The 110800-nt window shown below is 39.8% G+C and overlaps 4 protein-coding genes across 7 annotated transcripts in view; 3 read left to right on the top strand and 1 right to left on the bottom strand.

The window, feature by feature from the left end:
- Positions 1-25591: 25591 nt before the first annotated feature.
- On the bottom strand, positions 25592-32186 carry gck (glucokinase (hexokinase 4)). Its single transcript, XM_056246590.1, has 10 exons — positions 32035-32186; positions 31660-31822; positions 30900-31054; positions 30665-30784; positions 30248-30343; positions 29984-30083; positions 29619-29802; positions 27618-27773; positions 26069-26302; positions 25592-25923 (listed from the first exon to the last, which is right to left on the bottom strand). The coding sequence occupies exons 1-10, from the start codon at positions 32179-32181 to the stop codon at positions 25776-25778; spliced, it is 1503 nt and encodes a 500-aa protein (XP_056102565.1). The 5' UTR covers positions 32182-32186; the 3' UTR covers positions 25592-25775.
- Positions 32187-43475: 11289 nt separating this feature from the next.
- myl7 (myosin, light chain 7, regulatory) lies at positions 43476-45636 on the top strand. The gene is made up of 8 exons (XM_056246591.1): positions 43476-43626; positions 43955-44056; positions 44586-44661; positions 44772-44876; positions 44988-45066; positions 45160-45208; positions 45399-45510; positions 45558-45636. Exons 1-7 carry the CDS (start codon positions 43624-43626, stop codon positions 45501-45503), a joined length of 519 nt encoding a protein of 172 aa, XP_056102566.1. The 5' UTR covers positions 43476-43623; the 3' UTR covers positions 45504-45510; positions 45558-45636.
- A 1750-nt stretch (positions 45637-47386) lies between these two features.
- Positions 47387-66059, top strand: tbc1d10aa (TBC1 domain family, member 10Aa). Of its 4 annotated transcripts, none has more exons than XM_056246588.1 (10): positions 47387-47738; positions 54539-54638; positions 56643-56750; positions 57011-57117; positions 57728-57842; positions 57941-58006; positions 62063-62252; positions 62336-62490; positions 63905-64941; positions 64981-66057. In XM_056246588.1, exons 1-10 carry the CDS (start codon positions 47554-47556, stop codon positions 65294-65296), a joined length of 2379 nt encoding a protein of 792 aa, XP_056102563.1. In that variant the 5' UTR covers positions 47387-47553; the 3' UTR covers positions 65297-66057. The 4 variants fall into 4 exon arrangements, with proteins under 4 accessions (XP_056102563.1, XP_056102562.1, XP_056102561.1 ...); XM_056246587.1 differs by having other exon boundaries at positions 64972-66057; XM_056246586.1 differs by having other exon boundaries at positions 63905-66057.
- Positions 66060-110510: 44451 nt separating this feature from the next.
- Positions 110511-110800, top strand: part of aplnra (apelin receptor a) — a 1928-nt gene continuing 1638 nt past the window's right edge. The window contains exon 1 of the mRNA XM_056246585.1: positions 110511-110800. This exon is cut by the window's right edge and continues 1638 nt beyond it. Within this exon, the coding sequence (XP_056102560.1) occupies positions 110684-110800 (117 nt within the window). The 5' untranslated portion in view covers positions 110511-110683.

Here is a 110800-nt window from a genome sequence, read left to right as displayed (position 1 = left end):
AAGTTAGAGGAAGAGGACAAGGAGGAGCAAGAGGTGGGGGAAGAGGAAGGGTAAGAAGAGTAAGAAATAGAACTACTGATGACATCAGAGCTACAATAGTGGACCCCCTGATATGATTGTAAAGCGCTTTGGGTGTACAGTAGTACATATGAAAGCGCTATATAAATGCCTCATTCATTCATTCATACAATAGTGGACCATGTAATCAACCATGGAATGACCCTGAGGGAAGCTGGCCAACGGGTTCAGCCTAACTTGAGCCGCTACACTGTAGCAAGCATCATAAGGACATTTCGAAATGAGAATCGGTTAGTACAGTCACTTTTCACTAAGTTTTGTAGCACTGCCATTCTCTAATGAGAAACACAACAATACCATACATGTAAAGATACTGAAATTGCTACATTGCAAGATGTCCAGATGCTGGGGGCAGAGGAAGAATGTTCACTGCAGAACAAGAGACCCATATAGTCAATATGGTGATTGCAAATAATTCCATAAGGCTACGAGAAATACAGCAGCGCATAAATGAGGATGACACCACCTTCCAAAACATACACAATGTGAGTATTTCTGTATTATGTCGTGTACTTGCCCGCAACAGAATCCGAATGAAACAAGTCCCTTTTGAAAGAAACGATGAACGTGTAAAAAAAACTGCGATATGACTATGTGTGCAGGTAAGCTATAGTATCATTGGTATCTGAATCTGGAAGTGCATACTGTAGTGCTGTGCATGGGCCTGCTGTGCGGCATTTGTTTTGCTTTTTCCAGAGAGTGATGGAGATAGAGGCAGATGCCATGGGTCATGAGCGGATGAGGCAGGTTTTAACCTCACTAAAACAAGGAGACGTGGCAGAAACATTATTGGACACCGTGCCATAATCAATGTCCCAGGACAACGTGGTGGTAACATACTGTAACTATGTGTGGTGTTATTCACCATCATGCAACCCTAGGCCCATATAACACTGCACACATTATTACATTCATGGACACCTTACATGACATGCTCACTAATGTTTAGAGACCAGAGCAGACCAGATATGTCATCATATGGGACAATGTTAGTTTCCATAGGGTTGCTTTGGTCCGCAACTGCTTTACAGATCACCCACTCTACTCAATCGATTCACTGTACTCAACCTCCCCCCATACTCTCCATTCTTGAATGCAATTGAAGAGTTCTTCTCTGCCTGGTGCTGGAAGGTCTATGACCGTCATCCCCATCAACGCATAGCCCTTTTACAGGCAATGGAGGAGGCATGTGGGGATATTGACCATGCATCATGTCAGGCCTGGATACGGCATTCCAGAAGATATTTTCCCTGGTCCCTTGAACTAGAGGACATTGCATGTGATGTAGACGACATTTTGTGACCGGACCCAGAGAGACGACACGATGTAGACTGATTTTTATTTTTTCAGTGAAATTACTATTTTGTGTTTTGACTTGGAAAAAAACACTTGGGTTTGTTTTGATGTGCATGTGTAAATAAACAGTTTGGATCCCTGTATGTTTACAGAACTATGACAAAAGTATGACCTCAAACTGACATAGCCTAACTTTTGCACAGAGAAAGCAAAAGCCAGATGTGTTTTTTATTCATACCATCAGTGTGTAGTTGGCGCATTGTGTGCTTATTAATGTGATGGCTTGTGTTAACTGTTTGATACGAAAATACCATTTTTACGAAGGTTTGAAGAGTTTATTAGCTTTTGCAAGAGAACTACAATGTTTTGCTTATTTGGTGAAGTATTTTCTTATCTGTGTGTAGAGTTTCGCAAAAATAGCCAAGGGTTACAAAAAATGTGCTTAAGCCATCAGAAAAAAACTGTAAACACAGCATGTGAACTAGCACTGAATATTTTGAAAATAACACACACTGTAATGAGCAATGCAATAAGATTTGTATAAAAAAGGGAAGATGATAGGATGACGTCCAAAAAACTTGTTTGATTCTTTTTGTTGTTTGCAGTGGTTGAATTAGAGTATGTATATGTCTCTGTGTTTGTGGGTGTGTTTGTTGCTGGTTTTGATAAATATATGATTGTGTGCATATAGCATCAAGGCATCAGTATGTGTGTGTGTGTGTGTGTGTGCGTGTGTGTGTGTTTTTTTTTTGCTGTGTATTCACTCATTTCAAATTCGCTGTTTCTGTTTAACTAAAACTAATGAAATACCCAATGACAGTTTATGATCATTGAAGGCATACAATCAGAATAAAATATTAATTTAATTAAAACCTAATGTCTATTATTGCAATGGACATCACACTTTTAATAAATCCTGTGTTCTACAGCTCTAAAAGATCTTCAAATTAACTTTGAATATTATCACTTGATACAATTAAGACTATAATAGGTGTAATTTGATGATGCTACCATGAACATAAATCTGCAAAAGGTAAAAAAAAGAGCTCCTCCTCCTCCTGTCTAGTTGGTTAGCCACATGTCTTTTGTGATGCCTCAAAGCTCAATCAGATTAAGTTATGGGTCATACGTTCATTGTGATTGGTTGATCAGGGGCTAATCAGTGACCAGTGACTCATATTATAAAAATATAAAATCAAAATCCATGTGATGTCCATTCCAATGGTCGCAGAGTCTGAAGGGTTTAAATACTCTGTGATACAATTATGGTTTATATTGTGTTACACTGCCATCTAGTTCCAGGAACCCTCTGTTGCATATTGTATAATACTGTTGCACCTAAAGTTTGCTCTTTTAAAAAAAACGATATTACTAACAATAAATACTACAGTTATTTACAAAATATTGATATATTAAATTAATATTATGAACAGCACCATTTATGTACAGTCATTTTACATTTTATTTTTTTATATAATAATGTTGGAGGGACAATGAAACAATTACTTTAAATGTAACTTACATTTCTGTTTATTATTTTTTTCCCCCCACAATAATTAGTTTGAGATCAAACAATAATGAACCCCTGTAATATGTCAAACTACTGTTGAAGTTTTTCCTAGACAGTGACACTATAACATATTTTTGATTCTGCAATTTGATACAAAAATGATTCACAGAGACATCAAGCTATTGATTATGACACACTGTCTACACCATCATGCAGAGGGTGAATTATTTTTGCAAGTTGCCCATTACATCAATTTTCTTCATAATCACAGTTCTGCTTTTGATGGTCTGACATCAGAGAAAAGCAGAAATGGAAGAGTGAGAAACGGCCCATGGCCACAGGCTTTTACTTTCAGTGACGTAATCATAACAATATTATGTAAAGCCAAAATTACCGGTTCTCCCATGCTGAAGATTGCACTTTGCATTGCTAAATGTAGCAGCCTGCCTGCACTTGTATGTCTTGGGCAACAAGCTTCTTTTTCCATTTCTTAAAGGGGTCATATAAAAAAAGTTGATTGTAGTGAAATGTGTGTTGGCAGTGCCTGTACACAACCATCATGATAAAAATCCATCCAGTGTTGTTTTTTTAATCTCTTTATATATTTTCCCCTGTCTCAAATCGAGCTGTCTGACCGTGTGACGTCACACGGTCGGACGCCCCTCCCACGATTGTTGATTGACAACAGCGTTTCAACACATCCCCGCCATGAGTGAGCTGTCATCATAGTCCGCCATTGTTGATACGCTGGAGCAGAATGGCGTCTAAGCGATTGTGGTGTTCTGTTCTTGGGTGTAATAACGAACACAGTCATTTTGATGTTCCTAAATCGGAACCGCTGAAGACGCAGTGGCTGAATTTTGTTTTCGAAGGGAATATTCCCCACGAGCAACGTCAATGCGTTCATGTTTACGCGAATCATTTCTCGACAGACTGCTTTATAAACGAGGGTCAGTATAAAGCTGGTTTTGCTAAGAAGCTGCTCCTGAAAAAAGAATCGGTACCAACTATTCGTGTTCCTGCTGCTCCTCCAGAAGAAGTGAGTGTAAAGTTTTATTAACCTTTATATTAATCTTTGCAAATCACTTGCACGCTTCACGATGAATGCGGCTAAGGTTTACACTCAGGGTATATTACAGCATGTTTTCTATGTACAATGTTCTCAATATAATTCATAATCCCACGTTTATAAGGAACAACGCATTATGGTTATTGTGTTATTACATACTGTGTACGCAGGTGTTAAAGTTAACGCGGTAACACTACACTAAGCTTACTTTTGTAGATGGTTTATAACGGTGTCTGTTACTGATTAAGAAGTAATGTCAAAAAATCAAATTGATACGGTTGCACAGATGTGTCCTCAGAGACTCCCGCTGCCATTCTTTCTCCAAAATATACCCTCAACTGTTGTCAAGGCAACACTCCACGTGTGTTATGTCAAAACGCCCCACAGAACAGAGGGGCGGAGTGAGTGAAGCTCATTATCATTTAAAGACACATGCACTTCAACCAGAGCTGTTTTGACCAGGTAAAATGAGTGTTTGCTTACAATACTAATGCAAATTTTTAATTAAAGTATATTACAAACTTTTCATTTAGACCCTAAAGAATCATATTAACTTGTATAAAAGTGGCATTATATGACCCCTTTAAGATGTTAAACAATGAGATGTTAAGATGTTAAACAATGTCAATAAAAATGAAAGAAGTGGTTAAAGGCTAAAGCTCACAAAATGTAAAGAGTAATGTTAGCACAGTGTGTTGATAAGTGTATGGGCCAGAAAATGTTCCTGAATGGGTCGAGATTTTAAAATATGGAACAACTTGTTTGAAACTTGAACAGTGGTCTCATCAATCACATCTATTGATTGTCTCCCTTCTATTTTAAAAGAAGTGCATGAAATAGTGTTTATCATGGCTGATATGATTTTAATAATATAATTCTGCCTTTTCAGCAGTAAGACAACCTAAAATGAAATTAAATTATTTAGCTTCAGTTTGTCACGGTTGATGAATTCACTGACTGTTCCTTGCGCTGTGTTTATGTGTGTGTATGTGCACGTGTGTGGGCGTGGTCACTGATTATCCTCCTGGAGAATCAGCGACAGGTGATACTCGTTTCCAGTGCCTATTTATACTCACCTCATGCGTCTTGTGTTTGTCAGATCGTTGTTTGTGGATGTGTCTAGCCTGTTCCAGTTCCTTGGGTCCCAGTCTGTTTCTTCGTTGGATGTTCGCCTCGTTTCATCGTCATCGTGTCTCGTCTTCACGGAGGATTCGCTACACACTGACCGTGCACCTCTGAGTTGCTCATGCAAGCCTGCGTTGCCAACGCTTCTGTTCCTGCACTGTTTCCATTGTTTCTGTGAGTTCGTGAGATCGACTACATCAGACTGAGACTTTGGTCCTGTTATCTTCCTTCACGTTTCTGAGGCTGGCTTATCTTATTGTTCAATAAAGACCAGTTTTACTTGCACTTGTCTCCTCTGTTCACTATCCGTAACAGAACGATCTGACCGTCATGGAGGCAGCAAGTACATCCGAACTCGCGGATTATCTCTCTTACAATTCGGCGCGGATGGATCAGCAGGAGGAGAATCTCACCACCACAAGTCGCGCAGTTCAAGCGTTGGTAACGCAGGTGTCTGGGCTCACCCAGCAAATCCAACAACTAGCCATGCCCACTGCGCCAAACCCACCGCCGCCCCCACCCCCCGCTCCTCCCGCACCTAACTGTCCACACGAGCCCCGTTTACCGACGCCGGAGAACTATTCGGGTGAGCCTAACTACTGCAGAGCCTTTTTAATCAAATGCTCTATGTTTTTTGCCCTACAGCCCCAGACATTTTGTACGGAACAGTCGAAGGTGGCGTTCGTACTTACCCTGCTGTCCGGGCGTGCGGCTCTGTGGGGGACGGCGGTGTGTGAGAGTCAACGAACATGCTGTTCCTCGTTCGCGGCACTCTCGGAAGAGATGAGGAGGGTATTCGACCGAGCAGTCGCAGGGAGAGAAGCGTCTCGTCGGCTCGTGGACCTCACTCAGGGAGAAGGATCTGTCGCTGAGTATTCCATTGAGTTTCGTACCCTTGCCGCAGAGTGTCGCTGGAACGAAGAGGCGGAGTGGGATGTCTTCCTGCATGGGCTGGCTGACCGCATCCAACGCGAGATTTACTCCCTGGATCTACCCGCAAGTCTCAACGGATTGATTGACCTGGCTCTGCAAGTGGACGCTCGCCTGCATCGTCTGGAGCAGCGCAACCGTTCCATTCCGATTCCCAGAGATTATGGATTCCACCAAACAAGTGGTCGTGATGCGGTCAGCCCCGTCAACGATCCGGAGCCCATGCAGGTGGGTCGAGCCCGGCTCTCCCGGGAGGAGAGGGAGAGAAGGAGATCCCGGGGATTATGCCTCTATTGCGGAGGTTCGGGGCACTTCATCAATAACTGCCCCGTAAAAGAGCGAGCCCGGCAGTAGAGAAGAGGATTCTGTCGGGCGGGGTCTCCATCCAGAAACCCTCTTCCACCCTCCTTCCGGTGAGATTGCAGTGGGCAACTCAGACTCATCACTGCCAAGCCCTAATCGACTCCGGAGCGGAAGGTAACTTTATGGACTACACCCTAGCACACAAACTTCAGATACCCACCATACCCCTCACCAACAAGATCTCTGTCAACGCACTCAATGGACAAGAATTACCCACAATATCTTACTCCACCGTTCAGTTAACACTCATCACTTCCGGCAATCATTCCGAAGAATTGTCTTTTCTGCTCCTTGACTCCCCTACCATCCCCATTGTCCTCGGTCATCCCTGGCTCGTGCAGCATAACCCCAGGGTTAACTGGGGACATAACTCCATTTCTGCCTGGAGTACTGAGTGTTATGCGTCTTGTTTAATGTCTGCTGGTTCGTCTCTGTCCAGTTCTGTCTTGCAGGAGGAGCCGGTGAATTTGTCAAACGTGCCCGCTGAGTACCTCGACCTGAAGGAAGTGTTCAGTAAGTCCAGAGCTGCTTCTCTTCCTCCGCATCGTCCCTATGACTGTGCTATAGATCTTCTGCCAGGTACGTCTCCGCCTAAGGGCAAGTTATACTCTCTTTCCATTCCCGAGAGGGAGGCCATGGAGAAATACATTTCTGATTCTCTGACATCCAAGTTCATTCGACCTTCCTCTTCTCCAGCGGGGGCGGGGTTCTTTTTTGTGGGGAAGAAGGACGGTTCCCTGCGACCGTGTATTGATTACCGGGGGCTGAACAACATCACGATAAAGAATACCTATCCTTTGCCGTTGATGTCTTCAGCCTTCGAGCGGTTGCAGGGAGCCTCGGTCTTCACTAAATTGGATCTACGTAATGCTTATCATTTGGTCCGCATCAGGAAGGGAGATGAATGGAAAACCGCTCTTAACACCCCCAGGGGGCATTTTGAATATTTGGTCATGCCCTTCGGGCTGTCCAACTCCCCAGCGGTTTTTCAGGCACTCGTCAATGATGTGCTGAGAGACATGGTAGACCAGTTCATATATGTCTACCTGGATGACATATTGATTTTTTCTTCGTCTCTCCAGGAACACGTTCAGCACGTCAGACGAGTGCTTCAGAGGTTGTTAGAGAATGGGCTTTTTGTCAAGGCGGAGAAATGCGCTTTTCATGCACAGTCTGTTCCTTTCCTTGGTCACATCGTCTCGTCTGAGGGAATGCGTATGGACCCCGACAAGATTAAGGCCGTGGTGGATTGGCCAAGTCCAGATTCCCGTAAGGCCCTACTGAGGTTTCTGGGGTTTGCCAATTTTTACCGACGTTTCATTCGTAATTTCGGCCAACTAGCCGCGCCTCTGACAGCCTTGACCTCCCCCAGGACGACGTTCAGGTGGTCCGATGCAGCCGAGGCTGCATTCGCTAACCTAAAGAGCCGCTTTGTTTCCGCTCCCATTTTGATAGCCCCTGATCCATCACGTCAGTTCGTGGTGGAGGTCGATGCGTCAGAGGTGGGGGTAGGTGCGGTACTCTCCCAACGCTCTCCCTCAGACGACAAGGTGCACCCTTGCGTGTTTTTTTCTCATCGCTTGTCGCCTACCGAACGTAACTATGACATTGGTAACAGGGAGTTGTTGGCGGTCAAGCTTGCGTTGGAGGAATGGCGACATTGGTTAGAGGGGTCGGGGGTACCTTTCATAGTCTGGACTGACCACAAGAATCTGGAATACATTCAATCCGCTAAAAGACTCAACTCCAGGCAGGCTCGGTGGGCCCTTTTTTTCGGCCGTTTTGATTTTACTCTCTCGTACCGCCCGGGTTCCAAAAACATCAAACCCGATTCTTTATCTCGTATTTTTGATCCATCCGCACGCCCGTCTACTCCCGAGTGCATTTTACCCGAGACACTATTCATCTCCACACTCACATGGGAGGTCGAATCAAAGGTCAAGACGGCCTTAGAAGGGGTAACGCCTCCGCCCAGAGGCCCACCGAATCGATTATTTGTGCCGGAGGGGTTGCGGTCCGACGTTATCCGGTGGGGTCATTGTTCTAACGTAGCATGCCACCCAGGAGTAAACCGCACTAACTTTCTGGTCAAGCAACGATTCTGGTGGCCGTTGATGGCTCGCGACATTCGAGATTTTGTTTTGGCTTGTTCGGTCTGTGCCACTGGTAAGACTTCCAATCGACCCCCAGATGGGTTACTCCAACCGCTGTCTGTCCCTTCGAGACCCTGGTCCCATATTTCGCTAGATTTTATCACCGCCCTTCCGCCCTCTCAAGGTAAGACGGTTGTTTTGACCATAGTGGATCGGTTCTCGAAGGCGGCTCATTTCATTCCCTTGGCCAAATTACCATCTGCCAAGGAGACAGCGGTGACTGTCATTGATCACGTCTTTCGTCTACATGGCCTCCCGACGGACGTGGTCTCTGACAGGGGGCCCCAATTTGTGTCCAAATTCTGGCAGGAATTTTGTAAATTACTGGGGGCCACTGTCAGTCTGTCCTCGGGTTACCACCCCCAGAGCAATGGTCAGACCGAGAGAGCCAACCAAGATTTGGAGAGAATGTTGTGATGTGTGGTATCCAAGAATCCTTCCTCCTGGGGTCAACAGCTTTCTATGGTGGAGTACGCACACAACTCGTTGCCAGTGTCATCTACGGGCCTATCACTGTTTGAGTGTAGTTTAGGGTACCAGCCACCTATTTTTCCCAGCCTGGAATCCGAGGTCGCGGTTCCCTCCGCTCACGCCTTCGTCCAGAGGTGTCACCGTACATGGACCAGAGCCCGTGAGACTCTGCTCCAGGTAAGGGCACGCACCAAGGTTAAGGCTAATCGCCACCGGTCAAGACCTCCCGTCTACGTCGTCGGTTCCAAAGTGTGGCTTTCTACCAAGAATATTCCTCTCCATTCCGTGTCGAATAAATTAGCTCCTAAATTCATTGGCCCGTTTCCTGTCACCAAAGTCATTAGTCCGGTGACAGTCCGACTCAAACTGCATCCTGCGTACAGGAGAATTCATCCCGTGTTCCATGTATCCAAATTAAAGCCCGTATTTTATTCTCCCATTAATCCGCCGGTCCCGGTTCCTCCACCGCCGCGACTCGTAGATGGGGAACCAACTTATTCGGTAAATCGTGTTCTGGACTCAAGGCGGAGGGGACGCGGATTTCAGTATCTGGTGGACTGGGAAGGTTACGGTCCGGAGGAGAGAAGTTGGGTCCCTGCTAGGAACATCCTGGATCAGTCCCTTATTGATGATTACAATCAACAGGTATGTTCTCCTGGGAGCTCCAGGAGGCGCTCCTAGGGGGAGGGGTACTGTCACGGTTGATGAATTCACTGACTGTTCCTTGCGCTGTGTTTATGTGTGTGTATGTGCACGTGTGTGGGCGTGGTCGCTGATTTTCCTCCCGGAGAATCAGCGACAGGTGATACTCGTTTCCAGTGCCTATTTATACTCACCTCATGCGTCTTGTGTTTGTCAGATCGTTGTTTGTGGATGTGTCTAGCCTGTTCCAGTTCCTTGGGTCCCAGTCTGTTTATTCGTTGGATGTTCGCCTCGTTTCATTGTCATCGTGTCTCGTCTTCACGGAGGATTCGCTACACACTGACCGTGCACCTCTGAGTTGCTCACGCAAGCCTGCGTTGCCAACGCTTCTGTTCCTGCACTGTTTCCATTGTTTCTGTGAGTTCGTGAGATCGACTACATCAGACTGAGACTTTGGTCCGGTTATCTTCCTTCACGTTTCTGAGGCTGGCTTATCTTATTGTTCAATAAAGACCAGTTTTACTTGCACTTGTCTCCTCTGTTCACTATCCGTAACACAGTTGTTCCTTAAGCAACACATTACAGTTTTTTTCAATCGCTAACAAGCGCTTACCCATACCTCAGATACTTTTTCTAAACTCTTAACACAGACTCACACCTACAAAACACAATTGGCCAAATGGATAATTTTCTTCTCAAAAACACATTTGTTTAAATATATACTAACTCTTCATTTCAAAATAGAACACATCTTTCTCTGCACACACTAACTTTAACAAAACACTGGAAATCTGACTCAAAATGAAATTATTCTGTCAAAGAATAACGTCTCTGTTACGGATGTAACCCTCGTTCCCTGAGTAGGGAACGGAGACGTTCCGTCGGATGACGACGAATGGGGTTTCGCTTAGAAAGCCAATCGACTTCGAGTACTACAAAACGAGCCAATGGCAAAGAAATGCCATGGGTCTGCGGAATTTGCATAGCGTAACTCCGCCTCGTGGGTATTTAAGGAGAACGCTGGCAGCAAATAGGCATGTTTCTTCGCTGAGGAGCCAAGACTGAGCTCAGGCGATCCCCGCGGTACAGCGGAAAGTGGCAGGAAGACGGAACGTCTCCGTTCCCTACTCAGGGAACGAGGGTTACATCCGTAACCGAGACGTTCCCTTTCGTTGTCACTCCGAGTTCCGTCGGATGACGACGAATGGGGATACCAGTCTAATCACGCCACCTTCTCAGCTGTCTTTCAGTGCCCTGCGTAAATCTGAGATCCCTGTCGTGAGACTAGCACGGACGAAGGACTCCTATTTAGCACAGGAATACCAAGGTACACTGGGGAGCATATCCCAGATTTTTGGGGGAATATGCTATTACTGCCAACCCAGAGGGGGGGACTTAAGAATACACATATGACCCGAGGGATGCATATGGGGAATCACTGGGGTGTCCAGCCGCAGGTGGAAAATTTCAACCCCAGGGGTGGCAAGGTGGCTTGCCGAGGGAAAGACACATGCTCAGAGAGGCTTACAGTGGAAATACACATGTGGGGGTAGCTCAGAGGAGGTACCATGCACACGGAAGGCACCTAGCCGACGCGCGGCAATAGACACTGGCGCCAGCGTCAGCAGTGCTGGAGGAGCTCAGGGCTTTCGGGGAAGCTCACCTGAGGAGAATATCGCACGTATCCAGTCCGTGGAGTGGCATGGCGAGCAAGCGAAGACACCTAACGGATCCCATGTTAGCTTGAAAAAGACAGTACACGGGAGGAGACTGGCTCCACTCGGAGATTGTAAAATCTGGCGAATGTGTTAGGTGTCGCCCAGCCTGCAGCTCTGCAGATGTCTGTTAGCGAGGCGCCATGCGCTAAAGCCCAAGAGGACGCCACACTCCGGGTGGAGTGTGCGGTCACACCAAGGGGGCACGGTCGACCTTGCTGCTGGTATGCCAAAGCAATGGCGTCCACTATCCAGTGAGACAACCTTTGCTTGGAGAGAGCCTTTCCCTTCAGCTTCCCACCATAACAGACAAAGAGCTGGTCTGAGGTCCTGAAACACTGCGTTCTGTCTACATAGATGCGAAGAGCACGTACTGGACAGAGCAGTGCCAAGGCTGGGTCTGCCTCCTCCGGGGGCAGCGCTTGCAGGTTCACCACCTGGTCCCGGAAGGGAGTGGTAGGAACCTTGGGCACATATCCAGGCCGGGGTCTCAGGATCACGTGAGAGTCACCCGGCCCGAATTCCAAGCACGCTTCGTCAACGGAGAATGCGTGCAGGTCCCCTACCCTCTTGATGGAGGCCAATGCAGTCAGAAGCGCTGTCTTCATTGACAGGAAGTTGAGCTCGACTGACTGCAAAGGCTCAAAGGGAGCGCAGCGCAGGGCAGTTAAGACCACTGCGAGGTCCCAAGAGGGTACAAGAGGAGGGCGAGGAGGATTCAGTCTCCTCGCTCCTCTCAGGAACCTGATGATCAGGTCATGCTTCCCCACAGACTTACCTTCTATCGGGTCATGATGTGCGGCAATGGCGGCGACATAGACCTTGAGGGTGGAGGGAGACAGCCTTCGCTCCAACCCTTCTTGAAGAAAGAAAAGCAGGACACTGATCGAACATCTCCGGGGGTCTTCTCGGTGAGAAGAGCACCAGTTGACGAAGAGGTTCCACTTGAACGCATAGACGTGTCTCGTGGACGACGCTCTAGCGGAAGTGATGGTAGCCACCACCGCTGGTGGTAGGGTACTCAAACCTGCCTCGTCCCGTCCAGGAGCCACACGTGGAGGTTCCAAAGATCGTGACGAGTGTGCCACAGGGTGCCCCGTCCCTGAGAAAGGAGGTCCTTCCTCAGAGGAATCGGCCAAGGAGGTGCTGTCGCGAGGAGTATGAGTTCGGAGAACCAGGTCCGGGTGGGCCAGTACGGCGCGACCAGAGTGACCTGCTCCTCGTCCTCCCTGACCTTGCGCAGGAATTGCGCAAGAAGGCTCACTGGGGGAAACGCATATTTGCTGCCCCGCGGCCAGCTGTGCGCCAGTGCATCCGTGCCGAGCGTGCCCTCGGACAGGGAAAAATACAGGGCTCAATGGGTCGAGTCGTGAGAGGCAAACAGATCTATCTGTGCGTCCCTGTTACACCCCGTCTAGGGGAAAAGGGGCAACATGAAAGAGTCAACAAAAGGCGTGGAATTGGAACAAAAGTTATTTATTTTTAATTTGGGACTTACGATTCAGGAGCTGACAAAGCCAAAATAACAAACAAAACAACCTTAAATTTAAACCTCTTTCCTAAACCCTAACCCAAAAGAAAAGAAAATGAAGATACAATCAATAAACCTATCTCCCTAACCAAAAACAGCGATTAAACAGTTTACAATAAAGAAAATAATGGCGTCGAGCTCCCTACTTTCCCAAAAATCAATCAGTATCTACAATATATACAGCCAAGCAAACAAACTGAAAAGGGCAGTCCAAATCAGTGTCGGTAAACAGGCAAAGGGTCAAATATACCAATGAGGATATTCAGATACAAACAGCTTTCAAAACAAATAAACAAACAGTACTCACAGTCTCAATACTCTTAACAGTCTCAAATCACAAACTTTCTCTTTCAAATCAAACAAACAAACAAAAGGGTACTCAGTCTCAAAAACTCTTAACATTCAAATCACAAACTCTCTCTCTCTCTGCTCAAAACACAATATCTCCCGACTTCCTGTAAAGGAAGTGATGTCTCTTTTTAACACAAGCTGCACCAATCAGGATCGAGCAGCAATCATCGTGCAGGAACCAATCAGATGGGCGTTCCAATCATCCTGCAGGAACCAATCAGACGACGTTCCTAAACAGACATACTGAGAGACTGACAAAACAACAGAGATAGCAAAATACAAACCATAGGGTCGTAACAGTCCCCGAACTGGTCCCAAATCAGCTGAACCGACTGGGGATGGAGTCGCCAATCTCCCGGGAGGGGCTGAAGCTGTGAGAGCTCGTCGGCTGCACAGTTCAGGGCTCCGGGGATACAAATGGCACGAAGCGACCTCAGATGCTTCTGACTCCATAAGAGGAGGTGGCGGGCGAGTTGCGACATACGGCGGGAGCGCAGACCACCTTGACGGTTGATGTACGCTACGGTTCAGAACGCGCAGGTCCAGGATTGGCCGTAACCCACCGGTTTTCTTCGGGACAATGAAGTGCGGGCTGTAGAAGCCGGTCCTCATTTCGGCTGGAGGGACAGTCTCGATCGCACCCTTCGCCAGCAGGGTGGCAACCTCCGCTCTCATGATAGGGGCATTGCCACCGACCATAGTGGAGCGGACTCCCCTGAAGCGGGGAGGAGACCGCGCGAACTGAATCGCGTAGCCGAGCCTGATCGTTCGTGCGACCCAGCGGGACAGGTTGGGAAGCTCTAGCCAGGCTCCCAAGGACTGTACCAGCGGGGTCATGCGAACCACAGACTTCCCGTCGGTGGGGCAGCGAGGCGGTATGGCTGACCCAGACGTGGACGGCATAGCGGCCCGGTGTGGGGGTACAGCCATAGACCGCGTCCTGACAGAGGAGACCAGGGAAGGACGAACGTTCCACGGGGGTCTGCTCTGCCAGGGGTCTGGCGACAGAGGAGGATGAGAGCGGCACGGTCCGGGGACGGCGCGCACTGTCATCCGGCTCTGGGACAGAGGAGGACGAGGGGTGCACGGCCCGGGGGCGGCGCACCGTGTCGTCCGAGAACTCTGTGTGCTCAGGGATGAATGTGTCACTTCTTTCTTTAACCACATAAGGGTGCTGCCCACCCGAGGGTGAGCAGCGGGGAGTGGAGAACAAAAGATTCTCCCCCGGCCCTCCACCGGGGGAAGGAGTGGTCCTGCTACCATCTCCTGAGAAGTGCACATCATCCCTGAGCAGCCCGTCTCAGGAGCGCCGCTTGGCCCTGCGTTTAGCGGGGGGCGGGGCTGGAGAGGGCTGGGGCGCCTTCTTACGGCTTCCTCCGCGACCGGGCCCAGGTGAAGGCTGCTGCTTGGGCCGGGCGGGAGGGGCGGGAGCCGTAGGAGGGCGCCCTCGGCGGCGAACAGACTGAGTATTCTGCCCGGTCGGCTGGGTGGAGGCAGCAGCGGGCCGTCGGGGCAGAATATGCTTAATAGCCTCAGTCTGTTTCTGAGCAGTCGAGAACTGTTGGGCAAAATCCTCGACTGCACCGCCGAAAAGGCCGTCTTGTGATATGGGGGTGTCGAGCAGCCGGGACCGCTCGGCATCCTTCATATCAGCAAGGTTCAGCCAGAGGTGTCTCTCCTGGACCACGGCTGTGGACATCACCAAACCCAGGGAGCGTGCGGTCACCTTCGTCGCTCGGAGAGCAAGGTCGGTGGCGGCGCGCAGCTCATTGAAGAGCCCTGGGTCTGTCCTGCCCTCGTGCATGTCCCTGAGCATCTGGGCCTGGTAGACCTGCAGAATGGCTATGGCATGCAAAGAGGTAGCTGCCTGTCCCGCAGCTCTGTAAGACTTCGCCACTAACGTAGACGAGTACCTACAGGCTTTGGACGGGTGCTTAGGCTCACCACGAGAAGAAGCGCTCTGAGGACACAGTTGCATCGCAACAGAGCGTTCAACCGGGGGGAGCCCAGTGTACCCACGGGCAGCAGCCTCATCGAGGGGAGGAAAGGCGGATGAAATCATCGAGCGGTCACGGGAAGACATGGGGGTCTTCCAGGACTTCGAGATCTCATCATGCACGTCCGGGAAGAAAGGTATCGGGGCCTGACGCGGACGGGGGTCCGCAGCCTGACCCAAATACCAATCATCCAGCCGCGAGCGCTCGGGACAGGGCGGAGGGGTCCACTATAACCCGATGCTCGCGGCGGCTCGAGACAGCATGGCCGTCATCTCCGGATCAGACTCTGACACAACTGTGCTCACACCCGAAGGTGGCAGCTGTGATGAGTCTTCACTTCCAGAAGATTCAGACCCACCTTGTGATGCCGCGATAGACATCGCGTCCTCCTCTGGAGCGCCAAAGGAAACCCGCGGGACACCCGAAGATGATCCCGCAGGAATCCCCTGAGCACTCACGGGTTGCAACACTGGAGAGGGTGCGGCTGGGCACGGACTGATAGTCGGCGCTTTGTTCCAAACCGTCACCCTCAGATCACCCTGGCCACCAGCCGAAGTACTAGCTCTATTTCTAGAGTCAGTAGATCGGGGTGTGGATGAGGGGGCTCTCACTCTTGCGAGATCACTGAGTCTCGATCGTAGTGCTGCGATGGTCATGTTCCCGCAGAGAGAACATGAGTCATCCACGAGCGCTGCTCTAGCGTGATCAATGCCCAAACACACTATGCAACGCTCGTGCCCATCAGAGTCGGCAACGAGTCTACCGCAACCAGAAGTGCACGGGCGAGGCATCTTTAAAAAGACGTGCCGCGTGCAAGCTCTTTTGTGAGAGGAAAGAAACTCTGACTGTGTTGAAGCGCCCGGGGAGAAACACACTCGCTGTCAAACCACAGATAGATAGGCAGGAAGTGCGCGCTCGCCGGAGATCGCCGTCACACCAACACCAGAGAATCTCGCTCGTCTTGAAGAACTGACAGTACAGGAATGGCTTGTGGAACGAAGGATCACCTTGGCTCCGAAGCGAAAACATGCCTATTTGCTGCCAGCGTTCTCCTTAAATACCCACGAGGTGAGGCGGAGTTACGCTATGCCAATTCCGCAGACCCATGGCATTTCTTTGCCATTGGCTCGTTTTGTAGTACTCGAAGTCGATTGGCTTTCTAAGCGAAACCCCATTCGTCGTCATCCGACGGAACTCGGAGTGACAACGAAAGGGAACACTTGTTTTCACTTCACAAGGTACATGCAGTCAATCAAAGTACACCAGGTTTCAAAATACTGGCTATTGTTGACATTACAAAAACTGCATAGACTTTGATGTTTCAGTTATACAGGTATTTGCATGCAAAACATACAATCCACCGTTTTTACACTCTCACTGCTCCTGCATCTCTCAATGCACTTCTCACTACATCTCTCACTGCACCTGCACCTCTCACTGCATCTCTCACTGCATCTCTCACTCCTCCTGCACCTCTCACTGCATCTCTCACTGCATCTCTCACTGCACCTGCACCTCTCACTGCACCTCTCACTGCATCTCTCACTGCATCTCTCACTGCTCCTGCACCTCTCACTGCATCTCTCACTGCATCTCTCACTGCTCCTGCACCTCTCACTGCATCTCTCACTGCACCTGCACCTCTCACTGCATCTCTCACTGCATCTCTAACTGCATCTCTCGCCGGTTTCACACTGCACGCGTTAGCAGAGCGTAAGCAGCGCGTATTTTTTTCGGCGCCCATGTTAACAGATTAGAGCATTCACACCGCACGCAGAGGCGGCGCGGCAGCGCGTAGCAGGAGCAGAGCAGGAGCAGCAGTGCCGCGATCGTTTCGGCGTCCTGTCTATTTTTGCCGCGCGGCTTACGCTGAATTAAAGTGATAATGCATTGATCATGGCCAAAATACACAGCAGTTTTACCCAAAAGCGCATTGATGATATCTATTGTGTTTTAAACAGTCAATCAAATGACCTTCATCAATTTAAAAAGAAAACAAATGTCCAAAAACAAACTTGTTGCCCAAACTACAAAAACAAGTTTAAATAATTTATACTGCCAGTTTTGTTTAAGTTAGATTAATTTAATGTATTTATGTACACATAACTAATATATATATATATATATATATATATATATATTGTCTTGCTGACAATCATAAACAAAAGCACGTGGTGTCACAGGTGGCATGGTCGAGTGCATCTGAAAATATAATAATGGACGACACTCGTCTCATTGTGGAGGTTGAGAAACGTTTAGTTATTTATGATCCACGAAATATGCTTTATAAAGACTCACAGGCAAAGGAAAAGGCATGGGATGAAGTTGCAGTAGCTCTTGGTGCCGATGGTAAGTAATTTAAAAGTGTTTTTGACAACCTTTCCGTGGCCCAAACAATTTAACTCAATATAGAAAGGTAAATAGAATAGACATGTTATTATAGCACACATTCAGTAGACATCTATGGTGTGCATGATTTTGTTGCATTTTTGAGAAACTGTGCTGTTTGTTATTACACACATTTATGAATTATCTTTAAGATGTTCATGATGGGTAATGTTTGTAAATTAGATGTGTATCAGACATTTCAACAATCTAAATGAAAAATCTTTCTCCAAGAAACAACAAATGTAAGCATTTATTTACAATTTGCACACATAAATAAGAGAAGCAGATGTAAATGCAAGTAACTGCAGTTTTCAAGTTGAGCAGGAAGTTAGGTACTTTTTCAATATCTAGAATTTTTACAGTGTACTTTTTTGTCTTAAACCCTAAACCATGTTGTCTTGCCAGGACACTCTACCCTCAATTGAGCAGAAAAATGTGCAAAGCTTTTCACGCACATCATAAGCTTCTCTGCATCCCCTATTTCCACCCATGTTTCTAACAGGTGGTAGGACTTCCCCTCTTTCTTCTGCCTCTTCCACCCACCTCTGATTTTCTGATGGGTTTGTCAGGTAGTTGTGAAGGATGCAGGCTGCAGTGACTATAGAGTCTGTATTCTCTGGCTTCACATTAATCCTTGTATGGAGTACCCTCCACCTGGATGACAGAATGCCAAAAGCACATTCCACCACCATCCTTGCCCGTGACAGTCTGTAATTGAACATTTGTCTCCATCGTGGGATTCTGTTCCCTGGAAAAGGTCTCATCAAATATGTTTTTAGTGGGAATGCAGCATCACCCACCATGGTGTATGGCATTGGGCCCTGTACACCAGATCCTGGTAAAGGGAAGTCTGCAGGGACAGACAAACCTTTGGCCTCCATGGCTCTTCCAAGAGTAGAACTACTAAACACTCCACCATCGCTTGTTCTGCCGAAGTCTCCGACCTGGACAAACGTAAAGCTGTAGTCTGCAGCTGCTAGTGCTAGAAGAACTATAGAAAAAGTCCTCTTGTAATTAAAAAACAAGCTACCAGAATGTGCAGGTGACACAATGGTAACATGTTTCCCATCAATAGCACCCAGGCAGTTTGGGAAGTTCCATTTTTCCCAAAATGTGGACGCTATGGCTCTCCACATGTCCTCTGTTGGTCTAGGGAACTGTGATGCCATCATCTGCTGCTCAATTGCTCGACAGGTCATGTGGACAGACTCAGCAACGGTGCTTATGCCTAGACGGTACTGGAAGGCCAGGCTGGTGAAGCTCTCTCCAGTTCCCAGAAATCTGTGGAAAACAAACAAATATAACATTTTTGTTTCTATATATAATATATATATATATATATATATGGATAAATTTACATATGTAATACATATTTTTTATGTATTTTACAGTAAGTGAATGCAAGCGAAGATGGAAGTTGTTGAGAGATGCTTTTGTCAGAAACAAGAAACAAAAAAAAATTGTGCCCAGTGGTTCTGCAGGTGGCACAGTCAGGGAATGGAAGTACGACAGAGTAATGTCATTTCTGTTGCCGTACATACAGCCTAGAGGGTTAGTATGGCATTGTTGTTGACCTTATGTTTTACCTTGCTATTTAGTGTCTTATTTTCTTTTATAGACAATCCGTACTAATTAGTCTTTGACTGAGCATGAGTATATTATTAATTGTGTGTAATGTACAACAATACTTATGTGTTGGGGCCATATATTTATATCATATATTAATTAATTTAATTGCAGTTCCAGACACACTTTGCAGAGTGAGCTGGAACCTCTGGACATGACTGTCGCTGAGGAGGAAGTGGAGCCAGAGTTTTCTGAACTCACTACACCTTTCAGTCCCCTTCCTGCCATACATATGCCTGCAACACCCTTACTGGCAGACGAAAGATCGGCTACCCCCACACCACTGCCTAGCACCTCCACACCACAAATAACAACTCACAGAGCTGACACCCCTACCCCCACCCATAGGGTTCAAAGTCAAACACTGATGACTGACAGTCAACAATACAGACAGAAGCGGAGAAGAACAGTTTCCCCAAATACAGTGGAGCAACAGTTATTGGACTTAATAACACAACCCACCACTCCTGTACCACCAAATGTCCCCACACAGGAGGATGAAATGTATTATTTTGCCCTCAGTTTAGTTCCAAAACTGAATCGGTTGCTTCCCAGAAACCGTTCCAGGGCACAAATACAGATAATGACCTACCTGGCTGACCTGGAGTTAGAAGATGAGGTTCAGAGGCAACAAGGGAGCAGCACACACAGTGTTCCCTAGCAGAGGAAGCCAGCACCCACAATCATCAGGATTTCAGCCTATTCACCCCACACCCACCTATCATGAGGAACAAACCCATCACTCCCACCACGTCACACCTCCGCCAATGTCCACCATGCTTGAACAACATTCCACTATTTACCATCGACTGTAATACTACAGTTTAATATTCCACAAGTATTTTTTATTTACTTAATCCAACCATATGTTGTAAATAGTTTAGCAGTTTCAATGTAATAGTGTTTTGAAGGATTATTTTTTGTATTGTTTATGTAACCATATTGTTAAGCATGTAGCCTATGTTCATAATCATTTTATGCTTGACTTTGTTGAGATATTGGTTCAATATACTTAATAAACCTTTTTTAGTTGATGTACCCACGTCAAAGTTATTTATTTGAAGCATGGAACTAGTGCAATACATATTTTAACTTATTGAAGCAAAATACATTTATTCATTAATATTTAAAAATACATACAATGGGCTAATATTTACCTCAGTGTAACTGCAAGTCGCTGCTTGGGTTCAATGGACTGCCTGTAGTTTGTTGTTTGCCTTGTTAGTTGGCCTCCAATCAGGGAAAGAATGTGATCCATTTGCTCTGCATTCATCCTGAAGTAGTTTAGGTGTCGGTCACGGTCAAGACGGAGTTCGGCGACAAGATGGTAATATGCACCATATTCTCTCCTTCGTTGGTTCATGGAGTGAACCCAAAGTCTGCGTCTTTTCCGTAGTCTTCGTAATAGCAAATACAGCGCAATGGCCTTCCTTCTATCAACAATTCGCACTACACGGTCAACAAAAACAAATATGAACCAAAAGTTATATAATATTATATTAATATTATTATAATAATATAATATACATGTATTTGAAAACGAAATAAAGCAATGCCAACTTACCTATTATAGAGGACTCACACACGCCGCGGTTCAGCCGCGCGCGTCAAACGCTGCCAGTATGAAAGCAAAACGCGCGTGTCCTGCTTCCGCTCACCGTACGCACTGCTCCTGCGCTGCTTACGCTCTGCTAACGCGTGCAGTGTGAAACCGGCGTCTCACTGCATCTCTCACTGCTCCTGCACCTCTCACTGCATCTCTCACTGCTCCTGCACTTCTCACTGCATCTCTCACTGCACCTGCACCTCTCACTGCATCTCTCACTGCATCTCTCACTGCTCCTGCACCTTTCACTGCATCTCTCACTGCTCCTGCACCTCTCACTGCATCTCTCACTGCTCCTGCATCTCTCACTGCATCTCTCACTGCACCTGCACCTCTCACTGCATCTCTCACTGCATCTCTCACTGCATCTCTCACTGCTCCTGCACCTTTCACTGCATCTCTCACTGCTCCTGCACCTCTCACTGCATCTCTCACTGCTCCTGCATCTCTCACTGCATCTCTCACTGCTCCTGCATCTCTCACTGCATCTCTCATTGCATCTCTTACTGCACCTGCATCTCTCACTGCACCTGCATCTCTCACTACATCTCTCACTGCACCTGCATCTCTCACTGTACCTGCATCTCTCACTACATCTCTCACTGCACCTGCATCTCTCACTGCATCTCTCACTGCACCTGCATCTGTCACTGCATCTCTCACTGCTCCTGCATCTCTCACTGCATCTCTCACTGCATCTCTCACTGCATCTCTTACCGCATCTCTCACTGCTCCTGCACCTCTCACTGCATCTCTCACTGCATCTCTCACTGCACCTGCATCTCTCATTGCATCTCTCACTGCACCTGCATCTCTCACTGCATCTCTCACTGCTCCTGCACCTCTCACTGCATCTCTCATTGCATCTCTCACTGCACCTGCATCTCTTACCGCATCTCTCACTGCTCCTGCACCTCTCACTGCATCTCTCACTGCACCTGCACCTCTCACTGCATCTCTCACTGCATCTCTCACTGCTCCTGCACCTTTCACTGCATCTCTCACTGCTCCTGCACCTCTCACTGCATCTCTCACTGCTCCTGCATCTCTCACTGCATCTCTCATTGCATCTCTTACTGCACCTGCATCTCTCACTGCACCTGCATCTCTCACTACATCTCTCACTGCACCTGCATCTCTCACTGTACCTGCATCTCTCACTACATCTCTCACTGCGCCTGCATCTCTCACTGCATCTCTCACTGCACCTGCATCTGTCACTGCATCTCTCACTGCTCCTGCATCTCTCACTGCATCTCTCACTGCATCTCTTACCGCATCTCTCACTGCTCCTGCACCTCTCACTGCATCTCTCATTGCATCTCTCACTGCACCTGCATCTCTCATTGCATCTCTCACTGCACCTGCATCTCTCACTGCATCTCTCACTGCTCCTGCACCTCTCACTGCATCTCTCATTGCATCTCTCACTGCACCTGCATCTCTTACCGCATCTCTCACTGCTCCTGCACCTCTCACTGCATCTCTCATTGCATCTCTCACTGCACCTGCATCTCTCACTGCATCTCTCACTGCACCTGCACCTCTCACTGCATCTTTCACTGCTCCTGCACCTCTCACTGCATCTCTCACTGCATCTCTCACTGCATCTTTTACTGCATCTCTCACTGCTCCTGCACCTCTCACTGCATCTCTCATTGCATCTCTCACTGCTCCTACACCTCTCACTGCATCTCTCACTGCTCCTGCACCTCTCACAGCATCTCTCACTGCTCCTGCACCTCTCACCGCATCTCTCATTGCATCTCTCACTGCACCTGCATCTCTCACTGCATCTCTCACTGCTCCTGCACCTCTCATTGCATCTCTCATTGCATCTCTCACTGCACCTGCATCTCTCACTGCATCTCTCACTGCTCCTGCACCTCTCACTGCACCTGCTCCTCTCACTGCATCTCTCACTGCATCTCTCACTGCACCTGCATCTCTCACTGCATCTCTCACTGGTCCTATTCCTCTCACTGCATCTCTCACTGCTCCTGCACCTCTCACTGCATCTCTCACTGCATCTCTCACTGCTCCTGCTCCTCTCACTGCATCTCTCACTGCATCTCTTACTGCTCCTGCTCCTCTCATTGCATCTCTCACTGGGCCTGCTCTTCTCCCTGGGCCCCTTGCTCTTCCTCGTCCAGACATTACAGTGTTTGTCTTTTTCTGTTTCCAAAAACATCACTCCGTAAAGTCCTCCTTTTACTGTATAAGTGTCAATGTAATAGAAAAAAATAACCCCTGAGTCGAAGCCAGACTGGAAACAGCTGTGGTTGTGGGTCAATTATTCAATTGTTTGTTTATTATCAGCTGAGATATATTGTTTTTGAACTGATATCATTGCAGAAGCAGAGGTTTTTATACTGTATCTAAGGTTTGGAATATTGTTTTTGCCATTGTCGGATGGTGTGTGTTAACATTTGTAAATACTACAAAAACAATCCATAATTTTGTTGGGAGGTATAGCTTGTCTGTTAAGAAAATGTAAGCATTGTGGAAATGTGTTCACTGACTGCATATTGTGTGAAAACGACATGAAATGTGTGAATGGCATGGCCACAAAAGATCAATGCTGTGCTAATTGTGTTTAGAGTTTTGAAAATGTGACAACTGGTTGGACAAATGCTTGTAAGCGACTGAAAAAAACTGTAACTCAATATTGCAGGCTTTTAAAATATGGTAACTTTTTAATGTTGTGTTAGCCAACGTCGTCGTCTTGTTGTATTGTGTTAGTTTAGCAAAACTATCTGCTGAAGTCTATTGCAGCTATATATTCAAACATGCGTATACCTAGGTTGCAGATGCACAGTCAAGCTTGCTCTTGAGTGTTGACGGACTGGCTTTGACCGTTCCAATATGGCGGATGCTTGCACATGGCCCATAGAAACAGCCGCTAATGAGGCCTCTATCTATGTATGAATATAAATATTTATATGTAAGAAGCACCAGGTGGCAGTAACACATCACTTCACGTGTCATCCACCTGAATTCTTATTACCAAATATTGAGCTCAATCTTTTTGTCAACTTGTTTTCTTTCAATTAGGACAGGTTTTGTAGCCTATTTCTTTCTGGAACTGCCTCATTGATCTAAGCTTATGCACCTCCGTTTTTGAGTGAAAAAACATTATTTTATGGATAAATTTGTCAATATTCAACAAAATATGGAAAACTTTTGCACTGTTTACCACACTAGTGTGCTTTAATGTCTAACCAGGAAGTTTGTTTTGAAATTCTTTAATTTTGTACAAAATGGAACAAAGTCACACATGTGGTGTTAAAAATAACCAGCCAACAGCAACAACAATTAAAAGAACATATAAATCTCTTGTTATGCTGTATTATCACCAAATATTGGATTCAATATTTTTGTCAACTTGTTTTCTTTCAATTATAGGACAGGTTTTGTATTCGTAGGACAGGTCTATGATCAATCGAGGGAGGATCTGATTTGTCTGTTATAAAGGTCTGCTCCAAAACAGTATGCAAGGCTTTATTGCTTTAATCATATAAATTTAAATAAATGTAATAGTTAGTTATATTATATATTTGTATATAATAGAGTTTTTATTTTGCTTTTTCGACAGCAGTTTTATCAAGCACAACCAGCCAGCTGATGTTATGATTATTGTAATTTAATTAAATATTGTTAACTAGTTAACAAGTATAGCTTGCCTTATAAGTGGTTAACGTCTCCCAATGGTAGTTTTTACACCTCCACAGCACTTTCCTTAACATGTCACTGCAAAAGATTCCTGATCCATGATGTACAATGATAAAAACTTAATATAGCATTTAAAAATGATAAAATCTTAGAGTGAGAATCACTGAAATTATCTCGTGGAGAAGTGCATTTTATTTTATTGGTAACACTTTACAATAAGGTTCATTAGTTAACATTAGTTAACTACCTTAGTTAACATGCTAAGTTCACAATGCACTGTGAAATAACATGAACAAACAGCTGTATTACAAAGATTAATAAATACTGTAACAAATGTATTGCTCATTGTTAGTTCATGTTAGTTAATAGATTAACTAATGTTAACCAATGAACCTTATTGTAAAGTGTTTCTATTTTATTTTAAACCAAAGACCCTTTCATATTATAATTTATTTAAAAAAATAATTTAAAGAAAGTTGCTCCAACAATAACAAGATGCATTAAATTCTCACACACTCAAGAGGGAGCTTTAGCCTTCTTGTTCCCTATAAAAGGCTGCATCAGGATAGATAATTTAATTTATTGTGATACATATTTTTTTTTTTTACTTTTTGTCTTTGAGTGTAATGTTCATGTAAACTTCACTAGGATTACAGACTAAAAAACAGCATTTTGAGTGTATCAGTCAATGGTACAACAGCTTTATTTACAATAATTAATCATTTTCACATGTACAAAGTATATTAAAGTCCTGCATTAAATAATTTAACAGTTCTGATTACCACTGAATATAAACATAATTTAATAGTTCATAAATAAAACAAACAATAAACAGTGCACAATTACCTTGCTGGACCTGAACAGTTCATTTATATACAATCACATCTAGTTTCCTCCGCTTCTCTCCTAACCTCCAAAACAGCTGTGAAGGTCCAATGTATATGACATTACCTGAATGTGCTCAGGACAATAGCGATAATAAACGATGTAAGTTGTGTCTAAAAGCACATTTAACTGTAAATATCTGGCTTAATGGCTTGAAATGATACACATGTTAAATATTTCAATGGGCTGTATGTGGTTAATAGATGTTGCCAAACAACCCTGTAGCCGCCCACTTCACATACGCAATGCAATGTTTGAAAGGAGAAAAGCACTTTCACCCTAAGGAAGGCTTTCCGTGACCGCTCTAACATTGCGGGTCAGTGGTGATTCTACAGTTCCACCTCACAAAGACGAATCATGTGGTTTCTCATGGTGTCAGCATGCAGGCGGCCATCTTGCACGCCACAGCAGAAATGAGAGCCGCGCCACGACCGCTCCCTTCTTCTGATTGGATGAAGGTAATTTTGCAGTGAGGAGTCATTTCCCACACAATCTTATGGAACCTCTCCTTGAAACTGAATGGAAGAATTGGAAGGTCAAAGCAGGAAACACACATTTTAATTGTGTTTATATCCCTTACTCATCATGTCAAACTGCTTCCTCTTAATTTCCCCCTCATTTATCTTTGTTTGCCTTGCCTCTCTCTCCTCTTGTACTCACCAAGGATGTAGTTTGTAGACAGAGCCATCGACTCCCACAGTGATCTTCAGTTCCTCTTGACAACGCCGCTCCCTCATTTGGTTGATGACGCCAGCGAGTCCGGCTCCGCACATGTGTGCGGCTCGCGTAGACACACTCTCGCATGCCAGACGCACAATGTCACAGTCCAGCTCGGATGGCAAGATTCCCAGTGAACTTAGGATGTTATAAATCTGCTTTCTGTCCCCTGTGTCACTGAAATGAAAAATAAAATATTATAAAATGTTCATTCTCTTTGGCATTTCCCTTGTGAAAAGTACACTTTAGCATGATTTACTGATATCATATACTTTGAAAGAAGATACTTAAGTGCGAACTAAATGTAATGTTTTTGGACACTTAAAGTCAGGGAAGGTGATTTGTTCCAGAAACATTTTTTTTTGTTATCCTTGAAAGTCTCTTCACATTGTGATAGCAATCAAATTAGTTAAGTGGTCTATCTCATCTGTTGAAGGCATAGAACCATAAAATGTTCACCCAATCATTGCATTCGGACCGAATGCAATGATTGGACGAACATTTTATGGTCCTACAATGTCCTACCTGCCCGTCATGTATTTATATACCACCCTGCTCATGCAGACATGACACGTCATCAGCGCATTTAATGCTAAGAGTTATAGAGAGACGTCAGTAATCTGCAGCAGTCAGGTGGTTCAGGTCAGTGATCTTTAAGTTGTTTATGGTCATTATTATTGTAATGCTATGTGCTTTGAGACATGATCTAATGAGGTAAATTACATTAAACTGGCTTAAAATATTTGTTGAATCTTGTATAACTTATCAAAAAAGGTGAAAATTGCTTAACTTATTTTGATGAGTTAAAGCAATGTAAAACATATGTTGTCATAACTTATTGATGAGGAGCTCTTTTCTAAAACGCTATAAATCCATTTCAATAGTTTTCAGGAAAATAATTTTTTTTACCTAGACCCACACATTTTGTGAATATTCAATTTATCCTGTTAAAATGTTGTTGTTTTTTGCTCAGTCTGAATATGTTGAACAATGATTATTAAATCAAACAACATTTTTGTTCATGATAAATTCAAAGTTTATTTTATTTTATTTTCAAAACGCTATAAATCCATCATTTTTTTCCAAAAATAGATGGTTTGTCTTTTTAAAAAACAATTTGAAAAAACAACAACAACAAGAGAACATGCAATATAATCAGGGACTCATACTATAAATGAATATAAATTAAATAAGTGCAAATGCATGAATTAAATAAAAGCCAAACAAAATAAATAGTAAAATAAACTAAATAGTAAAAATACAATAAATATTTCCAATATATTACATTTATTTACAGTGCACTCTTTAATTTCAGTAAAATAATATTAACTGCAAGTATAGTTTTTCATTCCTTTTAATACTACAAGCGCACGTTCAATACAATTAAGTGTTCTTCTTCGTAAGTCATTTTGCTTTTCAAGTAAATGTATCTTGATTTAGGAATGTTTCAATTTAAAAAATTCTCTTTTTATGATCAGCAGTTCAATCTTACCTCTCAATCTGGGAGACAAAGCGAGTTTCAAAAGCTCCTCGTGTTTTCAGCTGGTCTGAGGCTTCGCCGTTAAACAGCAGATCCTCATTCACCAGTTTTAGCAGCACGAGACGCACAAGCTCCCCCATATACTTCCCACCAATCAGCTTCTCATACCTAGAGATATGAGAGAAGAATATGTGCATATTAGATCAACATTGACAACTGTCATCCATATCAAGTGGCTCAAGTTCAGCAGCAAAAAGAAAAAAGTGATTGATAGAAGCCTGAGGATAATCATGAAATACAAATGGCCTAAAGTGACATGGACAGAGTAGCAGCCCATTGACCTCACTGTATCTTCTAACATACACTGTAAATACCCATTAAGCGAGCAGCTTCACTAATGATCTCCTTGCCTGGCCATTAATCCAGCCGTGTGTATTCCAGCACTGACGTGGCTACCGTCAGTGTCTCCACATGTACAGAAAAACAACCCTTGTCACCTGGAGACCACATAAGAGCTCTAGGCTGCTGATCTGACTAAGCTCTTCATGAATTTGGAAGCATGCAAGGCCATCTGCGTTTCAGATTCGGCCACTGATCAAACTGATGCTCAAAAAGTGTAGTTACAATATGATCTCTGAGGAAATTGTGCATGTATCTTTGAATATAACAAAAAGTTGTTTGATATATATGTGAAATCATAGCATAGACTAATGTCTTGTCTACAAAATATCATGCATTAAATATATGAGCTGAAATAACATGTTCCTGCAATGCATAGCTCTATTTTTTTGTGAGATCTATATACGCGTGGAGCTGGGGAAGGTGGAGGGTTTCTGCCAGTATTTGAATGTTGAGCCGCAGCTCATTGGCCCCTGATGCAACAGTATGAGTACCAAATGAGTTAAGGACCTATCAGCCTGCGTCATATAGAGTTTCATGCCAGAACTTGGTATATATAGAGTTGGACCCAAAAGCCTGAGATCACTAAAAATGCTTCAATGGAAGCAATAAATAGTGAATAAATATGAAATATTTCTTATTAATTTTACTTCCTTTGTTTTTTATTTTTATTTTTAAATCGTAGAACTTTGTTTATTTCCTGATTTAAATATGAATTTAATTTCCAGATTATCAAAGTGGTCCCAGTGGCTTCTATTTTACATTTTTATACAATTTTGTGATGTTATAGCATTAGGTCATGTTCTAAATAGCATCTTGAGCTTCAGTGAAAGCAATAACTTGTGCAGAAATATGTTTTAAAAATTAAATGTCGTTTTATCTCATAATCTTCCTTTGTTTTAAATTTTTTAACCTTCCTTTGTAATTGTAAACAAATTTAACTTTGTTTATTTTCGGATTTAAATATGAATTTGAATGTCTGATTATCAACGTGGTCTCTTTTTACATTTGTATAATTTAGTAAAAAGTATGACATATTATATCATTCTATATTATATAATATTGAGAAATATTTAAGAAATTAGAATTCTGGTCTCAGAAAGAGGTATCAGTGACTTCTATATATAGATTTTTCATAATGTAGATACATTTTTTTTTTTTTTTATTAAATGACATTTTATGTCATTATGTCAGGTTCTAAATAGCATCTTGTGCTTCAATGGAAGCAATAAATAGTGGATAAATATTTAAGACATATTTCATATTCGTTTTATCTCCTAACCTTCCTTTGTTTTTAATTGTAAAATAAAATGTAACTTTGGTTATTTCCAGTTTTAAATATGAATTTGAATTTCAGATTACCAACATGGTCTCAGTGGCTTTTATTTTACACTTTTATAATATAGAAACATTATTACATATTATATCATTATACCATGCTCTAGAGCATAATGTGCTTAAGTGGAAGCAATAAATAGAACAGAAAGTTTTAAGAATTTCCTTTTTCTGTCTATTCACTTTACCTCATAACATTCCTTTGTTTTTATTTATTTAATTTTTTTTAATTCCCAGACTTAAATACCAATTTGCCCAGAATTGTTCAAGATCACTCACAGCTGATGTCCAGGGTTTAGTGACGTCTCATCAACAACCCGATCGTATTCCAGGCGGAAGTCCTCCAGTTCACCGTTGTCCCCGAACGCTCCCCACTCCGTGTTCACACACATCCTCCCCTCCTCTCCTTCCACCAGCTCCACCTTACGCATCTCCTCCATATAACATGCATTACAGCCAGTACCTGAGAAAAATGAAAACAACAAAAAAACATTAGACTAAAAGCTTCAGGCATATTGCTTTATAGCCATGTTGTTTTTTCCCCCGGAATGGCTGTAAAAATATCTCATCTTCCTGTTATAAAGTTTATGTCCGAGCTCTAATTATATTTACATGGGTCTAAGTGTGTGCGGTCACTCTCTTACCTACTATCATGCCAACTTCACAGCTGCGGTCTTCATAGTAGCAGGAGATCATGGTGGCTACTGTGTCATTCACCATGGCTACCACATCCATTTCAAAGTCCTACAAAATAATTCGATCACTTTTATAGGACAACCATTTATTATAAGCTTTTAAGATGTCTAATTTTAGTTTGAGAGCAGTTTTCCATTACCAGTTACACAAGATCCCCGAACAGAATTTGTGCTGGAAATTTTTAGTATGAAAGGTAACTCATGCATACTAACCCCTCTCCTTTTAATGGCATCTCTCAGTAGACCCACAATGTTATTGCCCTCAGCGCCAGAGGCCTTGAAGCCTTTAGTCCAGTTAAGCAGAATGCCCTATTACAATATAAACATAAAAATAATATGTTACACAACGCTGAAAAAGCACGTCCACATTAAAATGCAGCAATTTAAAAAAATTCCATCTCTTCTCTTCAATGATGACGTGTTTAGTGAGAGGGCGGGACAACCTGTCACTCACATGACATCACAGCAATAGCAAACCACAACCATCCAATCAATTCCCAATGGACAAAATCTAGTCCCGCCCTACATTTATTCTTGTTCGAGAAGCCGTTTCATACGTCACAATAGAGAAGGAAATATTATCGCAACTTCCATTTCATGCTGACTTTAAGAATGAATGCAGACACTGACCTTGTCCAAATCCTCATGACGGACTGGAAAAGAGAAGGTGAATCCCAGTGGAAGCTTCTTATGTTTCAGATTATGTTTGTCCAGGAAGTCAGATATGCACTCGGCAATGTAGTCAAACAACTTTATGGAGAGAATATGGGGTACAAACTGAGACGGAGGAGACTAAAATGTCAGAATATGTGTATGTTTATATTCCATGTAGGCTACAGAGTGTTTGACCTTTTTATTATCTCACCATTTCAGCTGTGCCGGTCATTGCGTCTTCAGGGATGGAGTACATGTGATTCTTGGTCTCCACCTTCCAGCCTCGCTCTTCATCCTCACCCACTTTCACCAGCATCACTCGAAAGTTTGTCCCTCCAAGATCCAGTGCCAGGAAATCACCCACTTCTGAGATGAGTCACATGAATCAACATCAGCAATGACATGAGTCATACAAATCAACATCGGGTTCCAGGAAAAGACTATTTATTTAGACTTTTTCGTCAATGTACCCTTTCTGTCATTACATAAACTAACCTAAAAGAAACTGATAATGATTAAACTCATAGCAAATAACAATATATTTACTTCATGCAGGGATTTAAATTCTTCATTTTTGCATACAAGTTGTTTCAAACCTGCATGAATTTCTTTCTTCTGCTGAACACAAAATAAGATATTTTGAAGAATATGGGTAAACCATATTCTTCAAAATATCTTCTTTTGTAGAGAAAGAAAGTCATAAAGATTTGGAATAAGGTCGAGAAAATTATGACAGAATCAACAGATGACAAACCGTCCCTTAAAGCTGAATATGTGCTTGATAACAGCATCAAATGTCTGATGCAACATAAAACTTTTTTATTTATAAAATACATTTGTTAAACATTAAATTATAAAATGCAGCATATACATTATGCTACTCAACCACCGAAAAAAAAAAAAATGAAACACTGCACTTTTTTGTTTCATTTGACTATTTTGTATTTAGAACTAGTATTTAGAGCTCTTACCAGAGCCTTCAGGTGTGGAGCGGACATAAGTGGGCAGCATTTTGACGCTGGCTTCATCATGTGTTTCCACACGCAGTCCCCTCTCCATCTCTCTTCGCATTCTCCTCATCACTTCCTCTAGGTCCTCTTTACTCAGATGGAATTCAGACAGAATTTGGTCCACCTGTAGAATATGTCAGAGAGAGAGAGAGATTCAAATAAGTGAATAGTTTTTGACTATAGTTTTTTCTGAGAATACATAATCTGATATTAACATATGTTTAAGAGGATCTCAAATGTGTTTGTAACAATCACAGTAGTGCCAATGAACCAAAATTAGCAGGTATAATGATTCATTCCCATTATTTGGACACCCTTAAAAGCCAAGTCTCTTACCATGAGAATTCTCTCCAGTACTGAGTCAAAGTCACTCGGTATCCTCTGCCTACGACCTAAAGTAAGACACGGCATCTTTGCAAGTCTTTCCAAACAAGTGTAGGATGAGCGTTGATTTGCTAAAGTTTGAATGTGTGTGAGGTGCATGGAGATGCTCAGCGGTTTTTATGCTCCGGTGGAGAGGTGTGGTCAAAGAGATCATTGCCCACACACACACACACACACACATACACACACACACTCCTGATCAAACACACACACACACACACATACACACACACACACACACACACACACACACATACACATTTAATCTCAACCATCACCTTGGCAACCTATAGGTGTCAAGGCCACACGTGTGATCATGCGCTTCACACGAAACATGACCTGAGAAGTTCAAATTGTGATTGATACAACTAATACGATGCCTACAATTTAAATAAATAAGTATGAAAAAAAAGCAAACATATTAATAATTTACTATTATATATAGGCATATATATATATATATATATAGGCCTATATATATAAAAAATCAAAGGAAATTACATTATACTGGGATGCACTAAAGCAGGCGTTTTCTTCTGTGTGCTATAACAGACATTTGTGCTTGCAGAAATGTTTGCCTATATTTTCTATATTATATTATAGTATATTGATTTATCGTAGTTAGTGTAATATCAGGATTTTCTCTTTTTTTTTTTTTTTTACTCCATTAAGGTTAAATTCAAAAATAGCTACTGAACTTAAACCCTTGATGAATATAGATGACTTAGTTTGCACAGGGCAAACATGTATCCTGAAATAGGTCTGCAGGAATGTGATCTGCGGGAAAGACCAAAAATCCGAAAGTTCATTGCACTCTAAATGTTGTCTAAAAGTGGTCAGACAAGGTAAAAAAAAAAACTTGATTATGTTCAAATCTGTTAAAATTCAGATAAATGTGATTACAGAAATATCCTAAATTACTCCAAAAACATAAAAAAAAAAACATTTTAAAAATAACATAAATAACATAACATAAAATTGACATTTTATCAATGCTAAGTTTATTTTAAACTTGATGGAAGTTCAAAAAAGCCAAGATAAAGATGTTGCAATTTTATTGCACAATTTTATTGCACAATTACATAAATCATTTAGTATAAGTATATGTTTTATAGAACTGCGGTTTAGAAAATGTGGCTCTGCAGCCCTGGTGAGTTTTGTGCTGACGGCTGATAACATGAGTATTTTGATAGTACACGTGGCCCACATTTCTTATTCCCAGGTTTGACTAGGCCCTAGAAAAATCCTAATCCCACATCATAAAATTACATTATAAACAACTTTGTGCTTCAGAGTTCGAACTTTATTGAGACGGTTTGTGGAAAGCCTTTTTCTGTTCCAGCACGACAAAGCAAGATCCATATTAAAAGCCACATGACTTTGGCTTTGTAGTGTATGTTAGATAAAGTCTTCATATTTGGGTTAGTTACATAAAGTAACACACACACAATTATGTGTGTCAAGACCTAAAATACATGTACTCTGAGGTCATAAAGGTGGTCAAACACCCCCTGAACTCCCACAACAAGTTACGGTCACAATATACTACTGACATTGCGAAAGGTGCTTATCAGTGCAAACAAACTTTATTTTTGGACATTTAGCATCTATTCTTGGATTCCAATGCTTTAAATAGTTTAGCCAAAGAACTGAGCATTAATCATAATTTAAAATACCGTAGAAATTCCCCCACAATAATCTTTGTCATAATAATCATTTGCATTTTGAATGACAACAAAATAACACTACAAGTTGTACAACTGATGCATTGAATCATCACGTAGGAGCAGATTTTGTGTTATTAAATGCACATTGCAAATTTAGACTGCATTTTCTAGCAAACCTGTCCTGAGTCTAAAGTAATAAAGACAGACAGCTATCAGCATAATAATATTTTTACAGCCATGGCTTCTGTATGTTGTCTAGGCTTATTCCAGAAAAATGTATGTTGAATTTTAATCATTTTATGAGAGAGTGTGATAACTGTAGAGTTAATCATTTATCAGTTTTTGTACTGAACTGTTTCATTGGCATTCCATTTTATGATATAATATTGCATTATAATGGTAACTCAAACCATTTGAGGAAACCGATTGCCTTAAACCAAAGTTTAAAAACTAATATTTATGACTACAGTTTGAGTCCACTTCAGTACAATCCATTTGAGTCCACATAATATAAAATTTTAAAATTAAACTATAATTCCACTTAAATACGTTGTGTAGCTGAAACTAAAGGGGCCGTTTACATGACACAGTTTTCAACTATAAATGGAAAACTTTGTATGTGCTTTTTGCCGTTCATTTACACGACAACAGTGTTTTGGGAGCCTGAAAATGCAAACTTTTGAAAACGTGTTTCAAAGTTCAAGTTTTTGAAAACAATACTGTTATCGTTAAACTGCTAAAACATGAATTTGTGAAAACGGTGACGGCATGCACATGCGTATTACGTGTTCAGTCTATAGGCGCATAGCGTGTCTTTACAAAGTGACATCGCCAACTACTGGCCTGGCAGCAGAATACAGCGTTTTTAATCGTTTTTCGAATCCTTGTGTAAGGGGATCGTTTTGACAATGTTGTTGTCAGAATGCGAAACACACTTTTTGGTTTTTTGTACATTTTTGTCATGTAAACATACCCTTAAATTTAGTTAAACCATTAAAATCAGATTTTTTTTAATTAAAGGCACAATATGTACGATTTTTGGATTAAAATATCCAAAACCATTAGAACAATTTTATATATTTTGTTGACTTGTGTACTTACCTTGTCCTAAATGTTTCCAACAATGATTAAATCCAGAGAAATCAGCTTTTTTAACCAGTGTAACGTGTCATTGCGTCACATGTCAGTGATGTCATATCCACATTACCCCTGACTTCCGTAGAAACCATGGTAACACCAAAGACACTTATCGATTATATCGATTTAGTTTATTGCAATGTGCAACAATTAGAGTCATGTTATACGTGGTCTCACGTCATTCATGGCGTCATCAAGCTACGCCTTTGTTATTGTTTTGAATAAGTGACCTCTAGCGGCTAAACTTACATACTGTGCCTTTAACTCCAATGTTTTACAATTAACTGCAAATTAACAATAGTACAAGCACACCTGCATATACTATAATAGCAAAGAGAGTATATCCATGTTGAAGTGCACACAGCCATTGATTTTAAAATAAAGCAACATGAAGTTCTTAACCTAACCACTAACTTATGGGATGATTTTAGTATCAAAATGATTAACACGTGCAAGCACACTTATCAATGAACTTGATACATGTTGCAGAAATGTTTTATCCATGCCTTTCAACTTGTGTGTGCAAAATTCAAAATTGAATGAATGTGAAGCAGTTTGTACAAATAGAGACATTTTTGTGAATACAAATGTTTTCCTTTGTATTAGTGTATCATAATTTGCACATGCAACACAGAAGACGTGCATGTGTGGATCAGGTGACGCGCGTGCATTCATTGACTCGATTCATTGAGTCGATCCTATTTGATTCATTTGGATTTTGAGACTTTCATTTCGCGGGTTTCGCCTTGCACGATCCACACACAGCTGTCTGAGAAAAGCTGCTACCACTAGATGGCAGTATTCTGCTAAAACAGACAACGGCAGCATAATCAAGCGTTCTTCCGCATTTAAGACGCTTAATAAGAGTGATTGAAGCACCAAATTTAGTACACAATAATATAGGCCTACCCTATTAATAAAGCATACTTTATAGAGGCAAACATTACGTCAGATTATGAACAACACCCAGAGAAAACCATTATAAAACGCTTACGTGCAATCGCGCGTTGCATGTTCAGTAAGGTGTATTGGCTACTGAGTTTAAATATCACCGTCTTACTGCATTGACGTTAAGCTTTTTCTTTATAATATGCTCTATGGGAGGAAAACTATATAGCCTACAGACAAGAGACTACATGAACGCAATGTACGGCGTTTCAAGTTAATAACATTTCCTTCCCGAGCCTGTTAAAAAGAAAAAGCTTAACATGAAATAAAAATTCTGCAGTTGCGTTTAACTTTGCATGTGAATGGGAGAGCAACCGGTCCGAGAGCGCAGTGAAGTATAAGTTTTAGGTTTGATATTCGCCTCATTTTATAAAGGGACCATCTGCAAACTCCACTCACAGTCAAAAAAATATAAACGTCCAGTCATTCATTCAAATGAACATATTTCCAAGGTTATATTATAACCTTGGAAGTCTAGTGGGCAGACTGACTTAGCCTACTGTTACTGTACTATGTCCAGCCAATATCTCGATTGAACAGATAGCCTACAATTTTTTAATTTACTGTAAATTGTTTTTCTATTCATGTTCCAAAGGTTGTAGTACGTTCCTAGTGACAAGTCAGGTGAAATTTTACATTATTCACTTGTAGTAAGTCACCAAAAACCCGTTTGGTTAATTACAGTAATTTTTTTATAAAATAATAATTGTTTACTAAATAGGCTACATGAAGGGAGTTATTGGGGCAATTTCACCTGTAGTAAGCCAGTCTAGTCACTGAACATACTACAACCATTTTGAACATGAAAAAACCCTTTTGGTGAATTACAGTATTTTTCTGCAGAATACAGGCTACATGAAGGGAAGTATTGTCCAAATTTTACTTGTAAGTCAGTCTTACAGAAACCTTCTACGAGCTTTGGAATTTGAAAATGTCTGTTATTAAATTTAAAAAGTAATTTTAATTAAAACAAATTATACGTTTTAACCACTGATCTAGAATGACATTATAGATCAGTGGTTTTAACGCAGTTAGTGGAATTGACAGACGTTCCCTTGTGCATCATGAGCTGTGGTTAGCGCGTCAAAGCATTCTCATGTAGAAATATGCAGCTACAGGCCCGCTACGTCAGTTGATTTTCAATTAATATTTCATGTCGATATACAATGGTTGCATATTGTTAAAACTCATCGTGCTATAGTAAGACTAGGCCTATAGCCTATGGCTTAAGGGTCAAGGGAAAACAAATGTAGGCTACTGCGAAAATCGTCTTTAATATTTAAAAACAGACATTTTCAAATTCCTGCTTGTATACTATGTACACAATGTGTAGTCAGATAAAAATAAGCATATAATATGAACGCAACTGCGAAATTTCACCTTTTTTTTTAACAGGAAGGAAAATTGTATTAACTTGAAACGCCGTGCGTTGCGTTCATGTAGTCTCTTGTCTGTAGGCTATATAGTTTTCCTCCCATAGAGCATATTATAAAGAAAAAGCTTAACGTCAATGCAGTAAGACGGTGATATTTAAACTCAGTTGCCAATATACCGTAGGCTATTGAACATGCAACTAATGGTTTTCTATGGGTGTTGTTCATAATCTGATGTTATCTGTTTACCTCTATAAAGTATGCTTTATTAATAGGGTAGGCCTATATTATTGTGTACTAAATTTGGTGCTTCAATCACTCTCATTAAGCGTCTTAAAGGGACACTCCACCCATTTGCATTAAGAGGTCCATTGTTAGACAACCAGTCATACTATTGAATGGTCGTGCAACATTCTTTCATTTTCCCCTGAGACGAGAGAAATCTACTATTTACCTTTTTCACTTCCTCCTACAATGACGCAAAAATCGTCATTTGACGTCATTGTAGGAGGAAGTGTAAAAAGGGGGGATTTCTGTATAGACTACAAGCACAAATTCCCACCCTTTCAAACCCGCCCATAGGGGGTTGGACCTAATGCGCTAACAGAGCTATCACAGATCAGTGGGTGGGACTTCACTTGCAGATACTGAAAGCAATATCAGCCATCTTGTTTATAAGCTAAGCTAACAAGCGCTGTGGATATAGGAAGTTACGACAATGACGGAAGAAACTAAACATGATATGGAAGAAGAGGATTTTGAAATTCTGCTGCTCGAATCCGCTGTTCGTGGCTATCTTTACGAGCCGCAATATAGTGAAGAGCAGCTGAGGCTGATGGTGGAACAGGAGGCGGCTGCCTGTCGCGGACGAGGAGCCCGGGCTGGCTTGAGCTGGGCGGACTGCTGGTGCGTGTGCTCTCGCTGTGCGACGGACACAGATAGAGTCCGTCTGCTGCAGAGAATTTCAACAAGGCAGTTTCTCCTGGACGAAATCTCTGAATCAGACGACCACACGGACGTTTGTGTTGTGATGTGAACCATCCTAGTTTCGCCTGACTGAACATGCAGGTATCATGCAATAATTCACCATATAGAAAGAAATACAAACGAGTAATTCACTAATGAGTTTGCCAATGTAACGGGGTTCGTTGTTGTGGGAAGAAGGAGGCTGGAACCGGCGAACATTTAAACGTTTTAATAGTAAAATAAACAAATACAAAACAAAAGTATAAGCCAGCTGGCCACACACAACAGAAACAAAACATAAAATCAGGCCTGTTCCTTTTGTGCTTCCGCTCCTCCGTGAGAGATATGAGACCGCTGCACAGGTGCCATTCATTATCACTCGCGTCGTCCTCTCACGTCCCTCGCCCTCGTCCTGCTCGCCACAACTAACTAGACATTTTTTGTGAAATGAATTTTAAACTCATTTGGCAGCTAGCCTTCTTGTAGACGGAAGAGCGATTTCTCTGATGTTTGCGCTGTTCTGGATTAGTGGGAGTGGCTTGCGGAGCTGTGCAACATGGTGCATTGTGGGAGTTGTTGTCTTACATACAAATGCGCCCCAAAGTTATTTTCTGTCTTTTCTCGGTCAAGAGGGCACCAAATTTAAAATTTCTTTTACATTTCGACTACATATATAACCCACTTTCAATAAAGATTAATGTTGAAATGGGTGGAGTGACCCTTTAAATGCGGAAGAACGCTTGATTATGCTGCCGTTGTCTGTTTTAGCAGAATACTGCCATCTAGTGGTAGCAGCTTTTCTCAGACAGCTGTGTGTGGATCGTGCAAGGCGAAACCCGCGAAATGAAAGTCTCAAAATCCAAATGAATCAAATAGGATCGACTCAATGAATCGAGTCAATGAATGCACGCGCGTCACCTGATCCACACATGCACGTCTTCTGTGTTGCATGTGCAAATTATGATACACTAATACAAAGGAAAACATTTGTATTCACAAAAATGTCTCTATTTGTACAAATTGCTTCACATTCATTCAATTTTGAATTTTGCACACACAAGTTGAAAGGCATGGATAAAACATTTCTGCAACATGTATCAAGTTCATTGATAAGTGTGCTTGCACGTGTTAATCATTTTGATACTAAAATCATCCCATACTAACTCTACTCTTCACCACAATGGCAACCCCCTAAAAACAAACATATCATAAACCTTTATAAATATAACCAACATAACAGAACATTAAACACTAACATATCACCCCTGATATTAATCTTAGATAAAAACACATAAAATAACACTTAATATTAACATTTAGGGTACGTTTACACAACAACGATGTACTAAAAACGGAAAGGTTTTTCATTTGCGTTCTTGCATACAGACAACAACATTGTCAAAACGATCCCCGTTCACACACATCCGAGAAAACGATTAAAAACGCTGTATTCTGCTGCCAGGCCAGTAGTTGGCGATGTCACTTTGTAAAGAAAAACTACGCACATAGACTGAACACGTAATACGCATGTGCATGCCCGTCTTTCACAAATTTGTGTTTTTGTAGTTTACATGGAGACGATAACGCTATCGGTTTCAAAAACTTGCACTTTGAATTCTGTTTTCAAACGTTTGCATTTTCAAGCACCCAGAATGCCGTTGTTGTGTAAATTAATGGCCAAAACGAATAGAAAGTTTTCAGTTTTTAGTTGAAAACGTTGTTGTGTAATCAATCTCTGTATTGAAGATGCAGCTAGAGTGACACATCACACACATGGAGTTCGTCCAAGGTCATGAACCATTGGATGACATGTCATAAGAGCAATCTCGCAACAAAGAAATCTACTGTGGCGTGAGGGGGAGGATCAACGAAAGGTGAGCAGATATTCGCAGGACATTGCAGCATGCTTTGATAAACACTACATTCCAGGCAATGTCTTGGACAGAAACCAGGTGCAATTAGAGTAAGTGTAGATAAAAAAAAAAAAAATTCTGATTTAAGAAAATACCATTGGCAATATGGGCTACTTTGTATATAAATAAATATCCACTTTGTGACATAGAACTTCTTTGAATCTGTTTATGTTTAAATATAAAAATGGTAAACTATACTCCTACTTGTATGATTTATTTTTGGTTAAGGACATTTCTGAAAGTGAATTGTATGTAAAGCAACTATCAATGATAGTCCAATTAGACAACAAATGCTGCCCCCCCCCAAAAAAGACCAAAAAAAAGAAGAGATTTAAACATACATTTTAAGAAGATACTTTACCTTGTTCATGGTATGAAGGTCCATGGTTTGTCTTCCTCATGGGCGCATCATTTCAAAGTGAAATGCGCGTAAGGTGTAGGTTTTCCTCGGTTCTTCCAGCTCAATGCAAATGGCTCAAATGAAATGGAAAAATATATACGTAAACCGTCGATCAGCTTATCCAACATTCTTCATGGTCAACTGTGGATATTCCAATTGTCAGTCACACCAAATGGTCCTTTGTGTGGTCCATTTTTAATCATCCAAGTGTCCCAACACCAAAGTCCAAAAAGTTTTGTATAGCCTGAATAAGTTGTTCAGTATTTTCATTCCAGTTTACTAATTCCTTGTCCGGCGTTGGAGGTGTACCATCAAAATGATTCTCAACCAGCTATCCATGCACCACTAAAGCTATCTGACCCAATGATAAAATAATGACTAAACTTACAGAATCATAACTGCATTATGCCTTTTAACTTAAAAAGTCTGAGAATTGCGATCCTTTGAAACACTCTATTGAGGAAAAGGGGTTTCATTCATAATTTCCCCCCTCCGACTCCCTGTAACTTAGGCAACAAAAGGACTGTTTCCTCCTGTTTTGTAGAAAAATACCAACACCTGTCTCCTTCTACGCCAATTCAGACCGCAGGCCCTTCTTGTTGCCGTGGCAGACTCGTCACCTTGGATATCTGTGAAGACCACACACTACTGATATGGAAAATACTTTGCTTGCCCTGGGTTAAGTGCCCAAAGGAAATTGTTAAATGAGGCAAAATTACTTAGGAAAACATTGGAGGAGTATGAGTGTTGTTTGGTGAAAATGAGTGACGGTCAATCTAGTGTTCGCTTAACACTAACACAGACAATATGATATTTTATATTGTAATATGGAATTACTGTTGGTGCAATACTATATCGGCCAAAGATAATAAAAACAAAAGATATGGAATCTGATATTTAAAGGTCAACAGTGGGTAAAGCTTGTTTGGTCACGCAAAGCCACCTTGAGAGCTCCTTTTATAGCCAAGAACAAAAAGATTTATAGTTCACTGCAGCAACTTCTTATCAAATCAACTTTTAAAGATAATACAGAACAGTAAAAGCGAGAATCTTTCTCTTATACAAGGCCTGTACCCTGGTACAACTGTGCTGGTCCTGCCCCATTTTTCACTCTATAGGCAAGCACTAAGTATTGTTGTATAGCATTAATGTAGATGTACATTAATTTGGCATTAAAGGTAGGCTACTTGGGCTTTTACCACCTCTAAAAGATTCAATCTTAATAGTAATTAATAGTAAACACTGGCAGGCCTGGAACGTGGAGCACTGGCGGACCTGGGCCGTGGAGCAATGCGGGGCCTGGACAAAGCCATGGTGGTTCAGGTGGCCACGGTAGAGCCAGCAGTGATGGGGAACGCCAGGGTGGAGCTTGCGGAGGAGTGGACCTCCTCAGCAAAGCAGAAGACCACCAGATAACCGGAGGCCATGGCAGAGCAGCAGACTACTGGAGATCAGGAGGCCATGGGGGAACAGAAACATGGAAGTCATTTCTGACCGTTACAGAGCAGGCGTGGCTGGGATCCATGGCCGTGGCATGGGGCACAGGGTGTTCATGGACGGTCTCTGTGGGCGTGGCATGGGGCACAGGGTGTTCATGGGCGGTCTCTGTGGCCGTGGCATGGGGCACAATGAGTTCAGGGATGGCCTCCGTGGCCTATGCATGGGATATATTGGGAGACTCTGGCGTGGCGGCCATGACGTGAAGAGGCTCTGTCGTGGCGAGCATGACATGATTTGACTCTGATGTGGTGGGTGCTGTGGAATTGCAGGGTTCCTCATTCGCAGTCCCCATAGTAAATGAGGAACTACTCAGCAGTAAGGCATAGTGAATATATTTAGCCAAAGTCCCTGGGAAATTGCTCTCAGGCATAAGGTAACTAAGAAAGTCATTAAGTCCATGGGGAAAAGTGTCCTTTAAGACATGACAGCGATCACATGGATTCCTATTAAAATGGCGGGATTTTGCCTGAGAAATATGCTGAACAACGGTAAATGTGATCGCACATTTAGGGGTCGGGTCGTTCACACAGAACAAATTTTTCCAATGCTTTTCTATGTAGATAGATGGACATGTTTGACTGTCAAATCTTATGTCTTTTGCAGCATCTTGCAAAAGACACCCCATTTCACCCCATTTCATTCCATTTCATTAAAGGAATGAACTTTACACTGCTTTGTCCATGGGTTCCATTGCGGCCTATCTGAATTAGCCCTGTATGGGCTATTGGAATCCATGGACAAACTCTTTTGGGGCCCATTCCTTAAGCCCATATCGTGGGCGAATGGCTGGGTGCCATTCCAAAAATGCTATCTCAAATTAAAAGTAGTTCATCTTTTAAAATCAAATCTTTGATTTTAATTTTATTTATTCTACTGCCATGTGTCTGGTGTATTTTAAGGCAAAAACATGTTCTGTGTGAATGGACCCTAAGAACTCAATACAAGTAAGCTGTCTGAATGATTCAGAGAACCATTATGCTAACCCATATGACCCATTCATAACAAAACAACAGCTCCTGATTGATTCACCATTCTGGCATTTCTAACTCTAATTCTAAAATGGGACTTTATAAAAAAAAACTGGTATAAAGAGTACAGTTTAAAAATGACTCCCCATGCACAGTGCTGTCAAATAGTCTACAGTTTTCCTCACACACTGTACCCAATTCAATATTTCAGTCACATGGACTGTGTGTCCCAGAGCTTTGCTCATGGACACTATATTGATATGGAACCTTTGTAGTTCTCCAGGTCATGGGCTGCCCTAATTTGGTTTGAATATGTAACATTTGTACTGCCACTCAGACTCACATTCTCAGGCCTTCGTTCTTTCCATTCACATTCACTCAGTTTCATTGCATCCATCCATCCATCCATCAATTTCATCCCTTAAAATCTCTAGTAGATTTACTCTCCCCTCCTCATCCACACGTCCTCGTTCCCTGCTGGAATCTAAGTACTTGTGCTGTTATCATGGCTCCTGTATTTAGGAGGCTCTGGGTGCCCATGTAGGGGACTAACAGAAGCAGTGCAGACCTTTCTAGAGAGACGAGTGATAAGAGTCCTCATACATAAAGACTCTATGAGCAACACCCCTGGCCCAGGAGCACATACACAGAGCAAAGCATCCAGTGAACATGGTGAGTGGACACGGCTTCTTTTTTAATGGTTTTGAATATAAAGACAATTAATGTGAATTTAAAATAGGACGGATTTATAGTGTATATAGAAGCACTGTACACTCTTGAACTTACTCTTCTATTAATATTGTTATTTAATATGAGAAAATTTAGCCAATAAAAGCATAAACATTTTCTTGAACATTTTTTATTCTGTGACATTAGTCTCAAAAAAGTCATTTCAATGAGCTACAGTATATTTATTGCTGTGGATTTAATGTTATAGGCTGCCTACCGGGTGCTTCCAATTATGATTTTTATTGAATTTTTCTGTCTTTCTTACTTACAGGCTAGTAAGAAAGCTGCATCTAAGAGGGGGAAAATTGCTCAAAGGGGCTCTTCTAATGTCTTCTCCATGTTTGAGCAATCACAAATACAGGAGTTTAAAGAGGTCAGTCTTTATATTATATGAAAACCAAACTGAACAAAACATTACAGGTTACATAAGCCTCAACATATGTTGGATATATACAGTAAGTATATACAACTTTACTACAATCACGTAAAGCTATATCAAACCTCTGCTCCGTGATTATTTATATCGTCAAACTATATTATTGCACATTTCGACATGTATATACTGTACATAACATATATCCAACATATATAAGCTGTGCATTAGTTTACATTTTGTGACAATATAAATACTCATATACTCAGTCATAAATTTACATGCCACTCGTGTAAATCTATATATTCTATATAACAAATCTCAACTGCTTGATAATTTATATCATTGCCACATTGTATCATGATTTTCTGTAAAGTTGCTTTGAAACAATGTGTACTTTGAAAATGTGATACGATAAATAGCTAAAAGCTATAGGAGGGCACAAGCAGGAGTTGATATCATGCTAGATTGCTTCAAGATAACAAATAATCTAGTACAAATGTGTCATACATTATGTGCTTCTCTTTAGGCATTTGGCTGCATAGATCAGAACCGGGATGGAGTTATTAACAAATCTGACTTGAAGGAAACTTATGGACAACTGGGTATATAAAATGCATTCGCTGTAGAGTTTCAAAATACTGTCATCTTACATACAAAACATCATATAAGTAAACAGCTTTTTAGATAAACATTGAGTTCTTTGTTTGTGCAGGGAAGCTGAATGTGAGTGACGAAGAGCTGGAGTCAATGTTAGCAGAGGGAAAAGGGCCCATCAACTTCACTGTCTTTCTCACTCTCTTCGGAGAAAAGCTCAATGGTATGACGGCTAAACTTTCAAGATCTTTCAAGGCCTTGATGAATAAGAAAATATACGTCTTAAAAGAACAGAGGATTTACTATAACTTTGTAATATTCCTATCTCCAAAAGGCACAGACCCAGAAGAAACCATCCTTGCTGCTTTTAAACTCTTCGACCCAAATGCTACAGGAGTTGTCAATAAGGATGAGTAAGTGTACAAAACAACAACATTACTGTATTTTACTGTTTAAAAAAAAAGAAAAAAAAGACTATTGATGTATTTGGTGTCATTTTGTTTCAGGTTTAAGAGGCTGCTAATGAACCAAGCTGATAAATTCACAGCAGAAGAGGTTAATATTTGCATTTAAAAATATTTATTGAATAAAAAATCAGTAGATACCCACAATGTTTCCCCACTTTATACTGCTATCACAAACAACAGGATTTTAATAGCCTGTGTTATGTGGTGCTGTGATAAGAATGTGTACTTTTAGAAGAATCACTTAGGCGTCTAATCTAATCTACTTGATTCTATTTCAGGTTGACCAGGCTTTTGCAGTCGCTCCAATTGACGTGGCTGGGAATATTGACTATAAATCACTTTGTTACATTATCACGCATGGGGATGAGAAAGAGGAGTCTTGAATAAAGACAAATCTTCCATTTCATTTGAATTTTGTAATTTCAGTTCTATCTGCAATTGTGTTCATGTCAACCCTCTTGTATATCAGCTTTCATTATATTTAAACCTTTGTTTTGAATTTTAAAACGATATTTATAGTTCTGATAGTGCTAGATATAATAAAGGCAATGACTTCAAATATTGCTTGTTTTCTTTTAATGAGCAGTACACTGCAAGACAACATTGTAATGGATTCATAACACAAAACAGGATCTTGTACTGTATGTATTTAATCGAGAGAGAAAAAATTATCTCACATGAAGGCTACAGCTAATTTATTTCAGTTTCATGAAATTACACTCAATCAATATGCAGAATAGATACATATTATTAATGATAATATCATACTATTTCTGAACATAACTGAACATTAGAAAAGACCATAAGGGTGGAATATTTGCTCACTTGTAAATTGTGTCTGTAATTGCTGCCCCCCACAGACAGTTGTGTTGAACTGCATTTAGTTAGGCTACTAGGACTTGCCAGGCCCTTGAATTCTTGGACTAATGGCGCATTTAAAAAATAATAATAATAATAAAAATAAAAAATTCTCAGTTCCTTTGTTTAATTATTTTAAATGTAGCCGGAATAATGCATCATGAGCTATTTAAAATAACGTGGTTTTTTTATATGATAAACTATATTTAGGATAAAGAACCAGAGAATCCAACTTTTTCGGAAAAGAAATTAACATTTGGCCCTTTTCTTCCTCATGCCATTCTAAACTAGTATGGCTTTCTTCAACAAAAAATACATTTTAAAATGTCTATTTTAATGGAGTTCAATGCTTATTGACCCAAATGTTCTTCAAAATATCGACTTTTGTGTTCAGAAAGAAATGCATAAAGGTTTGGAATGACATGAGGACTAATGACTTAATGAATAGGCTAAAATTCATTGTTCAAAAGACTGAAAATTGCTAGACTGTATTACTAATAATAATAATAAATGTCTTACTTTCCCCATTATGTTTACATTAATTCAAATTAAACCTCGAGAAAGAATTCCTTTGGCTATTTGAATCCTCTTTTACTGTCTATGTTTGAATCTTAGAAAGTAGGCTAAATAACATATTCTATAATATTAAAATAAAATAGCCTAAATGTTTTAATATAAACTCTATTTATTATTTTTATTATTAACTTATATGACACATTAAACAGACTTCTATTTCCCCCCTAGTCTGTCACATAAATATTACAATAATTCAAATTAGACCTCGACAAACTTTAGCAGATTCCATACAAATACGACATGCAAATAACCTGTGGATTCCGGAAGTGACACAGACGCGCATGTGCAGAACTGTCAAAACGCAACAGCGAAAGAATGGAAACTCAGCGCTAATGTCATCATCACCACCCTAACACTAAAAACACGGCTCGACTGATGTGACATTTACCTCTCAACCATGGGACCTCGACTTGAACTACGAAAACAACTCTGTTGCGGCATCTTAACTGGGAATCTGCTCTCTTTTCACCCTCAAACATCGGCGTGCTGAATGAAAACAGTCCGCTGGACTCTTTGAGCGCGAGACCTGACAATCCGTGGACTGGAAAAATGTGATTCAGGAAATTCAGGCGTAGTTTCGCTCGTCCGGTTGTTTACACGTTTTTTCGGGCGGTTTTTCTGCATATGTAAAGTACTTTTTCATTCGTCGTTGTTTTGGGATTAAATTAACTGTGGGTTGGGATAGTGACACGTCGCGCGCTAAGCTAATTTAGCATTTAACTCGGGTGATTTAAACGCACAATAATCCGTTTAGAAGGCGTTGTAGCTTTAATAGACGCACAACATCAAACTTACATATAAAACGCGGGAAATAAAGTTAAAGTTAACAAAAGTCGTGTTGGGTCTGTGTAGTTTTGATTGGCCTGATTTAGAATCAGTTAAAGGTGAAGCGTCACATTAAATTAATTCGACGTTTTCTCCTGGGATGCCTAACTTACAGATGGGGTCAGGTGATGTCCTGTAAGTGAACTTCTCAGCGGGGTGTGTTTGTAGAGGATCATGATGGCTCAGCTGGAGAATGGACGTGTGTCGTCTGATGATACTATGAGTGTGATGACTCTGGGCAGTCAGTTTGACGAGGAGAGCTCTTTCGGGTCGGACTCTGAAATCAACGGATTCACGAGCTCAAGACAAACTGACAAGTATGGATTCATCGGAGGAGCCCAGAAGTATTCAACCGAATCGTAAGTGGTTTAGTGGATCTCATCAAATCCTGTTTGTGTTGGTTGATCTGGGTAAGGCAAAGTCACGTGATTAAGCATGCTTGGACTTCAATGGGTGTGTGGAGTAGTAGGAAAGTAATGTAACTTACCGTAGTTTACATTCTTGACACAGTTTAACCGAAGAATTCAAAACAAAGGAATCTGTGTGAATGAATTACCGTTGCTTAACCTAATTGCCGTGTGTGTGTGTGTGTGTGTGTTTATTAATAATTGTGTAACCCAATGAAGGTAGGAAAAATAAAGAGCATGCCTTATACATTTTATAGTATATTTGATTTCTGGTAGCAGGTGGTGACTGTTAATGAAACCATTTAAATTAATAATAATAATAATAATAATGATTAAGATTTTTTAAATGTTAAAATAATATAAGTATTTTGAGTCTAAGATACTATATAACCTGTGATACTTTTTCAGGATTCTTTAATGAATAAAAAGTAAAAAATAAGATAAAAAAAAGAACAGCATTTATTTGGGGTTATGTTTGGGGTCAGTATTGTTTTCTTTCTTTTTTTGCAAGAAATTAATACTTTTATTCATCAAGGATGTGTTAAATTGATTAAACACAACAGTGATAGTAAAGAGGTATGTTGTTAGAAAAGATTTCTATTTTGAATAAATGCTGTTCTTTTTTTAAACTCTTTATTCATCAATGAATCCTGAAAAAAGTTAGCCTGGTCCTACCAGACTCTCGTACACATTTCAATTGTACAGAGAGTCTGGCCATGGCCACTCTCCATTGATAAGCGTTAACTTCCTTGAAGGCGGGTACTCTGTTAAAGTTTAAAACTGTTGGATCTGCCCAGAGTCACTCTGGATCTGCCATAACCAATCGTTAACGTTTGGTCGTGACTCGTGACGTATGTCTACAACTCAAACTAGCACACCTCAACGTCATCGTTCTCAGCCACTCCCTCTGTTGCAGAACCGATCACCGGTGATCACCGCGAGATGCATGCCGGTTAGAAATGTGTCCGAGTGCGGTCCGATTGGCTCTGATGTCATGCTGACGTATGTCAAAAAACTCTCGCGACCGCAAGGCGGATGTGTAGTATTCTGCAGTCCGGCGCAGTTGCTCCCCACCGACTGCACTGATCAAAATTAAATATAAATTATGTGTGAGTACTTTACCGATATATCGGCCGATATTATTTATCTGTGTACAGTAGCAATATTATTTAGGTGTATTATAGTACAGTACCAGTCAAAAGTTTGGACACACTTTCCTATTGGTGTGTACAAACGTTTGATGGGTACTGTATATAGAATACACAGTATTTAAACAGAATAAATATATAAACGTTTTGCAATGATCACTCAAATGTGGTGATCAAACACTTGAGTGATATGTAATGGAGGCAGGGGGAATGATAGAATGAGAATGATACATTTGTGCTGTAACCAAACTAGTTTGCATTGCATTGCATGTTATATTATATTATATTCTAAATACTGTTGCATAATCTTCACTGACGACTTTGTCTTTTAATTTAGTCACGTTATATAAAACAACTTGTATCAATAAATATAGCCTATCAAAAGTGTCACTGACATTATCTTCTATTTTTAGTCTTAATTCCTCTAATCTCTACCAGAGGAGGAAGAACTCAGATCTTTTTACTAAAGTAAAATGTATAATATCATAATGAAAACGTTTATAATTACATAATGTACAGACTTTTATACTATTTTAAATAAGTAGTAAGCAAAATGTACCTACTAAACGTGAAACTAGGCTACTCTTAATGCAAAATGGCCCTATATAAAGTGTTATAATTATATAAATTATTGGAATATTGCTTGATGTTGTAACGTAGCGTTATAGGCGGAATTAGCTTTAACACTGTGTCTACACACCGGACGCGGCCGTTATTGCTCGCGTGAGTCGCAACAGCTGTTTACCCGAGACGCGGAAAAGCACCCGTTACAGAGCAGAATGGGCCATCCGTTTACTGTCGGAGAATTGTCGCTCGCGCCACGCATTTTAATCAATGTTTAATAAATTAAGTGCCTGGATTTAATAAATAAGAAGTAGGCTAAATATAGCAGACAATATAATTAGGATTTCTCAGCTGCGTGCTTGCAATAGTCACAAGCTCACACAATATTGGCGCTTTTCCACTACACAGTACCAGCTCGCCTCGGCTCGACTCGACTCGACTCGCCTTTGTTTGGTTTTCCACTGTGTAAAAGTTGTACCTGTACCTGCTTTCGGGTACTTTTTTTCGTACCACCTCCGGCGAGGTTCTAAGCGAGCTGAGGCGAGCTAAGCCGATACTAAAATGTGACGTGAAAACAATGCCGACTGCTGATTGGTCACAGAGAATCTGCGTCATCATTGCACGCGCCAGATGGAGTATCCAGAATAACCCCGCCATTTCTAAATAGTTTGGCCAGAGATAGTTACTAAACTTACTACTATTATTATGGCAACTCGGAAGAATACGCCGTGGTCAAACGAGGAGGTGCAGACATTCCTTTGTTTGGTTGCCGAAGAGAGGATCCGGCGAGAGCTTGATGGGGGAACGAAATGCGTCGCTATGACGACCGGGTACTATTTGTGGCGGTACTTTCTGCAATGGAAAACGGAGCGAAAAGCGAGCCGAGTCGAGGCGAGCCAAGGCGAGTCGAGTCGAGTCGAGCTGGTACTGGTAATGGAAAAGCGCCATAAGTGACAGAGGCTGGCAGCAGAGAAATCAATTCAGTGAATTACACTGCGCAAATCAAAAGTAATAGTCTACTACCCACTGGATGAAAAAGGGTTGGCTCTCAACAGAACATATAATATTCATTTTATTTTTATTTTTCGTGTTCGCATTTATGAGGAAAAAACGGACGTGACAAGCTCCGAAAGCGGCACTAAAGCGCTTTAAAACTTTCACATAGGCCTACCTCGAACAGAAAGCACAAAGCCTTTCATTAAAGTCAATTTCGTTTTGTATTAATTATATCTTAATTTTAATCAATGTTTCATCAACCAAATGCCTGGATTTAATAAATAAGAAGTAAATATAACAGACAATAGATAATCTCGAAACGCGGCGAGTGAACTGCAACTCGTCTCATAAATGAACCTAAACTCAGCGTATAGACCTGAGAAATATATCTATTGAAATGTCTACTTTTAAACAGAACAAATCAAAACGAAAGACAAACTGCTCTCTGCTTATGTAATCCTTCTGAAATGTACATTTCTCTCTGGTGCGTTCAAAGATCGCGAGTCCGCATCCTCAACTTCATCTTTGCAGCCCACAATGACTGAAAACACTTGTTATTAATAAACAATTAAAATGTCTCCTTGCTATATTTGATGTATTCATGTCATTGCTTTTGCCAGTTCATTGTGACAGCTTTTAGGTGCTTTATTGGCAGCGCCACCCTTACATGAATCATCGCACGCCGCATTTTTTTTTTAATATTCATTTATCGGCCATTATAAATGCCGATACCGATAGTTATGAAAATGCCTAATATCGGCCGATAATATCGGCTCGCCGATATATCGGTCGGGCTCTATTCATTATAATTATTTTCATATAAAAGCAACAGAACTTAAATTACATCCAGTTTATTAGCAACACCGTGCACGAGCGTGAATCCCGATATCCGCCTTTGATCTCACAGGTGTCTGATCCACTACGAAAAGAGTAATGATGCTGAAAATTCAACTTTAAAGGAGCATTGCGGAAGTTCTGAAATTTCTAACCGTTACTGACACCAGTGGCCGTTAGAGAAACTGCTGCCAGTCTCATGCTCGTTCTCGGAGCACACGCTCGCACGCTCGTTGGCCGCACTAGACTAAGGTTACTGCTAACGATTGCCACTGCTTACTAATAGCTGCCGTACAGATGTAAGCCCAAGTAGACGAGAACGCGCATGACGTCTGTGAATGACATTTTGTGAATTTTCGCACCAACTCAGACCCGACTCCTCCACACACAATTGAGCCTACAGGCTGATAGAGGCAACCGTGGTGGACAGTCAAGGTGTCATTCTTTCTATTACATTATGGTTGGCTCATAAATGTACAAATGAAGACTCTATCTTAAAGATTTTTTTAAGTAAAAACCTACACATAGCCCCTTTAACATCACAGAAATAAATTATATTTTATTAAAGTATATTAAAATAGTAAACCATTATTTGAAATTGTAATAATATTTCACTATATTACTGTTTTTTTTTTCTGTATTATTGATCAAATAAATGCTGGCTTGATGGGCATAAGAGACTTATTTCAAACACATTAAAAATTAGTAATGTTTCCAAACTTTTGACCGGTACTGTGTATACATAGCTCAGGTCTTGTAACTGTTTACGTCAGCCAAGTAAAATGTTCACTCAAAATTAGTCATTGAACTGTTAAAATTTCACTCATTCAATACATTCCTACATCGGTATCCTTTTTGCTAAGCACCACAATCCCTCTCTTTAAAAAAAAAATATAAATTGGAGGTTGGCGGCTGGCCAAACTTAAGCAAACAAAATCAAAACAACTCATGTATTTTCAACTCATCATGATTAAACAATGTTTTTGTAGATTTAGTGAATTTGTTTTGTGCAACTCGTTGAACCAGTTTAGACGGATGTAAGAAACTGTCTACTTTCTTTTCATTGGAAGTGGGCATCAACAGTTTTTTGTTAGTTTTCATTGATGTGGTTTAAATCAGGGCGTTTCATCCTCACTTGCTCTGCAGCCAGTTGCAGTCTTGTTAAAGCTTCCTGTCTTTTATCAACGAGACATCTGCCTCAGGTTAGTGTCTTTCTTAAAGACTCTGCAGTCTACAGAGGACAACACATTCTGATGTCATTTACAGAGCCGCCTGGATTTGGGATCGTCACCACCACCACATCATTATTAAGAATTAACGGTTTTAAACAGTAGCCTGAGACGGCGGCAGGGCAGGCTGGTCTATTCATTGTGAATTGTTAAAGAGAATGGAATAGATGAGTAAGTGATAGTTGTCCCTCTGTACTGAGTGTACAGCCGCTTTCCGTTTCCTGTGGTTTATGGGAGTTCTGGTGCCCTGAGGTTACACCCCTCTCTGCCAGCTACCGGAGAGAGACCGGCCCCAAACATAACTCATGGAATCTGTTCTTGGTTCCTCCATTTTTGGCCAGAATTGCTCTTGAAAATGAAAAGGAAGTAATACCTAAGTTGTAGCTCAATAGGAACAATATTGAAAGAAACATTGCTTTCGAATCAAATTTCTAGTGGTAAAGATAAGTGTCTAAGTAAAGGGGAAGCTAGCTGGTGGTTGGTGTGCTGCCAAACTGATATTTAAATATCTAGGCCACAAGCTAAATGGTTTAAATTTGACTCGGGGGGGAAAACACAGGTGCAAATATTACAGGCCTCTTCCATCACCATTGTAGCCTTAAGAAAAATAGTTTACCACAGGTTGAACCCAGGAAGAATCTCCCTGAAAATAGTCAGGATAAAAGTGTCTAGTCATCTACTAAATGGCTATTTAACTGCTTAGATAAGTCGTGAAATTGTTTCAGGTTAATTCTGTACTTACATTTCTGATATAAGCTTGTTTCCACCACTTGTTTTTCTTGTTCATAAATTTGTGGTCAAAACTTTTTGAAAGTCTCTAATGCTCACCAAGGCTGCATTTATTTGATAAAAAAACTGGAATATTGTTAAATTATTAATATTAATAACTATTTTCTATTTGAATCTATTTTAAAATATTATTTATTCCTGTGATCAAAGCTGAATTTTCAGCATCATTACTTCAGTGTCACATGATCCCTCAAAAATCATTCTGATTTGCTGCTCAAGAAACATTTCTTCTTATTATCAATGTTGAAAACAGTTGTGCTGCTTAATTCTTTTCAGGATTCTTTGATAAAAAGAAAGTTCAAAAGAACTGGAATGGAAATCTTTTGTAACATTACAAATGTCTTTTCTGTCACTTTTGATCAATTTAATGCATCTTTGCTGAATGATGGTTTTAATTTGATCAAAAAATCTTACTGACCCCAAACATTTGAATGGTAGTGCATAAAAACATTTCACAATTTGTAATGCCGGCCTCCCTCATTGTGTCTCATCATAAAATGCAGGTGTGTGAATGAGGAACTCATATTGAAGCTTATATTAGATAACATGATGTCCTTCCTTGCATTGTTTACATTTTGGGTTGTGCATACATTTTTATTGGTTACAGTAAAGTATACCATATCAAATATGTGGTAAGGTATAGTAAGGTGGTTGTAATCTGGAAAAAAACCCCTTCTTTTTTTAAATGATATAGTAGTATTTATATGAAGGAAGTAAATGTGACGAGTGACACATGTTTGAGGTTTTGTTGAAGTTCAAGAAGCTATTTTGGTCATTGGTTTAGTTGTTGCACAGTTTTTGCTGTGAGATGCGCACTCTTTCAGATGTAGCCTAGTATGTTTTTATAGATTAAATGAATAGTTCACCAAAAAATAAACATTCTGTCATTATTTACTCCCCTCATTTCATTCCAAACCCTTATGACTTCATTTCTTTCTTTTGTGGAACACAAAAAGAGAAGTTAAGCAGAATGTTTAGGCCACTATTTTCCATACAATCATAGTGAATGCCCATAATAGGACAAAAGTAGAAGTAATTTGTATTCATTCACATCTCATTTGCATATTCAAACTTGATGTTGTGATGTGATGGGTTATGAGAACCAATAGCATGGGGCATTTTCTTTGATAAACTAATTTGGGGTTCTTATTCTTTCTTTCTTTCTCTCTCTCTCTCAAACGCACTCACACAGGGCTCAAGAAGTGCCTTTGGAAGTGTTAAGGCACAGGGAAGTCAAATGGCTGGATATGCTGAACCACTGGGACAGATGGATCAGTAAAAGGTTCAAGAAGGTAGGAGCTGCCATCGACATTCACTAGATTCTTCAGTCAGTTGTGTTCATTTTCACGGCATGTTCCCAGGAACAGATCAATGATGTCAGATGTTTTCCAGTGCGTTACATGTACGCACTAGAAAGTAAAAGAGAAGGTACACCAAACTGTGAAAATATGAGGAAATCATCTCCATGTATCAGGGCTTAGGGCTTTAAATGATCACTGTTATCTTCTCTTTTATTCCCTTTCTTCTCGTGTTTCCCCATTTTGACTTGCTCAGACAGTTCCACTGCTGTATGGATTAATTAAAAACCTCAGCAGAATGACACCATGACACAATCGTTTCAAAGAGGCCCTGTCTGGACAAGCCTTATATCGCCAGCTTTCCTTAAATGGTCTTCAGTGATGTGTTTATCTATTAGTCTAAGTGTTCACCTCTGTTTTTCTCTTAAGCTTTATAAAGCTTTCACTGGGAGCGAGGCGTCTTCAGGTAAAGACGACGGAAGAGTTTTGCCAGAGGCCGTCTTAACAGTCTTTGTTGCCCTTTTATGTTTGCATGCCTGTATTACTGTGTGTGCTCGTCTTTGTGTCACACAGAGATTGAAAACAAAGAGACACAATTCTAGGGTTGGGAATTGGAAACAGTTCTTACTGAAACTAGATGAATTTCATGACATTTTCATGGCGAATCAAGAATAACGTTACCTGTTGAGTTTTGACCATTCACATCCCAGATTAAAATAATTAAATTTGATATACTCTTACAGTAGTTTTTCATTTCAAAGCATTTAAAATGATTTAAATTCACTAGATTATGGAAAAATAGACATTACTATATTATTTAATTTATATAGGCAGCTACTGTATGTTCATCATAAGTTCACACTATTCTAAAAAGAATTTTATTATTTAGTAACACTGTTATTTTTAAAATCTAAAAAGGGATGCAAGGTATATCTATAGTTATGGTTACTGTATTAGAGGCCAGTATTAGGGATTTTTTTTTTAATTTATAGGTATCTGCTGATAATGGGTAATTCATTGTGCATGCTCATTTTTCCTATTTTTACATTAACATTACTTTTGCTGTTATCTAATGCTTACTTGAAGTTATTCTTTTAAATGTTAATAATTAAATAACACTGTTAAATGCAATCTTTAGAAAATCTTATGTTGTGATGCTTAAAGTGCCCCATTATGCTTTTTGGAATTTTTCCTTTCATGCAAGTGTGTAATAAAGCTGTTTGTGAATGATCTTTTAAACTTTGCAGACCTTTTACAAAGTACACAGCAAATAAAGTTATTGTCTCTTAAAAGATTTAAACAATTTTTAACTGCCGGCGAAGTAATGCAGACCAGCCTCATCTCACTCACTCTTCTAATTCGCTCCGGTTAAATAGTGCTTGCATAATTTTATTAATTCCAATTTTACTAAATCCTCTGTGCTTAAATGGTCAAATACAAACAAAATGATCAAAATGCTTCTCTTTGTGAGTATTCAGTTAAACACCAGTTTTGGAACATAAATATTTGAGAGAAAAGGCATGTTATGTAAAAGTATGAATTTGGCTAGAATTAAGTATGGCTAGAATTTAAACACCGGTGCATCCCTAGAAAGAATACAAAGACAATAAACAGACAGTACATTGTTCGGTTGGATTGGCCTCTAATTGCATGTTACTACAAAACTTAAAGTGCAGCCAGTGTTGTTCGACAAGAATCTTTAGGAAACCTGAATCAAGTAGAAACAGTGCCAGCATGGGTAAATGCCTTATGATTCCCATCCCTACTACATACATATTTTATTATTGCTGTTTCTTGATGCAAGGAGACTGGGCTGTTTTTATAATCACAAAGATTTGTCCAGTGGCTTCTGTGTTGAAGGGATAGTGACATATTTGTGTTAACCATTTAAAATGTCATCTAGATTGCAGTGTGTAATCACTGTGAATGCATGCTGGTCCCTGCTTATCTGAATATTACTGCGTCAGGGTGTGACGTTCAGACCTCTGTCACCCGCAGGTGCGACTGCGATGTCAGAAAGGAATCCCACCGTCATTGCGAGGCAGGGCCTGGCTGTACCTGTCAGGTGGAAAAGTGAAAAGAGAGCAAAACGTCGGGAAGTTCAATGTGAGTCAGTCAGGTCTACACATACTTGATTACAGTTGATATGTAGTGGTTACATTAGATGTGTCATTATGCATTTCTTACTGTAGAGCTTCTCAACCTGGGAGCTGCAACCTTACTAAGATATATAGATGTGTTAAACCCATGCATTTCTTGTGCTTAAAAAATCACAAGAATATAGGTTGCTGGACAAGAAACAATAGGATCTGTCTTACTGTTTATAACTGTGAGATGAACTTCTGGATTGTGTCGTTGTTGAGTAGGAGTTGGATAGCATGGATGGAGACCCTAAGTGGATTGATGTGATCGAGAGAGATCTACACAGACAGTTTCCCTTCCATGAGATGTTTGTGTCCCGAGGAGGTCATGGGTTAGTCTTCATAATTTTCTATTCATTTTTTTTATTATATATTACACACACACACACACACACACATAAACAGATATATGTGTGTGTGTGTGTGTGTATTTATTTATTTAAATTTATTATATTTTATATAGTTTTAAGGAATTAATACTTCTATTTAGCAAATGTATTACATTGGTCAAAAGTAACAGTTAAGGCTTTTATAATGTAAATAAAATGCAATTTTAAATAAATACTGTTCTTTTGAAATTTCAATAATGTATTACTGTTTACACGAAAACAATAAGCAGCACAATTGTTTTCAAACGTGATAAGAAGATTTTTTTTTCTTGAGCATCAAATCAGCATATTAGAATGATTTCTGAAGGATCATGTGACACTGAAGACTGGAGTAATAATGCTAAAAACTCAGCTTTTGTCTTCACATGAATAAATACAATTTTAAAATATATTCATATAGAAAAAAAATTAATTGACCAACATCAAGCTTTTAAACAGTTGTGCATATATATATATATATTTTAAATACTATTTACGGAAACAGTACAGGTTATATCTGTTTTTGCAAAGTACACCAGTTCCACTGTGCTTGTGTTTGTGTGTTGTTGAGCAGGCAGCAGGACCTGTTCCGGGTGTTGAAGGCTTACACCCTGTACAGACCGGATGAGGGTTACTGTCAGGCTCAGGCTCCTATAGCAGCGGTGCTTCTGATGCACATGCCTGCTGAGGTAAAAATGATCATTTGTGTGCACATTCTTATTACAATCAGTAATACTTAAGTAATGATTGAAATGACAAATCATGTTTGTTTATTGTGTGTATTCAGGATGCATTTTGGGGTCTGGTTCAGATTTGTGAGAAGTACCTCCCTGGATACTACAGTGCAGGCCTGGTAAGACCTGTTACTTGCTATTTAAGAAATAAATATTACTAATCAAATCTAATCCATAAAGGGGAGACAAGAAGTGCTTTTTTGCAACAACACTTACATACTGAATTGTATGAACTGGCTTGAGCTGAATAATTACACTATTCAGGGTTTTTTCTGGGTTAAAATGGTCTTCAGTGGTGGCGGACGAACACGGTCATCCACACACTCAGTACAAAGTACCCTACCCATGTGAACTGCGAGCCCAGTTCTGACAATAAATCCAAAATAAATCCAAAGACAGGTTGTAATATTAACTTTTTCTATTTATCCATGAAATAAAAAATAATCACTGTCAAGACCAGCGTTGGGAGTAATACATAACACGTTACGCGAGTTATGTAATCAGATTACTTTTCTAAGTAACTACTAAAGTAACGCATTACTTTTAAATTGCATTACTATTCTTCTACAATTGAGAATAGCAGCACAGCTGAAAGGATTGTTTGAGCTGATTTTGCATTTCATTCAGCCTGAGGATTATTCATTTCACTTTTGGTGTGGAAGGGACTTTACATTTGCCAAAAATACAACTTTTATTCGTTTTTGTTATTAAAAACAAGCAAGCCCAGCCCAGATTAGAAAAAGTAACGCAACACATTACTATCCATAAAATTAACTAAGTAACGTAATTAGTTACTTTTTTTTAAGGAATAACACAATCATTTAAACATTACTTTTAAAAGTAACTTTCCCCAACAATGGACAGATCATAAAACAAAGTGCTTAGAACTATTTTATATTTAAAAATCTGTAAATTTAACTCAATGCACAGATCATTTGACATACAGTATCAGAATTGTTTTTTCTGTCCATTGCTATGATTATCACTATCACTATCAATCGGATTTAATCGTGCGCTTAAATACAGTTTTACGGCAGGTTTTGTCACATTAAATGATTAGTTTGGCAGGACAACGATTCATTTTGACGGCCACCAAAATATTTTCAATGCAGGAAAAACTATTGTTTTTTTGTAGAGCTACGTATAGCCTAATTGAACTTTTTTTCCAAATTGATGTTTCAACATTGACACAGCCATCGAACTAAATTGAAACAGCATTAAATTGAGCTGAATAATGACACTTATCTTTTGTAGAGCATGGAATCTAATTTATTTAATATTTGATCAATTTTACAACATTAAAGGGATAGTTTACCCAAAAATGAAAATTTCATTATTTACTTACCCTCATGTAGGCATGTGCCGGTATCAAATTTTCATGCTGCGATTAATTTATTGAGCTTTCATCACGGTATATGGTATTATCACGATATTTTAACTGCACAAGAGAAACGGATGGATTGGGAGTAAAAAAACAAAACAAAAAAAACTTTCATCACAATGTGTAATTGTGGTTGTAACATGTTGTCACTAAACTTAATAAAATTCAGTTTAGTTCACAAATGTTTTGACAATGTTTACATGGTACAATGACTGGTAGGCTACTGTTTGTAATATTGCTTAACACAATTTTCACGATTTCAATTCTTGGATTTGATTTCAATCTTGATTCAATATTGACTCATTTGGATAAATATTAGGTAGGCTACAGTAGATAGCTTGCATGTTAATTTTTCTCAAGAAAAAATATATCTCACATAATGCTGTCAACATACAGAGAGAAATTAAATATAATGTGGTTTTCATTATTATATTTAAAAAATATAATAAATATGTAATATAGTGCACATATTTAGCAAAATACTCCTCTCTATAGCTATTTTTTCCAGTCAACTAACATTAAGTCATTAAATGGCTTTCCTGAGGTAGATGTAACGTTCTGTGACAATTGTTCTCCTGCAGTTTTATTGACCTCTTTCCGTGGTTGAAAAACACCGATTGATCGATATTATGTATGAGGCATATACCTTTCGGTAAGTTGTACTGTATCTTTAAATAAAAAGTAACAGATGATCGGTTTACTTGAACTGAGGCGCTACAGCGATCTGTCACGTCACATTTACAAGCGCCAAAACGGTATTTATTGTCTGAATTTCGTAATAAAATGGACAGAACCTGAGAACTGATTTTTTTTCATATCAAAAGTAACCTGCTATGTCTTGTGTCCTCTTTGCTCTGTGATTTTTCTCTGCGTGAGAAAATGAATGTGTGGCGTGAGAGCGTGTGAAAAGTGTCTCATGCTGAGTCTCATGCTGAATGTGTGAGAGTTGGCAGCCCTGCTTTTAGAAGGGGGATAGATCGTCGGCAGCATTCCTCCTTCCGCCATGCTTCTTCTCCATGTGAGGATTCTTTACATTAGACTAGAGTGCGCCGCATGCACACAGTGCTTATATATGTGGGGATTGTTTACATCAGAGTGCGCACGTGTTTTGCACAGCATATACGCAGTGTTTTTTTTAAGCGGTTGATGGAAAATAAGAATGCGCGTTCTAAAAATCTAAATTTGGATCTATTATTTTTCACGGTATTTTGAAGTCCCCGCGATAACAATATCGTGCATATTCATTACCGTGATTTATCGCATTACCGAATACCGGCACATGTCTACCCTCATGTCATTCCGAATCCGTAAGACTTCATTCATCTTCGAAACACAAATGAAGATATTTTTACTGAAATCTGAGAGCTTTCCGTCCCTCCATTGACAGCCTATGCAACTGATACTTTGACGCATCAAAAAGTTAATAAAGAGATTGTAAAACGAATCCATAGTTTAATCCGTAGTGAGTGGTTTAGTCTAAATTTTCTTAAGACACGAGAACACTTTATATGATTGAATTTAGGCTTTTATTCACATATAAACATTGATCAGCGAACATAAACAGAAGCTTAACCGAACCTGCATGATGTGCAAGAACAAACCTCATTGGTTCTTGCTGAAGCTCAAATGTGCTGCGTAACATGAGAATGAACCTCATTGGTTCTTGCTGAAGCTCAAATGTGCTGCGTAACATGAGAATGAACCTCATTGGTTCTTGCTGAAGCTCAAATGTGCTGCGTAACATGAGAATGAACCTCATTGGTTCTCGCATGTCAAGCGGGCATGCGTGAGCTTCCATTTACTGATGTGTGAGTTGATGAATGTTTATATGTGATTTTAAAAGCCTAAATTCAATCTGTTCATCATGCGACCGCGCATATAAAACCGCTCAATTCATATGAATTAGTTTTGCAATCTCTTTATGAACTTTTTGAAGCATCAAAGTGTCAGTTGCGTGGACTGTAAATGGAGGGACAGAAATCTCTCAGATTACATAAAAAAAATATCTTCATTTGTGTTCCAAAGATGAATGGAAGTCTTACAGGTTTGGAACGACATGCGGGTGAGTAAATGATGCCAGAATTTTCATTTTTAGGTGAACTAACCCTTTCACAGTTATTATCCAGTTATTTCACAATTATTAATATAAGGCAGCTTTGAAACCATCTGTATTGTTTAAAGCACTATATAAATAAATGTGACTTTACTTGTGAGATCTACCCAGCATTGTGTTTAAAAGTTATCTGTTGCTTGTATGATAGAAGATCTAATGGCAATTGCACATTATGAAGTGCCTACATTTTACAACCATTTACCAGAACATTTCAGTGAAGAGCATTGTGGATGAAGACTAAGTATTATGAACTTCATAGTTTTAGGTAATCGAAACCTTATCTGTTTTCCTCACACAGTCTCAGGTTTATAGTTTGCATTCTATTCATAGCATTCATATCTAAAGTTCCTTGTTTTCAATCTGCAAACATTGAGTCATGTTTTTGAGACAAAATGTGCCATCGATGCCAGTAAAAACACTACACAAAACTTCTTTTGTTCTTTACTCTTGTGCTGCTTACAACACATTTGAGCAGAGTAGTAAATGAGATATCTGTGGTTTCCAAAGGGAAAAACTAATTTAAATATAATCTATTATCGCCTTAAGCATGTAAATGTAGAATTGCTGCTGTAAATAACTGCCTGACAGATCAATGAATTGTATAATTTAAAAAAATTGCACTGTTACTTTCAAGTCAACGATAAAACCTCCACCGTCTTAATTCTGTTGTTTGTGTTGTAGGAGGCCATACAGTTGGATGGACTAATCTTAAATGCGCTATTAAAGCGTGTGAGTCCTCCGGCGTATCGGCACCTTGAGAAACACAAGATAGAGCCCATCCTCTACATGACGGAGTGGTACATGTGTGCATTTTCCAGAACTCTACCCTGGTCGTCTGTGCTCAGAGTGTGGGACATGTTCCTGTGTGACGGTCAGATTCACTTACACATATTACCACACAGGCAGGCTTGTCATCATCTCCCTGACTGTGTTTTTCTTTTGTCCTTTCAAAAGGAGTGAAGATAATGTTCCGTGTTGGGCTTGTGTTGCTGAAATGCATGCTGGGATCTCGTGAGAAACTGAAGGCTTGTCCTGGTCAGTATGAGACTATGGAGCTTCTTCGAGCCCTGGAGCCGCAATACATGCAGGAGGGCTTTCTCGTCCATCAGGTAGCAAACACACACACTCTCACGCCGTTTTACTGCATTCGGGTTTTGAGTAGATATGATCGAAATTGATTTTAATTTTTATTAAATAAGTGAAATATATACCAATTATTTTTAGACTTACGTGTATGATACTTGATATGTAGAACCAATATTTAACACACGGGTTACATTTCAAGCATAAAGTAACCTGTGTCCACTATTCAATTATTTGCATATTTTGGAGCTTTGGTGTGCCAACTTTTTTCTGTTTTTTACTATTTATTTTGTCGAGTACCCAACCCTGAGAATAATTTTGCCGGTGATGTGCCTGCTTTGGTCTTGCTTTTAACTAAATAATAGGTACAATAAAACTACAACAAAAAAATACAAATATTTGTAATCCTATACTATCAATATTCACTCATTTGAAATTTTAGGGCTTATTCATTTCATCATAAATACAGTAAAAGCAGTAATATTGTTAAATATGTTTGCATTTTAAAATGGTAAAATTGTTTTCTATTTTAATATATTTTCAAATGTAACTTATTCCTGTGATGACAGATTAATTTTCAGCAGCCATTATTCTAGTCTTCAGTGTCATATGATCCTTCAGAAATCATTCTTCAAGAAACATTTATTATTATATTGTCAATGTTTACATTTATTTTTGTGGAATCCGCAATACATGTTTTTCAGGATTCTATGATGAACATTTATTTACAATAATATAAATGTATTTACTCTCACTTTTGGACAATTTTAATGCATTCTAGCACAATAAAAATATGAATTAATGAATAAAACAAAAAAAGTCTTACAGACCCCAGATTTTTAAACAGTAGTCTATAATAATTTTAGATCGAAAATCAACTTTGCATTTCATGTTAAACTAAAGGTTTAGGTTTTATAAATCTGAAGCTCACTTGTTCACCAAACAATCAACTATTCATACACTCGTGAGTTTTGCTTAGGTGGATTTTGTACCCAAAAAACCTGACTGGATATTTTATTGTCATAATCTCAGAATTTTCGGGTCAAGAAATTGACATTACAAATAGGCAACAAAGAATCAAAGCGAACTGTGTGGTTTTAAATTAAACTCATCAAATACGTCAAATCTTGCTTTGTCTTAATGTCTTAATTACATAATGTTATTAATATGAACATTGCATTAACTGAGTTACTTGCCTGTGAAAGCTGCTGTTAAGAGTTGAAAGCAACTTTTTGGGTGCTAATCTTTAAAGATTCAACAGATGGCACCATTTCTTTTTTTTTTCTTTTTTTCTTTTTTTTTTTACCAGATAATCAATTAATAACTGATAATAAACAGGTTTTATTGGTAGGAACTTTTATGAACATGACATTGGTGTTTGAGTTCAAAACAACAAGACTATACTATGATGATAGTGAATCTTCTCTTCTGCACATGCAGGTGTTAGAGCTGCCTATATCCGCTCGGGATGTTGAACGAGAGCACCGCATGCAGCTCAAGCGCTGGCGGAAAACCCACGGCGAACTCAGCTACAAGTCCCCTCCCAGAATGCACGGCGCTCAGGCCATCATGTCTGCCGAGCCACACTCCCGCCAAGACCTCCGTCAGAACCCCACAATCGTCGTTCAGTATCCCCTGCAATCAGACACTAAATCCGATTTCGCTCGCATCAGGAAAAGAAGCACTATCCGAAAAGCCCTCATTCCATTGGACGTCCCCAATCCGTATGCCTTACCAACAGACCCCAGATCAAACCCTCTTAAAGATAAAGCACAAGACAAACCGTCCAACCGTCCTCCTCCATCACTACAGCAATCCCTCCTCACTACACCTGAGAAGACAGTACCTTGCTCTGATCCACCAGCCTCTGTCCCAAATCCATCACTCTCTGTCATCCCAACCCCAAATCCATCACTCTCTGTCATCCCAACCATCCCAACCCCAAATCCATCTCTCTCTGTCATCCCAACCCCAAATTCATCTCTCTCTGTCATCCCAACCATCCCAACCCCAAATCCATCTCTCGCTGTCATCCCAACCATCCCAACCCCAAATCCATCTCTCTCTGTCATCCCAACCCCAAATTCATCTCTCTCTGTCATCCCAACCATCCCAACCCCAAATCCATCTCTCGCTGTCATCCCAACCATGCCAACCCCAAATTCATCTCTCTCTGTCATCCCAACCATCCCAACCCCAAATCCATCTCTCGCTGTCATCCCAACCATCCCAACCCCAAATCCCTCTCTCGCTGTCATCCCAACCATCCCAACCCCAAATCCCTCTCTCTCTGTCATCCCAACCATCCCAACCCCAAATCCATCCCTCTCTGTCATCCCAACCATCCCAACCCCAAATCCCTCTCTCTCTGTCATCCCAACCATCCCAACCCCAAATCCATCCCTCTCTGTCATCCCAACCATCCCAACCCCAAATCCATCTCTCTCTGTCATCCCAAATCCATCTCTCTCTGTCATTCCAACCCCAAATCCATCTCTCTCTGTCATCCCAACCATCCCAACCCCAAATCCATCTCCAAGTCTTTCTCGCACCCCGCCATCTCCCCAAACCTCACCGGACCCCAATCCCACACACCCCACCGAGCTCCCTCACTCCTCCAACCCGGAAATCACAGCTGAACCCCTTCCTATCCCTAAAAACTCAAGCAACACCAACAACTCAGCCCACCTTAAAGATCCTCCACCCACTACAGACTCCACTCCGCTTCTTCCAGACGACGCACCTGTGAACGGAGACTCGGTCGCTGCTCCCACAGTTCCTGGTTTACGTCACTCATTTGAGAGCGTGGGTTCAGAGGACACGTACCTGTAGCTCTCACCTCAACGTTCAGGGAGAAATTGAATGCAGTATTGGGAACCAGCAGCCGCTTTATGCATCAGGGCAACATGGGAGGAAAAAACTGTGATTGTATTTTGATGTTTTGGAGGCGATCAATACAGTTCGAAAAATCTTTGCCGTCAGTATCTTGACTTCAGGACTATATCAAGCTTAACGACAAGAAGGATCAAATGACCTAAAGACATTTCGGTGTCACCGTGCACATGACCTCCTTATTTTTCCCGTGCTGGTCCATAAACGGACTCCACAGCCTTTGTATTAAAAGTGCAAAAAGATCTGGATATTAGTTCTTCCATTATTCCTCAATCATAAGCAGAACAGACTTTATAATCAAATATGTTTGGCTTGTTTTTGTGTTATTCGCTGCTTAACAATATAAGGTCATATTGCAAGATATGATAAAAATGTGTGATTCGGCCATCTAACAGTTTTACATTTATAACCACTCTTTTGACCACTATTATAAGAGTTTGTATTCTTTTTCAGCATCACTTAACCATTTTAACATGTGCAACACATAATATTAAGAGCAATGGAGCATTTCTTGTTTCAACATCATGTCTGTTACCACAGTGGCTGCATACAAATGTACTGAAAACATAAATAAAAAGCAATTTAAGTTGTAATATCCTTAAACTTCACTTTTCAGAAACAAAATGTGCAAAAATTGTACCTTTAGGGGCACGAGAGCGCGTGTACTTTTAAATGGGACACTTTTGTACCTTATCTACCCCTAAAAGGTGTGTATTAGTACACAATAGAGTAGTAATATGTACTATTTTGGGGTAAATCAAGTATAAAGTTGTCCCTTTTAGGTTATTGCCCCTGTAACAAGTTTTGCTCATTTGTTGAGTATCTGAGTATCTTTTCATCATTTAAAAGAACAAAAAATAAATACATTTTGAATTGTTTCTTGTGACATTTAATAAAACACCAAAAGGAAAAATCCAGATTTCTTGTTTGTTAAAATTGCTATCACAAATGTAGTAGATGTGATGTTGAAATTATTTTTGATTGTCTCTTTAACACATCTGATGTATCTATTTTGTTGCTAATATGAGAGAAACTGAAGACCTATTTCATATTTCGTGAAGCCTACTCCATCTCAAGCCACCAGATGGCGCACATTCCTTACACGTGATTCATTGCATTTGCTCAGCGATGTCAACCTGTTACATTGGGAGTTTATTTAGATTCATAGATGCTTGTACAATCATCATATGTGAAGAGAAGTATGTTACAAAACAGCTAAAACGTGCTGTTTTTTTTTGTTTTTTTTTGACATGATTAAATGTTATAGGGAGTCATTTTTATTTACGTTACATTTTAATAATAGCTGAAATATTCACTATTCTGTTTCGGCTTCATCTTATAAAATTTTCTCTGAACTGATGGGAGCACTGTTTTTTTTTTTTTTCTTAATTACTCTGACAAAAGCTTTGATTTGTGTGTCTAATATTTAATCATCCTCAACAACTGACTGTCAACTCTATGTAGATTTTGTACAAATAAAAGCACTTCTAATAAGACCATTTATTTGATGTGCTGGACGAAGGCGCCGTTTCCCACTGGGTCACAGGACGTGTCTGTTTTCTGTCACTGCTGCGCTTCAATTACCGTAAGGAAAGCCATCAAAGAGGCCGCTGTAAACCGAAACCTTAATGCTTTGGGTCATCTGCGATGGCCTGTGCAAAGTAGCAAATTAGAGAGCGCCTTTCTTTCTTTTTTTTCTTCTGTTGGAGGTCTAAAACCCATGTCTCTGGTCACAAATTACCAGTGACAACTGCCAACTGTAGCTTTACAAAAAAAACTGCTGCTTTATTGCTGACCATCATATTCACTGGCACGAGTATAAGCTCTGTGCAAAAACACGTCTCCTATTTCTGCCACTTCTATTATTCAGATAAGATATTATTATAGCTTTTTTTTTTTTTTTTTACTTCTGTTTGTGTTGAGCTTGAGTAAAGCAATAATCTGAGCGATGTAGTGGAAATACGGAGAGATCTCAGCCATGTCGGCTTCTTCCACAAACCTTCCTCAAATTTAGCAGATAAAAATGCTAAATGTTTTTGGGAATGTGTATAAAATATCGCTCACTCGACAGTTTATACACAAAAAAGGGTCAAAAGCTGTAATTAGGACTAGGGTTCCAAACTTCTGGGAATTTTCAAAGATGGAAACTTTCCATGGGAATTAATGGAAATTTAAGGGAATTTACGGGAATAAAGTGGGAATTTTCAAAGTTGAGGGTTGGCTCTTCATAGGGAACTTAAATATAGTTGAGGAAAGTATATTTTAGCATAATCTTGACTAAAACATACAGACGCCATTCAAATACACTTGAATATCCATGCCATTCCTCAATCACATGCACATAGAACACTGCTTACTGCATGGCTATTGAGACCACACCCCCTACTGCCACTGTGCATGCCTCCATCACCAGTACAAAAGCCCAAAGCACAAGACTATTGAAGGCCCACATTTGAGCCTGTGGACTAAACAAAGTGAAGTAAGTTTTGATGATATTATGGGGAAATATATTTATTAAATGTTTAAATTGCAAATATCACATACAAATGTATTCATCTAGTAGCAATGCTGATAAGTTAGATTCTAAATAAGCTAGCATAACTTTATTTACCACATAAGGCAGATGCTAGCTACCTCATGTGGCTGTTTTTCTCTGCCTCCTGCAATATGTTTACAAGATCATTCCAGTTGTTTAGCTAGCCTTACTATTTATGGTTTCCATGGTGACGTGTCATGCTTGGCACGTGATTCACCACAGCCAAAATAGCGCTGTATGACAGATTTAGATCTAAATATTAACAAACTTGCTTACCATGTCATAAACTATCTTCTATTCCGATTCTCAAATATGTGTAAGTGAGTTTGTTTTGTAGTTTAAAAAACCTTTATAAGTTATCTTGATCTGTAACGTGAGATGGGCGCCGTGTTTGGGCCGCAGTTCAGAGATTCCTGTCTGTTGGATTTAAGTTATTACAGCGCGTGAATTCATCAGTTTCTCCCGAAATACATGAAAGTAAGTATTTTAAATAATTAAAACTTGTTCTGTTCTACTTACAAATAAATCTGTTGAAATATCTGTTGAAAACATTTTGCATGGATGTTTTCTTATGACTTCTGTTTATATTTATGCTTGGATATGATACAATGATCGATTACATTACAATGAATTCCCAGTTAGTTCCCCTAAATTCCCATTATTCCCATGGAAAGTTTCTAATATGGAATATTTCCAAAATTACCCAGCTTAACTTCCCATGGAAATTTTCCGGAAATTTACAGTAAATTTTCTGCCCCTTTGCAACCCTAATTAGGACAGTACCGTTAAAAAAGGTTCTAAAATGTACCAGGTACCAATTTATGTATACTTTTGGTATTACCTTTAATGTGTAAATATCCACTCTTTAGGTACAACGGTGTATCTTTTGAAAGGGTTAGTGACGGAAGTGTTTAAAAGATTTGGGTTAGTATGAATTTATGTTTGTGAGTGTGACGATCTGCGGCTGGAGTGCCCGCTTGAGCCTCTGGAGGGCACTCCTTCCTAGTTTATTGTTTCCATTATGTTTCACCCTGGACTGATTTTGGTTTATTTGTTGCACCTGTTTTAGATTTAGCGTCCTTGATTTAAGCCTGAGGTTTCCCTTTGTTCGGGGCTCAGTATTGTATGTGTCTCACTGCATCCTAAGCGTTTTCCTAGTTCCTTAGTGTTTCCTAGTTCCTTAGTGTTTCCTAGTTTCACGGTTCCTGGACTCCCTGCCTGTTTCTGGTCTTCCCGTTTGCCTCCTCCTTGCATTATATGTTTGCTGATCTGGACTGCTTACCTGGTTTTGACCTCTGCCTGTTCTCTCGTACCTGTTTCTGGATTGTCCTCTCAATAAAGCCTGCATTTGGATCACCTCTGTCCTTGTTCCACGTGCAGTTCATGACAGAATACTGAGCCACAACTGATCCAGCGGCTGAGAGGAACACGGACCTCGATATGGATCCCACAGCGCAGATCGTAAGCCTCCGTCAAGGAGAACGTCCTCTCAAGGTTTTTGTGACAGATTTTTTGAAGCTCTCTCGTCAGTCCTACTTGAATGATTTCTGTTTGATGATGTTCTTTCGGGGAGGACTGTCTGAACCGCTCGGCTCTGCTATACCATTTCCGTGTTCAAGCTGGACTCTAACCCAATATATTGACCTGGCCCTTTCCATGAGCGGTTCGGCTTTTACTGTGGATTTTTTGAAACTTTTGCTTCACAAAGGACCCGACGATTCGCCACTTTACAAGGTACCCACTGAATCCACGCATCAATTGTCTCCCGGTGAACCAGTGCATCACACGTGCTCCGCCGAGTTTGCGCTACATGAAAGCCCAGTTGAACCAGCGCTTCGTAAAGGGTCCGCCGTATCCACGCAACATGTGAATCCCGACGTTCTAACACTTCACGTAAGCTCCGTTATATTCCTGCCTCAAGAGTTTTCTACTGAGTCTGAGCGCGTGCCAGCTGAATCAAGTGAGTCAAGTGCCGAGTCAAGTGAGTCAAGTGCCGAGTCAAGTACTGCCGAATCAAGTGAGTCAAGTACCGCCGAATCAAGTGAGTCAAGTGCCGCCGAATCAAGTGAGTCAAGTGCCGCCGATTCAAGTGAGTCAAGTGCCGCCGATTCAAGTGAGTCAAGTCCCGAGTCAAGTGAGTCAAGTCCCGAGTCAAGTGAATCTAGTGCCGTGTCAAGTGAATCTAGTACCAAGTCGAGTGAATCAAATGAGTCGAGCCAAATGAGTGAGTCAAGTCAGTGTATCAAGCCCAGTGACTCGCCGTCGCAGGAGGAGAAGGAGGACTCATTTGGTTCGCCAGGCTCCGGTGGGTGTTCCCAGACTCCTCGCCCTGCCGGCCCCGCCTCTGCGCCTCGCCCTGCCGGCCCCGCCTCTGCGCCTCGCCCTGCCGGCCCCACCTCTGCGCCTCGCCCTGCCGGCCCCGCCTCTGCGCCTCGCCTTTCCGGTCCCGCCTCTGCGCCTCGCCTTACCTGCGCCTCTCAAGCTTCGGGAGCCTTTTCCAGTAGCGGTTTCCAGCCCGGAGGCTTTAGCTTTAAATTTCCCCAAGAACTTTTTGGGGGGGGGGCAATAGGTACCCTAAGAGGGCCATGGAGGTGGCATCTACGTGGACCCTTGCACTACCACCTACACCTGAGAGGGTCATGGAGGTGGTGCCTACATGGACCTTTGCACAACCACCTTCGCCTGAGCTTACCATGTCACTGGTCCTGTCCAGCCCTGTGCTCCCCACGTCTTGGTCCCCTACTCTGCCCTGGTCCTGTGTTATGTGTACTCTGTCCTGTTCTCCTGTCACTTATGCTCCAGCCTGTCTTCCTGCCAAGCATGCTCCGCCCTGGCTACTTGCGGAGCGTGCCTCCCCGTGGTCTCTTGCCCTGCTCTGGTCTCCAGGCCCCAGGTCTCTCCATGGGCCTGGCCCCCTGCCTCTCCACGGGCCTGGCCCTCCATCCCATCTCCCGTCGACCTCCCTCCGGAGCTCTTAGGAGCGTCTGGAAGCCGCTCCTTAGAGGGGGGGTTATGTGACGATCTGCGGCTGGAGTGCCCGCTTGAGCCTCTGGAGGGCACTCCTTCCTAGTTTATTGTTTCCATTATGTTTCACCCTGGACTGATTTTGGTTTATTTGTTGCACCTGTTTTAGATTTAGCGTCCTTGATTTAAGCCTGAGGTTTCCCTTTGTTCGGGGCTCAGTATTGTATGTGTCTCACTGCATCCTAAGCGTTTTCCTAGTTCCTTAGTGTTTCCTAGTTCCTTAGTGTTTCCTAGTTTCACGGTTCCTGGACTCCCTGCCTGTTTCTGGTCTTCCCGTTTGCCTCCTCCTTGCATTATATGTTTGCTGATCTGGACTGCTTACCTGGTTTTGACCTCTGCCTGTTCTCTCGTACCTGTTTCTGGATTGTCCTCTCAATAAAGCCTGCATTTGGATCACCTCTGTCCTTGTTCCACGTGCAGTTCATGACAGTGAGTCTATATGCTCATCAAGGCTGCATTTACTAGTTCAAAAATGCTGTAAAATGACTAATATTGTGAAATATTATTACTATTTAAAATAACAGTTTTATGTATGAATATATTTTCAAATGTAATTCATTTCTGTGATTCAAAGCTGAATTTTCCAGTCTTCAGTGTCACATGATCCTTCAGAAATCAGTCTAATATTTAGATTTGCTGCCCAAGAAACATGTTGAAAACAGTTGCTTAACTGCTTAATATTTTTTTGGAAACTATGATATATATTTTGTTGTTTCTTTCAGGATTCTTTGATTAATAGACAGCATTTATTTGAAATTGAAATCTTTTGTAACTTTAAAAATGTGTATCCCTACTGAATAATGAAAAATTGTTCTGATCCCAAACTTTTGAACTGTAAAATTATTGTAAGTCAAGTGTTTCAAAGCAGCTTTACAGTGATAAACAGGAAAATAATAATCAATATGATGCAAACAATAATATGCAAACAGATTTCAATTCTGCTGTAAAGCAGCTCTAAAAAAGACAACAGTGTCATTGTTCAGCTGAATTCATTCAGTGTTTATTCAGTTCAGTTCAATATCTGTGTAAAGTTAATCAATTATGAGTTCAATTCATCTGTACAGCAGCAGCTCTGTAGTAAACGGTGATGTCATCGTTCAGCTCAGTTCAGTTCTCATCCAATAGTGTCCTTACAGTCAAATCAATAATAGTGCTGAATGTTATACAATTGTAGATCTGTTGATTGTCGATATGTTCAAGAGAATTACACTATAATAATTCTGGTAAACGGATACAAATATTCATCATTAAAAGATTGTTTTTATTTATTTGTAATAATTTTTATTTCATTTGTAATAATCCACCGGTTTCATTTGTATTCTCTTATTTTGTGTTTTATAATATAATTACCTTAATATTTGACAGGTTTGCATGAAGCGGAAATTTTGAAGCTATGCATCACGGTATGACACTTTTACTTCACCCCAAGGTCTTGCAGGTTCCTACCTGTGTAAATAGACAGACATGCCTCGGGATAAAACCGCATATTTCTATGGGTCTGACTTTATCAATTGGTCCTCGTTGGCAGAGGCGCCTAACAGCTCCACTCTTTATATTGGGCTGTTTGACCTGTAGACAGAGAAAAGAGCAGATCTGAGCTGCTGTAGGGCACTGAGGGAACATTCAAAATAACAGGGGGAAAACGCCTTCCACGTCATGGAAGAAGTGCAGATGTCAACATGACTAACTGATGAATACTTCCAAGAGATTTTGACTTTTAAACATCACTCTCAATATTCACATTTTAATTAACTCGGAGTCACTAGTAGAGATTAAATATATGATCAGATTTCAGCACTGGATGAATCTTCAGGCAAGGTTATTTCTAAAACCATAGAAATAAAAATAGCTTGACATAAAATAAACGTAGATAGATAGATAGATAGATAGATAGATAGATAGATAGATAGATAGATAGATAGATGGATGGATGGATGGATGGATGGATGGATGGATGGATGGATGGATGGATGGATGGATGGATGGATGGATGGATGGATGGATGGATGGATGGCTGGCTGGATGGATGGATGGATGGATGGATGGATGGATGGATGGATGGATGGATGGATGGATGGATGATGGATGGATGGATGGATGGATGGATGGATGGATGGATGGATGATGGATGGATGGATGGATGGATGGATGGATGGATGGATGATGGATGGATGGATGGATGGATGGATGGATGGATGGATGGATGGATGGATGGATGGATGGATGGATAGGTAGGTAGGTAGGTAGATTAGATAGATGGATGGATGGATGGATGATGGATGGATGGATGGATGGATAGGTAGATAGATAGATAGATAGATAGATAGATAGATAGATAGATAGATAGATAGATAGATAGATAGATAGATAGATAGATAGATAGATAGATAGATAGATAGATAGATAGATAGATAGATAGATAGATGGATGGATGGATGCATGGATGGATGGATAGGTAGGTAGGTAGGTAGATTAGATAGATGGATGGATGGATGGATGATGGATGGATGGATGGATAGGTAGATAGATAGATAGATAGATAGATAGATAGATAGATAGATAGATAGATAGATAGATAGATAGATAGATAGATAGATAGATAGATGGATGGATGGATGGATGGATGGATGGATGGATGGATGGATGGATGGATGGATGGATGGATGGATGGATGGATGGATGGATGGATGGATGGATGGATGATGGATGGATGGATGGATGGATGGATGGATGGATGGATGGATGGATGGATGGATGGATGGATGGATGGATGGATGGATGGATGGATGGATGGGTAGGTAGGTAGGTAGATTAGATAGATGGATGGATGGATGGATGATGGATGGATGGATGGATAGGTAGATAGATAGATAGATAGATAGATAGATAGATAGATAGATAGATAGATAGATAGATAGATAGATAGATAGATGGATGGATGGATGGATGGATGGATGGATGGATGGATGGATGGATGGATGGATGGGTAGGTAGGTAGGTAGATTAGATAGATGGATGGATGGATGGATGATGGATGGATGGAAAGGATAGCTAGATAGATAGATAGATAGATAGATAGAATAGATAGATAAGTAGATAGTCGATTCATGCATGTCATTGCAGGCATGCATGGCTGGATGGACTGATGGATGGATGGATGATGGATGGATGGCATGGCATGCGATTCGATGGCATGTCTGGATGGATGGATGCTGATGGATGATGCGATGGATGGCATGTAATGGCATGGCTGGATGGATGGGCTGGATGGGTGGGTGGTGGTGGATGGATGCTGGATGATGGCATGTCATGATGCATGTGAGGATCGATGATGCATGGATCAGGTCTGTAGATAAGATAGATAGATAGATAGATAGAAGATAGATAGATAGATAGAAATACTAAGGCATGGATGAAGGATGGATGGATGGATGTGTCTGGATGGGCTGCATGGCATGGGCATGTCGGATGATGGATGGCATGGCATGGCATGTGGCATGGCATGGCATTGAGGATGCATGATGGATGGATGGATGGCTGGATGGCATGGAAGGGTGGGCATGGGTTGAGTAGTTGGATGGTTGATGGATGATGGATGGATGGATGGATAGATGGGTGGATGGATGGATGGCATGGCATAGGTATGTCGATAGATAGATAGATAGATAGATAGATAGATAGATAGATAAGATATATAGATAGATAGATAGATAGATGATAGATAGATAGATAGATAGATAGATAGATAGATAGATAGATAGATAGAAGATAAGATAGCTCAATGCCCTCCCCACCGGTGACTGACCCAATCAAAACTCAAGAGTTCTCCTGGACAGAATAGAATTCCTGAGTGACTTTGCCGTAAACCTTTATTGTAGTGTTGATGACAGAAGCACTTCACAATGTTGACAATCCATCCTGGGCTTCAGAAGCCTGCTGGAACATATATGATGGCATAGATGCGACACTGAAAAGAAAGAGTTATTTCTGTTATTTCTTTCATTTCATGGGTGGGTTTGTTGTCTGAGATCACAAATATATAATAACCGAGATACGGTCAGAATCTAAAGTTATTATCTTGATCTCTCAGAGAAGGGGTGGTCCTGCAGGTTTTGGCTTTATCCCCACACAAACACACCTGATCCAGCTACTCAGACTCCTGCTGTGAGGACGATCAGCACAATCAGACGCTAGAGAACTGAACTGCCGTCTTCAGGAATCTGTGGGATTTCTTGATTGTATTTTCTAACACAACATGTGCCATGATAGTTCATGTATGAATGCTTGACTGATTAAATCAATTAATGAAAGGTAAAGTAAATGTATTAAAGAGATTATACAATAACAATAATAATACTTGACAGTAAGGTTCAGTTTGTTAAAAAAAAAAGATTAGTTGATTTAGGTGATATGAACTAATTTAGGTAATATGAACTAACAATTGGCAAATCTTTAGAATTTATTAATATAGGCTATTATTAAATTATATGAATATATATATATATATATATATATATATATAGAGAGAGAGAGAGAGAGAGAGAGAGAGAGAGAGAGAGAGAGAGAGAGAGAGAGAGAGAGAGAGAGAGAGAGAGAGAGAGAGAGAGAGAGAGAGAGAGAGAGAGAGAGAGAGAGAGAGAGAGAGAGAGAGAGAGAGAGAGAGCAAATATATAGCATAGTATATTATACTATTCATAAATGTTATAAATTAACTGTTAAACATTGTTAATAATGTTCAATTATAATACATTTTTAGGCCACTTTACATGTTAAAAGATTAGTTGCAATAACAGTAACAATTCAGTAACTGTTTATTTTACGGTGTCTGTTACACGTGACGTACTTAGTAATAACAGTACATTTTGCATAATTTACTGTACATGTAGTTTATTGCTACTCTGTACTTAAATGTATAATTACACTGTAACAAGGACCTGAAAAGAAAGTGTAACCCCCATTTTTTTACGTCTCATTTATTAACATTAGTTACTATCATTTATTAGTATTTGTTAACGTTAGTTAGTAAAAATTCAATAGATAATTGTTTGTTTGTGTTGGTTCACAGAATGTTAGCAACTTTTGATTTGAAAAATGCATTAGTAAATGTTGAAATTAACTAAGATTAAAAAAAATCTGTCGAACCACTGTTTATTGAATATTAACATTAAATATTAACCTTATTGTAAAGCGTTACCAAAAATTCTATGTTGCAGACAGTATTCATGAATAACTGATTTATTGGCAATGAATTAAAAAACAGATCATTGCATCTCAACAGTAAAATAATAATAATAATAATAAATGTATGTCAAATAATAAATAGTAATACATGTACTTACTAATTAATTAAGGTTAGCTGCTTGCAATTATGCATAATTAATTGTTATTACTATGGTAAGTACACATTAGATGTATAACAGGGACACTGTAAAATAAAGTGTTACCAAAATCTTAATGATGTCGATTATGTTGATTTGGTTTTTATGATAAGTGTACACCTTTTAAATGTCTCAAATTAAAAACTTTTTTTTTTGTGTGTGTTAGTGATCGGTTTTTAAACGGTCTCTGTTTCGCAAGAATGTTGTTTTGAGTAGAACATCTGGGGCATCACTTATAAAATGTTGCGTGGAAACCATCAAACATTTGATCTTACGATTATTTCTCAAATGTGCGTACGTGTGATTTAGAGAACGAACTCGCGCGCAAAAAATGTGCGTGAGATGAGGCCTATGAGATGTTGACTAAGACTTTCCTTTCAGCAAAATGTGATGATTGACTTTAAACTGAATATGAATCCCCATCATGAAGAGTAGAGCTAAAACCTTGGCAAAGGCTTTATCTAAAAACATGTCTGTTTGAAACGTTCGCATGACGCTTGATGGTTGAGCTGTCACAGCATGGCAGCTCCTGGACTCTGACATCATGTCTGTCTGTGGCAGATAAGAGAACTGATAAACAGAGGAAGACTCCGGAATAAAGCAATTAATCACCATGGGCTTCCAATGAACCTGTACTGACATCTGACAGAGGCCTCAGGCTAGATATTTAAGGTTATGAGTCGAAGTAATGCCTGGAAATGAATTGATTTGAGCTTCAGAGCTTCACATTCAGTATGTGTCAGTGTGCAAGTATGCATGTGAGGGTGTGTGTTTGTGTGTACTCTATAAGGTGATGAGTAACACACATATGGTAGATATCAGTGACACGAGGAGGAGCAGACACCCCGATGTGTACTCACACACCCTGTCTCCCCATCCTGTCTCCATGGTCCCTGAAGGGACTCCATGCAGTAACTCTATAGTGCTTCTGCTAAATGCTCAGAACATAAAATGAAGGCAAACACGCTGCGTCTGCAAGAGAGAGGGAAACTACCGTAGTAGATCTAGGTGGAGCTGGGGAGGTGGAGGGTTAAGATGAGAACTTGCGTAGTGTGCAGAGTTAGTGTGTTCGTTTGGATGCGTCATGTTTATAAAAGGAAGTAGTAATGGATACATGAAATCGATTGGCTGTGGAAGTTACATTGAAACAACCAATCAGAACGTGAATAGAGGTTCGTGGCTGAACTATTCATTTAAGTGGCACAAAGAGCAGCAAATCAGCATATTCAAATGATTATTTCTGAAGTGATTTCTCATGTGATACTGAAGGCTGGAGTAATGATGCTAATATTGATATATATGATTATGAATACAGTCAAACCAAAAAAATTATTCAGTCTAACAGAAGGATGGCCAAAACCAGTGAAATATCAACTGATTTGATAACTCTTTATTTACTCTCATATTTTATTACCATTTTATAAACTATAGCAAATAAACTGATGTGATAATGTGAGAAACGTTGAAGGTGTCTGAATAAATAAAGACAACATTTGTCTTCCAGATTTTTACTTATTTTGGGTTTTTTTAATGACTGCTTTCTGATTCAGAGTGAATATTATTCAGAGTGAATATTGGGATGTGCTATACAAATGTGTGCATGGCTAGATGTGTTTGTCAGGGTCCAGTGAAAGTGTAAACGCTCTAAAAAGCTGTATCCTGTAGGATACAAAACAACTGTCCCTTTTCCTATTTGGAACTTTTACCAGTATGGCATAAATTGTGCCCCTTTCTCTATCGTGTGTGTGTGTGTGTGTGTGTGTGTGTGTGTGTGTGTGTGTGTGTGTGTGTGTGTGTGTGTGTGTGTGTGTGTGTCTGTCTGTTTGAAGAGTAGGAAGCTCCTAGTCTCCTGTGTGAAAACAAGCTGGCAGAGAGATGTCCTCTGGTCACATCAAAGTAAACACACACACAACAGAGGAAGTAAACTCAGACCAACCAGGGTCAAAGGTCACCACAGTGGCATTGTTGGGAAAGGAGAGCGGATACTGAGTTGACTGTGACACGTCCAGGGAGGCTCTTGAGTGTGTGTGTGCACATGTATTAATAAATACAGTGACCCGTGAGAATGGGAAATACACTGTGCACTAAATGCAGATGCACTAAATCTGACTGCTGCTATTGACAACCAGCCAAAGTGTCTCATCCAAATTGGCTCCTCTTCTTAAAGATGTTTTTGTTTAAAAAATGGCCCGTGAATCAATGAAACATCCTGTGATTGTGTTTTTTTGGGGAAGGTGTGTTGTGCATTTGATATGCAGTTGGTTTACTGTAGAGGATACTAGTATTTAAATTAACAGGTGAGACGCCTAAAGACAGTCATTGATGCATTGTTCAAAGTTCCTGTTTTTTGTAAAGAGTTTTGTTTTTTGCAAAGCATCATAGTCTAACTTAAATTGAATATTGATGCGCATATACAGTATGTACATCCCTCACATTTCAGCAAACATTTTAGTATATCTTCTCAAGGGACAATAATATAGAAATGAAACGTGTATATATTTTAGAGTAGTCAATGTGTTGCTTGTATAGCAGTATATTTACTGTCCTCTGAAAATAACTCAACATACAGCCATTATTGTTAAAATAGCTGGCAACAAAAGTGAGTACACCCTAAGTGATAATAGCTGTACGTCGTCTAACCATGCAAAGCCACATGTCCTATTTATCATGTTCATGTTTTTGTCTGCTTGACAGGACCATACAAATTTGTGTATCTTGTATTAGAGCAGTTACAATTTGTGCTTTGAGTACAATTCTCTCATACTGACCACTGGATGTTCAACATGGCACCTCATGGCAAAGAACTCTCTAAGGATTTGAGAATTAGAATGGTTGCTCTCCACAAAGATGGCCTTAGGCTATAAGAAGATTGGTAACACCCTGAAACTGAGTTACAGTACAGGCCAGGGTCATACAGAGGTTTTCCAAGACGGGTTCCACTTGGAACAGGCCTCGCAAGGGTCAATCAAAGAAGTTGAGTCCTTGTGCTTCAAAAAACAGACACATGAGTGCTGCCAGCATTGCTTTAGATGTTGCAGAAGCGGAAGGTCAGCTTGTCAGTGCTCAGACCATAAACCGCACACTGCAACAAGTTGGTTTGCATGGCCGTCGTCCCAGAAGGAAGCCTCTTCTGAAGCTGGCTCACAAGAAAGCCCGCAAACAGTTAGCTGAAAGCAACCTGTCCAAGAGCATGAATTACTGGAACCATGTCCTGTGGCCTGATGAGACTAAGATAAACCTGTTTGGCTCAGATGGTGTCCAGCATGTGTGTCGATGCCCTGGTAAGGAGTACCAAGAAAATTGTGTCTTACCTACAGTCGAGCATGGTGGTGGTAGCATCATGGTCTGGGGCTGCATGAGTGCTGCTGGTACTGGGGAGCTGAGCTTCATTGAGGAAAAGATGGATTTCAACATGTACTGTGACATTCTGAAGCAGAACATGATGCCCTCCCTTCAGAAACTGGGCCGAACGGCATGATAACGACCCCAAACACTCCGCCAAGATGACAACTGCCTTGCTGAGGAAGCTGAAGGTGAAGGTGATGGAGTGGCCAAGTATGTCTCCAGACCTGAACCCTATGTAACACCTGTGGGGCGTTCTCAACCAGAAAGCGCCACGTGTCTAACATCCAGCAGCAGACCGTATTGTCATTATGGAGGAGTGGAAGAGGATCCAGCAACAAACTGTGCAGCTCTGGATAAATCCATGCTTAGGAGGATTGAGGCAGTGCTAGATAACAATGGTGCTCACACAAAATTTTGACACTTTGGACACAGTTTTGACATGTTCACTTAGGGTGTACTCACCTTTCTTGCCAGCTATTTTGACAATAATGGCTGTATGTTGAGTTATATTCATAGGACAGTAAATATATACTGCTATACAAGCAGCACATTGACTACTCTAAAATATATCCAAGTTTCATTTCTATAGTATTCCCTTGAGAAGATATACTAAAATGTTTGCTGAAATGTGAGGGGTGTACTCACTTTTGTGAGATACTGCATATGTGTAACCCCTCTGGTCCTACTCGCCCCGCTCCTACTGGAACACGCGTCTGGGAGGTGGGCGCTAACATGGACGCTAAAGACCGCAGTCTCTAGTGCGCCTCTTGAGATCAGGGGACTGAGGTTTACACGCACAGCTCTAACTAACTGGTCTCTGTTAAGCCGGGGACAGACTTAATGACTGTAAGGCCGATTATAAATGTAATTTGATACTTACGACTGACCATGCCCAAACGCGGTGAGTCAGAGACAGTTGCGTTCAGTTGGTGTTCACAGTCGGTGTTTTAAATCTGGTCCAGTCGTTGGAAACAGTCTGTAAGTGTGTTCAGTTCAGTCTTAGAATGTTTCAGATAGTCGTTAAGTGTGTCCCTGGCATTACACTCACCCCCCTAAACCACACTCCCATCCGGGTCACGGCACCAATATAACTCCTCCAGTCCTACTCTCCCCACTCCGAGTGGGACTCGAACCGGTGTCTCTGGCATGGGAGGCAGGCACTTTAAAAAGGACACTAAAGTTTACCAACTCATGTGCAGCGACATTCAGTTTAAGTTAAACTGTGTGACACTTTTATGCAGTCAGTTACCAAATAGCCAATAGACATCGAAGCAGCTCACACTTGCAGGAACAGCTATGAGTTGCTAATATAAGAACAATAGAAGTCAATGGGAATTTTCCACCATAATGTAAAAAAAAATGTGCTTATGAACACTTTAGAGTAATGCAAGGTTTAATGGTGAAAAGGTGAAGGTGTTTCCTGCTAGCATCCTTCCCCATGCTCATATTTTTTTTTATTTTTTTTGGCAGATATGCTGATCCGGTTTGCTTCATAATTTTATGGTGATTCAAGATGTGTCCACAGGTGCACTCTTTCTCTCTTACACTCTTTCCTTCCGTTATAATCAGATTGTCTATAAAACCTGATACTCTTTTTTTCGTACTAATTATAGGCATATGCCACTGAAAACCTTGATTGAGCATGTGGGTCCAGTGTGTGCATATCTGACTGCTTTGAGGTCAATTGCGCATAAGATTTCATCACACAGAGAGATTGTAAGCACACATAACTATATTGAGACACATACCACACAATCCACAAATTGCAATCAGCAGGAAAATGTCTTTGATGTCAATCAGTGGAGTGCAATTTCCTCTTTGTTAACAAAACGAATTGTGCTACATGTATTCACACAAAGCACACACTTACACAAAAACAAGCTCACACAGTTGTTTGTTATGTGATCCTGGAGGGTTTCATCTCTGTCATTGGAGGTTTCCCTCTTATCCCCAGAGGAAAAGTCCCATCACGCACTTCATTCTGCAGCCTAAACTATGAGTGGGGGGCAAAACCGTGGCAAGATAGCTTGCACAACAGTGTGTGTGTGTGTGCGAAAGCGAGTTTGTGGTCAGGTTCCGTGCGGTTCAGGTTTGCACAGATGTTGCTATGGCAGTGAGCCAGTTGTGTGATGTCACGAGAGAGGCCCCTACACCTCTCCAATAGAAAGATAAAATAGAGATTAAGAGGAAATGGAGGTTAAGGACAAAAAAAGGAAAAAATAGTTGATAACAGACATAAATTAAACATAAATTATTATAAATGTTAAACAGAGTTTAGTTATTGCACATTTTCCCTGTTAGTATATATATATATATATATATATATATATATGGCCTAGATTTGCCTTTTTTGCACTTTTGCATTTGCTAAGATGTTCTGACTAGTCAGGGTGGTTTTTAGTCTGTTGCTAGGGTGTTCTGGCTGTTTTCGAGGTGGTGCTATGCGGTTGCTATAGGGTGTTTTTGGTGGTTTTTACACTGTAATAAATTGCATGATCAATAAGTTATGACAGCATATGTTTTTACATTGCTTTAATTCATCAAAATAAGTTAAGCAATTTTCACCCTTTTTATAAGTAACTCTTTTTTAAGTCAGTTTAATGTAATTTAAGTTGAAATGACAAACGTCTAAATTGATTGTACTTAAATTTAAGGCAGCAAATTTTTTTTTACAGTGTATTGCGTGTTCTGAGTCTTTTTAAAAATATTCTTAGAAAGCATATGTCATACATTATATTCACACTTATGTATCTTAGAGGTTGTGTATATTAATTTAAAGGCATTTGCTTGAGTAATAAAGAGTTAATATCAATCAGGATTATACAAGAGCCTTTGTGGTGTTTCCATAATATAATCTCAAACACGCCTGGAGGCTCAACTGGGCCCTTAAAGACTTCCAGGAGTGTAATTTGTAGTGGAATTGAAATGAGGTTAGTGTGCTTTTGAGTGTGCATTTCCTATAATTAGGGTGTATGAACTGTGTAATAGAAGAGGATTGGAGAGTACTGGGTGTGTACTTTGAGGGTTCTCCTCCTAAAGGAAGTCAAGGGTTGAGTTATGAGCACAGGAAAAAGAGATAAATGACACTGGAGTGGGAGCAACAAGGGTTCTTCTCAATATATCGGGTTTACAAATGGTGTAATAAGAGTTTGACTGGAATCTATTAACATTTAAAGTACAGTGAGTGATACGAAAGGTCTCTGCATGGACTTGACTTATTATGTAATCTTTACTATATTGCACGTTATTTTATTCCAATTGGTGTGTTTTATTGGTAACAGTTTTGAATACTGTTCCTTCATTAATGAATAACAACACAGGAACAAATGAGTAACATTGTTATTAACAGTCTAGTAACTAGTAACTGACAAGAAACAAGAACTATTAGCTAATCCGTAACTACAGTTTTTTTCATACTTTATAATTAATTCTAAAGTGAAGATCATAGTAACCCACTGATAATGACTCAAGTGCAAATCTGTAAGAAGGAATTACTATCCAAAACCTCACAGAAACATCAAAAAGCTTATACTAGAGAGCTATCATCTTTTTCCCTTTAGAATCCTGATCCAGATAATTACCGGTAGTAAATCCTTCCAATGGATTTGGCAACACTTGAGTCATTACTAGTGGATTACCATGATCTTTACTTTAGAATTATGCATTATTCACATTAATTATGAACTGTATATAAGTTCTTAGTAGTCTTCTGGGAGGTATGAAAAATATATTGATTAGCTAATTGTGAACTACTTCATTCAACTGAGCGATACTTACTAAATCATTAATCAAAGTTTCTTGTAAATTGATTACTAGAATGTTAATATTGCGTTACTAATTTGTTCATGTGTAGTTGTTAATTAATAATGGAACAGTATAAAGTGTTACCCTTTATTTTATACTTTTCTTTACCTTGTTATACATTTTTTTAATGTTTGTATTTCAATACTTTTTTTGGTAACACTTTAGCGTCTAATTCTCAGTTGCTTATTATAGCATACATATTACTAGGAAACTGGCTGTTTATTTGTACTTATAAAGCACAAATGAATGCCTTATTCTGCATGACCATATTCAACATCCCTTAATCCTTTACCCAATAAAATCCTAAATTTAACAACTACCTTACTAACTATTAATAAGTTACCAATGTGTATAAAATGTGGTATTTACACAGGAATCATTGAGACATTGAGACAGGGGATGTAATTTGGAAATGACACAAATCCATTTAATAGTATCCCCCCCCCCCCACTCCCCCCCCTCCCCCTCTGCCTCTCTATCTCTCTATCTCTCTATCTCTCTCTCTCACTATTTTTTGCCTTCTTTCTGGACTTGTGCCAAACATAAATTGGTCCCTTATGCACAGGGTAGGGGGCAGACTTGGAAGAGATGGTAGCTCACGTTATGTGTGCAAGTGTGTGGAAAAACAGACACACGTGGTGTTGTGTGTTGACAGCCCTGTTCATTTTTGACTCTGGCTTTGTGTGTGGTCATACAGCAACTGCAGAGTTCTGTAATGGATATCGTGCAGCATTTTCTTAATCAGTATTTTTCATATTGTTTTCCAGTTAAAACATCTAAACTTCTCTAAAATAGCATCAGTTTACTTGAGGACCAATATTGCACAAGATGGTTCTTGTTTCCAAGCATTATTTTACAAGAGATCATTAACACATCATCAGCATCATCGTCATCACCATTCCGTCTAATAAGTCACTTTTTGTCAGGTAATTTCCACACACACACACAAAGGTTAGTCAAGAGGAAAGCAGCAGAGGGTTAGCAGGTGTGTTGGGGCTTGTCTATGGGGCCCCGTTTTCTGACCTCCTGTTACAAATTACCATACAGGTGAGGGGTCAAATACAACAGAAAAGAATTCAGATCAGTGTGTGTGTGTGTGTGTGTGTGTGTGTGTGTGTGTGTGTGTGTGTGTGTGTGTGGTTGTGATGAGCCCATAAGCTGCAGGCATTGTGCTGTACACCAAACTTAAAACTGTGACAGAGCCGAGGCCAATCTGCCCCCCAGCTCTCCGCCTCACTGAAAACTTTCATTATCCTGCGTCAAAAAAATGAAGGAGGGGGGGAAGAGTACAGGTCATAGCTTGTCTGTCCCACAACCCATAGCGGATTCCGTTCTCGCTCTGAGAATTAGGGTCAATGGAGAAAAAAATACTTATTGTTTAGACGCTGTGTTAGGGAGCCGATTGCTATTTATATGACCTCTGTTTGTCTTCAAGAAAAAAGTGGAAAACTTGAGCTACTTGTTTGCAACTTCACGGGAGGACAGCGAGGAAATGAGAGCAAAGAAGTGATGAATTGCAATATGTGAAAGTATTTTATCATAAGAGTGATTTATTGAATTAAGGTAAGCTGTGATACACGTTCCCACACTCTCACGCATTACAACCAGCAGCAACAGCACAGCTTACACACACATACAGAGCTGTGAAAAAATATGTACTCCCCAACATATTACAGTACGTCTATTTGATTGGCATTTCACCAATGTTAATAGATAAAAAGCCATATAATTCAGCAGATTAGCGTAAATAAAGTCAAGTCAAGACATCTTTATGTATGTAGTGTTTTATACAATACAGATTGTTTCTAAGCAGCTTTACAGTGATAACAGGGAAATGATGCATTTCGGCTGAAGTCATTTCAGTTTTGTTGATCGGGTCCGTTAAAGATCATCAAAAAATAAATTAGTTTGTTTCATCTATAAATCAGTTCTGCAGAAAATGATGCATTTGTGCAACAAGTGTCTTTATGATTCAGTCAAAATGATGCAACAAGGTGTCTTTATGATTCAGGCTGCGTCACAATTCAGAATTCAGATCGGGATCGGTAGCATATCAAATATTCATCCAGTTCCTTTTGCTTGAAGATCGATTCATCCCGATGGTATGGAGCCGAAGCTGGCCACAGGGTCTGTGCGGAGGTCCCATCTGATCTGGATATGGACCAGATCCGGCTGACTACGGTAACCACGGGATAAGAATGAGACAGATAGTCTAATATTAGTGAGATGCCATTCTTCTTACGATGTAACAAGTACATCAAGTGGTATAGGGAGTGTTCAATAATTTTGTATAATTCCAATAATTAGACACTCTGGGGGTTTTTCAGAATTAAGTAGTAGGAAATTACTAGTCATCCATTTTTGAGTCTGGAAAAGGATTTGAAACAATACTCAAGCTTTTTTTTAGAAATCCACCACAGCACTGTACGTAAAATAATCTAGAAGTCAAGAAGGTTTCAGACCACTGAAATCTGACCATGCCAGGCTGTCCCTCCAAATAAAACAGAGCATTCTACATCTGATATGCCCAAAAATGTTGAAAAAGAAAAGAAAATATTCAATTTTGCACGTTTATTCACAGCAATATGAAATGCCTATGTACATATGAACATCAAAACACACATATACACATCAGAGTCACATACACAAATCCATCACAGCACACTCCAATCACCTCTCTAGACAAAACAAACTGATTCTGACCGTTCTCTCTCTCTCTCTCTCTCTCTCTCTCTCTCTCTCTCTCTCTCTCTCTCTCTCTCTCTCTCTCTCTCTCTCTCTCTCTCTACTACACACACACTAACTCACACGTGCTGTTGCTTCAATCAATTCTCCCATCCTGCTATTGTTGCCACAATGCTTAGAGGTGGGGTTCTGTCCTGTTTTCAGCACTGACCCCTGAACTCTATTTCTTTGTGACCCGTTATGAGAATGGGCCAAAGTCACAAAGTGTGTGAGTTGCTGTGTAAGAGATGTGTTTATGGGATTTTTCAAGCTGTTTATTTAAAGGAAAAACGTGTCATCTTTTACTCATTCCCCTGTTATTACAAACCTGTATGACTTTCTTTCTTCTGCGGAACACAAAAGGAGAAATTTTGAAGAATGTGGTTTAACCAAACAGTTTTGGTGACCTTTGACATTAATTGTATGGATGAAAAAAAGACTGAGAAATTACTCAAAATGTCTTCTTTTTTGTTCTGCTGAAGAAAGACATATTTTAATTTTTGTGTGAACTATCCCATTAATCCCTCATTGGCTTCCAATGAAAGAGAGCTCTTTGTCTTTCCAAGTGTGTGTGTGTGCGTGTGTGTTTGTGTGTGTGCGCATGTGTTTGCTTATTTGAGTACTGATTTGTGAACAATAGTTGTGTTAGTAAGGATACCATTAGTAAGGGTGAGATCACTCTGGCTGATAAATTTAGCTAACAACTCATGGACAGATATAAACAATCCATCATTGTGCTAGTTTAAATATTTCAGTCTCCTATTGTTTATTGTCCCATATCTTGTCTCAAATGAGCCATGAAACCACTAGATCTTCTGACTGATGCTGACCAAATATCTGTGTGTTAATGTGTGTTTGTGTGGTTACTATATGAACGGAAAGGCATGGTGGTCAGGGAGGGAAGTGGTTGCAGGGCTTGACCTTGTCCAGCAGACTCCCCCTCCCTGTCTGTCTCTTCTGCTCTTTCTCTCAGATAGAAGATCTATGATGGCTAATCAGCAACAGACAGAACTACCACAGGAAACACCTTCCATCTTAAGATGCAGGAAAATAACATCTCAGAGAGAGAGAGAGAGGGAGAGATATCCTGTAATCGTCTGCACATCTGCCTCTCTTCTTGGTTCTTCTAATAGAAACCCATCATGAAGGTCAGAGTGCAGTCAAAACACATGCTAAGAGTGCTTGTATGAGCAAATGGGATCATAAAAGAAGAAGCTCATACACTCTTAAGCAGGCACGTGCACAGGTAGGGCTCAACCTGTGCAGAGCACATGCCCTTTTTGCTCTTACACTCAAAGTGCCCTTTTTTTCAGTAGCACCTCAATGCAGTACATAAGATCCACGGGGAGGAGTCGGATCAAGATCCGAGGGGTGGAGATGGGTAGGATTAGGGGTGGGTTTAGGGATTAGGGGTGTGTTTAGGGATCAGGGGGCGGAGATGGGTAGGTTTAGGTATATGTAAGGTGGGAGGAGTTGGATCTGGATCCGACTCCTCCCCGTGGATTTCATGTTCTGCAGTGAGGACCATCTCCTTTTTTTGGTGGTGGTGTTTTTTCTTCTTCTTCAATAAATCAATGCTATTGGTCACCCTTTACGTCTGTCTGTCTGTCTGTTTTATAAAATATTTAGCCAATGAAAGTTCTTAAAAAGAGCTTGTGTAAATCTTGTTCGATCCTCAAACTGTCAGTAAAGCTGATAACTCCGCCCCCTCTATCGTGACTGAATGAACTGAAGCTATGCAGCAGCCGCACAGCAGACAGCAGGTGAACGAAGTTTTGCAAGGGTAAATAAAGATCTTCTTGTTTGAATAAGTACTAAACACTTTGTCTATAAAAGCACATATTTTATTTATTTGATGTCTGACTGAGACATGTGGGACCTGAGAGAGAGGTCTAGCTAGGCTAGAATTTGCCATCTACTCATAGCAAATAGCCTACACTTAGCCTGTTCATACAGTAGTATTTCATCTTTTATAAAATGCGATTTTGGCCAAATGTATTTTACAACAGGAAAAACTGAGCGCCTATATAGCTACAACAAACTAACCCGTTGATGAAAATGTACGTTAATGTGATGCCGCCGGCGCCGTTTTAATGACGGACAAAATGCACATTTGCACACATTAGCTGGTCAAAAACCCCGTAACTGTATTTGAGTTTGACTTTTGTAAAATGTTATCAATATATTCATAAGTAATACAACAACATAACATTTGTTTTTACCATCGGAAAATCATAAGCACAGGCGCGCCCCCGCGCTGTTTCATACTGAAACTACACAAAGCGTGATCCTCGTCACAGGTAACATATTTCTAAGAAATGTTCTTCTTTGATTTATGATTGTTGATACACTTAATTTATTAACATTTCATCTTGTTATGGTAATAATATTAAATTATGGTTAATTCAAGGCTGTTGATATGCACGTATTCGCTATGGCTATATAGTCTTTTTTTAATCTATAGTAGGCCTATACTCTCCGCTCGTCCACATGTATAAATGTAGTAAAACATGGGTTTACTACAGTAATGTTGTAGTAGTAACTAAAAAAAAAAAACATTACAGAAGATCACTGTGAAATCTTCATATTTTATCATGCAAAATGTAATTCATGATTTAATTCATTCCAATGCTTAATTTATTTGTTCCAAAATACAGCAAAAACAGTAATATTGTGAAATATTTTTGCAATCTAAAATAACTTTTCTATTTAAATATTTTAAAAAGGTATTAATATCTGTGATCAAAGCTGAATTTTCAGCATCATTACTCCAGTTCAGTACTCTTCCTTTGTCACGTGATCCTTCAGAAATGCTTTTTACGGCAACTGTACTTTTCACACTGTTTTAGTTATTTATTTTCATTGCTGGCTTATTTTAGGGAAAGTGTAGTGAACAAGGGACCTTCAAGAGACCAACATTCCTGGTCCTCCTCCACAGTATCAAGTTTTTTCCAGGTAGGCAGATACATGTTGGATATGCTATAGTTGTATGGCTACCATTGTATGGCTATAGTTTCTTATAATCTGGAATTGAGTTGGACATAATTATTTAAATTATTTTTCAAAATAGTTTGTCAAAAATACTTGACTCATGTTTATGTGTGACATTGAGAAGAGGGGGAGGTAGAGCAATGTTAACCAAATAATACAAATTAGCTTATGAAACCAAACAGAATAGCTAAACAATATATATTTTATTGAACTTTATGTGTGCAAAGCAGAAAAAAATTATATACATAGGCCTATATATATATATATATTTATATATATAAAAAAATTATAACTATAACATTTATAAAAATATATATAACTGATATAACTATTTTTTGTACTTATATGAATTTTGATTACTTGATGGGGGGAAAAAGGGAGGGGGGTGCCCTTTTTCAGTTTCAGCACATGCCCCTCAAAAGGTCTGTGCACGGCCCTGCTCTTAAGAATCAAGGTTTTTAACAATTCTTTGGAGATTGAAAACTTACTTGATGGTGCATTATATACTTCAGTTTAAGGTCTTCAGTTTTTTTTTCCCACATGTCAGTACATAGATATTTTTCTGAAAGAACTACAGAATAAAACATTTCAGTCACACTTTATATTAGGTGTCTTTATATGGAAGCTTGTTTCCGCCACATAATAAAACATTTTAAAAGAATTGTGACTTTTTTTAGACTTATTCTAAAGTCACAATTTTTTTAACACAATTGCAAGTTTTTATCTCACAATTCTGACTTTATAACACACAATTGCGACTTTATATCACACAATTGTGAGATAAAAAGTCAGAATTGCGAGATGTAAACTTGCAATTGTGAGAAAAAAAGTCAGAATTTTGAGAAAAAAGTCCTTTTTTATTTTTTATTCTGTTGCGGAAACAAGCTTCCATATCTTTAACTACTATACTTACATCAAAAAAGTGAGGTACAACACTCATTGTGATGTTGTATTGCTAAACATGTCCGAGGTGAGATACAGGTAAGGTTAGAGACAAATTTCATGTATGGTTTATTTTAAGGGTGGGTTAAAGTGGAAGGGAAGGGTCAGTGTAATTATAGATTACAGATATTAATTACAGCTGTAAGTACATGCAGGTAATTTTTAAAGATAAGTACATGCAATTACACTACGATATGACGATAACTGAACTCAGGCAAAACACAAAAAACAGTGAAAACAAAATAAAACATAACAGAATGAAGATTACTGGTACTGTGCACGTAGAAGGTCAGAACGCGCTGACGTAAGAAGTGATTTGGGCCAACTCAGCACTGTTAACAAATGTCTTCAAATTGGAGTGATACCGAAACTTAAGCGCTTCTACTCCTCGTCCGGGTGTCATGAAACAGAAGGATTACTTCGCGTCCTGGAGTCTTCATCCGGAGGGTGAGCAGGGTATGCAGACTCTAGGGCGGTGCCGGCAGCTCGGAGACCAGGGCGGAGACTGCTGTTCGGGCGGCCAAGGTGGAGAGACTGCAGAACTGGTGGCCAGGGCAGAGCCTGCCGTTCGGGAGACCAGGACGGATCGGCCTTCGTGGCCTTTCCGCGAGAGCCCGGCTTGGCCACTATGGCCGGGGACCTATCATCTGTCCAGTTGAACTGGTGTGAAATTTCTAGGAAATCTTTCACATATACTTCGATCGTGCGGCCATCCTGGAAAAAGTTTATCAGACGATCGGTTGGGCTTAGATGGATGCGGGAAACGCCCATATTTTATGTTTAGGGTCTGGTCTCTTCTGTCATGAAACAGAAGGATTCACACAGGTAAAGTTATCAACAGGTTTATTTGCAGAAGTATGTGATCGCAACAATGGAAGCAGGTGAGTAACTGATGGATATAGTGTTCAGGATGGATATCTGGATGAGTAATGGTCTTATATGTTGCAGGTTCTGAGATGGCGATCAAGGCAGATGACTGAAGGCAAGTCATTCTGGTTGGTATCGTGCCGGTAAGGAGTCAAGGAAGTGTTCTTTGAGGGAACGATGAGACCAGACAATGGTGAACTGCAGTGGGAAGAGTTATATAGTGCTGGATGATGATCAGTGAAGATTGGTGACAGGTGACAGAGATCTCTGTGATTGGGAAGTGCATGCAGGTGAGGGCCAGGGAGGATGATGGGAAATGTAGTGAGGAGGTGGTGACTAGCTGGTGACAGTGACACCGGGCAGATGAAGGGTTTTGTCAATAACTTCAGTGGTCACTTCCGGTTAATGACATCATCACAGTTTACCGGTATTTTGGAAATTATGTGTGAATGGTCTGTTACCGGTAAAAAGCCAGAACACTGTTGCTTGTGTGAACAGCACATTTTTGAATTTACGGGTAAAGTCGTTCAGGCAATTTTATGGTAAATTACCGGGATTGCTGTGTAAAGGGCCTAATGACGAGAACGGACAAAGAACAGAACTAAACTGAGGATATAAATACACAGGATAAAATAAGGAACCAAACAAGACACTAATGAAAATATTAATTAATGAGGGAAACTAAATCAGTGGTAACAAATGATATGAGAACAAAACATAGGAACATAGCTAAACACAGACTAAGGGTACTTGTACACGACAACAATGTACTAAATACAGAAAAGTTTCTCCTTTGCATTTTTCACATATAAACGTCAACACTGTCAAAGCAATCCCCATTCACATGAATCCACGCAAACAACTAAAAATGCTCTATTCTGCTGTCAGGCCAGTAGTTGGTGATGTCTCTTTGTAAAGAAAAACTATAGACTGAACAGCAATATGCATGTGCATGACGTCATCGTTTTCACAAATTTGCCTTTGAGTAGTTTACATGGAGATTATAAAGGTATTGTTTTCAAAAACTTGCACTTTTTTGTACAAAGTTTGTTTTCAGGCAGCCAAACACTGCTGTCGTGTAAATAAACGGCCAAAACGCATACATTTTTTTCCATTTTTTAGACGGTTCTTTTTTTTTTTCCAATTGGAAAGTTTATTCGTATTAAGTAAAATAAAATAGAAATAGAATACAATATAGAATTATAGAAAATAGAATAGAATAGAGTTGTTACAGTAAAACACACACACACACACACACAAATAAGACCTCTTTAATATCCCATTTCTCCTAAGCAGCAATGAGATTAGATATTAAGCAGATAGAGTTTTTATACTGAAGTCTCTCTCTTCTAAGATTTTTTCCTGAGAAAAAGACCTCAGAAATCTCACATATCATCTAGAGTTTCAGAAGAGATCTCAACGTCACACACTGTGTCCAGACCTGTACAAAACTCTGCAATCAAACATCAGAGATTTCAGTATGAACTCAGATTTTTTGTTTTCAGTTATCTGAAGTATTTTTTTTTGCATTGATAAACAGAAAAATACCACACAAAGTTGACATGTCAATGAAAGGGCACAAACTCTGCAAGGTGAAGAGCAAGGTGAAGCAGAAGCAGAGTTTGCGAGTTTCAGCAAGTTTGTTCTTGTTGTTTGCTGAGAGCTTCTTTAAGAGCTCGAGTCAGTTCTTCTTTCACTCACCTGTCACAAGGAATCTTTTGCATTCATCAGTAAAGTCTTTTTATCACATTCTTTGTCTCCTTCCCTCTGTCTTTTGATATTTTTTTTGGACCACCAAGCTTCATGGTCCATTAAATACTTAGTTGGATTACAGAACATAAAGCATAGAGCAGCACACAAATCCACACAGACACAAACACACAAAAGATGGTCAATGGGAAATGATGTTGTTTGCTGACCCTTTGATTTGACCATGTTAGGGACTTTCCATTTACTTCACTTATTTCTTTATCCCCTAAAACCAGAGGTGGAAAGTAACGAATTACATTTACTCGCGTTTCCTAATTGAGTCGTTTTTTTGTGTATCTACTTCTACTTTTTTAAGTAGTTTTTAAAATCTGTACTTTTACTTTTACAAGTAGCTACGTTTTGTTTGAAGTATTGTACTTCGCTACATTTGAAATCATATCCGTTACTGAGTAAAAAATAATAATACAAGGGAGAAAAAAAAAATCACACTCCGGAAACTACTACTATAATAAATGCTTCTTGAGCAGAAAATCAGGATATTAGAGTGATTTTTGAAGGAACTTGTGACACTGAACACTTAAAATAATTTCAAATAGAATTTTTTTTTGTAATATTTAGCAAAATTACTGTTTTTACTGTATTTTTGATCAAATAAATGTTGAGCATATAAGAGACTTCTTTTAAAAACATAACAAATTCTGACCCCAAAGTTTTAAATGTACAGAACCCTACATAACCTTAAAATGTTTTAGATATGAAAACATAATGTTTTCAACCAAAACATCTTAAAAAAAAGGAGTTTGTTGAGTTTTTAAGTGTCTGTGTGTGCGTGCGGGCACGCGTGCGTGTGTGTGTGTGTGTGTGTGTGTGTGTGTGTGCACGTGTTGATAGGTGCAATGCAGCTGTCAGGGTTTAGAAGATGGAGGGCAGCTGCTTTACTATTAGTGTGTGTGTGTGTGTGTGTGTGTGTGTGTGTGTGTGTGTGTGTGTGTGTGTGTGTGTGTGTGTGTGTGTGTGTGTGTGTGTGTGTGTGTGTGTGCGCGCGCATGGAGACTATTCCATTTTCCTTCCCTTACTGTTGTTCAAATCAGCATTTTTGAGGACATTTCTTCAATTTGTTAAATCTGTCTTCTAGTGACTCCAACCTCTAATGTGAATACTGACTGGCAGTCTACAAGTACAATATGTCTAAAGAAAGTATACAGTACAAATATTTTCCCACAGTGACCAATGGTGCTTGTTATTTGTGTACATATGAGAGACACACACATGGCTTTGACATTGGCTTTGAGCCCATGTGCTATCGTTAAAGGGCAGTTTGTCAGTGTGCACCAGCAGAAGGCAGACGTAAACATGAGGGTCTGGCTAAAGTGCTCTAAAAGAGTAACCTCTGCCTGTTTTAGAGCACCAAAGAGTCTAATAATGGCTTGTTACAGACCATAACTTGACCTTCTGGAGAGTATATGTGCCAGTGGTCCCAAAAAGTATTTGGTCACTTAAGACACTCTCAAAATATATGAGTGTTGTTGCTTTAAATAATAATAAAAAATATCAAACCAAGAAAATTTTTTGCACTCTTTAAGCAAAACATTTAACAGAAAAGTCTCAATGTGACATGAAAACACACTTGAGATATGACATGACAATATGTCACAATTTTAACTGATTTTAACCAGTTGAATCAAAGTCATGGATCACCATTAAAACACTGTTGAATTTTGCTTCAATTTTGCTAATCGAATCAAGGTTATAGCAATAGTGTTTCAACATGTGTGAATGAATTTCAACATTGATTTATGAGTATAGGATATTTTGTTAATTTTTTACATCCACTTAGCATTAAATGTTGTTTTAACTGCTTGTCAATGCTGACAACCTGACGTTGTTTCTGTCAGGACTACTATCGACAAAGATGATTGACAATTAACATACAGTTTGGATTTGCGATATGGCTCTGTTCTGGGCAAGAACTCCCCAACCATCCATGCAGCCTAGCATAGATAAGAGCAGGGAGCAGAGCGATAACAGACATAAATGTATTGCAGATATTATTCATGTTCTTAATAACACTAATTTAATGTAACAACATAAATCAAGATAGATGACAGTCTGATTCGAAGAGGAATATCAGAAGGTCAAGTCCTGACTGTGGATGACAGGAGGAGCTGGGGATGGAGGAGGGTTATTAGATCCCGAGCAATGCAATAAAGCTGCTGATAATACTGAATGGACCTTATATTGGGATGCTGTGATAGGCATCGTATTCCTATTGGTAGACGTGGATCAGCTGAGAGTCAGCTGAGGCTATATCTTGACTGACGTGACCTGCCAGAACTTGCTTTATTTTAACCAATTTCAATGCTGAAGGCATGTTCCAACTGGGAAGATATTATCACTTTGTGACATAAAGGACCAACTGTAAGAAACAGTTGCAATTGTGAGAAATAAAGTTGCATTTGTGAGATATAAAGTTACAATTACCTACATTCTGAAGTGTAATTAATTCCATACATTTATTCATTTTTAAGTGTGACTTATTTTTCAGTGTGTTACTGTATGTGTGTTTCTCCCTTTTTCACATCCCCTTGCTTGGCATGATAATATCCATAACCTTTTAGCCTTTAATGACTGCATGTGTATCTGCTTTAATCATCTATAAATAATGAAAGTAATAATAGAATCAGCTGTTGTGAAAGAAATGCTGAAGAACTCTGTCATCCCTTGTGAGAAGACGTCTGCTTAATTGTTTTGAATGAACACGTGTAGTAAACATCTTAAAAGTTTTTTTTTTAACTGTACCTGCAGATAATATATTACTGAAATAAAAAGAAACTTAAAGGGTTAGTTCACTCAAAACCAGAAAATTGTATCATTATTTACTCACCCTCATGTCGTTCCAAACCTTTAAGGCTTTTGTTCATAATTTCCTTCACAAATGAAGGTCTTTTTAATGAAATATGAGAGCATTCTGTCCCTCCATTGACAGTCTACGCAACTACCACTTTCAAGGCCAAGAAACGTAGTAAAGACATCATAAAAGTAATCCATGTGACTCCAGTGGATTAACCTCAATTTTATGAAGCGACTCAAGTGCTTTGTTTTCCACAAAAAAAACCATAATTTACCACTTTATTTACAAAATATTAATCTCCAACGCACGTTCACGCAACAATGTCTGCTTTCGCGTCAACAACACGCATGCGTCGTGGTGTTCTCGTGAAATGGAGATTAATATTTTGTAAATAAAGTTTTTTTTTTTGCTAAAAGACGGAGCCATTATCATTTTGTCGGGACAATCTATTGTCTATGGATCACAACTTGTAAGTATGTCTTTTTATTTGTAGTTGTGTTTTCTATTAACAGTTCCAATTATAAGCTTTATGTAGTTGCTATGATAGATGTAAATGAAGGGCAAACTTTGCCTCCGCTAGCCTGCTAACTAACATTACAGTATTGATGTAGTAACATACCATTCTAAGACGTCCTGTGGAAAACATGCTAGCAAAGTCCGTGGTTGAAATCCGTTCAGCACGATCCTCTTGTTTCGTTAACATTGTCAGGGTCTGAATCGGGCTCGAAATGGTTTGAAATAGACGCCATCGTTAATATTTACAGACTGGGAAGAGAGGAGCTGAAATATGTAAAAAATAAAATAAAGAACAATCAAGCATGTAAACATATTCTAGTACACCTCAAAAACAAAATCAAGACTTCGTAAAAGGGCATAATAGGACCCCTTTAAGTACTTGTTTTAAAAGTATGCCATATTGTACACCTTTTTCACAAGGAGTGGTCTGGCCTTCAACTACTAAAAAAGGAAAGAAGGATAGAGCAAGATTAGGAAGAAAAAGAAAAAGAGGAACTGAGAAGCCTTGTAATTTGCTGAGAAGGAAAATACCAGAGTGGAAGGAAAGTGATTTGTGCCAGTTCTTGATTGGTTCTGGCTGCAGTGCTTGATTAAAGGGGATGAAGATAAGGAAGTTTAGAATGAACAAGCACACGAGCACATGAACACATAAACACAGCTACTGGATGTCAATGACTGCATGGTCTTACAGATTGTTTGTTGTGTTTTACTGACTGCCCTCCGAGCACTAAGAAATCCAGGACACACACACACGTGCAAAGAGACGTCGTTCCGCCAATAATTCACATGCAAGCACGCGCCTGTTAACAATAAGAGCAGAAGCCATTGTACTCGACAACAGGATGATGATTGTGCCTCTCACAGGAGCAAAACAGACGGCCAGCTACGACAATGAAGCCAGGAAGCTGTAACATTAAGTGCTCATTTATCATAGGACAGACAAATCATAAATAAGGTCGTATTCTCATACAGCACTGGGATTAAATCTCAAATTTTTAAATTGCTTAAAGGGATAGTTCATACAAAAATGGAAATCCTGCAATCATTTACTCACCCTTATGTCGTGCCAAGCCTGCATGACTTTCTTTCTTCTGTTTTTCTGTTTTTGTGAAAATACAATGAAAGTCAATGGGGTCCAAAACAGCAATGAAACAAAAAGGAAGGACAAAAAACAGAGATTTTTTTTAAGAGGGCCATCAAATGGTGAAAGAACGTTCATTTTTGAGTAAACTTCTTTAAATGAAACTTACGTAAATCAATTTTAAAGGGTCTTTTTTTTAAATCGCGCTAGTACACTTTCATGACTAACACACTTTTTTTTAACACACTTAAGTACACTTTTAAAAAGTGCAGTTTGTAATGCTTTCAAATTAAAAGTTTTACTTTAACAAAACAAGGACAATTTAAAAAATGAGGGTTATTAAATGATGAAAGAATGTTAATTTTTAAACTATCCCTTTAAATCAGTGGTCTCAAAACTCGCGGCCCGCAGGGTGATATTTTGTGGCCCCCTACTTGACATTAAAGTTTAATGTTAGTGCGGCCCGTCGTTGCGTGTGCCGCGTTTTAATTTTTTTTTTTTTTTTTTTTTTATCCCTTATGGGCTACCATAGATAGTCTCGTGTGACAACCGCGAAGTACAAACATACTGCGCCTGGAAAAAATGAGCGCGTCGCTTAAATTATGAGCGCGCTTGCCGCGCGCCTACATTTGAAATAACGAACTTGAGCGCGCGATATGTGAACAGGCCCCTTGGGGAGCTGCCACCAATCAGGCCACGAGCTACTGGCAGCTCGCGAGCGACGTGTTGGAGAGAGACCCTGCTCTAAAACAATGTGAGAAAAATCATTTTGAGCTTGTAATATGTGTCCAACAGGTTCATAAGAAGGTTTGCTTTGATTTGTGCAGTCAGTAATTTTAGACACTATAGCAGCTACATGTGTAGAAAGAATTCAATAAGACGGGCAGACATGACTGCAAATATTTGTATTTCAAAAGCAATAATTGTTTTTCTAGGTATAATAAAAGGAAATGTGCCTTCCAAAAAAAAAAAACATTCAATATCATTAAATGTGTTGTATAAAGAAAATAAAAAGGACATAAGCAAATATAAATATCACAAATATGTGTTATAGACAAAGAAAGTTTGTAAAAATGAACTTCAACTGTCAGAAGGACAGCTCATAAAGAACCAATCATGTACAGAAAGGAATGTTCAAATTCAGAGGAACAGATCAGAAGAAACGTTAATAATAAATATTGAGAAGATTGGATCAGTTGTGCTCCTTTTTTGGAATACTTGAATACTATTTTTTTGTGGAATACTTGATGCGGCCCATCCTGACCCATCTTTCTGTCCATTAAGTCCTGAGATCATTTGGTCCATTTGGAGTGCAAGAGTTTGTCTGTCTTTAACATTCAGTGTGTTTTACAGCTACAGTAAAATCTCTGGAATAGAAATACATGCTATCTGGTGAAACAGGGTATGCGATGTTTAAAATGCACCTGTCACTCAAACTGTGACACCTCTGCCTCTCAGCGGGACGCCACTATGGGGGTCTGCCAAAGCACATACACACAAGCACAGAATTAGTTTAAAGTGGCTCCTCAATAACAGCCACATTTGGGTCACTGTAAACCATATGGCAAAATAGGTTTTGACAGAGTGTAAAAACAATCTTGGCCCGTAACAGGAACAGCCCTTCAGGGGCTCATGAATAGCACACACATACATATTTAGAACATGTTCAGTGGGAACAGTCCAAAGTTATGAAGCACCTCTCTCTTCAGGGAAAACTTGTCTGGATATAACTCATATTTTGAGGTGGTATTTGCATAGTTTACCTATTACGCTGAAGTAATCTTTAAAGTTTCTTGACATTTTATGATTCACTTCTCACTTGTACATATTTCATTTGTCAGTGAGTCATGGGAAGCAAATATACACTGTAAACGCACTGACTACTTGTGATCGGACCACCAAAATGCATCTTGATACAAGGTGGATGATCACTTTTTTACAGATAAAATGTTAACAGCACAAAGCATATAAATACTTACTGTAAGTAATGGTATTTGCAATAGTTACGGTCATTGTTAGCCATTTTGGACCTTTTGACCTGCAGAGTTAAGCTCCCATACTGAATGTAATATGTTTGAGACAACCAACGTTGGAGCAAAAATATCATGGGTGATTTGATTTATTAGGCACACAAAATTATAAGCATATGACTTTCAAACTTACTGTGACAGGGTTGAAGTACTGTAGAGCGTAGATAACTTCTGGAAAGTTTAGCAATGAATTATTTAAATGAAATGATTAAAAATACACAATTCTCCTAAGATTATGTAACCGTTTCCTGAGAATGACACATTTGTGGTATATTTTATGACACACAACATTATGACGAGCAATAACTCTAACTCTAACTCAACATGATGACTAGTCCTTTGCTTTTGAAAACTGGTCTGAATTAGTTCTCTGTTTACTCTTGAACTGTGCTCTGCCTTCTTTTCACACAATCCGTCTAGTGGGTAAAACTGGTGTGTGTGTGTGTGTGTGTGTGTGTGTTAGGTAAAGCTGTGGAGAAGCTTTTGTTTTCTGCAGGATTTGGGTCCAGATGTGTCCAAATTCCTGTCAGGCCCCCAGGAAAGAGGTAACCAGATAGGCGGTAAGCTTTATCCTCATTTTTTAAATGTGCAATGGTGTGAATGCACATTGTGTGTGTGTGTGTGTGTGTGTGTGTGTGTGTGTGTGTGTGTGTGTGTGTGTGTGTGTGTGTGTGTGTGTGTGTGTGTGTGTGTGTGTGTGTGTGTGTGTGTGTGTGTGTGTGTGCGTGTGCGTGTGAGTGTGTGTGTGTGTGTGAGAAAGAGAGATTGAGTATTCATGTGTTTAGTCCTTCTCTAATCCTGCTCATTATCCATTCCTGCCTCTCATCACCTTTATCTTCTACCTCTGTTTTTCCTCCTCTCCTTGTTTTTCCTTCCCATGTTTTCCCGCCCGTTTCCTCCCTCTCTCCCTCCTTTCCACCATCACCACCTCTCCCTGATCCACAGCCCAAGGGCTCCACATAAATGCTAGTTATACAAATAATGATTAAAGAAGGCACTTCCTGTTAATTCAGAGATGCGTTGCGTAGCATCCTCCGAAGAGCAAAAACAGCAGCATCAGCTTGTCTTTTGTTTCTCAAGCCTTTTAACTCGCATGGCCAGTTTGGGGGTCTGAGAGACTAAGCTGAGAGACCCCAGGGCTATTTAAATGGCCTTAATATATAACATCAGGTTAATCCTTATGATATTACCAATGATCATGTGTGAGAACACGTACACAAAATTTGTTCGCTTGAATCAAAACTCATTGTTTTGAGTAAGAAATCATTTATTTTTACTCAATTTGCCTTTCTGTTTAGTGTAAATACCTCATTTGACCACTTAGAATCTACAGGGGTTTTTTTATTCGCTTTGGGTCTATTTTCACAAGTAAGGTATACATTTTCAAAACTCATAGTACTATTATCACAACAGATCATCAAAATTGCACTTTTTTCAAACATTTCAGCATGCTTTCAATTGTGTTACAGCACACAAAATCACGTAGTATCTTTTTCACAACACAAAATAAGTGTTTAATCTATATAAATGTTAAATTCACAGTAACTGCCTTTACTGTAATTGCTATTACTATCAAACTTTTGATTTGCGTCTCTTCTCGTTCAGTTTAATACATTTGTCTGTTATTTAATCCAACTGATCTTAATGGTTAACCAATTAATCGTTTAGTACATCTATAGATTTCTATAGATACAGATTCTATATAGTTTCTACTTTGTTTGCAATTTCAACCCAGCATTTTTTAGAGAATGTTGCATCCTGTGTTACTGTAATTATTTTAGCAACAGGGGTGATTTGAAACATGTATCTTGCATTGTTTGCTATTAAATTAACTGACTGTTAAAAGTACTAAACTGAAAGAAGATCATACTGTTGTGTTTCGGTGATTAAACCAAATGTTCTCATTACATATTACAATAATCTAGTGTTTGAAACATGTGGACTGAAATGTGTATAACTGTAATGAAAGCATGGGATCAGGTTTTGAAAGAATGACTGTTACAAGTGTGATCAGTTTGGATCTTTGTACTAAGAGTTTTGAAAATGTGCACTTTACTTGTGAAAATAGTACCAAAGCAAATAAAAATAAACTGTGAAATTCAATGTTTAGAGAAACAAATAAATTATTTGCCCATGCATTTCTGTTTATTTTGTAAATATATAGGCTACTGAATTTGCAGGTCAAATCACCTCTATTTCAATAGTGCTTTATACAATTCAGATTGGGTCAAAGCTGCTTCACAATAGAAACAAATTCTAAATTCATGTGTGTGTGTGTGTGTGTGTGTGTGTGTGTGTGTGTGTGTGTGTGTGTGTGTGTGTGTGTGTGTGTGTGTGTGTGTGTGTGTGTGTGTGTGTGTGTGTGTGTGTGTGTGTGTGTGTGTGTGTGTGTGTGTGTGTGTGTGTGTGTGTGTGTGTGTGTGTGTGTGTGTGTGTGTGTGTGTGTGTGTGGTGGGATACATGTGGGCGTTTGTGAATTTAACCTTGCAGTGCACATTTAAACATGAGCCAAAAGCAACACTATAGCCTATTAAACCCTTAAAAGACCTATATTTGGGCCTATATTATCTGAAAAACCATCTATAAAAAAACTGTTATTTGTGTGGAAGCAGACCCCACACAAGAACACACACACAGCATCTTCCATTATCCTGAGTCCAGAGCTCTTCCTGCTTTGCTTGCTGCTTTATCCATTCAGGGGACAAGGGCACGGGAGAGAGGCAGGGTCAGAGGTCACTAAGCCCTCAGTGCAAGCAGGGAAACACCTTGCGAACCCTGTTTGTTCCTGATTCAGATTTAAAGAGAGAGAGGAAGACAGAGTCCATGTTTATGAGAATGGTATATAGATTATTTGGTTAAAAATAATATAAGGCAGAAAGATTTTCCCAGATGACAATTTTGTTGCTTCTTTATACCTCAAGAGAATTTAGTTAATGCGTAATTTAAGTATCAAGTTTATGTCACATTTTCCATATTCTCTTTACTTAAATTATCTTGTATTTTCCGTGGGTGTTTCTGGGTAAGAAATTAATTGGGGCTTAGGGCAAAATGCCACCAAAATTAATTTAAAAAAATGCTCCCAAAATTCAAGATAGGCTATATATTTATACACACAATACACACTCACCGGCCACTTTATTAGGTACACCTTGCTCATAGGTTGGACCCCCTTTTGCCTTCAGAACTGCTTTAACTCAACTCAACTCAACTCAAACTTTATTTCTAAAGCACTTTCAACACCACAATGTGGAACCAAAGTGCGGTACTGAAAGAATAAATAAAAGAATAAAAACAAACATAGAAACATATACCACACTACAACAAACAACAACTTACAAAACCTTTTCAAATGCCAAAGAAAACAAATGAGTTTTTAGTGCACTCTGAAATACACTAAGTGTAGGAGATGATTTTATAGACAAAGTTTGTTCCATTATTTTCCTGTTATCTCTGTAAAGCTCCTTTGAAACAATCTGTATTGTAAAAAGCGCTATATAAATAAAGGTGACCTGACTTGACTTGACACAGGAAAGTGATTCCAAAGCCTCGGAGCTACAACAGAAAAGGCCCGATCACCTTTGCAGTTTCAAGATCAAATTTGAGCTTGGGTCAAAAAATACCCCAAGTTTTTTTCACACTTGAAAGATTTTTCTCTGGAAACAACCCCAGGCAGTCAATGATATCCTCCACACATCCCTTTTTACCAAATAAAATAAACTCAGTCTTATCCTTGTTTAGTTGGAAAATATTGTTAGCCAACCAACACTTAACCTCAGCCAAACATTCATACACAGACTGAATGGAAAATCTATCCCCAAGTTTCAATGGTAAATAAATTTGAGAGTCATCAGCATACAAATGATAATGAATGCCATATTTTTCAAAGATCGATCCTAAAGGGAACATATAAAGGGAGAATAAAAACTGGTCCCAAAATTGAGCCCTGGGGAACCCCACACATGAGAGGTCCTTTGTGGCATAGATCCAACAAGGCGCTGGAAACATTCCTCATAGATTTTGGTCCATATAGACATGATAACATCACGCAGTTTCTGCAGATCCATGATGCTAATCTCCCGTTCCAGCACATCTCAAAGGTGCACTACTGGATTAAGAACTGGTGTTTTACTGTAGTATGAACTCATTGTAATATTCAAGAAAACAGTTTGAGATGATTTGAGCTTTGTGACATGGCACGTTATCCTGCTGGAAGTAGCCATCAAAACACTGTGGTTATAAAGGGATGGACATGGTCAGTAAAAATACTCAGTAGGCTGTGGTGCTTAAACAATGCTCAATTGGTACCAAGGGGCCCAAAGTGTGGTAAAAAAAATATCCCCCACACACTTAAACACCACCACCAGCCTGAACTCGATGACATAAAGCAGGATAGACCCATGCTTTCATGTTGTTTACACCAAATTCTGACCCTACCATCAGAATGTCGCAGCAGGAATCGAGACTCATCAGACTTCTTCTGGATCAGACTTCATCAGACTTCCATTGTCCAATTTTGGTGAGCCCATGCAAATTGTAGCCCTACTTGATCTTAGCTGATAGGAGTGGCACCCGGTGTGTTCTGCTGCTGCTGTAGCCCAGCTGCTTCGAGTTGTGTGTTACAATGGCCCTGGAAATCAGTTTAAGGGGGAAAAATCTCCCCTGAATGGAAAAGTTCATTTTTGTCACTGATGTGTATTTGAGTTTATTTGTAGTGGTATGTGCTTTTCAGCCTTTCACGTGTAATGTTTTTATGTATAATGGTGTAACTACAAAAACCACCCTGCACTATACTGTACAGTACCATATACAATAGAAACAGGAGTCAGCCATCATTGATCCCCTGATGCAATGGCTTCCTCCATAACAATGGTCTTATCTGATCCAGTTCTCCACATTCACACAGGTGTGCCTGTATATGTGCGGCCATTTGAGGTCAATCCTGCCAGCTCTGTCTATGTGTGTGTGTGTGTGTGTGTGTGTGTTCATGCACCAGCATGTGTGTCCATTAAAGATAAGCTATTTATGAGCCACCTAATTTATGGAGGATTCTCAGAAAATAGTGCCATTTGTGTCTTATGTGTGTCCCGGTTACATACTGATATATTTAGCAGGATACTGAACTCAGTGACTTTATTTGAACTCTTTTTTTTGGTGTGAAATAATGAAAAATATAACATTTTAAGTGTTGAATATCAGTCAATATCCATGTCCCCATTTAAATTAATTATTAGTTTTTTTAGTTATTCATTTTTTACAGTAAATAAGCACAAGCTTTGACTGTAAATGCAATAACATTTGCGAGTTAATGCTGCCATTTTACGCTGACCCTCGTCCCCATAACAGTCAACCCTGGAACATCTTAAATGTAACAGTGTTGGCATAAAACATACTTTGAAAAAAAAATGTCATGATTTATTATTTTTCAATAATGTTTAAATTATTTACATTTACTCAATTACTGTTACTTTTCGAGGCTGTAACCACATATTTAGAATTGGTATAAGAGTTAAAGAATTGGCCGTTGGAAAAACTGCATTTGGTAATATTTGGGCATGAAAAGGAAGAATAAAATCAGGAAATGTCAAAAGTCACACTCGAACTCACATCACCCACATGAGCAGCATGGCCAATGCTTCAGAACATTCTTTAAAAAAATGCATCGCTTCACTTCAGAAGGCGTTTATTTACCCCTGAAGTCGTATGGATTAATTTTTTGATGGATTGATGTGCTTTTTTGGGGCTTCAAAATCTCAGTTACTATTCACTCCCATTATAAAGCTTGGAAGAGCCAGGACATTTTTAAATATAACTATAAGTAAATTATGGTCATTTTTTGATAAACTAACCCTTTAACCCCTGTAAATGGCTTTGGGAACATTGATTTTTCCGTAGTTAGAACTCTAGTTAAGTGAAACCTGTATGTTTAACCTGTATGGGAAAGTTGCTTGTGTTCTCTGAACATTCTAAAACAAGTAGTAACATTTACGAAAGAAAATTCCAACTAAAACATTCCATGAACGATTTTTAACGTTTGAGAACATCATTAAAGACTAGATAACTCTGAAAGAACATAATGTTATACTGGGAGAACGTTTTTCACCTTGCCAGAACATTAACCAAAGTTCTCAGAATGTTCCCTGTTAGCTGGGCATGTGGCATTTTCATTATGGCCTGTAGATTTAAGGCCAAGAAACCACGCAAAAGAAACACCATTTTAAAACTCCCTTGGCTATGTCCAGGTGAGTATGTGTGTTATCAGACTCATCAGTGAGGGCAGTCTCGGGGTAAAGAGTCAAAGAGTCGGGCGGCTGCCCGCAGGCGCCATATTTCAAACATGCCTTCAATAATGAGCTGGGCTGGACCGACCCAGAGCTACAGACTGGCAACTCACTTAAGAGGAGGTGAAAAAACACATTCATTGACAGAACAACTTGTCGGTATCCTCTACTATGTGATTACTGAGTACACATGGGGGAGAGCGAGGGGGTGAGGAGACACATGTTTTTAGGGATTTCAAAGACTCACAGGACTCTCAACATCAAATCAGAAGAGAATGCTAACCTGCTAAGCTAAAAGGCAAACAAACCATCATGATTGCCTTTTAAATCTCAATGAATTACCTCGCAGGCCTAAATCAACAGAAAGATGGTGATCTAAGTGTGTGTGTGTATGTGTGTGTAAGACCAGAAGTGGGGTGTTGAGTGGCACATGGGTGTGATATCGTCTGAGGAGGTTTCTTGGTGTTTAGCATACCCATATGAACACTTGGGACACTTATTTTACAACAGAGAGATCCAAACAACCAATACACAACATACAAGGGAATATTCTCCACTTCAGTTTAAGCGGACAGCCTCTTGATACTCACTATCCTTTTTCATTGTCTGAAGTGCCTCTGGTGACACACAGAAACACACACACCTTGCGTGATTTGTGGGGTTTGAAGTTCCACAAATCAAGCCGTGAGATCAAATCTGACGTGTTAGGTGCCTGACAGCTGTATACTTCAAACAATACCCGAATTACAGCTAACACCCCTCCTGTAGCTTCACCTCTGCTGGCTTCAGCCATGCCAAAACGCTTGGTCTGTGTGTGAATGTAAGTGTGTATGCATTTAGATGTGCGTGTGTAAATGAAACATCGCAACTCATAAAATGGAGGACCGCTCTAATCTGGTATTTAGCAGCGGTCCGGTCAGCTGTACAAGGGCAAAAAAATAAAACACAGCTGCTATGGGTCTCGCACACTTACTCACAGGCAAAGTTGCTATTTCTTGTGTGGTCTTACTCTTCACAGCTGATAGAAAAATAAAATCTCACAAAAATGCTAATTATTGGAAACCTTACATTTACTTTAATTGCATTTTTGCAGGAAAAACATGTCTCTAAAAGACATGAACTTTTTTGTATATACATATTTATATATCCAGGGGTTTACATTTAGTGGATACAGAGTAAAAAAAAAAAAAAAATTCACATACTCAATAACTCAATACTCTCAACTCACATCTTTTCATTACTGTTTACTTTGGTAAAATAGTTCTAGTGTGGCAGTTTGTATGCTCATATGCTCATGCACTTTTATATCAAACTCAACCTCTGAATTTGACCTCTAACCCCCCATTTACCCCCTCCTGTCCGCTTAGCTTCACTAAGACATGAACGAGTACAGTAGTGTGATAAAATGTCCATGAGTAAATCATGCTCAAACAAAGCTTTCACTAAAAAAAAAAAAAATTGATTTGTTATAACAAAGGGCTTTTTGGTGAAGATCTCAATTTCATCTGCCTAATCTGGCAATTAGAGGTGTGTGTTGAGTGTTTGAAAGTCGTCTGGCTAATCTGACCATCTGCTTCTTATCAGCGTTTCTTTTATTTTTTAAATGTGTGGATTTATTTATTTATCTAAAGGATCTATTAGAGCAGCAGGCAGCCACATCTCTCCGCAGTCAATCAGATAGCAGCCTACCAACCTAGATGTGTGTGTGTGTGGGTGTGGGTGAGGGGGGGTCTAGTTTGTGGGCTAAAATATGTTAGGTAGGGGTTGGTTTAAGCTATAGAAAATATAATTAACCTGATATAAATTCAATGGAAGTCTATGCAATGCCCTGACTACAGTGAAACAAACGTGTGTGTTTTCTAAATAGAAATCCAGTAGAGGGCGCCGTCTCATCTGAGGGCCTTCCAGCTTGATTTAAGCAGGAAACTGTATGTTGTTTTTGCCAGGCTGTCTGCTGTGTGTGTGTGTGGAGTGTGTGTAGTTTCTCTGAGGTCCAACAAAAACAACATGCAGAGGAAGGGGTGAGGGGCAGACTGGGGCAGGGCAAAGGATTATGGGGGCACAGAGAGCAACCCAGTCGCCTTTTTGCACAGCAGGAGCTCCTCACTGACTTTATGCAAACTTTGAAATTATACAATAATTAAGTAATATTTCAATAAATATGAACGGCATGAGTAATAATGCCAAGATATGAACCATGACCTTACATATTGCTTGCCTTTAAAATAATTTCAAAGTATAAGGAAGTGAATGAATCAACTGACAGGTGTTTTGAGGGGTAAAGACCCATCAGGGATCTAATCTACTTACCTATGCTGACTTTCAGTATGCACTTTAAAATATAAAGGTTCCAATGGGGTTTTGATATAGAAGCACCATTTTGGGTTCTCTAAAAAAAAAACGTTTTTTAATGTAAAGAACATTTTAACAAACTAAAGAAGAACTTTGTTTGATGCCAATAAAGAGTAGCATTTTTTATGATTGGTCAATCTGTTTGATATGTGCTATTTTGTTTTCAAATAACCAAGTCCACCTTAAAATGTCTGGTGAGTATGTCATTCAAAATGAGTTCTGAATCTAAATCTTGAGATGTTTACAAACTGAAAAAAAAAAGATCATACCACAGATTCAGTGTGCTGTATCTAGAATGAAGCCAAAATCTGATGCCACAAGTGGACATGTGCAGACAGTATCCTCAGAATAAATGGTGAACATCCTTTTATTCAAATGTATGCCATAAGTGCCACTATTCACACATTTTATATCTAATCTGATGCATTTCAACAAATTTGCCAGAGATGCATTTCATGCCTCTGTTTTCTTTACATTAGTTCTCAGTGTAAGTCACACATTTACTTCACACTGTCATTGAAGTGTTATATGAGCTATAATTATTTTCCCCCCATTATAAATAGTTACAATCCTGTAGCACTTGAGTATAAGACACTGGCCGCTCATGAAGTGATTGAGAAGATCTGCATGATGATGTCATCAGTGTTGTGGAGAGTGACACTGATAGGTTTTGATTGATGGATTACACACTGATCCTGCTAAATGTGATTGCACATTAATTTAAGGAGTGTAGTGCGTGAAACAAGATTTGTATGTGTAAATAGTGGTGCAGATATAGCCTATGCAAAGACCAATTCAACAGAGAGCTCGTGAGAACTTCTTGAAGGATAATCATCCGTAGAATACCTCAGGTGTAAGGAAAAATAAGTTAGGTGTAGCCTATTTTCCTGTTTGTTTTGAATGTGAATTGCTTTCTATTCAGCCTAAGCTATTTCGCTTTAACTGCCCTTTTTCAGGTGCTACAAATTGGGTGTAACGCGTGAACAGCGCGTCCTTGAGAAACTCGTTAATGTCAAATGCGTCGTTTCCTTTTGTTTTTGTTTATTTTGCGAGTTTGTGTCTGCTATTATCATGCAAATAAATGCAAGAAATTGCGAATTAAATTCACACATATCCAAATCCTTTGCTGACATGTCTAATCTAATCACTAAAGACACTCAGAGAGCTTTAAGACAGCGAACATTTTTTTATTAGAATCGCTGAAATTAATTGAATTTGAGCTCCGAAAGGAAGGTACGTTTTTTACTGATGTAGGCTATATCACATCAGTATAGCCTACATCAGAAGTGCAACACGCGAATAAATAAATAAATAGATAGTTAGTTGGAAAAATTATGTAATATTTTTAAATGTAATATTTATAAAGGAACGTATATGGGGCTGTTTTTTCGTTTAAGGGTTTGAATAATGTGTCTGCAGGTAAATCTCTTGTTCCTATTAAAGAGGCTCCAGTGATGTGTTGTAGTGGAAGTCGGGTGTTTGAAGTGACTGCATGTCACCTTCATGTAATGTTTGAGTGAGAGGAAATCACAGAGCGCCTCTTTTACATTATCATTTGGTCGCAGGCGTTGGTTTCACTGGGAACCTGTCTGAAACCTGTTTAGGCTTGCTAATAAGTTTAATTGTAGTGTCATGTAGTCAGATCGGTCGTGTAAACTGTAGACAGTAGCCTAAATAATTAAAACTAGACTTACAGTGTAAACTGAAAGATAAAAAAATAGTAGGGCTACGTTAAAACTATCCTGCCAATGTCGTTCAAATTCGGCTATTTTTACATGCACTCTAAACGGAGGCTTTTAACAGAAAGCTCATGTGAACATCTTGAAGGATAATCATAGAACATTTCAGATGGCTATAATGAAAAAATATAGGTGTGTAGACTAGTCTAGATTTCCTGTTAGTTTTGAATGCGAAATTATATAAAATACACACTCTGTCAATGTCGTTCAATTATTTTTACACGGAATTTCTCTTAAAAAAGCTAGGAGTCTTTTCTTAAAACATTATGCTTTACTGCAACAATCTTTCCATTTATATAGCATCATTGTTTCCATCCATTTAACTTGTCTCAGTAATTTCTGTCACGCTCGATTAAATGAGTCCTCTCTCATTCTTCATAGTAGGCTAGGCTAATTAAATTCAAAAGTGTCGGAAAATCTTTATACGTTTTTGCTATAGCACATAAAACTTTCAGGAAGCAATTTAACTAAGCTCATAGTTGACGGAACAATAGGCTATAAAATAGCCTATAATGTAGGCCTAATTCGTTTAGGCTATTATTTATTTGGCCAGGATGTTTAAGTCTGTATGACATGAATGAACAAATGTTGTAAGTGTGCAAGGAAAAGTTAACAACATCCATTGAAATTCTGCGACTGTGACTATTTTTTATTTAAAAAGTGCCGTAAATGAGACGTGACGCAAAAATATTTTTGTCAGACAATTTAAGCTAAATCTAACTTGAAAGACGAGCAAGCCATTACTTTTTCATTAAGAAGAAAAACAAAGAGTTAAGCTCACTTTGTTGACACACACTCGCTCTTGCCGCTGCGTGGCCCGGGGGGGCCGTGGTGGGTGGGAGTGTGTGTGTGTGTGTGTGTGTGTGTGTGTGTGTGTGTGTGTGTGTGTGTGTGTGTGTGTGTGTGTGTGTGTGTGTGTGTGTGGAGATAAGGGGTCCGATATATGGGTTCAGAGGGAGGGGTGAGAAGTCTGGAGTTTAAAAAGACAGGGCGCTTCTCTCCCTCACACAGACGCGCTTCAGCTTCCAGTGAGGGAAACTTACCCCAGACTCTCGTTTCAGACAGAAGAATCCAAACATTCCCACTGAACTCTCAGAGATTCGGATAAAACTGCACAAAAAAAAAGAGAAAAACCCTGAAGGACTCAAAGCTGCACCAAATGGAGCCAACGCCGGAATACGTCGACACGTATGACTATTATGACTATAACGAGACTGGATGCGACTTCTCGGAGTGGGAGCCGTCTTATTCTCTCATCCCCGTGCTGTACATGCTC

This window comes from Rhinichthys klamathensis, unplaced genomic scaffold (genome assembly GCF_029890125.1).
Source record: "Rhinichthys klamathensis goyatoka isolate OS25496 unplaced genomic scaffold, OSU_Roscu_1.1 h1tg000040l_1, whole genome shotgun sequence".
NCBI classification, from domain to species: Eukaryota; Metazoa; Chordata; class Actinopteri; order Cypriniformes; family Leuciscidae; genus Rhinichthys; species Rhinichthys klamathensis.
The sequence above is the reverse complement of the archived record's forward strand: the minus strand, read 5'-3'. Positions and strand labels throughout refer to the sequence as shown.

Coding starts and splice junctions, on each gene's coding strand:
- gck (XM_056246590.1), bottom strand. CDS start 32,181: ATGCACCTCACACACATTCAAACTTTAGCAAATCAACGCTCATCCTAC. Junction 30,344..30,664: donor GTCATGAGGATTTGGACAAG/GTCAGTGTCTGC, acceptor ATATTGTAATAG/GGCATTCTGCTTAACTGGAC. Junction 26,303..27,617: donor TTTGTCTCCCAGATTGAGAG/GTAAGATTGAAC, acceptor TTTTCATTTCAG/TGACACAGGGGACAGAAAGC.
- myl7 (XM_056246591.1), top strand. Junction 44,877..44,987: donor CTTCGGAGAAAAGCTCAATG/GTATGACGGCTA, acceptor TATCTCCAAAAG/GCACAGACCCAGAAGAAACC. Junction 45,209..45,398: donor ATAAATTCACAGCAGAAGAG/GTTAATATTTGC, acceptor ATTCTATTTCAG/GTTGACCAGGCTTTTGCAGT.
- tbc1d10aa (XM_056246586.1), top strand. CDS start 47,554: ATGATGGCTCAGCTGGAGAATGGACGTGTGTCGTCTGATGATACTATG. Junction 57,843..57,940: donor TGATGCACATGCCTGCTGAG/GTAAAAATGATC, acceptor GTGTGTATTCAG/GATGCATTTTGGGGTCTGGT. Junction 62,253..62,335: donor GGACATGTTCCTGTGTGACG/GTCAGATTCACT, acceptor TCCTTTCAAAAG/GAGTGAAGATAATGTTCCGT.